Here is a 144,179-nt window from a genome sequence, read left to right as displayed (position 1 = left end):
CCACTGGAGTTATCCACCTCTGGTGGAGTTAATTTAACTCATGTGATCCTCTCTAGACACCGTTTCCTGTTACCTGCTTATCAGTGTATTTTTCAAAGGTACAAAAAGAACAGTGCAAAGGTATTATTGAAGGGACTTATGATGAATATGAGGTCGTGAGCAACCACTGTGTCCTGCTCCTGACCTTTCTGATAACACACCACTTCATAACTCAGAGATATTTATGACATCCCCATTACCTAAGCCCATTTTCCCACTTCTAATTTGCATAAATCAGAGTGACTGTTATGCCTCTGTCCTTCCACAGACATTATGACAGTACTTCTAAAATATGTTAAATAAGGTAACTAACGAATAACAAGCTCAGTTTTAACAAGTTCAGCTGCAAATCATTGTTGTATCTTTCCAGGTTCTTTCAGAAAACAGTTTGTCCTGCAACAGGCAAGCCAGGGAGCTTGTATTCCTGAAAGAACCTGGTTTTCTGTGAATATAAGAAGAAACAGAGAGATACTTTTTGGACTCCAAATACCCCAGCTCTGTTCTCAGCTCCTGCTGGCTTGGTAAGCCTGGGGAACCAGCTTCACCTCTCCATCCTTCAGCTTTCCACAGGAATCTGAGGTACTATTTCCCCTCCGTTTTCCTTCAGGACAGGATCCCTTCATTTTACCCACCAAGCCTGACAAAACCGAATTATTCTAGCTATTGATATCCCACACAAGCTTCATGTTTAAGCTACAGCAAGTGAAAGTGCCAATTTCAAAGGCAGCCTGGCTTCAAGCCAGCATTTCTCCTGTGGGGTGTGACACAGGGTAATTCAGGCTGGAGGGGAACCCAGGTGTTTCCAGTCTGTCCTGCAGGGTTCAGATCCTGAACAGAAGTGGGTGAGATGCTGCAGCACTGCCATGTGCTGGAAGAAAAAACTCATGGTCCTATAGCACAGGCAACAACTTTTAACAGAGATGGATGTTTTGGTCAACCCCAGCCTTGGCCCAACCCCTTTTGTGGCTCTGAAACAGACTTTGCATGTAGGTGCAGCTCTGGCTGAAAAGGCACGTTGCTCACAGGAAATGCTGCAAACTTCAGGCTGCTGACCTGAGGGGACTCAGAAAGTGGTCTGACACAGCTTTGGGTGGTTTTCACCATAGCTATTCGTTTGGAAATTTGTGCAACAACAGCAACACTGTGCTTCCGTTATAGGTTGTCTTCTGTCATTCTTATACCATAAAAATTTTGGCTCTACCATCTGACCTCACTTACCTTTCTCTGGCTGCTGTTTGAACCTTCACTGGTACACAATGGCTTGCCTAAGACAGCTTTTGTCCTACAGAGGCCCATTAAAGAGCTCATGCATTTTACTGGGTACTTATTATGTCATGATATATTCCTCATTATTGTAACCTGAAATTTCATTTCCATGTAAATGGCTTTCAGATCTGTCTTAGTGATGGAAAAGCCATAAACTTCTCTATGTTTCCATGCTGCCTTTAGGAAACACAAAGACCAAATCAGTCTGGCCTTTCATACTCAAGTGTGTCCTTCTGAGGCTTCAAATGGGTGCTGTGTGTTCTCAGACTTGGTCCCTGACCACTGCCTACATACACTGATGCCTCAAAAGCATCACTTGATGCCTGAGCAAAGATCATGCCTGCAGGGAGAAAGGTCATACTGAGCTGATTTTCAATTAGCTTTTTAATTAGGCAGACCATGAGAAAGATGAGGCTCTCTTTCAGATCACTGTGTTTTTTTTGACCAGGTCTGTTGGCAACTTCCATAAAATCAAGCCTTTGGATATGGTAAGGGCAAGACCCATGTGCAACACCAGCTCCATGTGAAATGAACTCTCTTCTTTCACCAGCATCTTTGCAGCATGGCTGCCAGAGAGCATTGGCACAAAAGATGGTTCAGCAAACACAGCAATTTTACTTACAATAGAGAATGCTAAAGGAAGAAAAATTAATTTCAAGGTTATGATGCTAATGTGCAAAACATTTTTAAGGGATAAACGTTGACTGTATTTGCTCTTTCATATCTGGGTGCAATTTACTTCTGTTATTAGTGGTCTAGGAAGTCACTCCTCCTGAGCCTTGACATCCATGTGTCTTAGCAACTGTGACTTGCTAGATTTGTGTTCTGTACATCAAAATCTCCCTTGGGACTCTAAGCCTCTGAATAAACTCTTATTTTTGACTCCTGAATTTTCTCCTCCTATTTATCTTATTTCCCCTTTTGGAATGGTTGCACTTGGGACATGCAAGTGAAAATCAGGCTTGTAACAAGCAGGTGTCATGCACTGAAGTTAGCAGTTTGGCAGGACTGAACAGTGAGGTTAGTCAAATAAATTAATTGCACAGAAGCAAAAGAATATCTAAAACAAAAAGCCCCCCCACAAACCCACATAGCCATTACATTCATGTCTCCAGTTTTGGAGACATTTATTCTTATTTCTTGCCTTTGCATTGTTATGGATAATTAATTGCATGCCTTGGTCAGATACGGTTGTGGAGAGAAAGAACTGAACTTTGCATGGCAACAAGAACAGGTTAAACACAGGATTCTGAACGGAATTGGAGACACATGACAAACTCTGGGACAGTGCCTCTTCCTACTAGGAAATTTAGGTCCAGCATGCAGTGTGATGTCTCTATTGGAAAAATATGTTTAGTCCTAACAAAAAACCATCAAAAAACAACCAACCAACCAAATCTGATTACCTGTTATTGAGGTCAGGTTTCCACTTACCTCTAAGGCCAGAACTGAAGTTCTGTGTCATTTACAGGATTTACATTAGAGAGAACTCGGTGCTAATGCTGGCCAATAGGACCAAGAAAGTTTGCAGTCATATAAAGAAAGGTTTTTTTCAAGCCTCTATGCTTCTGTTGAATTTATTATTTGTTGCTGCAAAGAAGGTTTTCCTTTATCAAACACATTAAGTGAGAATGGGAGAATCCTTCCCTTGTTCTTGTTTTGCTTGTTTTGATGTATACTTTAAGTCAGATCAGGAGTGTAAACAGCCCACATTGGTTCTAATGAAACCGTGTGCCTTTTATAATGAGACAGAAAAAAGTTTGATTTATTAATCAGGATAAGATCCTGACTGACTAAAATTAGCAATTCTGGTTTTAATCTACAGAGTAAAAACTGAAGCAATGTATTTTTATGAAGACAAGGATGATTCCATTATAAAACTAAGCAAGCAGGTCAGCAGCTTCACACTTGAGTGTGTGAAAGGTGTTTTAGGCCCAAGCAGGTTAGATTTTAGAGGATATTTCATTCCAATATTGTACCAAGACCAGTGATTTATTTCATCCAGGTCAGCAATCCTTGCTGCCTTTGCTTGAAGGGAAGGGATCACATGGAAGGCTGCTTTCTTGCAGGCAAACACTGCACAGATGGATTTTTAAAACGCTTCAGAGACTGATTCCTAAAACCTACATCCTTGCTTTCTCTGCAATCAAAGCTCATCACACACCTCTCAGCTGATATTCTATTTAAAATCCTAAAATTGCAAAGTCTTCATATGAATTTGTCTTGTTTTCCATTCTATTACTTTTTAGCAAATTGCCACACTTAAGTTGTTTTGACATGCTTTCAGGAGGGTCTGCATCAGCCACAAGGACAGGTTTATAACAAGTGTGATATTAATAAAAGGTCTAATATCTCTCTTCCTTTCAGGATCAGGAAAAATCATCAGCCCCTGAAAAGACCTGAACAGACCAGCTCATACATAGGTGTCTGTTTTACACTCAGAACAGTAGCTGAAAGAAGGAACACAGAGGGGGAACAAAAAGAAAGAAAAGAAACTAATAACATTGTCAAGAACTAGCATTAAGTTCATTGAGTGTGGCCAGAATTCATAACTTTTGTGCAGAATCCTTAAATACCAGCAGTGTCATGAACCTTCTACAGGAATTTTGCTACTATTTTTTCAGGCTAAGAAAAGTCAGCAATGTCACCTGCTATCATCCAGAGCTGTGATACATCCCAAGAACATCACTCCATATGGGTGATTTTGTCTTCCTCCACACCCTCACTTATAAAAAACCCCAAAGCCTTAATTTATTCGAAATTCTGAACTTTCCTCTTTATCATGCATGGTGTTGGGCAGAAGCTACTGCACACAGGTAAAACAAAGGGCTTAGCTTTACAGTGTCCCATCTCTCTGAGCTAAATTATTGCATTGCCATGATCTTCACAGGGCAAGGGAGGTACAGCACAGAAAGATGTACTTGCTTGTGGGACTCTAATGATGACCAGTTCAGGTTAAATCAAAAGCCAGAGAGTACAGTGCATTGCTAATTCTTTGACAGCATTTCCCAAGCTGCTTGCTAGCTCTGAACAACATACCTTCTGTGTCTGCCTAGGAGCAGAAGGAAAAGCCTTACGTATTTCTGTGCTAGAGGTAAGCAAGATTAGATCCAGGGGCTGTGTTTGTTTTCTAAAAGGTTATGCCCCTTCTTAGACTCAGCTTTCCCTGCAGAAGCAATGACGTTTACCTGTAACACAGACAGACCTCTACAGCTTAACTCAAGCCCCAGCTGTTTAAACAGCTTTATAGGAAAAAACCCCAAAACCTCAAACAAACAACTAAATATCCCCAAATTAATAACAACCACCACCACTACAACCAAAAAAAACCAAAAGAAGAACACCATCTAATCTATTTGGAAGCCTTTTTTGCAGCATTTGCTACAACTAGAGGTCAATTTAAAAATGAGCAGAAAGATCCAGAAAGGTAATGGGTCCCAAGGGCAGTGAATATGCGTGGCATATGTTAATCCTCTGACTTCCTTAAAGGCTAAAATCCACCAGGGAGCACAGATTCTACCCTTGGCTCTGCTGTGAGTTTGGGGTGAACAGTGAGCCTTGCTGTGGGCAGCAAGATGGGCAAGGAAACGAACCAGCAGCCCGACCTTCACCCTTGCAGCAGAACAGAAATGAGAAAGGTTGAGACTGCCCAAGACACTGGGATGAGAGCAGTTCCTGCTCCAAACAGCCTTGTTATGGCCAACAGGCCACAGTGGCCTCATGCAGGTATGTGCACAGACAGAGAAAAGCTTACTTGTATCTTCTGTTGGGAGTATATTGATTATGGTGGTTGGAGGCTTGCTAGAGGTTTTTTTTGTTTGGTTGGTTGGTTTCTTTTTTCTAATTCAAAATGTCTTCCATGTCTTCCATGATAAAGGTGGCTGTAAAAGCATGAATTTAATGAAAAGAAGACTATGGCAATTTAAACAAATCTCTTGCCAGGAACAGCAGCAAAATGCGGAGTGAGGATGCTAAATTTGAGTCCAGGAGGCCTTCAGTACAGAAGTTAATAGCTCATCAGTAAACCACTGTGGGCAGATCGTGAGTGGGGTTGCCTGTGCTGAGATTTGGTGCTGGAAGTTAAGAACAGTAGCTCTAAAATGGTTTCTTTTATCTGGGGAGAGCTGCTGTCAAGCTGTTTCTGACAAAAGCTATTTCTGTCAAAGCAGAGGCTACACAGTTACATATGCATCTGGACAAGATTTTACTACTATTTCTCTTTGATGAAGCTTTATTTCGTGTTTTCTATTTTTGGAACTGAAACATTTCCAATCTTCTTAGAAAGGAAATAAAAATTAATTGCACTTAAATTAGGGATTTAAATTTGAAAAAGCAAGGTGTAGTATCAAGAAGTCTCCAGTGAGGTCCCCCACCTTCTATTTTCCTGAGGCTCTCAGGACCCTGCCAGATAGATGTGTCATGAATATACAAAGTGGGTCTTATCCACTGTGTATAGAAAGTAATCCTGTGCTCAGCCAGCACAGCAAGCTGTGCTGCTCTGTCACTGTATTCATAGCATGAAAAGCAAGACACTGAATAAAGGTATCAGCTGTGCCACTAACACAGCATGGACCTCTCAGTATGTCACCTTTTCTATCTCTAGAACAGAAAAAAAAAAACCCCAAAAACAGACTACAAAACATGAATTTCAACCTGTTCATATTTCTGAAGCTTTTTTTTTCCCAGTTACCAGAAAAAGCCCTATCTGAGAACAAATTTTTCTTTCATTAGATGTGTCACTGGCAGCAAGAAGAGTTCTCCTGGGCACCAATTTTTCAGCAGCTTTTGTCCATCCAGGATAGATTGCAGCTACCCACCTGTCCCCTCCCTGCTTCCTGATGGAATGATGAGGCTGGCAGCCAGACTCCCACCACCAGCTCCTCTCTTGCCCCACTCTCATGCCCACCACTTGCCACCAACCCATTCTCAAGTGTCAGTGCAAGGATCTGCCTGTGGAAAGGATCCACTGCTGACACAGAACAGAAAACAGGGAACAGAGATCCCTGATTAAAAAAGAAATTAAGGCACAAGGGGAAAAGAATTTAATTCACCAACAGCTCATGTGACAAGGGCCTGCAGGACTAAAGAAAATCACTCCTGAATGCTGCTCTCTGCCTAGAGGCTACACAGGACCGTGGATTTCACCTAAAACATGGCATTTCCAGTCACAGTAGGGCAGGCTGAGAGGGCCATAAGATACAGCAAAATGTGCACAAAGCTCCTCACACATTCAGATTGTGCCAATTCCCTCACGTGTTTAACCTGAGACTGGGGTCAGCCTCTGCTGAGTCCTGCCTGCTTGGTGGGGCACAACTGCTTTGGGTGAAGCAAGCAAGGCAGGAAATGCAAGAGCTGCCACAGCAGCACAAACTGAAGTTCTGTGCAAAACATGACACAGGAATGGACTGCATTTCCTAATCACAGATCAGCGTTTCCTACCGTGTGTCCAAACACCTTTGGGCTGTCAGTCTGTGACAGCAGTAGCCTGCACTGTACTGGGCTGCATAAGCTGGAGGTTCCTCCAGAAAAAAGCACATCTGTCTCCCTGGTCCTGCTGCTGAGGTTTCCCTGCCTGCCTCCAAGTGGTTACACTGTATGTAATTCAGATTTTCTTCCCTGCTTTGTGCTGTGGATGATGTTTAAAAAGAGCAAGCCATCCTCTTCTTTTGTCAGCATGTAGCGTATTTCATCTCCCACTATCTCATAAAGTGACAGTTTGATTATAATGTAATTACTTTTTTTAGTGAACCTAGTGCATAATTTTATTTCCAGATGGGTTTATGCTCCTTATATTTAAGCTCATTATGAACAAGAAGGCTGCATAGGAAAAATACAAAGTAAGCTGCCTCTTTTCTTTAAAAGGTGAACATTTTGAAAGGCCTACATTGTGAGGGTAAAGATACCAATGTCACATGGCAGAAACTATTCATTTCAAACATGAGAGCACAAATGAGCTTGAGAGCCCTTTAAGGCATTTACATGGAAATTGAAAGAATAAATGTTTAATTTTCATTGCTTGGAATTTGGTAAAAGCTAATAGGCTGAATAGCTTCAATATCCAAAACTCAAGAGCAGGGATCAGCAAGTGGCTGCAGACAACCATGGCAGGGACAGTGCCAGTTTAGAAATTGGTGAAATGCAAGTCTTTTTTATACAGTCAATTCTCCCAGCCTCCTGTGGCTGGGCACTTGCCAAGGAGCTCGTTTGCAAGTCAAGTATTATTTGTTGATGCTAAGAAGCACAAGCTGATACATTTTGCCAAAACATGTGACAAGAAAATCCATGTAAATCAGTGGTGCTTTGCTGCAGGAACTGTGGTTCCACTCTGAAAACTGTCTTAGTAAAATGGCACCCTGGGGCTTCCTGTTTATTGCATCTCAGTGACATCCAAATCAAACATGATCAGCTCAGATGCATGTGATAATGATTTTTTTAACTGCTGCTTCTATGAAAACAGAAATAAAATTGTACAGTCAAGATATGCTTTCTGGCTTACATGTTGGCAGTTATATCCTACAACTGCTGTTTAGTCAATAATCCCATTTATGATCACAATGCAGTTTCTTTTCTATCATACTATTTGCAGTTTATAGGCAGTTACAGGGAAAAATACATCTAGAAGAGAAAGAGTAATGCCAGAGCAAACACATTTACTTATCCCAAAACTGAAATCAGATCCTCATGAGGACCCATTTCTTTAGCAATGCTTTTACATCTGCTCAAGCATTTGTTGATGACCTCTTCTGTCCCAACTAAAGGTGTAAGGCAGCTCACTTTGTTGATAACATATTTTCTTTTCCTGCGGTGGGAAATTATTTAAACAAGAACCAGTAGAATCAAACATTTTACAGTTTGGGTGTAAGACACAAGCAAGAGCTACCTTGAATATACCCACCTCTCACTGTCACTTGGCCACTTGTGACACTGCAGATGTGGCTGGATAATGGTGGCATTTGAAATCTGTGACTTGTTGGCACCACCAACCAGGCTGCACCCTGGGAACCAGGGACAGGCTGCTGAAAACTCCTGCATTTCACTCCCTGCAACACCTCAGGCCTCTTCCTCTTTGACCACAGGTTGCTTCAAATCATGTTTGCTGAAAAAGTACATTATTGCTTTAGAAATATATACATACATAGGTTGTTTTTCCAAGGGGTTCTGGTCTCATTTCCCCATAATTCCAAGTTTTAGGCTGCTGATAAGCCACCAAATCTGCTGTAACAAGAATATCATCTGCTTTTCATGCAGCATGTCTCCAGCAGTTCTCCTGGGACACTTTGAACTAGCGTGTAAGATTTTGATATTCCAGGCACGTACTCTACCTTATTCCATTGCCTCGCCACAGACCTCAGCACACCAACTTAATTGTTCATTTGTCTGGGCCTGTCAATTCCTCCATTTCTGCACTCCTGCTTTGGTATGAGCCTTCTGTCAGGTGGTGGGAAAACTCAGCGATTATTGCATAGCACAACATCATTTATTTAGTCTATCAAACAGGAACTATTGATTGAATGAGCTCGTTCACCAGCGAACCTGCAACATTATTTTAGCAAGGAATAGCTAAGCTCTACACAAGAACTGGACCCTAGGAATTTAGATAAAAGATTTGAAACACCATTGCTTTGCTGTTACCTTTTCAAGTGAAATAATTAGGACTATAATAACAAAATCTAGACATGTTGAAAAAACAAAAGGGGAAATCATGTGAGAGAAAAATGAGAGAGAAAACCATCTTATATTAAAGCCTAACAGTCCTTGAGGGTGTCATGAAAGCTTTTGAATAGATGAAGCATTTCTAGTAATTACAGTGAATTGAACAAATACTGTCAATTCAGGTTTGCCACAAAATATCTTTTTCTAAAGAAAGGACAACTGGATTTTTTATTTTTGAAACCAAGTAATTGTCTGGTTTAAAAGACTAGGATCTACATACCAGAAAAGCTTTTTTGTATGGTATTTTCAACTCTTAAGACATAAACCCAAATAAATAGTTTTGTTTTTTATACCCCACCCCTTAACAACCTATTCCCTTCCTCCTCAATCAACTCAGATGAGCAGTTTTTGTAGATGAGCCAAACATCATCAGAAAACCAGTATCATTATTGAAATTACCTTATTTAAAAGCAAAGCAACTGGAGGAGGTTAAAGTTCAAATACTCACCATGCTTGTGGACATTCAAATTTCATTTTAAGGTGCACAGGAAGACCTAGAACACTGCCTCTGCAGGGACATCCACACTCCACTTTTTTTTTTGTTTCTCTTTTGCCACATATTTTGGCAATTATTCGATGTTGAGGGATCAGAACTTCTCCTGTTCTCCTATGAGAGGTCACTGAAGAGCCCAGTGATATAAAGGCTGACAGGAAGCCTCCTGCCTTGTAGAATTCCCAAATCCACATTGTAGACTTCTCAAACACCAATGGCCGTAGAGTTCCCAAATCTACAAAACAAAGATTTTGCAGAGGAAAGCCATAGATGGGAATGGATAAGGCTGTGATAAAGTTGGGATCCTCCTCCTTATCCAACACCACAAAGCAGCTCTTGAATTCAACTTGTCTGACTTTTGAAATATGAGTCATAGCTGAAGTTGTCTTCTCATGTATTTAACTATTTCTTCCTTTGGGTTTGTTCCAGGAAAAAAACAAAACAAAACAAAACAAACAAAAAAAAAACAAACAAAAAACAAAACAAACAAAAAACCCACAAAAAAACAAACAAACAAAAAACCCACCTGAACTAAGAAATATAATTACTGGGGCAAAAAAACATTTGAAATCAGAACTTACAAAAATTTCTGTTTTGAAAGTGCAAAGGATGCATTTGAATTAAGGCCACAAGATCAGTCCTTCAGAAGATAATCCAAAGCACATTCAGCTTCTTCACATCAGTGTAATATGAGAAATTTACTCACAAGTGGCAAAGGAGTAGATAATTTTGCAGTTGTGTTTACTCCAAACACATGATTGGTCCAGAGGTCAAAGTCTTATAAAACTGAGAAGCCATCAAGATGGTGACAGTTTTACAAAACAAAATGCTGAAGTTTCTGTAAAAAAACAGCTCTGTCAAAGCAGAAAAAAAAAATCATGTCAAGAGTCTTATAACATGACTACATTAAGAAGAGTTTTTTATGCAATACATGGTATACAGCCCACTTAATTCGATTTAAGAAAATTTTAACCAGATTATACCTTGGCAAGTGACCTGTTAGGTCATTTTAAACTCGATTTTTATCTGTCCAAATAATGAACTCTAGAAGGTTAAGAAATTAGCGCTTCAGAATATGTTTTAGTGCAATCAAAGACTTCCTGAGAGGAGGCTCTTGTACTGAAATTGTCAAAATCCTGTCTGGATAATCACATAGACAAGAAAAAACCTAAGAATTGCTATCTATCTGCTAGTTTCCTCTGACAAGATAAAATAAAGCACAGACAAGGTGCTAAAAGAAATGCAGACAGTCATTGCCATTAATGAAAAAGCTTATCCCAAAATGGTTGAAGGAATGCTAGGAAAAAGTAAACTAATGATTTCCCCAACAAACATCTAAAAAGCAAAGAAAATAGAAATCTGTAAGATGTCATTTAAAATATGAGTAAATATCTTATTTTCCAGAAGCAATTATTGACTGTTCCTTCTTTTCAGTCATAAATGATTGATGTCTTTGGATATTATTCTTTTCTCTGTGTGTCAAAACCTTTACTTTGTGCTTTTGTTTTGATCTTTAGGGGAGATGTATGTGCAAATCCCAGCATTTCTGTTCCCTCTGGCTTGCACTTCCACACACAGAGAACAGAGGGGGAAAAGAGTTAAGAGCCAGCCTGACCCATCCATCTGCTGGGAGATCCATCATACATGTCAGATCTGACACACTCGTGTTTCAGGCATTCCTCTCAAACCACCAGCAGCTGAAACACCACCAGTTCTCCAGGTGCTCTGTTCCCAAGCTTCACCCTCTTTCCTCACCAAGAATCTTCCACCAAGAGGAGCCCACTTCCTTTTGCTCTGTCCATGAGGATGGGGAGGACTGAACACTTTCCCCACCACCACAGTCCTTTACTTCCCTACAGGCCACAGTGTCCCTGTTTTCAGTGATCTCTACTGAGCTGCTCACTTCTTCCAGCCCTTCCTGCTGCTGTCCCATCTCCCAGCTCCTCACAGACACAGGAGAAGCTGCCTTGGAGGGTGCTGCCCCTCCTCTGAGGTGCCATGCCCATATTTTGGGCAAAGCGCAGCTGCTGCAGCAGAAGCAGCAGTGCCTTGTTCCAGTGGGACACAGGGTGTGACCCCAGAGGACTCTGCTGCCACTACTGCAAAGTGCCATGGGTGAAGCCCCTCAGTGAAGGCTGATGGACACACAGCTGCCAAGGAACAGGGCTCCTCAGGCTCCTCAGAGAGCCACAGCCCAGCCACTTCCACTCAGAATTGCAGTCCAAGGGTCCTTACAAACATAAAGTATCACCTATGGACTGTTTGGCTTTTCTCAGCTTTTGAGAAATGCAAGCTACTCCAGAGCTGGTGTATGCCATAGAGGAAAAGCCTCTGGGAGCTCAGGGAGAAGGATGCCTATATTCCTGCAGAGACCCTCAATACCCCCAAACCCCTCAAAACCCCCAAAAGCACTAAAAAAGAAGAAATGAGGGGATAATCCTTCCATAGTATGGAAATCACTACAACCTGCATTTACTATGAACGCTGCTATCAGACTCCAATAGTGTTCTTTTGCTAGTGCCAACAGACAGCCTATGCATCATCTCTGGCCATCAGCCTCATTACTGTTTCTGGACAGTTTATTTTTCACTGCCTGATGCAGTCACATGTGACTTACTTACATCCTCTCTGTCATGAAGGGGTAACTTTGGTTATCTAGAAGAAGGGTAATTAAAAACAACATGAGGCCAGCCAGCCAGAGATAAGTGAATATTAAAGCATCTGGGCAGGCCAGGTGCTTGAAGATATCGCTGAAAAGATCTTCAGTGTAAAAAAAAAAACAAAAAAAAAAAAAAAGAAAAAAAGAAAAAAAGAAAAAAAAAAAACAAAAAACAAAAAAAAAAAAAAGACAACAAATTATCACCTTGACAGATTATTAAATGTTTAAAGCTTCTGGCAATAAGAGTTGCTAATAAAGAAGCAGTGTAAACGAGAAGACAGTGGCAGCAACAGTAATTATACAGCAGAATGATTAAAAAGCATACAACTATAATGACTTTAATCTAGTTTATGAGAGAAACTCAAAGATTCAGCATTCAAAAAAAATAATCAATTAGGGAGCGAGGGAGATGGAAAAAAATCTATTTAAACTGAATTCCTGCAATCAAGTGATAAATCAGTCATGAGTAATTGTAGGAATTACTGCAATTCACCATGTTTCAATAATGCTGGCTACTCCACCAGAGACTCAAGAACAACTGCTCAGTTTCTCAGCATCCAAGGGACTCCACAGAGCAATTTCTGAGAAATCATTGTGCTCAACAAGTTCTGCTGCTTATCTGGAACAATATCCAGCAGGACCAAAGTTAAGATCTTGGTTTGGAGAACTTTTCTTATTTTCACAGCAACAGAGTAATTTCAGTTCAGTGGCACGAAACAGGCAGGATCCCTGACTCTGAAGCACTCAGAGATTTGTTCCAGGCTCTCCCTGCCCTCAGCCACCCCACGTCCCTGCAGTGTCCCCTCGGTGACAGCTCCACGCCCTTGGAATTGCCCTGGTGTCCCGGGGTGACTTTGTGATGCTTGTGTCCCCAGTTCTCTGTTCTCTTTGTGCTGATAAGTTCTACACCTTCAGGACTGGTTCTGGGAGTGAAGGAGAGGGAAGAAGCAGCTCTCTGTTTGCAGGAATTGCCCTCACTGCTCCACGTCCTGCTCCTGGACTCTGTTGTCTATGGACAGACAGAGAGAGAGAGAAAACTCTCCTTGGCTTTGAGTCAGCTTTTAGCCAGCTGAGGCAGACAATTCCCTGGACCGTTTTCCCTTCTTTTTCTTGGAACTGTTCAAACCTGCTCTGGACTGAGAACCCAAAAAGCACTGGAAGCTCACAGCTGCAGCCCACGGGGGCCCAGGATGGCATTTTCCAGTGCTGAGGGACTGCTGAGAGACTGGGTGGGCTGAGCTACAGCCCGGGCAAGGACTGCCTCAGTTTTGCCATCTCACTTCAGAACGGCCAGAGGTTCTGTTGTTTGATACTGTTTATTGGTTTTGTACTTGTGGGCACTTTGCTTGGTAAATAAACAGGTTTTTTCCACTTTTCTCTAAGGAAATGTTTTCCCACACCAGTTAGGGGAAGGGCCACTTGAATTTGCGTTCTAGAGGGACCCCATTTGGAGATTTCCTCCCAAATTTGCCCTAAACCAGGACACCTAGGAAAGGAGTTCTGTTCACTGTACTCTCACTGGGACCAAGACCTTCTGGCAGGGAAGTGGCAGGAAAGAGAGACAGGGACTGGGGTGGGCAGCAGCCTGGACTTGTGTCATATTGAGTGTGCAAAGAAAAATCTTTGTATTGAAATGTTTCTATACCTGATTAAAGATCTGTATTATTCTGAAGGCAAAAATATGTTACTCTGTTCCCCCATGTAGCCCCTCACACTCATCCTAGTGAGATTATTTTGTATATTAAAAATCAGGGCCTTTATAAAGCTTCTGATTTTATTCCTGTAGCTCTTTCCCTCCCATTTGCAAAAAAAAAGTTTTGCAACGTAGAAAAGTTGACGCTATCAGATATCTGCTCTAGAAATATCAGAGAAAAAAATCCAACATCTCCCACCCCACAAATCAATAAAGACATCAATATGTCTGTATGGGAAAGATATTTACATGGGCTCTTTTTATCATAGCAGTGTTGGTCTGACATGCCTTGTTTGCTGTTCAAGGTGTGTGTGTGCCAGGATGAGATCCCTGCTCCACCACCTTGATGAAATAAATGCTTCTGGGAGCAGCAGGTGCAAAGACTAAGTAGGAAATATAAATAACAAGAACATGGACCAGATTACATGAAAAAGCAGTCTTTGGGTCGAGATAAAAAATTTAATTTCTCATTTGCTGCCTTCCTGTGTAATTCTTTTATTTGTATTTTAAATAAATGCGTTAAAAGAATTTTTAATATTACTACTGTGCACCTCAACTTTATGTAAAGCAAGCATTACACCATTAACTACCAAATATTTATAAATTCAAGTTCAGAAGAAGGGAGAGATAAACCAACTCACTAAGGGCTTAGCTGTGTCAAAGCGGCTCTGCTTCTCAGCATCTCCCAGGAAAAAATAAGCATTGATCATTATCACCATATCATCCCTCCTAGTTTGCTTAATGTTCAAATTTCAGAGTGGGATGCAATTAATTAATATGGGCTTACATGTGCTATGTTTTCAGACCTAGTATCTATTGACAGCCACTTGACATTAATTATTTGTGTTATTGACCTCTTTGCATCATAGAAAGCTCTCTGGAGAGGAGCTTGGGAACATGCCAGAGGTGGAGAGGCACAGTTGTGACAGCAGGCAGAGAAACGCTGCAGTTGCACTTCTGCAGACTGGGAATGCAGGTGTTGCAGCACTGAGCTCAGGGTGCTCGAGTTACTGCCGTTGTTTCCATCAGTGAAACTGGAAATACAAACTGGGAAAAAGGCAGCCTTGGCTGTGTTTGACCCCCATAGTGTGACTCTACCTGGCCTGGGGATGTGCCTGTGGCATGGAAGACAGTGAGATGCTTCCCTTGCCACCTGCACTTGAGAAAGCAGCCCAGCCCACCCCAGCTGGGAGCTCTTGGGCAGGTGAGCTCAGAGTTAGGCAAGGCCCTGAGGTTCCCAACAGAGATGTATAGGCACAAAATTAGCAAATAAATGAGTCAAGCAATGAGCAGAACGTTAAGCTTCAGAAACAGCACCAGAGATGAAGTTCTAACTGCAGGGACACAACAACAACACAGAAATCAGAAGAATCCAAGCACCAGGCCACAGGCAGAGCAGTGTGACCCCAGTGACAGGTATGAGGGCAGGTGTGGGGGACCCACACAGACCCACAGGGATTCCTGGACAGCAGCAGCCAGGAGGAGAGCAACACTGACATACCTTGGGGCAGTGTAAGGCCTGCAGCTGTGAGAGAGAGCATCAACCAAAAGCTCACAGGCTGGGAGGAAATTACCAGTGATTAATCTGCCTTAGGTCGACTGTCAGCCTGGTTACACAGCAAGTAATAGAGTGCTAAGGGACCTTGAGGGCAGGAATCAAATTGAAATAAACTAAGAAGGTACAAGAAATTTGTGAGTGTGGAGAGAACCATTGGAACGTGGTGGTCAAAGCCCAGTTAGGGTGAGCACTCACCCAGTGCTCACATGCTGTCAGGAGGCAGTGAGGAGAAGGGAGGCAGGATGCCCACAGCTTTTGCCCTTTGCCTTGTTCAGGCAACAGCCCAAAGACAAGACTCAAATAAGACAAAATGAAGAGTTTTCCACTCAGAAAAAAAAAGTTCTCACCTTAATAAGAGTTTCAGCGTTTCCCTCTTCCCGTGTGTTGTGTTTTTAGGAAGGTGCAAAGAGAGGAAATTTAAGACCAATACAGGATGCTGCTTCCCAGCCAACAACTCCTCCACAGAGGTCAGGAGCCAGCACTGCAGGTACCACTGCCAGGGGAAGTCACACCCATGCTTTTCATACTCATGGCCTCTTCTGTGAGCCTACAGAAAGAAATAAGAAGCAAAAGCAGCTCACAGAGCTGTTTAATGATGAAATACCTGACTAATGACCACCAGGACAGATTTAAAAGCTTTAAGCTTTAGCAGCTGTCCTTATCATTTATCAGTTACACCCCAAGAAACCCAGGAGCAGAGCCTTTGTTTCCTTCCCACCAGGTAAGTTTTGGTTTCTGTATCACAGTCATATCCCAGCACACACTCCCTGTCCTCTTCCTTTGCTTTCAGCAGGTGATGCAGCTCCCAGAGGTCTGCTGTTATCCTTCACACCCCAAACCCAGCCCCAAATGCTGCCTTTAAGATTGAAATGCACGTTTGTCTCTGGTGGCCTCTCTCTATTTCCCGGTGTGCTTCAATTGCCAGAGCAACCAGCTGGGCCAGTAAGTTAGAGAAAGACATTGTTCCCATAGTAACTCGTTTCCTCTACCCACTCATTGGATTAACACATTTCAGATCAAAGATAGACACGAAAATGTCTCAAATGATAGTCCAAGGCACTGCTTAAATATGAACAAACCCCACCTCACTATGTCACAAAGCACTCACTGCTTGATATCAGAGCATACATCTATAGCTGCTATGCTCATTGTGCTGTCCTACCTGAAAGTTATCAGAAGCATCTTGGATAGTTCCTTTTGTTTCTAGTGTGCAGACAATCACATGAGTACAGAAACAAACAGGTATTCCCCACTATCAGATCAGAGCTATAACCAAGAAAAGGAGTTCACTGTCTCTGTGCACTCAACATTCAGATAATGTTTGCAACTTTGCTGCAGAGGTCTGATTCACATTCCCAGTAGCAGCCAATCTCTTATGAGTTTCGCCTCCCCCCAATTCCATTTTGTTACATTTTTAGTACTACAGCATGACTTGACTCAATGGAAGTTCAAGCCCAAGGAACAGATTAATGTGCCAACACCATGTGTCTACACAATACAAAAAGCCTTTGGGCTGCTTCTGCTCCATCATCATACAGCAACTCTGCCATGCACCAGAAAGAACAAAAAAAAATCTTGATACTGCACAGACCTTTTGCCACTGAAGATTTCCAATAACATCTTCTGGTAAAATAAAAAGGACATGGAAGTAAGCAATGAGAAATCTGGAGCTTTAAATAGTGTTTATTTTTATTTCCTCCCCACGTGCAACTCTGCAGGTGGAATATGAGCAAGTTCTTTCGATTGCCATTCGTCTCTCCAAATGGATTTAATGTCTGGAGCTTCACCACATACACATGTAAATACATTAAATGTATTTATGTAAATTTACACAACAGCTTCGATGTGTAGCACTTGTGAAAACTGCAGTTGGAATTATGGGTCCTGAACATACTGTAATGCAAGCAGTAACCATGAGCTTGCTAAAACCCTGTCTTCACCCTTTGCCAAGAACCAGGTGCAGACCATTTACACCTAAAGACATAATTCAGAGACTGATTCACATTAGCATTTTCATGTCAATGTCCACTGTCCATTTGCGTCTGAAAAACAGGATTTTCCCAATGACAGCCTGCAATTTCAGCAGTCTGTTCAAATCACCAGGAATTGAACTTGGGCTTTTTTTTTTTTTTTTTTTTCTCCTCTACATCTCTCCTTGTCAGAAATCTCATTTGTCAGCTGTGCAGCCTTGGTGCACCAGCTCACCCCACCGACATCTCACCTACATTTTCCTCAGTATGACTCCTCACAAAAGTGCAATTTACAGGTGACAAAAAATAATTCTCATCTCAGAAAATTGTCCCATGGTTCTGGCAAAAATTCATACAAAAGGTGTGATGAATATTAAGAACTCAGATGAGCTGATGCTCTCCATCATTTCTGATGGCGAAGTCAGTGTTGTGGTTTGAAAGTAAACCTAGTGCGAGGCTCTAAGTCAGGAATACAATTTAATGAGAAGAAAAGGGAAATAAAATAAAATAAATGCAATAATACAAAATGACCACTGACAGAGTCAGAATACAACCTGAGCAGGGTGATGGAAGCAGTCCAGGTGAGGTGGTCTTCCTGAAGCAGTGATCTCGTAGAAAGGTTTGGTCCTCTGGGAATCCAGTGGGTGAGGGCTGCCTCCCAAATCCCAGTTTATATCCAGGTGGAATGCTTGGCTCTTCTCCTGGGGCGGAGCATCTCCCAATGGGATGGTGAGTCACACAGGGGGTCCTTGATGGCCCTGTAAAGAGAGAGAACCCCCGAGGGAGTTGTCTGTGAGTCCTGCACAAGGCATTGATGGGCCATGAACAGAGGGCACCCAGAGGGAGGGGGGTTTGGGAAGAGCCCTGCTCCAACAATTGGATTCATCAGTTCATGAAGATGGTGACAAATTCATCCAATACTACAGCCCAGGACAGTCAGGGCAGCCCTTTGCCTGGTGAGGTGGGGTAAAATGTTATGCATGTCCTGATTAAGGTCTCTCACATCAAATTCTGTAACACCCTCCCCTAACTGCTTCACAATATCGACTGATTTTAATTTTTTCTCCATTTTCTTCTGTCTCATTTGCTCTCTGACTGTGCTGCCCTTGTCTGCTTTACTTCTACCAAAGAAAGGTGTCACTGGATTCTTGGAAAATAAGTTCTGGGGCTGGATGGTGCATGACTGTGTCCCTGCTTTTGTACTGGGGACTCTCTGCTGCTTCCTGTCACCTCGGGAGACTGAAACTTGGTCCTAGTTTTCAAGTAAACTGCAGATGAAAGAGACTTTGCCTGCTTTGTTGTGCTGTAACCTTAGGCTAGAGCTTTCAAATATACGTGATTTTGGTCATTAAAAAACTGCAGCCTATTTCCTGTCATTTGTGTTCTCTACACTGCCTCATTAGAAACATGAGGGGCATAGAGACACTCCAGCATGATGGAAATGTCAGCCAGTACATTTCGAGTGTTAAAATGCACACAGTAAAATGGTAACTGAATGTAAAGAACAAACCATTTCCCTCTTAGCTTCTATTATTTTCTGCATTTAAAGTATAGTAGTCAGAAAAAAAATCACAGATTTTAAAATGGTGAAAGGAAGCTGAGTAGGAAAGCTGGCCACGAATTTCATAATTCCTGCTACTTAATAACTGTAGCTCACTGGATCTTCACAAGAAAATACATGTCAGCCGTGTCATTACCCAGGGAATAATCATTCTCTGACACTTATCTTCCTGCTTCTTTTCATTGGCAGAGGATAACTGGTTAAGCTGCCCTGTTTCTATTGAGAAAAGCTCTCCCAAGGCAGGCAGGCAGCTCCTGATCTGTGTGGCAGCACAGGGAGCAAAGGGACATTGCCTGTACTCAACTAAAAGCAGTTCCCTCAGGAAGCAAGCGCTGCTGCTCCCAGGGCACTGCAAAGGGGGGGTCATACCTTTGATCATCACATACCAAGGTAACATTGACTGGTTTTCCTCTCTGTCTCGTTAATATGTTGCTTTCCTCATTTAAAGCATCCAAAATCAAGAGAAGAAAGAGATCGGTTTTCCCCAGAAGTCGTGCATGAACTCTTACTCTTGCTTCTTTTTACAAAAGGAGATGGCCAGCAATTAGCAGGCAGGCAGTGCTTTGGGAATAAGTTTACCATTCTCTCTGTTTTAGTATTTCAGAGGCTTCCTCAGTTAAATTCCCACAAACAGCAGATGAATGTCCTTTCAAGTCTACCTCTGGACTAGATTTGGTGTCACTTGTGCCTGTGAATAAGTGGTGCTTTCTCCTTTACAGGTAGGAAGTCACCTACTACACAGATTTCAAGGTTAACAGAGCTCTTCAGGGACCCGGAGCCTTTATCACAGAAGGGTAAACTCTACTACACAGCATGTTACAGACTGAGAAGGAGGATAACCTTCCCTGATGTTTCTGAGGTGGTCATTTTTCAACCCTTACTCAAAATATTGGTGGGACTGGCTGGCACACCAACCCCAAAAGAGCTGCATTTTTCTCGCCACTCTTTATCATTGCAAATACAGAGAAAGCTCCATCTACCTTTTTTAAAATCTCTCTTGCTCCTTGCCAGCAGAGCACCTTTTTATCCTATGAGGCAAGTGATTTCACAGCTGGCAGACAGGAATGGCACTGCACTGAGCAAGCTTTGCTGCTTATCCATGATCTGTGCACATGCACGTGCAAAAACCCTACTTCAATGTCTTCACTTGTACCACTGATTGGCACTTACTACAGCTTTAATTCAAAGTACTCTCGGCCCCGACACGTGCTACTTATTTGTATTCTACGTTTAACTACACATAACTCTTAACCAGGATTTTCTTTTACCTTTTTTTTTTTTTTCCTAAGTAGACATTACCTGATGTGCTGCCAGCATTTAAGCATTTAAACGTTCCTCTGATGAAAATGTCATGCTGCGGTAGGTGATGTTCGCGTCCAGCCCCTGGGATCCATCCACAAGGCCAATCAATACACGGTGCAGAGCACAGATCACCAGAGGTGATACACCTCTGTGCACGCAGTTGCTCTCTCGCTGGCAGCATTCCAGCAGCCCTGCAGACGGCAGACACAGCCTAAGGGAGAGCAAAAGCAGTTTATTGGCGGCGATGTGCACTGTCACACACATTGCAGGCAGCTGCCCTAACACATCCTGACAAGGGAGCTCTGATAGGGCTCGACACCGACATGATATACAACTCTGCAGCTATACGGGTCCCAGGGGAGCGTGTGTGAGACCTTTTCCCTAGGAGAGAACGCGCTTCCCAGGTTAACACACCAGGAGTTAGTCAGCGCTGCTGGTCCCTCCGTAATATAAACAGCAACTTGCCTTCAAGAGGAAAGCACAAAGTGACCTTCACCGCCTGACAGTCAGCAGTCTCAAATCCAGCAACAAGCCCAACACAGTGCCTTACAAGGCTCAGAATGGTTTTCAAAGAGAGCTGGAACATAATAGCCGCCTCCCCGTCCGATATCTCAATTAAGCCTTCCCCTTTGACCGTGGTGTGTGCTCTAAACCTTCTGAGGCGATCGCTGCGGCCGCGCGGTGCCCGGGCTGCGGGAGCCCCACAGGGGCATGGGGCAGCACAGCAAACCCCCTGGCATGTGTGTGGGTGCCCGCTGCCCGGCGGAGTGCATTCCGGAGCCTGCCGAGGGCTCCGGAGCCAAAGGGCTCCCAAACCGCTCCCGCCGTGAGGAGCCCGCCGTGAGGAGCCCGCCGTGAGGGGCTCTCCGTGAGGAGCTCTCCGTGAAGAGCTCTCCGTGAGGGGCCCGCCGTGAGGAGCCCGCCGTGAGGAGCTCTCCGTGAGGAGCCCGCCGTGAGGAGCTCTCCGTGAGGGGCTCTCCGTGAGGGGCCCGCCGTGAGGAGCTCTCCGTGAGGAGCCCGCCGTGAGGAGCTCTCCGTGAGGGGCTCTCCGTGAGGGGCCCGCCGTGAGGAGCTCTCCGTGAGGAGCTCTCCGTGAGGGGCTCTCCGTGAGGAGCCTGCCGTGAGGAGCTCTCCGTGAGGGGCTCTCCGTGAGGAGCCTGCCGTGAGGAGCTCTCCGTGAGGGGCCCGCCGTGAGGAGGTCTCCGTGAGGGGCTCTCCGTGAGGAGCTCTCCGTGAGGAGCTCTCCGTGAGGGGCTCTCCGTGAGGGGCCCGCCGTGAGGAGCCCGCCGTGAGGAGCTCTCCGTGAGGGGCTCTCCGTGAGGAGGTCTCCGTGAGGGGCTCTCCGTGGGGCAGCGGCCGTGAGGAGCTCTCCGTGAGGAGCTCTCCGTGAGGGGCCCGCAGTGAGGAGCTCTCCCTGAGGAGGTCTCCGTGAGGAGCTCTCCGTGAGGAGCCCGCCCTGAGGAGCCCGCCCGTCGTAAGGGGCTCACCATGAGGTGCCCGCCGTGAGGAGCTCTCCGTGAGGAGCCCGCCGTGAGGAGCTCTCCGTATGGAGCTCTCCATGAGGGGCCCGCCGTGAGGAGTCCTCCGTGAGGAGCTCGCCGTGAGGAGCCCGCCCGTCGTAAGGGGCTCGCCGTGAGGGGCTCGCCGTGAGGAGCTCGCCGTGAGGAGCTGGCAGTGAGGAGCTCTCCGTGAGGAGCTCGCCGTGAGGGAGAGCGGCCGTGAGGAGCTCTCCGTGAGGAGCCCTCCATGAGGGGCCGGCCGTGAGGGGCTCTCCGTGAGGGGCCCGCCGTGAGGAGCGCTCCGTGAGGAGCCCGCCGTGAGGGGCCCGCCCTGAGGAGCCCGCCCTGAGGAGCCCGCCGTGAGGAGCTCGCCGTGAGGAGCTCGCCGTGAGGGGCCGGCCGTGAGGAGCTGGCAGTGAGGGGCCCGCCGTGAGGAGCTCTCCGTGAGGAGCCCTCCATGAGGGGCCGGCCGTGAGGAGCCCGCCGTGAGGGGCCCGCCGTGAGGGGCTCTCCGTGAGGAGCCCGCCGTGAGGAGCCGGCCCTCGGGCAGCGGCCGTGAGGAGCTCTCCGTGAGGAGCCCGCCCTGAGGAGCCCGCCCGTCGTAAGGGGCTCGCCGTGAGGAGCTCGTCGTGAGGGAGAGCGGTCGTGAGGAGCTCTCCGTGAGGAGCCCGCCGTGAGGGGCTCTCCGTGAGGGACCCGCCGTGAGGGGCTCTCCGTGAGGGACCCGCCCTGAGGAGCCCTCCATGAGAGGCCAGCCGTGAGGAGCTCTCCGTGAGGAGCCCGCCCTGAGGAGCCCGCCCGTCGTAAGGGGCTCGCCGTGAGGAGCTCGTCGTGAGGGAGAGCGGTCGTGAGGAGCTCTCCGTGAGGAGCCCGCCGTGAGGGGCTCTCCGTGAGGGACCCGCCCTGAGGAGCCCTCCATGAGAGGCCGGCCGTGAGGAGCTCTCCGTGAGGGGCCCGCCGTGAGGAGCCGGCCGTGAGGAGCTCTCCATGAGGGGCCCGCCCTGAGGAGCCCGCCCTGAGGAGCCCGCCCGTCGTAAGGGGCTCGCCGTGAGGGAGAGCGGTCGTGAGGAGCTCTCCGTGAGGAGCCCGCCGTGAGGGGCTCTCCGTGAGGGACCCGCCGTGAGGAGCTCGCCGTGAGGAGCTCGCCGTGAGGAGCTCTCCGTGAGAAGGTCTCCGTGAGGAGGTCTCCGTGAGGAGCCCGCCCTGAGGAGCCCGCCCTGGGACAGCGGCCGTGAGGAGCCCTCCATGAGGGGCCGGCCGTGAGGAGCCCGCCGTGAGGAGCTCTCCGTGAGGGGCTCGCCGTGAGGAGCCCGCCGTGAGGAGCTCTCCGTGAGGAGTCCTCCATGAGGGGCCGGCCGTGAGGAGCTCTCCGTGAGGGACCCGCAGTGAGGAGCTCTCCGTGAGGAGTCCTCCATGAGGGGCCGGCCGTGAGGAGCCCGCCGTGAGGAGCTGGCAGTGAGGAGCTCTCCGTGAGGAGCTCTCCGTGAGGAGTCCTCCATGAGAGGCCGGCCGTGAGGAGCTCTCCGTGAGGGGCTCGCCGTGAGGAGCCCGCCGTGAGGAGCTCTCCGTGAGGGGCTCGCCGTGAGGAGCCCGCCGTGAGGAGCTGGCAGTGAGGAGCTCTCCGTGAGGAGTCCTCCATGAGGGGCCGGCCGTGAGGGGCTCTCCGTGAGGGACCTGCCGTGAGGAGCCCACCCTCGGGCAGACCCAAAGGCGCTGTCCCGGCCCTCAGCCGATCAGAGGCCGCTGCTGGGAGCGGGTAAACGCCCGCTGGTACAACCTGCCAGCCTGCCAGCTGCTCTCCAGGCACCTCTGCCGAGGCGGGAAGCAATCCTGGAAGAAGAACCTCCCAGAGAACTGTCAGACAGTGATCCGCTTCTCTGAAACCACGAGGCTGTGCTTGAATTTTAGTTACCTGTTTACTACAAGCAGTTTGAGTGGGGCCGAACGATTTCAGGAGGATTCTGGTGGTTGCAGCACCCAAAGGTGTTCTGGACCCTGGTGTTACCTCGCTCCCCTTTTCTGACACCCAGCATTTCCTTTGGAACTGTTGCCTGTATCCTTATAAGCTGGTTGTCATCTTTATCTCCTGGCACTCATGATGTAAGAAAACATCAGTGTCGCAGGTTGAGACGCTCTTTCTCTGAACTGCCAACTGCTGACCCATCTCTGCTCCTCCACAAGTTTTTAGGATAAGACTGGGCTTCTCAGAATGACACAGATCAGCTTTATCAGCTGATATCAGCCTTCTCATGCAATGAAGATTTTTTTAAACCAGCAGTGCAGAATGCCCGACAGTGACATATATTGTAACATTGTAATGACTCTCTGAACTGCTCTTCCATCTTACAGAAGGTTTCTGAGCTGTCCAGTGACAAGTGTCACATTAGGAACCTTGGCCACTGTAGTGGACTGCAAATCTCAGTTGTGATCACATCTCTTCAGAGGAAAATCACAGCAGCCCTGCACTGTGACCCAGCTTCCTGCAGCGAAACGTGCTTCTCAAGCTCAGCCTGACAGCTGCTAACACACTCAGACACACCTGGCATTCCCTTCCACTTGGCACCATGAGGAGCCTGAAGTTTGGTAAGATTACAGGTGCTGCCAGCACGAGCCATCAGCTGGACAGCATTTTTATTACAATTTTCCCAACACACAACACCCTAGGAGAAGTCTCTAGCTTAGGTCTGCAGAAAAGTATTTCAGGCAAGCATCTCATTGGGGTTCAGTTTAGTTTGATTTTGGTATTTGGATGAATGGAGGGTAAGGGTATAGACAGGCACATGCAAAAAGAGCTTTTGGAAGCTGTCAGCTTCCCTTCACTATGATTCATGTGATCCTGAGACACAGGGTAAAATCTTATGCTGAAGAGTAATACAGCACACCAAGGTGTGCTGTACAAAGTCATCTATTTTTTGCTCTTCTGCTGCTTCTCAAGTGACAGTCATTTAATAAAGAAAATCTACAGGAGCTCTGTGAACAAGTACACTAAAGGTAAATTACATACATTTTTATTTCCAGTCTCATCACATCTATGCCTTTGCTCTTAAGACTTCTCATCACAATGGAACCTAACACATTCTGGTATGTTCTAATATGTTATCACTGTCTCCCTGGTAAATGAATCATGCATAGGAAGGCAGCTTTTTAGTCAAATTCTGTGCTCACAGTCATTCAGCTTCAGAAGAGGAAACTCCATTAACCAAAACACATCTCAAGGTAAGGATCAGGTTGAAGAAATATAAATTATTTTGATGATCACTTGGCTGGGTCTGAAGTACATTTTTAAGTAAAATGCAGAGTACCTCTCAATCTTCACAATCTTGTTTATCAATCACCAGAAAGAATAAATATTTGATCCAAAAAGCACTTGTTTGGCCTTAACCCTGTAGTTTGACATAATAAATCTTTTGTAATGCCTCCTGAGTAAACTACCCAGGATATCTGGGATATACACACACAGGAGCTCCCTGTAACCTTACTAAATGTCTTAAATCCTTATTTTTGATTGAGTACATCCAAATGACATTTTGCCTAGGTGAAAGAACAAATTTAATTTTGCTACTGAAGACTTACATCCTTACACTTTTGAAGTTCTCCACTATACTATGGGCCATACAGATAAACCATAGTGGAGAACCATAGTGGTGGTTTTGTGGTGTTTTGTTTTGTTGTTTTTCCCAGCAAAATGTGCAAATACAAACACCAAGCATGCCCTTGCCCTGTAACAAAAGACAAACAGGAATAAAAATCCTGTCTTTGCCCCTATGGAAGTGGAGGAGAGCTGCCTGTGTACCTACATGTCACACCTTACTCTTCCCCAGACCTTCTGGGTGGCCTGGCACATACACATTTCCCATTCAAGCTGACAAATCAGTGTAGGAGTGGATGTCCCTTACTAGAGAAGCAACTTCTCATCAGCTCACAGAGTCTCTGTTTCAGTGTGAAACAAAATCTCACAGCACTGCTGGGCTGACAAGCCCTGTGAGACCAAACTCCTGAAATAGCCTGAGGTACTGCCTGCAGCACAGGCTGGAACCTAATGCACAAAAAGCCCCACCCAAGCATGAACTGCCTGCTCAGGGCCACCACGCTGTGCTTGAGGAGCCCAGCTGCCACCTACCACTGCCTGAGCGGTGCTAAGCCTGGGCTTTTCCCTGTGCCTGGACTTGCCTTCTGCTATGGAACACAGGGGAAGCTGCCATCTCAGGCAGACACCAAAAGGTTACGGAGTTGTCATTGCTCCAAATCAACTCTTGCCCCATCTGCTTCCCTAGCATCTGTTCCCATAGCAGTTCCTGACTCCCCTCAGTGAAGGAAATAGAGCTGCTGCACACTCTTGGTATGGAAAGGATAGGAAAGGAGGAGGCAAAACTGGCCCTGGACCAAGCTTGTAAGTATTTTGCAGGCCCTGTTGACAAATCTGTTCTGCACAGGGCACAAATCACTGGCAGTGATGAAATTTTTACCTACCCCTGAGATCCCTGTGGAAGTGCCAAGCATGATTGTCACTTTTCTGGTTCCTGGGCAGGGGAGCAGAGAGAAGTGACTGCATTGGGAGAATAGTCATCCAAAGTCATTTGTGAATACGGTCGTATGTGGCTTCCTAAAGAGCTTGAGACGTTTTGATTAGGTCTAACATCCTCACACCTTAACAGATTCCATGAGTATATCACTAGGGAAAAAAGCAGAAATGTATGTGAACAATGATAAAGGGCAGGGTGGAAAATGTAGGAAGAAGCAACTAATTTATTTGGAATGGATATTAGGGTAATAGGGAATAATTGGAAATATAGAATTAGACAACTTGATTGCAGTCATGAGACAGATCATATCTTACAAAGGTGAACTTACAAATGCAGATCTGGATTAATAGTGCCAAGACTGCATGATGAAAATGAACAGAAAGGGCAAAACAAAACCAAGGCCCCACACTTCAGCTTTGCTCACCGGAGTAAATATAATGTCACCACTTGCTGTGGTGAGTGAGATCCTAGTGATACCTTTGTAAAGCCAGGGGATCAACTGGGATATTTGGAGCAGTAGGCAGTAACAGCAGCAGAGTTCAAACATCTGAATAAACCCTTCTTTCTTACAAGTCTGCTAAACATCTCTACCTGTACCTCCCCAAATTGTCATTAAATAATTTAGTCTTTCCCTTTCAATACTGAACCAGGAGTACAGGCACAGCATTTTAATTAGTGTCTCAATTACCATTTAAATGTTTGCCCATCAAGTTCAATAAAGATCAGCGGCTGAATTTTGAGACAAGTGGCTGTGTCATCAACGATCTCCCAAGTGGTGACTTATTTGAAGGTTAGAAATTCCTGCAGGTGGTTCTCAAAAAGCAGTAAATCAGTATAAATTCTTTGGCTGCCGACCCTGCCCCTGTAACAATTGATTTGACCTTAATGGACTAATATGTATTTCACACATCACAAGAACAGGCTGCAGTCACGAGCTTCAGAGAGGTCAGATCTCTAAAAATATGTTCTATCAAGAAATTGTACTGCAGAAAATTAGCAAGTGATTCACCAAAATAGCCACATCAGCTACTGAAATAACGATGTAGAAAGGTGTGCGGCTGCAACCAGCTGTGACTTCAAATAAGTGTTCTAGAGGCTAGAAATCTGCTTCTCAAAAGAAACAGTCTTAGATTTGGCTGGTCTCCTTGAGATCATCAGTCATCAGCCTATTTCATGAAATGTTTATTTCTAATCTCTGGAAGGGAAGGAAAACAGCAATGAATGGTCCCCAAACTCATCACACCCTTTTGAACAAAGGTGCATCATCTTTGCTCCTATCTCCAGGATGCCTACAGTGTCTCCTCCTTGCAGAAATGTCTGAGTTTTCCTTGAGCTTAGGAAGTTGTAGGGACTTTGGCGATGAGGAGAGCGGACCTCAGGTCTTGGGTGTCACAAGCAAGACACATAAGGGATTCTTCCCAGAAAGCAGGCACATCATTTGTAAATCAAGTTAGTACTGGAAGACCAATGCCAAGATATTCCCAGAGGTTGCCTGGGACTCAAAACCATAACTATCATCTGTTGTCTTCATCCTCCAACAAATTCCCCTATAACAGTGACAGTTCAATGAGCAAACTTAGTTAAACTTCCCAGAATAATTTTCAGTGTGGAGAGGGAAAGAGAACCATAACCTTCAGTCAGTCCCTAAGAGTGAGTTGCTGCAGGTCAGAGGGCCAACAAGGACAGGAAGCTGAGGAGACCAAGCACACCCAGCTGATCCCAGCACACACACACACAAAAGCTCGGGCAGGACACCTCTCACAGCCCTCCTGCTCTGGTGCAATCCCCAAGCAGACGTAAAGCAGGAGAACTTCATGTCTGAAGGGAAGGGATCCTCTGCCATGTGAAGCCACCCAAGCAGACAATCTTGATCAGTGTCTTGGTAACCTTGTATTTGATGTTTGCTACCCTGTCTCTTGCAAGTTATGTATTGCCTCAGATTTCAAATCATTGGCAAAACGGTAGAAACATCCAGCACTGCTAAAGTAGGAAAAAATCATCACTGTGAACTCATGAAGGACCTCCCATTGACAGGCTGAGGGATGCCAGTAAGCAAACCAGTTCTGAATTTAGCCATTTTTTGGTAACACCTTGTATGATCTAACTAGGGTATTTTTTGTTTTGGAGCTTTTACCCAAAGCCAAAAATTAGATGTCATATGACATTTATAGCCAAATGACATCAGTCTCAGAGAAATGCAAGGGAACTGTATCAAGTCAGTTTCTTTTGTTCATCAGATATGTAATCCCACAAAACAATGAAACTAATTTTACCAAGGCCATCAATGCATGATGCAGATTTACCATGATAATTTTAGTTCAAGATTTGTGGACAGAATTCTAAATTAACTATTTCATTAAACTGTTCAGCTGATGAACTAGCCAATCTACAGTTCCTATTCACTATTTTACATTTATATACTATCACAAGATTTACCTATTTTAGGCAGAGATTTGTTTAGCTGTCTGCAAGCAATTAAATTTATTGGAAGCTTCTGTCATAGTCTTTTTCCTCAGAATTTTGCCAATTACAAAAGAAGTTTAAGACAGCAATTAAAATCTAGAGTAACATGGCTAAGATTATACTTTGTGCTAACAACATTGAACTAAAACAGCTTGGCACCACCTGCAACAAGGATATGAAATCAGGCTACACAAATAGCTGATTTCTCAGATTGGTTGCTAACTTAACTTTTTTTTTTTTTTTCCCCTTAATTAGAAGAATTATACCTTTGTCTTAAAAAAAGTCCAATAAATTGGGAAGAGTAGGTGCTGAAACAAGGTGCCGTGTTTCCATGCTGATGGTTTTAACCCACACAATGCAGTTGAGATTCCAGAAGCATTAGTCACCAAAGACAGGACAGGGAAGAGGTTGCTGCCTGGGTGCCCTTTCTGCCCTCTGCAGTCAGGTTTCCAAGGACTCAGTGGTAACTCGGGAGGCCTTTTGCTGCATGCTGAGGACATGCATTGGGCTGTCCCCATCACAAGGGAACTGCACCTGCCAGTCAATCCTCACAGGTGTTCACAGCGCCCTGATCCATTGGCTCTGCCTCCTCCTTCCCCAAAGCTTTTGTTTTGTTACCCCAGTGCTTGGCTGCACTGTCTGCTGTGATTTCTAGGACATTCATTCAGAATAACCTCTGAACGAGGTGCTGGCCTGTGGCACATCTCCAGCTCAGACAATTAACAGCTGGCACAGGTGAATACAGGGGAGCAGAGGAAGCTCTCCCAAGGTGAAAAGTAGCAAATCAATGCTTTCAAGAGCTCCTCACAGACAAGTCTGTACTTTTTTTTTTTCTTTTCTTTTGGCATGTGTGTGTGTGTGCTTTTGTGGTTTTTTCGTTCAGTGATATGAGTTGTGAATCCACGAGTCAGTTCCCAAACACTCATGTCAGGGCTGTAATTGAATCACAGCGATTGTGAAATGCTCGGGCTCACTTTTCATGCAGCATTTTTCTTTCCTACTGTTGTTTCTACTGTTGCCTGAGCCCTGCAAGCCAGCCTTACAACAGGAACAATGCATCTTCCCAACCTCTGACTGCAGAGAAATAACTTTGCCTCCTCTCATCCCCATGCTTGGTGCTCATTGAAGATGTCCCATTTTTAGGCAGGGAGCAGTGCAGAGGTGATGGAAATGTACAGTGCTGTAGTGAGGAGGGAAGGGGAATAGGCAGGACAAGCTAACCCCAAATAGACAAATATCTGGGCATTGCAACCTCTAATGTCATCTTAGATGGCACTTGAAAATCAAATGACATAATCGTGGGAAGAAAACAGTGACACATTCTTTCCGTCTTCCCTGTGCTACTTTTTACTCCTCAGCTTACCCCTCAAAAATGCTCTTATTGGACAGAAATGCCTCAAAGAAACTTCCTGAAACCTAAATGCATCTGCACTCCGAGGCAGGGCACCAGTTTGGCTGCTGTGGCTTATGAAAAGGTCTCAGCATAGCGTCCTCTCACCACTGACATTTTGCCTCTGGGTAACTAAACCTGTTACCTCCTTGTAATAATGCAGGAGGTGGTATGCAAATTATCCAACACCTCTTTAGCAAGAGAACAGCCTTATCTGCTGCATTTGCCCTGAGGACAGGCAGCACAGTTCCAGTGCTAGCCAGAAGCAGGAATTTCCATCCCATCCTAAGGCATTTTTGCCATCACAGTTCAGGGTTCAGGCCTTAAACATCCTTTAAAGAAGGAAGATAAGAAGCAGTGCAGCATCCACACCTGCTATGCTGTGTAATGCAGCTGCTGGATAAATATGTGTGTTTGGGGATTGAACGCAGCACTGGGGAGATGGAGCTCCCATGGAACTCTTAACACAGGGAACTGGTGTTTTGGGATAACAGGTACTGAGATCCCAAAGGAAAAGGCAAAGTGCAGCCATACCAGCCCACCTGTTCATTTGGAACTGCTTTTTTCCAGAGCTGACTGCCATGAAAATCTCACGCTAAATCAGAAGGGAAATAACTAACTTGATTAGGCACTTACACATACTAAGGGTGAATACTGATCTCTGGCTTCATGCAGCCTCTCTGTACTGCTGAAATCTCTTTGGTCCTCTGTCTTTTATAGGTGAATGCTGTACTAATGAAAAGCTCTGCCACCAGCATTTTTTCCTTCAGCAGAGCTCAAAATATTTGATCAAAATAGCTTGGCTCCAGTATTCTTGTTTCAAGTGTAAGGAAACAGGCAGAAGGAAGGGATCACATCCTGATCTCTGCAGATCAGCAGCCAAGAGGGCTCTGGGTCACTCAGCTCTGCCCCAACACTACAGGGAGGCCAGCCCAGCCCTGCCTCAGCCCCTGGGCTGGAGGAACACCCTCTGTCCATCTGTCTCTCTGTCTGTCCTCAGGCCTCTGCTGGCCAGGGGCTGCCCCATGGGCTGCAGTGGAGTCCTGCCCAAGGCTCCCACCAACCTCACTCACCAGCAGCAGCCCACGGTTGAAAAAGCCAAATACCAATCCTCAGAAGCAATATCTTCTAAAGGGTAGAGAGAACAGATGTCCATGTGTTACAGTTCTAATATAAATATCAAGTCCATTGCTTCTGTTGCCTGGCATTCTGGTTGTGACTGCAGTTTCCCCACAAAGGGAGTGTAAAAGCAAAGCACAGATGGGGAAATATTAGTTAAACCATAAAAAATAAAAAACTTACTGCTTTTTCTTTTTTTTTCTGCAAAAGAAAACAGTATTTCTAGGAAATGCAAATGTAGTTCCAGTGTAGAATTTTTTTCAAATTCAAATGGAGTGGCAGATCAAATTTGTAATTAAGATTTTAAAGGATGCAAAGTCATGGCAGCAATCCTTATGGCTTCTGCAAGAGTAATTACCTTTTTTAAAAAATCAATATTTACCTTTACATTTATTAAATATGAGGTACATTCTACAATAAGGGTTAAAATCTTTTCCTGCTTTTCTAGAAATATTTATTACATTGCAGAATCACTCTTCCATTCCAAGTGATGCAAGCTGTTTTCCAAGAATGCCTAAGAGTAAAAATAGGATTTTACCTGGCTTTTTTTAAAAACTGATTTCCTTTGTAACCCCAGAGTAAGTTCCCCAAAATACACAGTCTTCAAGGTAATCTTCTGAAAATATACACAGTCACATCTAAAAGGTTCAAAGGCACACCCCACAGTGTTAGCATTAATAACAAAGATCTTCTCTAGCCTGGAGAAAAGAATTGGATGGTCATATGCAAAGATCAAATCATAGAAGGGACTGAGAGACAAATTAGTAAGGTCCTAGGCCGACTGGCAAAACACTTCATTTTTTTTTTTTTTCTGAGAGCAAACCAAAGGGATTTGTAACACTAATCCTTCCCTGGTTATTGTCTGGGGCAATAGGCTTTAAATTCATCAATGTGATGTTAAGTTTATGCATTAAGTCTTTGTGCCTATTCTGCTCAGGAGATGATTTACTACCATCGACTGTGTTAAAGGCTTTTCACATCACTCCTTAAAAACTTAGCTGGGGATAAAAACAGACCACAGAAAGCAAGAAGCAATTAGTCTTTTTCTGCTGAGTTGAGCTAGTTCTGGAACACTGGCTAACTTGTCATGTTTTCCTTTCACAAGAAATAAAGTAATAAAAAAAAAGAGAAGTGAAAGGAATCAATTTAAGGTGAAGATAGATCCTGCACACCAAGTTTATTTGACTGTTAAAGATCAGACAGTAGCAGAACATTTTGTATGCAGATTTGCTTCAAAAACTGCCCTCTATCTAAACATGTCCTTGATAACCTAGAGAAATCAACTGATAAGATTGACTGTCTCAGTGGGAAAAAATAATGAAAAGAAAACAAAATGTACCTCTTCTAATAATTAAATATCAAAGCCTACAAAGTCACACAAGGTGTCTCTTGTCATCTCACACAAGGTGTCAGATGTCTGGGAAAGAAAATTTTGGTCCTTTAAATCTTGCTTCTTTTTCTGAAAAATAATTGAATGGGTGTGATTTCAAAACATACATTAATGCTCTTACTGCAAATTTATTTCTACAAGTATGAATCAGCAGCAGAAAGGCAGCTCAAGAGATTTTAAGGGTAGGAGCTGAAGGCAATGACAGCCCAGCATGTACTTGTGAATGGGAGCAGTAAAAATCAAAGCCTTTGCCTTCTGCTTCATGGCTTGATTGACTTGGCAATTACACAGGCCATTGCTCTGATCTGCTACAAACTTTCTCTCACAGCATCAAGTCTCATTTTTTAAGGGCTTATGTTCCTGATCAGATTTCTTTTTCAATAAGTACCCCTTTTCATCAAGGAATTCTTGACATATAGTAGAGTGAGGTAGAAGCAACGAAGGAGAAATTATGTAGGAGCAAATTATAAGTGTCCAAGAACAAATTGGCGCATTTGTTCACGTGGAAGAAAATCATATTAAACACTTGCTGTATTCCAGAACATCACAGAAGGACACATTGCTGTGCTTTATCAAGGTATTGCATCCTTTTCAAAATCAAAGCCATTGACTTTCTGTTGTTCACAAACTCAACAGCCACACAAAGGCCACTGCTTTGGATTTAAAAGGCAGTGAATAATTTCAGTTTGCTCTATGCATAGTCTGGTCTTGCCATCTCTTGGATCACTATCCTTTCAAGCTACAACTTCTGAACAGGACTTGGAGGTCACACATTCAAATGACTATGCTGCAAGTGAAATACTATATACAAAGGCTTTAGCAGCCCAGGTTTCAAAAAGAGAGGAGTGTGGAAATAGATTTTTATTCCCCTTGTATCAGTAAGGAAAAAAAATTGATTCTGAGATTCTCCGGTAAGAATTTGCCATAGAAACACTCCAATATTCTGTGATTGTCTACAAAGGAGCACACATTTATTAATCAATCATACTCCTTCACAGACAAAATGAGTGCCAAAGGCTGACGTGCCTATCGACAAATGAAACAACAGCAGCCCCAGAAATAGATAACTTTTATCTTCCCTTGAGGTCTACGTTGAAGCAATTAGACACTAATGCTTTCTAATGGTACCCACAATCTATATGCTGCTCTTGCATGCTTTGACAGCTTGGGATTGGCAGAGTTGAATTTTTTTTCCTCATTGAGTGAATAAGGAAGGTTTTAACTTCTGTGAATGAGATGCATACTCTTGTTTTAAAGAATAGAATATAGAATAGGATTTAAATTCCTCTCTCAGACAAGAGAAAAATTAGACACTACACTTTCCAAATCTACCAAGAAGTGAGGAAAGATGCTTCACCTTTTTAATGGAGTGAAAGAAATTACTTTGAGCAGTTCTTTAGCTAGACCAGGGATCTCTGTGTCCTGATTAGCTGTTGGCCACGTCAGTCTGGACATGATTTCTGAGGCCAGAGCCAGTGTGTCCTGCTGCCAGGTGCTGCCAGATACAGGGTGACCCCTCTGGCCTCTGGTGGCCACAGCACTCACAGCACTGGTGAGGACAGGGCAGGGCTGAGCTACAAACAAGGCTTAGTTTCACAGAATCACAGAATGTGTAGGCTGAAAGAGACCTTCAAGATCATTGAGTCCAGCCCAGCCCTAACACCTCAACTAGATTATGGCATCGAGTGCCACATCCAATCTCTTTTTAAACACACCCAGGGATGGTGACCCCACCACCTCCCTGGGCAGGCTATTCCAGCATTTAATCACTCTTTCTGTGAAAACTTTCTAATATCCAACCTATATCTCCCTTGGCACAGCTTAAGTGTATCCTCTTGTTCTGTCAGTGCTGCCTGGAGAAAGAGACCAACCCCCAGCTGTCTACAGCCACCCTTTGGGAAGTTGTAGAGTGATCAGGTCACCTCTGAGTCTCCTTTTCTCCAGGCTGAACAGCCCCAGCTCCCTCAGCTGTTCCTCACAGGGTTTGTGCTCCAGCCTCGGTGTCTCCTCTGGATGTGCTAAAGCATCTCAACATCCTCCCTAAACTGAGATCCCAGAGCTGGACACAGCACTCGAGGTGTGGCCTGAGCAGTGCTGAGCCCAGGGGAAGGATGACCTCCCTGCTCCTGCTGGCCACACCATTCCTGACCCAGGCCAGGTGCCATTGGCCTTCTTGGCCACCTGGGCACACTGCTGCCTCATGTCCAGCCGGCTGCTGACCAGAACCCCCAGGCCCTTTTCCTCCTGGGCACTGCCCAGCCACACCGTCCCCAGCCTAGAGCACTGCAGGGGTTATTGTGGCCAAAGTGCAGGACTGGGCACTTGGACTGATTAAACTTCATCTTGTTAGACTCTGCCCATCCATCCAACCGTTCCAGATCTCTCTGCACAGCCATCCTACCTTCCAACACTTTGTTGGCTCAAAGGTTGTGACTGTCTTGAGAAGGCTGGAGACTGGCAGAGACACAGGGAGGAGCACAGAGCTCCCGAGAGCCCCAGTAAACCCTGGCCAACATTTCCAGTCTCTCTGGCTCAGGTGCCCTCACACCCAATTGTGCCCAGCCACGGCTGCAGCAGCACCTGTGGGGCACAGCAGCAGCAGCTTTTGCCACACACCAATCCCTGTACTTTTTTATCCATAACCATGTCCTGGAGTTGGCTTCTCAAAGTCACTGGTGTTTCAGGCAGCACCAGAGAAGAAGCAGAGGAAGAGCTAGCCTCAGAAAAAGAAAGAAGATGAGAAGATACGAGGCTGCTGTGGGACAACTGTTACCACTCAAAGTCTCACTGTCTTGTAAATCCTCTTGTTGGATGGCTTAGGGAAGGCCACCCATTCCATTCCACTGTGGGGTCATCACACCTTAGTGGAGATGACTTCTTCCAGCTGAGATGGGCAGCCTAGCCATGGCAGCACACTCTCTGCTCTGCTGTCACATGAGCCACCACTGACATCACTCTCAGCACATGGTTTGTTCTGCTTCCAAAATATTCCCAACTGCCTGTCATTTCACACTCTCCTGCCTTCATCTTCCTCATCCTCTCCATTATTTCTTTTGCATCTGACAGCTTGTCTTCTCCTTCTTGTACAAAGAAGTACAACCAAATTGCATAAGCTCGTTGCATAAATCCCAACTGCACACTCCCCAAGCAGCCTGTCATGATGCCTTGTTTCTGGCATGCTATTCCTCACCACCCCACATCCGCCCCCAACCCCTAATGTTCTCCAGCTTTCTAAGTCTTCAGGCAAGAGCTATCTTACTATCATTTTCTTCCCCTGGTGTAATGTCAAAGGCCAACTACCTTGCCAGATTATTAACGGCAATTATTGCAATTACTAATTCACAAGGAACTATTTTGCAACTAAATTAAATATCTAAAGTAAGGGCAAGTACATGTGATGAATACCCAAGAGCTGTCAAATCTCTGCAATTAGTATCCTGTTCAGAGCTACAGGAAAAGCCTCTGAAGCATCACTGAACTACAGATTTTAAATTTTTTTTACTATATTTCATTGTGTAATCACAGTGAGGATAAATCACAAAAAAATGACAAACTCCAAGGCTCCTAGGTGCATTCATTACACAAAATCTTAAACTTCAAAAAACTTACTGCATATCTACTGATCACATTAGAAAACAGTAGTAAATTTTCATTTCCCTTTTGGTCAATTTGTGTAAAAAAATTCAAAGCAATAAAACCAAACAACTCTGCTATTTCTTTTTTTCCATCTTTTGTTCCCTTCACCACGTTTAAAACAACAACAAAAAGGCTTTCAGCCAAGGCTTCAGTATCATGCCTGACCATGAGAGACAAACCTCTTTTATCAGCAATGTATTGACAAGTAGTATCATTCTATTTCCCCGGCTAAAATGGAGTGAAAGCAGTGTATTCTGATGAACTGAATACAGCCTCTAAACCAGGCTGGCAGCGGGATCAAAACAAGGAGTCAGGACTCTCCATCTTATGGCATTTGTTCAAACCCACTCTTTTTCTCTCCTGCACAGACGACTTTGTAAAAACCTGTCTCAGAGGTTGGTCTGTGCAGAAGAGGGAGCATGACAAGTGAACTGTGCAACAAGACAGCTCCACGGGCAGAGCCATTTGTGCCAAGCAGCCTCCACTGCCCCGTTTGACGGCTATGGCTGTGGAGCTGCACCAGATGGGATGGAAATTTCCCCCTGGGATCAGAGACATTTGTCAGGCACCCGTGCCAGTGCAGGGGAAGCTGTGCCAAGGGAAGGCACCACGGGCATTTGATTCTAGCTGCAGTGTTTGTTCTCCAGTGCAGGCTGCATTTCTTTACTCTCCTGTAAGGGCTGTTTCAGCATCACTCCAAGGGTTTGCAAATTAGGCAGATATTTCCTGTTAAGGGTTTTCACCCCCATCTCTCTCACTTGAATCTCAAGCACTGAAAGAGCATTTAAGCATAAGAGCTGTGAGCCCAGCTTTTAAGTGGGGATTCTTTTTAGCAATCATTCTACATGGAAGATGAAATCATATAATATTTGGTTAGTAGGGACCTATAAAGATCACCGAGTGCATTTGATATCTCCGTTTGGTGGATTCAAATCGAACAGTTGATGCATGCATTGGTATACAAAATGTTAAACATGTTATTAAAAAAACCTAAATGATTTTCAGCCTGCAGGGAACACCTCTGGCTAGGCAATGTTGGCTGGATTTGGGAAACCCACACCAGGAATAAATCAAACAAGTGTATTCAGTTAAAAGCAATCCTAAAGGCAAAGCTTTTATAATTAAGATACTATAAAAGAGTCCCAAATCCTTCAGAGATATCAGAAATGCTTAGAACTCCAGTGCTGATTGTCTGCAGTCAATTCTCAGTAGAGAATTTTCCTTTGGGCATTGTCTGCTCACAAAAGGAATATGCATTCCATCAGAGCTTTGTGCCATTTGCTGAGCTTTGACAGGCTGGAGAATGATGTCCCCCACAGAGTCAAACCATGTGTAAGAACAAAGCCCATATGGCTCTGTTGCATTGTTCTCCTTTCCCTCATCTCTCTCAACAGATAATTTCTGAGCACAAATTTGCAAAGACTTTTAAGCTATAACACATCCCTAACCAGAAAGAAACCCAGTAAAACTTGCCACCTCCAGCCTCACTTCAAGTTCCTCAAAGAGCATATTGATACCTGGACTCAAAGGACATCTTTCAGGTCAAAGCTTTTTAAGAAAAACTTGGCCTTCTGCAAAAATTACTGTGTTCCATCTCATGCTTTGCACCTGGTTATTATTCAAGCTGCAGCTGGTTAGCATGAGGACTTCCTACAGGCTTTTATGGCCTGCTAAAGCTCCAAGTATGCATTATGGCCTCACATTAGAGCTGCATAATACTATTAATAACAAAACGTGGAAGGGCAATTTACTGATGAATGACTGTAATTTAATACACACAACCCACTAACAATGTTTTAAGAGAAAAATACATTATATATAACAAAGAAATATCATATCATGCTTTAAGAAGGGGCTGAAGGCAGCAAGGCAGAGATAACAACACCCATTAATTATAGCTATTCCAGACAGTCTCTTTGCTGGCTTGTTTTTAACATTCACTAATGTAGACTCCACAGTCGTTCCACTGCATGGCACTTTCTCTGAGGCTTTGCTGTCTTTATCATCAGCAAGCTTCACCAAAGTCCATCCTGAGCCTCCTGTGCTGCAGATTATGCTGTCCATCAAGGAAAAAAAATTCCTATATATTGCGATATCTTTTTAAGCACTTGAAGGCTACTGTTGTGTGCCCTGTCAGTCTGTTCTTTGGGGTGTTTTTGAGTGCCCACATGTTTTCTAGACCTTCCCCTCTCAGTTCCCTCCCCAGGGCTCCCTCTGATTGATCCTTCTCTTCCTGAAAGTGTGATGTTCAAATCTGGATACAGCAACTTCGTTGCAGAGTAGGAGGAGAGATGATCTTCCAGCCAACATCTTTAGGGATAATACTTCTGGTTCCCCTACTGACTACTGAATCTTCTGCAGTTAGTGAAAGTGAAGGCACAACAGGTCTGCATAACCTGAAATCAGATCTTCCACTATAAATGAAATATAAAATCTCTTAGCCTTACACTTGAAAAGCACTTTGAATATTTTGGCAAGCTGATTCACTCATGCTATCTCTTTGTGTTGGAAAGAGAAGACTTCCAACAGTGAAGACTTCCCAAATGTTTTTCCCACGGGTTGCCATGCTATTGGAATGGAGTTCTGAGATGTATGTCTGATATGTACATCAGTAGTTCAGCAACTATTTTCAAAGGAAATCCTTGTCTTCGAGGGCATTTCTGATCGAGCATATCCCCAAAGATCTGCAAGGATCATGGCTATTGCTTATTTGGCATCTTTAGCTCAAAACATGAGGTGGGAAAGAGGAGCAGACACAGAGGTGCTCAGCTAAGTGGATTCTCTTACAACATAAGAGTATAAGTGGAGGCACAGGAACCGGACTGCAGATAAGCAAACTACCAGAAGAAATCAATCACAAAACATAGACACGGACCAAAACAGATCCCTCACGTGATCCAGCCCCTCAGCAAAGGACCAGGAGGTAAAAATGCGTCAGAGCTACTTCCATAAAGAACAATGAAAGCACTTAGCGCTTCTGTTTATCTATTCCCACCCACCCCTAGTTACAGTTTCCTCGGGTTTCTTGGAGAGCCTGCTGCTAGAATCAAACAGATGACATGGTTTCACCGTGATTACAGTGGCACAGTGTGCCAGTTCCCCTCTGTCCCCGCACTGACGTGCCCAGTAACTGTCAGCTCTGGGAATGTAGAGCCAAGGGTCATCCACAAAGTGGAACACACTTCATTTCATGGCTTTCAAAACATCATTAGGACATGATCACTCATCATTTCCAAATAAATCAATCATACCTGCAAGGCTGGAGACTTAATGCCATACTTCATGCTTAACCACCTCCCTCTAAAACAGACTCTCTCCAACAAACTGTCTGCAGGAGGGATATATGTGTGTCAGACCAGCTTCCAAGTAGTACCAAATTCATTAGTTCCTATTAAAGTTACTTTATCTTTTTGTAAGTGTTTCTCCATCATGTTAAACACCTTCCCTTTCCTGAAATTCATTAGAGACATCCCCATGGCCCAAAGCTCTAAGATATAACCCCCCAAATCATTATGAAAATATGTGTTGGCTTTTCACTTCAGAGTAGTGGCATGGTTTTTTGTTCCATGGTTTCTTATGCCTATTCCCATCATTCATCTCACCTGGGTACAGAAAAACCATTTAATGTCTACCCCACAAATTCTAACAAATCTGTGAATAATTCATGCAGTGGAGGAGACCAAATTACCACCCACTGCACCTGTGGATGCCGAGGGATTGACAACGATTTATAAACTCACTTTTCTCTTAAACTGTGTTCCTGTGGCACCAAACAGCACACTTGATCTGCAGTGCTTCAACCTGGGACAGCAAAACAGATGCATCACTGGAAGGCAAAAGTTCTTTTCTGGATTAAAGATAATTCATGAGGAGGAGACACTGTAGATCACCTCACCCCAGACTCTGAGGTCAACACCTCATTTCATAGGGGAAGAGCAGCATGCATTTATGCCACATCTTCAACCTGGGACTCCATCTCTGTATGAGGGGGAAAAACAGATAAAACCCACAACCCCTGTGTTGTGGAGCTCGGTATACAGCAAAAGGAAATCAATATTTTCCTTTTTTCGTTACTAGTCAGTGAAACAGATCTGTCTGACCCTCTTCCACACACACTGAACAAAGATTTTTGCTGTTCTGCTCAAAAAAGTACCTGCTTCTGCTGCTAGATCAGATCAATTCCCTTGTGCCTGCTTTGTAAGCAAAGAGGAAAATCTTTGATGATTCTAGGAGCCCTCCTGCTTCAAGAAAGAGCCTGAAGTGCTGACTCTCTACTTAGCAAGACTATCCTAGGAACATCCAGAGCTTCCTCTCCGTGCAAATGAAGCCAATCAACTGTGAGCTAAACTAAGAGCAGAAATTGGCATGAACTACTAAGCTATCTCAGCTGAACATTTTTTCCCATCATCATATCCCTGCTTTACCTAATGCAGGAAAATTCTTTCAGACAGCTGTGGGTTTTTTTTTTTTTTTTTTCCTTCTTTTATACATCACCAGGAACACCTCCTTCTGGGTTTCTCAGGAGATTGCTAAAATAACATAAGTAATACAGCAAAAGTATTCTATCATTAGTCATTGGGAAGAGGATCATTCTGGCTTTGTCTGCTCCTCTCTGTGATTTCTTTCACTGCCTCAGTACAGTCCTTTGTTCTCCGTGAACACACTCATCATTCTTCAGTCCTTGTAGTACCCATGTGACAAGATATTACACTCAAAGTGTTATTATGGGCAAAAGGGGAAACACCTCATTTGGGAAGCCAGGAATTCTATGTTAGACTAATTAAAATCTTAACAGCCTAACTAAAATACAATAAACTGTTATTACAGTGCAGTTGCAATGACACTAAACTTCGGAGTCCCAATTATCTGAACACAATGCACAGCTCAGTAGTGCAAAGATCTCCGTACAGGAGTGTTCTCTGATGTTCTCCTCCACCCCCTGGCTCTCAATGTGACATAAATCAGCCTCAAAGTCATAGGGAAGGACAGGGACGAGGGTTCAAACACTTTGTTAGCATTCCCAGCCCTTTGCTAGGAGGATGCTCATGATGGGGTTTCTTCCTCTCCTTTGCAAGAATTATGCCATCGATGGCTTCTTGCTTCTCCCTCCCATTTGAGTAACTTCATATGTTTTCTAGGACAGTTCTTAACTTAAATCTTTCTTCACTGATGTGCAACTTGCTATTATACCCAGATTTGCTATGAGTGAGAAACTCTCTCCAGAAATTGAACACCTCTTCCTTTTCTCTTTGTTACAACTAAAACTGGCTTTGTCAAGCTCTACAGTTTTTTAACTGAGCATGATTGGGTGTCAATCACCTTAGGGCTTCCAGTATCATCCTTTGTCCCCTCCACTGTCACTCCATGTCTCTACTCCTCTGCACCACATCCTCTGATTCTCTGGTGGCCTCTACTGTCATATCAAACCTACATTATCCCATGTTAATTTATGCCATGGTAATAAGTGTTAAATTCTAATAACTGCTTCTCGTAATTGCCTATACAAAATTAAGCAAATTCCACATGCTTATACAAAATTAAGCAGGAGCAAAACAAATTAGTTAATAGCTTCCTCATCATTAAAAATAATAAAGAAATGTTGCTGCTAAACAAAAAAGACTTAAAGATGTCTAAGACAAAATCAGGAAGAGCCTAGCAGGAATTAGCCCTGAGGCCTTACAAAGTAAGCAGGTTACAGGGCAATAACGACCATACCCCACTCATCCCAAAGCACCACGACTCAGGTTCAGTGTCCTGGAGCTTTGTGCACAGCTGCAGCTGCTGAAAGGTAAAGTGAACCTGCCTGTGCTGCCTCCAGTCCCATTCAACAAATCACAGCCCTTCACAGGCCAAGAAAATGCTTGGGAGGTAACTAAAACAGGACTTGGGAAGAGACACTGCCAATCCAGCCATGCAGATCCAGCTGTAAACTGACGCAAATGCATCAGTTCTTTAACTTGCAGCCTTTGCTCCAGACAGTCACTGGGTTTGCTTTGGCTTCTGTGAGTGCAGATCAGGCTGACAGGGCTGGAGATGACGACGTGAGCAGTGGAGAGGTGGATATCTTGCCTCTCCTCCACAGCAGGTGGACTACAAACAGGTCAGTCACACGTATTCTTCTGCCTGTGCACCTATTACACGTGTTAGCCAGCCACTTTGCTTTTTCTTTTCTGCTGGATACAAGATCTTTCATGTTTGTTGATGTATTTGTCATTTGTACTCATTGTCATGAGGTTTGATCCACATAAGTTGTCATCTGGTTGTGGCCTCGCTTTACACAAGTTTGCCACCAAATTTTCGTCAAAATTGCCATCAGTTCTGCTGGAATGTGAGAAATAAGGAAACAAACTGCAGCCTTAGGAGGGCACAAAACAAGCCCATGTCACTTGTCACACATCCCCTCAGTGTTCATCTTCAAGCAGGTTGGGAGGGGAAGCTGCTGGTCTGCTTTCCCCTCCTGAGTACCTGAGAAACATCTAAAGTCTGCAAACTACTTGCCAATTTTCTTCTCATTTGCCTACACTAGTTGCTTTCACAGAAACTAAATATAGTGGATCTTAATCTACAAGGCTGTGAAAAAGTCAGTCAAGCCCTGACAGTGTAAACCAAATGAAAGAGATTTTTTTTTTCAAGTATAATGTAGTTTAGAGAAGCAGATGTTACCACCTTCTGGCAAAGAAAAAAAAAGAGCCACATTTTCAGGCAAAAAAGCATCTTAATACGTATTAAGAGCCTGCACAGTGGAATACTTGTTGAAATCCAGAAAAGTCCAATTTGTGAAAGCCAGTAATTGCCTACAGCTCTCTTTTGAGATGTCGAAAAAAAGAAGAAAGCCGCTGAAGAACACATCCTTCTATGCTCAGCAGTGTCTGCAGTCCTACATCCTCATTATGCCAGGCACCACACAGAGAGCAGCTTGTGGAAGACTGAAGACTGTGAGGAGATCTTTTACTGTTACAGATATTCACACAACCAGAACGGTTGCTCTGCTTTGAGCTAAACCTATTCACCTTCATCCAATTTATACTTAAATAAAGCTGTCCTCATTCAAGCTTCCATGTCACACAGTCCAACTGTATTTTCATGGAATGTTGAGGTGGGAATGAGACTCTTGAGATGCTTTAGTTGAAGCCCTGTTCAGGCAGGGTCAGCTGGAGTGGGTGGCAGAGATCTGTGTCCAGTCTGGCTTTGAATATCTCCAATAACAGTGACTCCAAAACACCTCTGGACCACTCACACAGTAAAACAGTGGTTTCTGACAGAATTTTCTGTTTCATTTGTGCCAGTTCTTGTCCTGCCACTAAGTACTGTTGAGGATAGTCTGCCTCTGTCTTCTTTATTGCCTCTCAGATACTTATACACATCGATGAGATCTTCCCAAGCTTTCTCTTCTGGCTGATAAGTGAAAGCTCTTTCACAGCCTTGTCTCATGTGAAAAAAGCTCTGAGCCCTTAGTCACCTCTGTGGCCTTTATCTGAGCTCTCTCCAGTATGTCCCTGTCTTCCACTGGCCCAGCTCTGGACACCTCTGTCCAGATGCAGCTTTGCCAGGGCTGGGCAGAGGAGGAGCACCCTGTGTCACCTGGATTACCAGATCCTTGTCTGCAGAGCTGCCTTCCAGCACCACCTGTGATTTGAGCCCACAAACTCGTGTGTGTGCAGGAGACACCGTCCTCGTTCCTTACAGAGACCACCCACGTCCAGAAGATGTGCCAGTGTCACACTGGGATTCATTCATGGTCCTTGAGATATTTGGTACAATTTACCTGCCTCCAAAGAATGGCAAGGAGTGGTTGGAAATCTGTTCAACTCAAGTAAAACTGACTGATCCTTCCTTAAAACCCTGTTCTCATGGTGTTCTGTATAAAGTACCCTTTCCAGTGAGTCAGAGGACACCTGCCTGTCCACATGCCTGGTTTACACTCACTAATGTGAGTTCTTGATCCAGATGCTGAGAAAATACCTTGAAATTGCCAACAGCAATTGAAACCACCTACAGTCTCGGCCTGGGAACCCTCAAAGGGCTGCATTTAAGCAAGAAAACTTCCTTGTGGGTATGGCATTATGCCCACACTGTGTTTGTTTCCTGTACTGCAGACTCAGAAGCAGCACCAGGCCGAAAACATCCATTGCTGACAAAGGGCAAAAAAAGCAGAATTAGTCACATTTGGGCATCTGCTGCCATACATTCTTAAACCTTGAGAGCCTTTGAATACTTGCTGAGTTGTTCCTCCTTTCATTTTTATACAAGTCATATCTGATTCACAGAGGTGGCAGAGGAAAATAATGAGGGAAACACACATGTTGCAATACTAAAAAAGACATATTAGTGTAAACAGCCCAGCTGGAAAATGCAAACAACAGAAACATTATGAAACAGTTTGATCTTAAGTTTCCAGTTGAGCTATGTGAATCCTCCCACACACTCACCCTCCAGGACTGTTTGGAACTAATTTGCAATCCACCACATGCCATGAGGGCCTGAGTCCATGCTGCATGACCCATGTGCACAAAACTCAACAGCAATCCTTTTTTCCATTTTATCCAAGAGAAAAATCTCTGCTTTCTCTGCTTATTGATTGTGCTGAGCTGGAGACAAACAAGGTGGAACATTTTAGAGCAGCTTCCTGCTAATGAGCTAACATTTCCAAAGTGGGCTCAAGCAGATGCAGCTATAAAAGTGCTGTAATTCCAATTCATTTGCCTCTAGTAGAAATGAAGCAATGAATAAGACAGCTGCTTAAACGTGATCCAAGAAAGAAAATTATGATTAATGTCTGTCTTATTGCCTTAACATCTTCCTTTTTTCATTATACGAGACAACGTGTGTTCAACGTAGCATTCAAAGAAAATATTTCATTACTCATGTTTCTTCAATCTACAAAGCTAAATGTCATCTACATCAAACAAGTGTGTTCCTAACCTACTGAGCCATGTGGATATGCAGTGAGCATTTTCCCTCTCCCTTCAGTATAGCTCTAGTGTTGGAATGATCACACTTTCCACACCCAAGCCCTTCAAACCTTTTACTTCATATGACGTCCAAAGAAATTCCTGCATGACCTAAACTGAATTTGTCAAATTTGCCATCATTCCTCATCCCTCTCGATCAAACCAGTGGTTTGATCAACATGCCAGGAAACAGCTACAACAAACCATCGACCCACTTGGCACATAACCAGGGGGCTGAGTGAGGAAACCTCCCACTGCCTTAGTGCTGAGGGATGTGCTCCACTGCTGTTACAGTAACGTGTGGAATTTCTCAAGACGTCAGCCACGACCTATACAAGGCTTTTCAGGGAATTAGCTCTGCCCTTGAGGAGCAGCAGGCTCTGAGCACCAGCCAGCTCCTGGCACTCCATAACCAGAGCTCTGCAGGCACACGGCTCAGGCTCCCCTGCACCAGCCAGTGCACAGACACACTCTTTCTGGAGACAGGCTCACTTCAGCCTTCTCATTCACTCTGGGATCCCACCCAAATTCTTCAGCTGCTACAGCTGAGAGAAGAAAGGCACAGAAATGCCACTTTCAGCATTAGAAATAGAGGCTGGAATTCAGGCAACTCCCATTCCTTAAATGAAGCAGAGAGGGATGAATCCTTTCTTCTTAAAGAAGAAAGCTGCATCAAACACTTATTTTGGCTTATTTTCTTAAGGCAGAGAGGCTTCTCTGAGCTCTCTGAGACAAGCTGCACACACCCTGGGCCCCTGGTAGATAGTATGAGTTAAAACATGCTCACAGCAAAGCCTTTTCTGTAGCCACATATTCATTTCCCTTACACCCATATAAGCAAAAATGTGAGGCCACAGTCTGGAAACATTTTTACTTTCCAAGGCAGTTTCAGATATATACTCTAAAAGAGAACATTATGGTATTTTACCAACTGTTTTAATATTTTCTCTCCTGTACTGGCATCAAAGGCATCATTTGGATACACAGAAGCCCTTCATTTAAATTATCAATAGATAAAGCAAAGTGAACAGATGCAGCACTTTTCCATAAATAGATTCCCCTAATGTTTGGACAGGTTGGTAAACACTTGTTTTGTTAGAGGAAGCTGTGTGTTTCCACGTTCCAGCCTCCTACACCCACAAATACACCATTGGCACCAGTCAGAGTATTCCCAGGCTCTCCCTCTCCTCTATATTTAGCAGATGGACCAGTAGCTCACCTGCTTCTCTTCTTGTAACCAAGTTACATTTGTATTTTGTTTCTTCCAGGCTTTTTGCTTGAATTTTTGCAGCTGCCACTCCTTTATTCTCCTATCCCTAGAGGCTTTCAGGTGGTGTGTGACAGATCCACGCACAGACTCATCACCTCCCTGTGCCCCTGACTGAGACATCTGTATCCCTGGGCCACATCCTCTGCTCCTCTGGAGAGCTGCTGTCCACGAGCAGTCCCCCTTCTGAGCACCTAAACACAGCCAAAGCCAACGAGTCCTCCTGCAGCCTGCTCAGAGCTCTACTCCACATTTCATACTTGCTCTGAGGTTGAAAAGTCCCAGGAAGAGACCTTCAGTGTCCACTTCTACGAATGGGAAAAATGACACAGAAAAGGGAAAGGGGAATATGACAACAGATTTTGAGGAATCAAATCTGATCATCTGCAGCACAAATTAAACCTCATGTGCACCCTGGGACCACTGTTTGAATTAGAAGTTTCTGAGTTATTTGTCAGATCAATCCCTGTAAGAAACAACAGGTTTTTAGTGGCATTTTTGTATTGCAAACAATTTTTATTATATTCCCCCTCATACTCCAACAGCTGTGCTAGCAATGCCCTTGGTGATAGACTTCAGACTCTCCAGTTTGTTTGTATCTGCTATATTTAGGTTTGTTGTTCAAACCTCTTCATCTGAGTATTGGCATGACTCATCATCAATTGTTGGCAGCATATTATTATAACTAATCAGCATCTTACAATTAGAGACAATGGCTTCTGAACACAATTGTTGACTGGAATCCTTTTTGAGCCCGTCAGCAGTGGCCATTAGAGAAAAAGCTTTACCATTTCTAATTTTGTGTTATTGATCCAAAAATGCTAGAGATAAAACACTGCTGGAAAACTTCCTGCAGATTATGTCAATACACACTGAGTATGAATACAATAACTTTTAAGAAGCCAGACACAATGATTCATCCATTTTAACACATGCCTGGGCTTTGCAACTCCCTTTTATGATTTCCTTATCATTATTTACACCAACTGAAAAGCTTACCTTTCTCCCAAAATACTATTTTTAAATTTTACAGGAAAATCTATTCCAACCTGAGCCACAGTTTTCCAAGCAGTTTCTTGAAGTGTCCAGACCTAACAGACTTTGCAACCACACGGGCAACTAACTACATGTGTGAGTTCCAAGACTGGCATTTTGGGCAAGTTCCTCCATGCTGCAAGTTTCTCCTGATGCAGCTTCACGATGGAGATCAATCAGTCCCTGGATTCCATTCTGCACAGGTGGAAGCCGTGTGTCTGGGGAGAGACAGCTGCCTCCAGCTTTGGGCCTGCTCTGGAGCCAGGCTAGCCAGGAAACCCTGCCTTCTTTCAGGGACAGCACACTGCTTTTGGCTGCGAAGTGGCATCCGAGAGGCAATATTTCAGCCTCCAGTCCTGTTTACAGGCACGTTTCACCTATAATTTGGCAAGGTAGATCGTTATCTGGCACACCAAAAAGGTTGCTGACTCCAGGTAGAAGCTATTTTAAAATATGCCCAAATATTTTTTTCCTCATTTCCATTTCTACCAGGGAATAATTAAATTCAAAGAAAAATATATTGCCCTACGATCTTTCCAGAAAAATTCAGATGGGGATTACGCCAGCATTTTCACAAACAAATCTTTGTTTGCAAGCCCAGCATACCAGCAGTAGCTTCAGAGTGCCAGTGAAGTTTAATTGATGGCATCACCCTCCCCAGCAAGGCAGGAAACCTTCAAAAAACCCTGTGGAAATCCTGTGAATTCGAATTGTTCAACAGCTAATTTTCAACACCATTAGTTATTAATTATTTTAGCTCAGACTCATACAGAATTTGCTGTTTGCCAGCTCACATTAAGTTCATCTACAAGCATTCCTGGCACCCTGTGACACCACGGCAAGCCAGGGCTACCTGCACACTTGCCAACAGCATCTGCCTGCAGATCAGCCTCCCCAGGCCAGTGTCCTGAGCACACGAGTTTAAATGCTCCCACTCCTCACTCACGCTCAAATGACAGCACAAAACCAGTAAGAACACAGAGCCTGGTGCTTTTTCTTCCCCCCCAACCTCTTCAAACTATGTGATTTAAGCTCTGTTTTTACTCCAGTCGCTGGTGGTGGAACAAAACTCAGCAGGAGGGTGATGAAAAAAGGTGCAGATCAAACCTGGTCCTACCCTGCTGCACAACACAGGAGCACAGATTACGACACATTGCTCAGGACATCATCTTCCCAAGGGCCTCACATTCCAGCACCACTCCTGTGAGAGTCTGAACATCTTATTTGAGCCCCTGGACACATCTGTACACCATGGAAATTTGTCCCTCCTTCCCACGTGTTGAGTTGGGGAAAGGAAACAGAACGGACAAGTTTGATGTGCAGGGAAAATACATCCTGTTAGTCTGCACAAGGCAGATTCTAGAACACACACTTGGGCTGTTAGGATGGGGTTTAAAAGAGCTAATAAAAAACCACCCAGGATGACACTAAATGGATCTATTTCAAGTCCTAAAAAAGTGGAAAACTAGTAAGCAGGTTCAGACTTCAGTCCAAAAATTGTTGGAACAATCCCACAGTGACAGAACACTGGACAGCAGAATTCACAACAGCAGCATCAATTTTAGCCTGAAAGGCTTTTCTGTTACTCATTTACCAGAACTATCAGCCAGATCCCAAGTCATAATTTCAAGTGTGACATCGAATTGGGTTTTCACATGTTGGACTTTATCTTTCACAGATGCTTCTTCCTTGGCTTTTCCTTGCAGCCATCACAACCACATCATGAGGACAGTGAAACAGAGATTGATCAGTTCCTCAGCCTTTTGCAGGATCCAACACTTGTACAGTTGTTATTTCCATTCTGAGCCCAAACCCATCACTTCTCCACACTGTATTTTCCTCTTGCTTTTCTCCTGAGTGCTAAAGCAGATGGAAGGAAGGAAAACTTCCTCTTCCAAAACATCCTCTTTCCAAGGAAGGTTAAACTGGATGTGGGCAGCCTGAGCAGTTCCTCAGACTGAACAGTTTCCTTGATGCATACATGATAGCACAGGATTTCAAATGAGCAACTAAGTGCTGGAAGTGAATAAATAATTCAGTAGGAGAGATGGCAAGTGTGCCATTCACTAAGATTAATTTTCTTATGAAAGAAAAAGTTTTCACAGGAGAAAACGTCTTGGAGGACAGCTTTTCTACCAAGCAGTGATTTGTGCAAGGATTGCATTGGTTGACTTGAATTTTAGAGCTGCTGACAAAAGTGGCTCTTTAATGTGTCTGGCTGCATGTTCACATTTCTAAAATGCTGCACTGCTGCCATCAGCACCACTCAGGGGGTTCATCATTTCTTGTACAACATGAGCCACCTCCCAGGCTGCCTTGAGCTCAGAGATCCTTCTGAAAAGTGTAAGGAGAGACAATAGCTGTGACAGATTCAAGCCCAGACAAATCAATTTAGGAGATTTGTTTCCTCGGTAAGAAAGGAGATCTTAAATCAAACTTTTACAGGGAGCAACCTGATGTTCAAACCTAACATCTGTGCATCAGAGAACATCACCTCAGGATGCTACTGGCCTCTGAAGAACTTTTCTGTAATTTCCAGCGAGCTTTAATATTTTCATGGGGAATAAACCTCAGCCACTGACCCATGCTGAACTCTTCTGCTACTGACCCCTGTGACAAAAGGCAACAGAACATCTCACAGTGTTCAGAACTGCACACAGAAAATTAATTTCTCTTCCCATTTCCACCTGTCTGTGCATTGTGCAGCTTCTTCTGACTGCACTTGATACAAGGCACTGCACATCCTGGCCAGATTCTCACCTTGGGAACAGCAGCATGAACCCGAATTTTGTATTAATGGAGTTGGTTTACTTTGAGAAGCAGCTCCACTTTTAGCCCTCTAAAGAACTACCAAAGTATGGAGTATTTTAAATTTCTAGCAGAGATAGATCAAGTCCTGAAACTTTCCATAGATTAATGTGCTCAAGATCCTCCTCTATCTCTTTCTTTCTGTAATTACTGGTCACCCTGGAAGAGCAAGTAAATCCAATCAGGTTAATAACTTGTGATTTGTGTCTGGTCTTTATCAAGAAGCAGCAATAGAGTCTCTGGATTTACACTACTGAAATGATTTTACTCACAATATCTTTTCAGTTTTAGGTGAATTAAGGTGTTAAATTTTAGTGCTTAGAGCTTTCAGCCTGAACAAGCCTAATCCATCCAAACAGGAGGCTACTGCCAAAGGGGTGGGCTGGCCACCCAAACGTGCCTCTTGCTGCCCAAATATTTGCACTGTGTTCCCATGGACTGGATTGAAGAGTCAGGTGGCTGCAGTGCAGACCTTTGATCCAGCCAGGAAAATAACACCTCCCTAAACTACCCATGATGTGATTGGAGTGAGCTCAGCTGTCGGTTTCCTGACAAGATGAATGTTGGATTTGATGCCCAGTGCAAGGAAGCAGCTGGGAGACTGGAACAGCCTCTTTCAAAAATCAGTCCCCACACAGCTGAATTTAAACTACTGTTCTGTGTTGTGGAGAGGCAGTGGGAGGGAGCAGGTGAACCAGGAGGGTGGACAAATCTTGGTGAGCTGCTTATTACAGGGAGAGATGAAACTGGTAAAAACATGTCTCAGAGGTGAAGGTGCAGCAAGGCAAGTAAACTGAGCAACCAGAAGGCACCATGAGCAAAGTTGGTTTTGCTCAGCAACGTTTACTCCACAGTTCCTTTGGCCAAAGCAATTGAAATGGAATAAAAACACTGGAGAATACACCTACATCTTGAGTATTACCATGGAGTAGACCACAATTGCTCTTCATGTGGCAGAAATTCTAAATCAGAAGCAACTCCAGCACTACTTTTAAAATGAAAAAATAGCAACTTCTGTATCACACAGTCAAGTGAAATGGGGTATTTTCTCATAAACATGCAGAATTTTGAAACAGGACAGATATTCTACTAGGTGAACATCAAAAATGAGAAGCCAACACTTGATCACTGAGACAAACACCCCAGTGCTTCAGATTCATACTCCACCTAAGTACCTTTATCTTCTCCACTGAAAAAGCTTTTTTTGCTTTTCATGAAAAGGGCTGAGGAGAGGTCGATTATAACTGAATTAAAGATGATACTTGACAATGAAAATTATGTCAAGAACCAAAAGAAATCACCTGTTAACAGGGAAAAGAAACCCCACTACATCTGTACCTTAACATCTTAATGACTTCACCTGTTCTCTAAAGAATTTCTTTCTGCTAATACAATGGACTCCAGGACTCTTCAGCTTTTCTTGCCTGCTCATATGAATGTACTCCGTGCAGAGAACAGCCTTTGGAAAACATGCACGATGGAAGGCCAGATCTAAACCTTCTGGAGAACTTCCAGTTCCCCAGGAAGATTTTTATGACCCTGCTATCTGCTTCAACTCCTTTGAGGCATGGTGTGACACAGGACAGGAGAGGGTGGGTCTTCAGGAGCTCACTCTGGTCTGCAGCAAGGCAGTGATGAACTCGTTTTAGCCTCTGCAACTCCGTGTGATGCAGAGCCCTCAGTCTTATCAGGCAGGACGACTGCAGCGACTGTTCCCTGCCTTTGTAACTGCTTTATCATGTGGCACTGTATGACTTTTGCATTCAGCCTTTCTATCGCTGTTCTCTGTAAGGAGCTCACCGAGGGCATCTAATTCCCAGCTTTGAATCCAACAGCGCTGTTCTGGCAGCACAAAGCCTGTGTTAGCCTCTAGGTAAGTGCTTTCCAACATGACCTTGGTTGGAACTCCTATTTATTTATTTCCCAGTCAATAGAAACACTCTATCCTACCAATTCAGTTTAGTACAGGTGCAGCTTTAGCTTCCTCATTCCTCTAATCTATGCATATCCATTTCTATGCTAATTTGACTTTTCACTGTTCCTTAACCACAAGCAGCAGACTCTCATAAATTTCTTGTTCTCTTATTTACTCGTCTGCATTCACATGTCGTCTTGTGACCAGAATACTCTCAAAGGGTTTCAGTGACTACTAGTTTTTCCATTCATTTACCAGCACTACCCTTCTCAGAGTTATTCCAGGAAGGGATGCATTAATGTATGAGCTCATTGCTACAGAGGCTAAGGAAGAGGAATCCTGTGCAAATGCACTTCCATTCAGCCCTACTGCAATAACTGGGCAAAATGAGCAGACAGGAGAAAGGCATCGACTGTTCTTTTTCTTTAATGTAAAAACATTTTTATAGAAGTAAGATGATCTCCAAGTAGGGGGGTCTGCTGCAAATGCCTGCTCTCAGCCTTTCTTCACTACAATGGACTAGTTTTGTCTCAAACCCTGGTATGAGAGTTGGTCCTGAGAAAGCACCATTTACCTCACCAGCTCAAACCACTGGTTAATCCAGCCCAGGAACTTCACTGCAACAACAGCCTGTTCCTCCTGCTGCAGACACAGGCACAACAGAACAGGTTTGCCACCTGATGTCAGCCCCTCCTCGTGGTGACATTCCCTCCCGGGCTCGCAGTGTCCACACAGCAGCCCTGCCCTCCCTGCTGAAGGCACACTTCCAAAATCCACAGCCTGATCCAGGCACAGAGGTGTTAGTCAGGGGGACACCCTCCTCCTTGCATTCCAAGGTCACCCTTCTCCACGTGCCTTTAGCCAATGTTCAAACCAGCTCCCCTCCCTGCCCAGCCAGGCAGCCCCTAATTGCAAAGGGGGGCAGGAAACGCAGCCAAGCCCCGGCATTAGTGCTCTGCCACCAGAGAACTGGGACAGGCCAGCACTGTCTGCAATGGTACACGCAGCTGGAGCTCAGACAGACCTCCTTAGGCACTGCCAAATCCACCTCGAGAGCTGAAAGTGAAGAGCAAACACCAAAGCAGCTGCAGAAATGCATCTTCAGACACTGGGCAACTTCTCAATTTCCCAGCATTTTAAAGAGCCTTACAAGCACCCTACTCAGCATGCCATGGCACTGGGAAGGATTTCTTGTGGACCTTTTGATTAGCTGAAAGTTTATTATTCAGTAAAAGGTACAGATGTTGGTTTTCCAGAGTCTGCCACTGTAATTACAGACAGACATTGTTTACAGAGGTGCAGGAGGAGACATGCAAGGGATATAACAAGACCAGGACAAACACAACATGTGCCACTTTAGGTTTATATCCAGAAAGGACTCATCCCTGCATTCTTCTGAAAAAGCCTCAGCCTTCGCTTCAGAGACATTTCTGAACATTGGGTAAAGGAATGCTCCTGCCCTTTTCTGCAGTGGCTGAGGAGCTGCCTGTTCTGAGCTGCAGAGCACACTGAAAGGGCATCCCAACTCCCACCTGACACACCAGCCCACTGCTGCTGGTGGCATCTTTCATTTTCCTCTTCCCTCAGCCATTGAAGAGGCAGATTCCCTCCCGTGCTTAACCTGCTTCCCTTAACAACTAAAAATTCCTTTTTAAATTGCAAACTTGCTATTTTACCCCTTGCACCAGTTGTTTGACATTCTTAGTGTGCCCTTGATATGAGACTGAACAACGTCTTCATGCTAGCAAGATTTAAAATAACACTTCCATTTAAACTTGTTACATTCTGCTCCTCAATAATGCTCTTCAGCAGAGACAAGGCTAAGGACTTTCCTAGACGAAATCAAAATGGCTAAGCAAGAAAAAAAGAGAAAGAGAACAGTTATGTAGAAATCTCACAACAATCAGAAAGTTCCTCGCATCAGAGTATCATGTTTTAACCAGTAATAAAATGTCAATGATAGGAAAAATTATGTGTCTTCAGTTTGTTGAAGACACACAATCTGTTATCCAAATGTGCATAAAAGAACCTTTTCTTCATTTTCCTATTCCCACATCTGTAGAAATGAAGGCATAAATCAGATGTATCTATTCACTCATAACTAGCTGAGCATCCACATTCTTGGTTACACATCCATCAGTGCCTGAATTTTCATATCATAGTTGATTAGCCAGCACCACATTATGTTGAAGGAAATACTGCTCCACTGAAAATGGCTATTGGAATTTAATGGTAACTGTTTTATATCCCAGGAGGATTATCACTATTGCAGTCAGATTTCTGCAATTAATTAGTTCATTGTCTGCCCTTGCTGATGAGGAGGCGCTTCTCCATGGCAACATCGATTTGTGAAGTTTAGTTTCAGAAAGAGAAGAAACCCACAAACCCTGGGATTTCAGCTACACTAGCAGCGAGGGCACTCAGGCTGCAAATCCTGTGAGACAGGAGCTGCTTATCCCACTTGTGCTGTGGTTCAGTGCCTGGCAGCCTGAGCACTGCCCAGTGCCTCTGCTAGGGGCCTGCAGCTCATTAGTGCTCACTCATTATTCCAGACATGTGAGAAAGCCGGCCAGCAGGAAGGGAAACAACATACTGGGCTCCGTCCTCATCTCAGCAGCTGAACTCATCTAAACCGTTTATTTCTTGCTTCTTTAGAGGACTTGTTTTAAAACATTCCCACTGTTTGGCTTGACCACACCCTTACATCTAATACTTTGCAGTAATGATAAGAAACAGCGCCAAGGCTTTAGAATGCTTTCTGTGTTGGAAGATCCTAAGACAGTCTGCACATTTGGTGAAACACACTTATGACATCTAATAACTTTTTCCAGCACTTAAATCCTCTGAGTTGCAGAACAATAGAGGCTTAACAGACATCAAAGCTGCCACAAAGCATTAAACTCACACAGCAAAATCAGACAAAATTACCATGACTTTACCTGGGTTGGAAGGGTTATTGATGTTGAAAAAGTCAAAAGTGGCAAATACTTCCTCATTACTTCAGTAAATTGGAGTCCTACTGCTATTTTGTAAGAAGACACAAAACCTCAGGAGAATTAATAAGTAATGTAAGAATATGTACTATGAAGTCAAAAAAGCCAATCCCAAATTTTCATTTTCCATACAACGCCATTGTATGTGGTTGCTGAACTTCAGGACTCATAATGGCTGCTCTATTCTAGTCTGGCTCTGAACATCCCCTAATGAAGATTTTCTGTTTGGAAAAATTAACTGGAGCAGAGACAAAAGCTTTGCTTTCTGCCCATCAAGTAGCTTAATGAGGGCGATTAAATTCTCTTGCCTGTATAGCCAACACCCCATTGTTTGTACAAAATAACAGATCCCCACCAGAAGAGACTTTCCCATTTCAAGAGTGCTCCTTGTGGCTTGTCTCCTGCCCCTGCCAGGGGGAGCCACAGGAGCCTCAGGGCTCCTGGAAGCACTGGCTAACTCCTGGATCTTCACTGGATGTACTTCTACTGGGAAAAATTTACACACCCTGTCCACTGTTAGCAGCAGCCCTTCTGAGTTAAACAACACAGTTTCAGACCTTGCTGCATGCTCCTGAAATAGAGCCTCCTCCAAAGACACCACTGCTGGTAGAACCAGCAGCTTCCCATCCCCACTGCTTGTTAACAGAGCATCTGTGTAGAACTGTGGTCTGCTCCAAAGACAGAAACATGCAGGCTCTAAAAGCAGCACAAAGCTCTGAGTGAGCCCGCGGCAGCAGGTGCCTTGCAGGCCACAGAAGAATGTTGGGCAAACAGGCAGCTCCAGTTCCAGCCGTGCCTGACTTCAAGTGCCTTAGTGAGCCAGCAGATCACCGGGCAGCGACAGCAGCAGGGCCCAGAGAGCTCACAGCACTAATTGGTAGGATTTCAAGTGCACTGCAGCTCTGCTCTGCAGGACTTCCTGGCCACTCTGATGGAATTAATTTCATCCTAATGCCTCATTGTTCATATTATGTATCCTCCTCCTCGAATATAGTATTTCAAATAATTAAAGCCAGGTTAATTACTCTCTCAGCCACTGGGAACACTTACAATGCCACCACATGTGGCAAAGGAACCCCATGCAGCTAAAGAACCTCATACTGTTTTCTGTGTGTCTGGACAGGGGAAAGTATCCCTCACCCTCTTCTGCATTTTAATAAATAATACTAACTAAGGCATGGATGCTAGGTGTGAGATTGGATGGGGTACCTGGCATGAGATTAAAAAACCAAAGTTACAAGTGCTCACAACAAATGAGGCCAGCCAAAGGCTCAGGAGCTCTCTGTCTTTTAGGGGGTTACATGCAATAATCTGGCATTGCCAACAGAGAGATGAATTTCCTTCACCCCAGCCCCATGAAGGGCAAGGGAGAAATACAGCTGCTGCCTACAGAGGCCATAACAGCAGGAAGCAAGGATTCAAACTGCAGACAATTCACTGTAAGAGCAAATAGCGTGGATTTACCAAATACACCCGTAAGCTGGAAATCAGGATGTCCCAGCCAGCAGAGCCATCACATTTCAAACAGCCTTCCACAAAACAACAGCTTTACACATGAAGCAGTGCCAGGCAGTGAGAGTGAATATATGAGTGACTGGAAGTGACAGTAGGGAAGCTTACTTTCACAGCCTGAGATATCCTTCTAGTCTTAGTTTTAAGTTCTTAACTACTCCATATGTCCCACCAGATTTACTGGGACATTTTTCACATACTCACCTCCCCCAGACACCAATGCCTCGGAGCTCCAGCATTTAACAACAGGGAAGCAGTTCACTCTCTGGGCTTTTGATCTACCCATCATCTAAACCAGAGAGATGAAAGCATTTCTGCTCTCTGGGAAGCACAGCTACTACTTACTTAGGATTTCTACAGATAAAATATCTGCAACCACACAAAAAATTTCAAAGTCACAGTAAGCACTTGTAAGGGTAGAGAGGTGCATAGTGCAACATCTGTTACACCCAAAGCAACAAGTAGCCTGTGTTCTCTCGGGTAATTCAGCAGCCGCGCTTTCATTTGCTGCTGTCAGTTCAGACAGCGTTTGTTCTCAGGTTCATAAATGTTACCTAAGTGAGTTTCCAACAGAAGGCTGCTTGGATGTTTAACTAGCAATCTAAAACTAATCCTTGTCCCTCCTTCCCTGTTCATCACATCATTCAGAAGCTTGTTTGCACTGTCACTTTCAGGCAGCCTTGGTAAAGTCTGGGAACAGGCGTCTTCCACCGCTAGCATTACAATTGGGGTGAACACGTCTCCTTAGGCTGAGGCACTCACCCAAAGGAGCAAACTGCACCATCGACTCCTTCCTTGCTGGACAAAACTCACGTTTTCTTAAATTGCAGAATGGATTAACAGCTAAGAAAAGAATAAAAAGCACAGTTTAAAATTCTACACTATTGTAGCAGACCATTCCTCCCCAGCTCCATCATGCTGATTTCAGGGGTTGTTTCCTGGGACTTGGGGTGTGTATATACCATATAGACACCATATTTACCATATTGCTTTTTTATTGTTGTTGTTGTTTTTTTTTTTTTTAACTAGACTTTGCACACACAAAGAGATGCATCAGTCCTTCTTCTGAGAACTAGTGAGCCATGCCCTTTTACACTTGTAACCCTTGGACTTCCTTCTCCATAAACCCTGAACCTGGGTGTTGCAGTGACTCTGAGAGCAGAACCCAACGGTGACTTAACGTAAACCAGATTATATCCAAGTTCTGCTAATAGGGAAGGATACATACAGAGAGCAGAATGCACTGGATCAGGAGCTTTGCCTTTCAGCTACCTCCACCTTCCAGATCTGAGCACAGCAATCAGGAAGATTCAGGGATAGAACTGTGAAAGAAGATTTTACTGTACAAGGAGTTTAATAGGCCTGCAAATTAGAGACAGCTTCCTGAACACTGGGAAAAGTTGGCTAAAATGTCTGAGTTATAAATTAATTACCCAAGATGTGTGAGAAAGGTAAAAGACCAGTTACACTCTTCAATGCATGTATTTACTAGAAGCTATCCCTATTATGAAGACACCTGTTGCAATAAGCCAAGCTATGTGATCACTTGCTAAAGTGATTCTGTCCTTACCACAGAACTATGAAAAAATAGAGGCAGAAAATGACATCATTGCTCCTTTGTCTATCTACAAAGAATGATTTTTTTTTTTATTATTTTGAAATCAGTATTTTTATTGCATTGAAATACAGTTTTCAGAGCAGGCCTCTGGAGATACTTAAGTAATATTAAAGACAGCATAAGATACCAAGGTTGTAGTGCAGCTACCCCAGCCACAACTGCTGGGCTGCTGATAACCTTTGATTCACTGCCATGGCAGCAAAGAGTGAACCATACCCCTGCAGTGTGACAAACCACAAACCCACGGTGTGACCAAACACACACAGAAAACTTTTCCTTTATAAGAGAGTCAGCACTTCTATCAATGCTGAACTTCAGTGACCACTTCCCATCAAAGCTGTTATGCACAGCACACATGTATCAAAGCAGGCAGGATTCAGTTCCTCAGTTACAGAAGCTCAGGTTTATCCATAGAACAAAAAAAAAGCAAGAACTGGGGAAGCTCAAGGCAAGTGTTGGCCCTGCAGGAAAACATGTGGGTGCACTGCTGAAGCCCACCTTGCAGCAGTGTGCCCTGGTCAGCAGGGAAAAGGGAACAGCCAATCCCACTCTTTGTTTGTGAAGCCCCTTGTGGAGCACTGTCTATCTCAGCCCTTCCAACACCAGACAGAAATTGGCAAGTCTCTTTTCGTGACTATGAGTGACAAAAACCCCCAGACTTCCAACATGAAGCAAGCATACAGTTGAAGCTAAAGTAGGACAATTTTTTTTCAGAAAACCTTCTCCTCATTTGTAAATTCACACCATCAGTTCAGTCTTGGAGGCTATTCTGGCACCATGTATGATTCTATCTAGGAAAAGCAGCCCACCGGTTTCTCCTGTGTTGGCTGAGATTATATTTTAAGCAACTCCTTAAGCACTCAGGGCATCTTCAGTCATTTGGAACTGCCACCAGCTGCAAAAGCAGTAGTGCCTTAATTGCACTCACACCCCATATGGTTTGGCTTCGAAGGCACAGGAGCAGGCTGCCAGGGCTGCCAGCTCATCCTGGTGCTCAGCAGCGACTCGGGCTGCACAGGGCACAGTCAGCGGGGCTCCAAGTGGTGACACACGAACTGAAATCACCTGCCAAGCCCTCAGCCTCGGACACAGCCCCTGGGCTGTCCCACAGCCTCTCTACCTGTGACAGAGCACAGCACACCGAGGAGCACGGCTCTGGGCACACAGCCCCCTGCAGGACCATTTGCCGTGCCTGAAGGAGTCTCATCCTGATGGAAAAGGTTTTTCTTTCCTCACTTCACTCTTGAAGTGGCATTATCAAGAAATATGCAATTAAAGGGAGATCTATTCTCTGGCTGGACTGTAGCTTTCATTTACCAGAAAAACCCCCATGAATTTTACCAGAAAATTTCAGAAAAAATCTCCTTAATTATTAGGAAATATTGTAGTGGAATAATTTTCTGAGATGCAGTTATTAAGGGCTAAGACATGAATGAAGGAGGATGCTGATGAAGAATGCAAACCTCATACAGCACAGAAATAAACTTAAAAGTTACTTGTGTTGCAGGACATTTTTTCCCTGGTAATCTAATATGCAGAATTTGCAGAGGACTATAAAATGCAATTTGATTTCACTTCACAATAAAACCATGCATTTTCAGATTTCACAAAGGCTGAACACAACTGTAGGTTCTCTTGAAAAATGTCAATATCAGCTCAAATTAGAATTTCATCTATGTTTTTTCCAAGATTTGCAATTTGGGAAATGAAGAAGTGTTTCAGTTTTGTCTAAGCAGCTTCACTGTACATACAGTGCTCTCTCAAATAGGAAAAAGCAGCAAAACACTCTGTTTCAAAAGAGAAAATTCACTTGAAGGAGCACATCAGCATTGCATCATGAGGGTCACATAATTTTCTATTCCCCTCTATCTTCCAGCTGACTGCACAAATGTTAAGCTGCACAATAATTACTGCAGGCAATCACAGACCTAATGAGGGCAGCAGCACTGACCACCTACATGGCAGCAACCAGCAGCTTCCTTTGGTAACTGACTGCACAGGCCTGAGGGAGAGCACAATCATTCTGTCCTGACATTCATTGTTTTAATTGAGATAGATAAAACCTATTATAGGCAGTCCCGTGTGTTTACCGAACGTGTTTTGTGAACAAGAAGCATTTCAATAACAGCAGAGCAATTCATAGAGAAGAATACCTTTGATATTTTTTATCTAAACAAAAGACTTCAGTTTGGGCACCTGCCCAAGTCAGGGGAGATCCAAACACCAGGAAAAGCAGCTCACCTGTATTAATGCACCAACAGCTCAGAGTTAAAGACATTTTACCCTTAAGCTGAATTCCATCTTTATCCCTTCACTAGCTGGCTGCAAATGGTGACTTCCTGGAATTTCAGCTTTAGGAAGAGCTGGCCTTGCCAGCCTGAGTCTGTATAAATATCCAAAATGCTTCAGTCTTCTGCATTTACAAAACCAGCGTGTGCTTATCCTGGTATTAGAGCCAAACATGGAAAAAAACCAAACCAAAACAAAAAAACCCAAACAGAGACACAACATTATTCTTTTACTTTATTTATAGGAACATTCAGTTTTGAAGACAGTTATTTGACAGTTTTCAAAGTATTCAAGAAAAATTATATTGAAGAGAGCCTGATTATATTTTAATTATTTCCTGTTGCTAATCAGGGGGAGATAGAAGCTCTTAATACAAGGGAAGCTATCTTGAGATAGGGTGAGTGCTCTCCAGATGCACAGTAGCCCTCAACAATCCCTATTCCCTTCATCCTTGTTTGTTCAGTGCTCCAGTAAACAAGTGGGACTTCAGTGGCAGCCCTTAAAATGGTCTTTGGCACTTGGGTGGTAGCATATACAGCATCCAGTTTGGTAATTTTTATTTTTATGTGCGTTTTCTTTTCCCCCCTTTTCAGATTCCTCTTCAAAAATGTCAGGTAAGTCCAAATTAACTGTAATTCAAAACAAATACAGGAAATACAGAACATAAAAAGACTTCATATTCCAAGTCACAAAGGGAAGGGGACAGGTTAATCAAGAGCCCCAAATGGAGGGGTCTCGTTTAGAACTTGTTGGTTATGTCAGTCAAGCATGGGCAACAATGACCTTGTATTTCAAAATTAAATTCCCATCTCCAAGTAAACAAAGCAATGCTCAGTTAAATGCAGAGCAGCAGCAAGCCTTTCTCTGTAAGAGGAACTAGTAAACAGGCTTCAGAAGAGATATGGCAGATTTCCTGGAGAATTCCAAAATTCCAGTTATAAAATCCAGCAAACACTTGCTGTTGGAGTGTGCTATTACTGATACAATGAAGAAATGCCAAGATGGAGTTTGGGACAGGGAACAGACGGTTTCCTGAACTGCATCAATCAACATGCATCTCATCATATACATATTGTGTGTAGGAAGCTTACAATCATTTTCTTCTGCTTATTTCCCTTATTCTTAAAAAAGAAGAAAAGAAAAAAGAAAAGAAAAGAAAAGAAAAGAAAAGAAAAGAAAAGAAAAGAAAAGAAAAGAAAAGAAAAGAAAGAAAGAAAAGAAAAGAAAAGAAAAGAAAAGAAAAGAAAAGAAAAGAAAAGAAAAGAAAAACTGTGTGACATCAATGAAATGTTTTTATTTGTATAAGATGCAACTTGTCCAGTTAGGGGAGGTAGGGGAAGTTCAATGTAATGTAATTTTAAAAAGTTTCCTCCCATTTTTTTGCAAGCTTTGGCATATAATGGTAAGTGTCCAGCCTGTCTGACTTCTGTCCAAACTATCAGTGAGCTCTCATATAAACTGCTTAAGCACAGCCCTTAATGTGCTCATTTCAGATTGAACTTTACTTGCATATCACCTCAGTGGGTTTTTCCCCCCTCTTTACTGAACTCTACTCAGGAACTAGAAGACACGAATTGTACCAAATTAAGATGCCATCTGCCCATGAACATTATGCTGTGAGCTGTGATCAAACACTACCAGCAGAAAAAAAAGCACTAGCCCCTCTGTGACTCTATGGGATTCTCTAAGGAAGCTCTTCCTTTTAATGCATGTCAGGAGTGTTTCTGACAGTACTTGTCAAATGGTGCTGGAAAAGTTCCAAAGCAGCTCCAAACATTGCAGGGCATCCTTCAGCCTGCTGCTATAGAATCGTACTGTGGTCTGCTGTACTTTTTCTAAGTCATCATCTCAGAAGCTCACCAGCATCAGCTCCTTTAACTCTAGAACATTAGGAATTTAAAAAAAATCCCTGAAATATTGCTGGAAGTGTCAGCAGAGGGGATGAGAAAGGGGAGGCAGAAAGCATTCCAGAGTTAAATCCAGCTGCTGATGTCAAGAGCAGCTGAATTGCAGTAGAAGCCCTTCCGCCGAGGTTCCCAGGCAGCCTCACACACAGACAGTGCGAGGGGAAGAGAAAATGCAGGGATCACGTGCATCTGCAGCTTTGTCTTGACACAAAAGGCCGACGGCTTTTCCAGGCAAAGGCTTGCGAAGGCCTCAATCGTCATCTGCATTCCAGAACCCTTGCAAGAGCAAGACTCATCTGAAAGCTGAAGCTTCCATGACAAGAGAAGTCAATGCCACCACTTGCTGTGGCTATTCAGTTGTAGCTGAAGTTGTTTTCTACTTTCAGCTGACATTTTGTGTTCTGGGCTGTTTGGCAGCAGTTTATTCCACTCTGCCTCCCTGAGCATTCTTTAAAAGAATGTATTTTCTTCAGTAAAAAGGGTAAGTTATTTCTCAATACAGTAACTCAAACTACTTACTGTATAATCAATGCTTTTAGATACAAGTATCCACTGGGCATTTTATTTCACACAGATACCCGTGGGGTCAATTACACGTGCTGCACAAATCACGCACTTGAGTGTGATCAGTGACACTAAAAAGTCAATTATCTTGGGCTTTCCGGATGACTATTTGGATGGCCTAGGGCACAGCTACGCGGCTAATTAATCTGTATACAGATCCTCTGATAAGCAGATGGTGAAACTTGGATGTGATTTCATAGTAACACATTTGAAAGTGACAATTCTAAATCTCTCACTTTGTCTCTGAACTGCCTTTGGGATAACCTACTATAACCTGCAACCATCAGCTAACTAGCATCAGCATCCAAATTAATCAGATTCTTCCTGCTTTTGGACACATCCAAAACTGAGGGGCTTTCCAGACAGTGGTTACCTTTGGTTCATTTAAAATTGTTTCAGAAAACAGAGTCACTGCTTTGACAGAGAATAATATTTTTCTGTTTGTTTGCCGATTCCTAGCCTTACTATTTGCATTATTATTCTATATTATGCTGCTTTATTATTGTCAGCTGTCCTGTCTCAAGGAGGCAATAGGCAAATAATCTAAATGACACCTTCCTGTATAAGCAGGAATTGCTTCCTCCAAGCTCCATTCCGTGTTTGTCTTTTTTCTTGCTCACTCTGCATCGTGTATTGTCTGAAATGTGATTCAACTATCTGCAATGTCACACCATCTTCATTTGTCCTGCTACAATGAGAATAACTGATGTTAACAGGTTTCCCATTTTCCACTTTGAAAATTTCTTGGAGACACACCACGTCCTTCAAGCTGCTACAGGACATGAAAGAGGAGAAAAAGAATTCAGTAACACTGAATCTCAACCATTTCCATATAGAAAATATAGAAAATTAACTAACACTGTCCAAGAAGCCAGAGCAGAAAGGTAAAAGACAATATGGAACAAAACAGAACCTAATCTCCATCTTACAACTGCATCAGGTATTTTCTTGTTAATAAATCCCTAACTAGGGGCATTAGTGAGAAAGAATTTAGCCAAGAGTATAATAAGAATGGAAGACCTAGGGAAGAGACTGCTACCTCTCCTAGCTGGAGAAAAGAGAAGTATGAGATGACTGAACAAAGAAAAACCCTAAGGACATAGAAGAAGTGAAGGTGTAGGGAAGGGACAGGAGATAACCACCTGCCAAATTAACAGAAACAAGCGGGCGTTTTTAAGATGCCTGACAACTTTTCAGTGTGAAATTCTCAATGGAACTGAATGAAACACACTGTGAAAGAACAGAGGAAAGAAGGAGAACTTGCAAACTCTGGTTTATAAAGTCAGAGGACACCAGGGGCTTTGCTGGCTAAGTAACAATCCCACAGTGATGGACTCTGGAAAATTGTTTCTGTTGACACAAACCTTGTTAACAGCCACACCAATTCTAGAGAATTAGAGACCACTCAATTTTGTTGTATGCAGTAGATCATCTGTGCCACATGAGTTAAGGTGTGAAGCCCACCCAGGAAGAATCAGGGTAGGGGGAAGTGTAAGGCAGATGGCTTGACTTCTTAGTTAAAGCTGGTGGGACTTTTAAGGACTAGTCTTTTAGTAGCCAGTTTTAAAACTTCTTGAAGAGCCAACACAAAAAAATTTATTTCCTGTAAATCTCTGTTAGATACTAAGTCTAATTTAACCCATTACATTTCAGATTGGAATTTAATAGATCTGTGGCTAACTCAGTCAAATTGAAATGATGTTTTGATATATTTAGCACACTCCATGCATTCTGTGTGTAGCCCTGCAGAAAAATGCATACATAGAGTAGCTTCAGGTCTGTGGCATTAAAAAGTTACTGCAATAAATTTTAATCACCAATATAACAACATAGAACAAGAACTTGCATCCCTCAGGGGACAAAAGAGCAGTAACATTGCCAGAAAAAAGACAAAGTTAACAACTCAGAAGGTGAAGAGTTTCCCTTCACTCTTCATGAATTATCACACATTTTTATTGTGCTTTCCTGGAGCTCAATGCACAGCACCTTAGATAATTTGTGACTGAACAGTGGGAATCCTTTTAAAATACCTTATTAAATGTTTCCTTACTTTTAGTAATACAATTTCTTAGTTTTGACTTGTGTTGTATCCACAACCATTCTGGACATACTCCAAACATTAAATATTATAAATTCTATAATTAGACTACCTTGTAGAATTTAGAGATGCTTGGGGAGAGGACAATTACATTTACCAGTGCTGGAGATGTGAAATAGTGATCTTTCCCCGCCTCCTTCACCAGTGATTCTGGTGTTCAGTTCACCTCTTTGCTGGATATTCACACAGTATTACATGCCTTCTATTATGTAAGACAAAAGTTAAAAGGATTTCAGCATTCACTATATCCCAAAGTGTTAGGAAAAAAAAGAGCTCTGCATATACAAACCACAGAAGAAACACACCACCAAAAAAGTGGAAGCATTTTACCAGATTTTGCATTTTAAACCATCTTATATCTAAACAACAGAAGAAAATGCTATATTTTGAATATTTTTATTCCAATCAAATTACAAATACAAGGATTTGAAAATGTACAAAAATAAAAAAGAACATTTCCTACATTTGAAAAGAGCAGATCAAACTTACTTCTCTATGTACAATCCGTTCGGTGAGAAAGCTCAATCAGCAGACATTTCTTCTGTTCTCCTCTGAGCATTCCATGCCAAATCCCCTCCCCCAGATTCAGCCACACTTCGAAATAAAAGCAACAATTCAAAAACCTAATACACTAAATGTCCCTGAACAGATTACAAAGAAACCATTTCTCACAGGTAAGGAACCTGAAGGTGACAATGTATTTCCCTAATGACTTTAGGGCAAACTACATCCTGATGATCTCTGAGTTTGCAAATCAAGTGTTCTCTAGTTTGTTGATATGTAACTTGGACACCACAGTCGGACTAATTTTTTATTTTTAAGCTATTTTGACATATTAAAAAACCAATTATAGCTTTGTTGATACATTCTTCCCTCCCGCAAAGTTTTTACTCTTCAAAAAAAAAAAGAAGACAGTATCTGCAAACAATTATAAAAAGCAGTAGAAATCCAAAATTATTGGTTTTTGCAGAAGGGATTGAAATGATCACCTGCTCAATACCACATTGTACTAATGAATGCAGAGGAAGCACTGCCACAGTGAGAGTTTTGAACCATTCTATAATGTCTGTTCACATATTTTTGGTATCGAGTTTTGCTCAGTAATATCGATCAAAATACCTTAAGCAGTTATAGTCCATCCCAATGTTCTGTCATTCATTTGGCCAAGACACTGTTTCCTTTCCATGTTCCAACAGCTGATGCTGTTTGGAGCTGCAGGAATGTGAGGAGAGGTGAGGCATGACACAACCATTCTTTACATTTTGTCCTTCACCTCATCTGACCAAAACCCATCATTCTGGAATTATGTGCATGCATACTTAGAGCATACTCAAGACTGTTAAGTTTCTCTAGCAAATTTTAGACACAACCCATTTTACTACTTCTTAAAATATTTTAAGAGTGTCCTATGAGCTCATTTCAGTACTAACATATATATTTTTTTACTTGCTAACATAGGTATCTTTTACTTGCTACAGATTTACTTTTTAATTCACAGGAAAACTTCTATTTCTAGGAAGATCCTGAGCACGCTTTTTAAGCATTACCACAGACACACAAAGATTCATGTGGGATAGATACTGTTAGCACTGATAACAATCAGGACATTCTCCAGTTACTTCACACTACTGGTTAAGATTAAAGGACAGTGCTGACAAGCATTTGAAGTTGACTGAATCTTTTCTTTTTTTGCTAAGAAATAAGAATATGTCACAGGAAGTTTTGTTGCAAACTGTGAAAAAACCAAGGAGTGTATTTATTACCAAGGAAAACAAACTGCAGCATCTAAAACAGGAATTAGAAATAGAAATACTTGGGAAAACAGCTAAATAGCAATTGAAGGGGAAGATGTAGCTTCACAAAAGACACTTACAGACAACTGTCTGCCTAACCATCTACCTCCTTCATCTAAGTTTCATGTAGACCTAACTGCAAAACCAAACCCAGCAGCAGGCAAAATCAAGAGACAATAAAAGGCTTTTGATGTAAGGCAATTGCTTCACGTTGAACAAGGTGGGCAAGATAAACAGTGCAGTTTATGGACCAGTCAGTCAGTATGTGAGAGGTAGTCTCGTTGTTCCTTTGACTGAGAGAGGTAGAACCGGTTGAGGAATAAACAGCTAAGGCCAGCCAAAATCATATCCCAACTTTTCTAAGACTGGAAAAAATTGTCTCAGCCTGAGACTGAGCCACAACGTCACAAGGGATTCAGTTGTCTGGCTCATATTTATTCACTTTTACATGGGTAAGGTTATTGTAAAATATCCAGAGAGAATGTTCCCAGAGATAGCCAGTGAAAAAGCTTAGCTACATTTTGGCATGTGTCAACTAATTAATACAGGTTATATATCTTATGACTGTGAAGGTTAATAAAGCTAAGTGGCTCTCCTCATTTGGCAGATTGATATCACTACAAAAACACAGACATACCAAAGACTAGAGGCAAGTCTCAAATTCCATATGGTTTACCTATATAAAATTATCCATACCATTTCTTCAGACATGAAAAAAACCCAATTATTTTAGAGATGAAAGCCAACAAGACATGAGTGTCAGAGAGTCAGTAATACAACCAGCAATAAAATCCTTGTTAAGGGCATTTGGGCACAGAATCATACATAATGCTCCCTTGGATTGATGTAGACTCTTCCAGGTCCTGAGTTTGGTGGGTATCTGTCGCTCCAATTTTTGTAGTAAGTGTGCTGATAAACAGGATACACGGGCTGAAGACCCTCTTGTTCCTGTGGCTCTTCAGCCTCACAAGAAAGTTGCCTTCCATTCACAGCTTTCTAAACACACACAAGAGGAAATAAGTTTCATGGTTCTGCACAGAACCTGCATTGGTAAAGCTTTAAGCAAAGTCAAAGACACATACACAGGATCTCCAAGACAATCAGATGAATGAGGAAACAGGAATTGAAAAATTCCACTAACAGACAGAGTTAATCTCAAATGTTTGTTTCAAATGAAGCTGGACTCTAAAGCTCAATAAATGTATAGAGCAAATCACCAACTACGAAAATGTCTGTCAACACTCCTCTGCTTTATGCTGCTCACCAAGAAATGAAAGTTGGAGTGTTTAAGTATGTAAATTAGTCACCACACTACTACAGGAGATTACAATGGTACTGCCACTTTTCACTTAACCCACAGAATCCAACAGTTATTGCCCAGGATGGACAAATGCTTTTTTGTGTGTGAAAACCAACATTACGATTTTACTTTATGGAATAAGATGAAATCAAAGCTTCACTCAGGAATTCAAGCCATCTTATTATTTACCATGTGCTGCAAGTTTCCAGCATCTCTCTCTCTGTACTGGCTCTGCAAAGCAAAATTTTCTTTCTGAAAGAAGAAAAGTTACAGGGGAAACAAGTCAAGATTCAACACTGCAGAACACACCAATCATCCCAAATGACACTCTGCCTTAGGAAGTGTCTTAACTGATTATGTTAACTGATATCACTGTCCATCCTACATTAGAAGTAGTGGCAGGCCCATGGCTCCCACTGGATGGGAATGGGGAAATATTAGAAATAACTCCAATGATTCCAAGGACTGCTGGAATTAGCGCACCCTCTCACACTCCTTTTTAAAATATTATGCAATAGAAAAACTCCTCTTTAAGCCACTGGAATTCTTCCATTGCTCAACAACTTCTTGTTTGGCCTCACAAAGCTGCATTGCCAAGCAGAGATTCCTCTGTCCCCAAGGACAGAACCTTCAGGCTGCTCCCCACTCTCACATTACATGTCACAGATAGTTCTGAGTAAGAGAAGAGTATTTCTATGGCAACGATTATGAAAAGAACACCTGGACAAAAGCAACAGTGCTGCTGACAAGGTTTGACAAAGATTAATCTACAGTCTTCATAGTAAATAAAGCTATAATGTAATTTTTTTCCACAGTATTCCCATGTTTTGGACTTTTGTCTCACTCTTTAGGGCCATGAGTGAACCAGTTTTTCTCAGTTCTGAAGTGGTTCACACGAATACATGAATTTGTATCTGCAAATACCAGTACAGAGACATTATGAGCACTCAGTTACATAGTATTTGTACTTACTGGTAGCTCATCATTAACACTAGCACATAAATTATGGCATATATTTAAACAAACAGAAAGTTTCCAAGTCTCAGGAAGTATCCAGTATTATCACAGGTCCAGAACATTTCCCTTCATTTTAATACCATCGCCTGCTAACTCAGGTATAAAATTAGTTAAATACTGGCTGTTGGGATACAAAGAGGAGAATTTCAGTATTGTAAGTTGAATCTTGAATACTTTACAAGATCAAAAAAAGCTACTGTCCACGATTTGGACAATAACAGTACAGATGATTGAAAAACTTCCACATTATTTATAACAACTCACCAGAATCAGCCTAAATTGAATAAACACACTTTCAATTCTAAGTTATTGTGAGTGTGCAGAAGACACCATTTAAATTCACTCCTCTTTACTTTGCACATTTGTGCAGCCTGTCATTTCTACTTACTGAAATGACCATCTGTGGTGGTTGACAAAGCTGTAACATTTCCCCTACAGCTGTTTTCAGCGACTCCAGAAGTCTACATCACATCTGAACTACGCAGTGAGAGCCTCAGCTGGCACCTCACTGCAGACAGGTAAGGCAGCGATTGGGACATCAGGTGATGCAGTGGTGGATACGGACGGTTAGTCACACAGGACAGTGACTGTTTTAACCCTGGCAGGCTGCTCACTTGTTTCTTTTGCCCCTTTACAGCCATCCAAGGGTTGGCTCCTTACCCAAAACAACACAACCAGCCCCTTCTCGGCTAAAGCGGTATTCTGACATTTATTGCTGTGGGATAAAAGGAAGCTCTGGCCTCGAGCACAGCAGAGTGCACACTGATCAGAGGCAGTACCAGCTGGAGGACAGCCTCCAGCTCCAGTCTCTTCAGTTCTGCACCTCCACAGAGAGAAAAACACAGGTACACTGAAGTTATGCTAACACACATGTCCTAAATAAAGACTAGTTAACACCTAACCTGAAGAGGAAGCTTTCTCCTCCCAAAACAACTTAAAACTCTGTTTATCCAACTCGAGGAAAACAAATATTCAATTCAGTCTCTTTATGGTTTTTTCTCTATTTACAAAATTCAGCTTCATAAAACATACAATTAAACATTCCAAGACTACAGACAGTTTCAGTCTGAGTTCTTTAGTACCCATTACCAGAAGCCACAATAAGCACAATCTAGGAAAAATTCAAAGACAGCAAGGTTCTGAAGAGGAAAGCAATAAGGTACAGATTCTCTTATGTCCACTTCCTTTATAAGCTGCTCTGTAAGGGACAAATAATTGCATTTCCTAGTGTTGTTATTTTGCCATCTAGCAGCACCACAGATGCATAAATACCACAATTGACCATATATTTTGATTCTATAAGAAAGTGAATATTTTTCAAATACTTTAAGCAGGAATATTAGCAGAAGAATGATTCATCAAAAATCGCAATTGTTGAGTACTGTAGTAACAGAAGTAGCTATGATGCCCATCATGAGCACAGAAAAGATTCTTTTGTGTCAGTTTTGGTGCTATACTACCTTTAAGGTAAAAAATTGAAAATCTATTATTTTTAATTTAATATTATTATTTAATCTATTATTATATCATTATGCCAACAAAATGTTTTCTACCTTCACAATGATATAATCACCAAGCTGCTCCTAAAGGCAGCAGTGGATCTCAGTTTCCTTCCTCACTCAGCACCAATGTACACAAGTATTACCCACTGTAACCTTTACAGCTTAAGGAAAGCTTTTATCAGCAGCTGGCATTTGGTGAGCCTTAGTAACCATTCATCACAAAGAAAATCTACAAGAATATTTTCAACATTATTAAAAACTCCATCAAAATCCTTCTTAAAGGTAGGTGAAGATTTTTTTCCCCGTCTATGAGAAAGGACTTTTATAGGTCCTTAAAGCGGCAAAGATACACCACAGTACTGGAAAAATCAAATTTCTTATAAACAAATGACTGTTTTAATTAAGTCAGTTGGAATCACATTATTTACAGTATGTACTGAGGATGGAGAAAAATTTTATTAAAAACAATTACAGTCTAATTCTTCAATTGTTTGTCACAAAATTGGTATGGATCTTTTGCTGCTGGTAAATGTGAGAAGTAAAGATAAAATTAGAAGTTACATAATTGCAAGTATTTAAAAGTGATTTAGTGATCTTCAATGAGAATCAAACTCATACTTTGGTAAATTAGCCATGTCCAAATTCCAATCTATGCCCAGCCCTCAAATGTTAAGAGCTCAAATGAATGGCAGATGTTACCAGCAAGGGAGCTGAAGGTAAGGTCACTTTTTAAGTTTTCCAAGCACATTTTTTCCCCCTTATTAAGGCTGCTTTATAAAGCTGTGTATATTCTCTCACCACAGAATTTCAACTATAGTCAACTATAGTCTTTTCTAATTGAAAAGCAATCGTGTCTGTCAGAGGCTGTTGGAAATACAAGATGATCTGTCTACCAGTCTCCTGACCTCCAAGGATGACTGTACCATTACAGATAGGAGACTGGGATATCACACATGTAGGGAAACAGCTTGGTTGTGAAACCACTGAAAGACTCCACGTATTACTAGGACAGCAAAATCAGACCAAATTAACATAATAAAGCAAAGGTAACACTTTCTTTAAGTCAATTTAAGCTGCACATAAACACTTACTCACCTGAAGCATAGCTTCTTTCTGTGGGACTGTCAATGTCCTCTCCTCGAAGGAGGCTGGTTTGTGAGTGGGTGGAAGATCAATCCTGTAGCAAAGAGGGAATGAAACATGACACATCACGTTTGTGAGGTCCCGTTGAGGGGTCAGATATTAACTGTCACGTCACCCAGCACTCAGGGACAAACCTCTCTGTATCTCAACAGCTTGAACAACATTTTTAATGACAGCCCTTCCTGAAAAAGCCTTTGAGAAAGCCTTACTAGCAATTCTTACATGCAAGACTTGTTCTATTTTAACTTTCTCAGTGAAAGCAAAAGGTTATAAATGAACTTACACGTGTAAGATTCATATAAACATGCTTCAGACACAGAATTTGAGAGAAACAAACAAGAAACAGCATTTCTAACCACATTAGAAGTTGCTCAAAAGAAGACTTTTGATCATCTTGCTATCTCAATGCAAATGAGGAAACTTATTTTATGCTAAAGGCTCTAAGTTATTTTACTCTAGTTCTCATTAACTATACAAACAGACATGAGTAACATTCCCCATTCAGTTCACATGTAAACTGTATATGGGATGTAAGACATTGCATATGGAATGTAAAAAGAGTCGTATTTACAAATATTCTAAGCCCTTGTCACTTTTTAATGCATGCTCCAAACAGGATCTAGACATCATCCACTTTAACTGACAACATATTTTCAGATATTTCTGTTTCCTTCTTTTTTGTTTGATCACGTTGAATAAAGTAAACTGCATGTCTGTGCCAAAGATTTGAAGAAACAACCAACATTCCAGAAAGCCCAAGTCAGTAATTTCTAAGCCTGTATCTGTGGGAGCTTGCTTAATTTTATACAAACATTTCAGGATTAATTTTAGGGGGGCTTCACATCTGCAAAGCGTGGCCAATTTACTTAAGAGTTCGACCTGCAATTACAACAAACCAGAGTCACTGGCATCAGTCAAGAGGGAACTCTTTGCCCTCCAGTTAAAGCCATGAGTAGCTTTCTTTCAAAAAACCGCAAACTTCTCAAGAGATAAAGCATTATAATATGTCTGAAGTAATTTTTACCTTCCTCTTTTTTTTTTTTTCAGAAATGCAAGTGTGATTTCACATTTGTCTACTCTGAAAATAGAGCCCTGAAATTACAAAAGCTGAATAGCTGCTCAATTAAGTCAGACACTTAAATTCCTGTATAGAACAAATGCTTTTGGCATATCGCTTTCAACTGAATAAAAACCAAAGTCGAACACATACTCACACTTTGTCAAGATAGGCTGGCCTTTTCTTCCTCGGGGTCAGCAGCACTGTCACAAAGATGGTAATGATAAAAAGAGCAAGGACTGCTCCAATCACAGCCCCTGCTACAGCAACAGAGGATGTCTGCTTAAAGGGCACATCTGCAATGTGATAGCACAGATTACAACTGGAGGAAGTTCAGGCTTTCAATACTCAGATAAGTGACTGCAGTGCTGTTCTGAGAAATGCTTCTGCCTTCCACTGCCAAACAAAAAGCCTTGTCCTGCACTGCTGCTTTTGCAGCATTGCCTCAACTTACCCACCTCAAAAACTGGGGGATCAAGAGTTCCTGAAATCAAAACCTGATTTGAGAAACTTCAGGGACTACTTTCAGTAAGTACTAGCAGCCTGCTTTCACTCTCAACTTCAAGGTAAGATGGCATTACAAAACATATGGTTTGCACTTACAGGAGCTAACAAGGTGTTAATTCAAAAACCTGGGCAAGTATGGTTTATTGAATCTTTCTTTAAAGACACTTCAGTCCACAGAAAGCAAAAAAGAAAAACTTAAAAGCAGGGTATAAACCCCCACAGACTACTAGGAGCAATGAAGGCATGAAAAAATGCTAAATACTTGGCTTACACTTACCAAACCAAGCCCTAAGAGCACCTATCATCTTTACAACTTCACACTTCAAGCCACAAGAAAGTAATTTTCATAAATAAAATTTAATAAGGGGAGAAAAAAAACCCTGTATTTTTTTCCTTTCAAAGCATTTTTCCTTTGACCTTAGCATTGTCAAATCCAATGCTGAACAACTCTCACACTGAATTAACACACTTTTCAGTCTTTTAAGGCCTATCACTGTGCTTGGATATCAGTTTTTAAGTCTCAAAACTGAGAAAGCTGCTAAAGTACTCTAAATCATCAATGCTTCAAAGTTTCACCAGCCTCATCAAAAAGTTTCACAATTGGAATAATTCATGTCGGCTGCAGTAAACACTTAACTATAAAATTTAGGCAGCATACATTAAATAATGCTCTGATTTGCATTGATTACTGAATCAAAAAATTTAACAGCCCAGAAATTGGAAATTAGCACAGTTGTACACTGATAATGTATTTCTAAACCAGTCTACTTCAGCTATCATCCAAATGCAACACAGCCAGTCTCTGTTTAACCTCTTAGCAAAGGAAATCTTGAGGGCCACTTGAGCTGTGTGTTCTGTTCACAGATATTAACCCTGAAACTAGGAAATGATTTGTCAATTCCTCCTATTTCTAACGTTGTTCAGCCTGTATACTGGAAAGCTGAGCAAAATCCCACAATTAAAAAAAAACTCAAAATACAACACTTGACCTGTGCTGTAATAAATCAATTCCTGTCCCCTCACTGCTTACCAAAGATCTGACATGAATATTCCCCTGGGATTGCAGTCACAAAGTATCTTAAAGTAAGTTGAAAAAACTGAAATAAGCTTTTTTTTTTGGTGATTGTCTTAATGTTAAGAACTAAAGTCCTCGAGTAACAACTTGCAGAAGTAACTTTGCCCCTCAAGCTGAATGCAACATACCACCTTTGGTTTACAAAACAGCTTTCCTGGTACAAGCTCCATGTGTGCAGCAGATACAATAAACTACCCTGGCTTTGGCTGGGATAGAATCATTTTCTTTCCAGGAGTTGGCACAGTGGTTTGGATTCAGCATGAGAATAACACTGATACCCACCCACGTTTTGGTTTTTGCTGAGAGTGTTAATCCTAAGTCAAGGACACTTATTCTGTGTGTGTGTCTCACACTGTGCCAGTGGAAAAAGGCACAAAAGAAAACTGGGAGGGAACAGAGTTGGGACAAGTGCCCTGAACTGGCCCAAGGGGTATTCCACCCCACAGAACACCACACCAAGGATAAACTGAAGGTACCCAGAGGGAAATATTGTGCATCAGTGGCTTGTTTTCCCCTCCTTTCAGTATCCATTACTATTATTGTTATTGTATTTTAATTTGTTTTCTTAGGTTATGGAGCTGTTCCTCTCTTGACCTACAAGTGTTAGTTTGCTTCTCCTCCCCATTCCACCATGGTGGGAGGGAAGGAGGCAGTTGTGTGGTGCTTAGCTGCAAGATGGGCTTCAACTGTGACACAAGCATAATTCATAACTTTTCCTGAAGAATGGGCACATGAGTCAGTGGAGGGGTCACCTAACCACAGCATTGTAACTGGCTGCAGTTCAGTTTACACTGGGTGCCCTCTTCTTTAAGTGAGAAAGTCTCACCTAACTAATACACATTCTTAGGCCCAGAATTCTTGAAGGTGCTTTGGTCTTGTGATTACATCAGAAGAGTTTCTCGACTGTTTCATCCTAACTTCATGGTGCCTTTTCTAGTAAATTATGCCATAATGTTTAAACATCATGAAGTACTATGGGTTTAATCAAAGTCCACCCATTGAGTCTCATTTTGGGTGAGATGACAATAAACACAGCACAGTGACACACAGGAATTCAAGTGCAATTACCACAGGGCACAATTAAAAATCTTTTTAATTGCTTTGGCAACACATCAGTCTAACCAGCAGAATGATGGTAAGCCCAGAGCACCAGGCCAAGCTGAACAAGCCAGAGAGCACCGAAGATGTCTGGTGGCACCGACAGAGGATTTCAACCACTGCATGGCCAGAAACAGGTGGGAATTCATTAACTCCAAATGATATGGTTAAAGCAAACAAAGACAACAGAAGGAAAAAAGACAACTGTTTTAAGTATGCAATTCCTAGTCAGTTTATCAGCTTGAAATGAAATGTTTTGGACAGCAACCACCTCCATTTATCATTCTCTTAGTCTTCTTAAGAGAGTTCCTGAACACTTTTTTTATAAGCTTACATCTCCAAGGGGAAACACTAAACAGCTCGCCTCAAGCAGCTTAAACACTTTGGTTCATTCTGTCCAGCCTCTGGGTTTATGGTGCTTTTCCATCTCCAACGTTTAAGAACATACCTGTGAAACATTTTTGAACACTCCCTATGTTCCAGAAGGTAAGAAAAAGTTTATTCACACAACAGCCATTTGTACGTACAATCAAATCTTTTTACAGTAGACATAATGTACAAAACATTGCAACGCGCGAAAGCCCTACCCCTATCAGAACTTCAACTCCAGAACATTTCAACTTCTCAACTCAGAGCAATTAAATATAGATATATCTTAAAAATCAAAGCAAAAAATCCACAGAGACAAAAGCAAGATATCCCATGTGGAAAACTGGTTTATGGTTGTTTATTTCCAAGTAACACCATCTTTTAAAGATGATATATCAAGTTTTTATTTGAAGAGAGGTATAATCTCTTTATTCCAGAGATAATTTGGATCAGAACCCTCTGCTAGAAATTTCACTCCTTTCCTTGTGTTTGCACTCAAGCTACAGATAACCATAAGATCACTTGCTATTGGTTTTGAGACTTTGGTCAATCATGTATCAGTACTCCATTAATCCAAAACCCAAACTTAAGTTGTTTAGGGATGCTTTTCCATTTGAATTTCAAATAAAGCCGTTGTCTTAATCTTTTTTAAAGACATGCAGTCATATGCAATCACAGTGTATTGTCTACAATGCTCAATACAACTATTTCTGTGAAGCTCTAAATGCTGTAAGCTACCAAACATCATGAGGACAGAAAAGAACTTCCAGCATCAATGCTCATGAAGCTGCTGGAATTATGCAGCCTATTTCACCTCAGCAGTAGCAGAGACTTTTCCCTTTCCAGGTTTCAAATACGAATAGCCTTATCAGCTGCAATTTCTTCAAGCTAAACATTTAAAAATGGCACTTCAAAAGATTTACTCTTCTGCTTATGAATTTATGGTTTTTCTGCAATTCATCTAAAGTTACTTTGTTCCTCCTCACATAAAGAGCAGATTTAATTTGGTGAATCTGCTCAAGACAAAGCAGAATTATGTCCCATGTCAGACAAGATTTCCTACATACAATGGATATGATGTCATTTTAGAGAACACGTCATGTCAGTTTGGATTATCTGCAGGGAAAACAAATCCACTGCGGTACAGAGACTGCACAAATCACCTCAATTCCTCTTCCATAACTCGTTAGTTGCACCATTGAAGAGCACGTTTTCAATACCTGAAGCAGCAGTGCAAGTGTCCACCTCCTACTAATAATCTGAAACTCTGGTTCCCCTCTTCAAAGCAGGCATTGTAACTTAGTTGGAAGCAGCGTAAAACCGCTGTTTTCACCTCTGCTCATAGAAACTCTAATGCTTTTTGGCACCTGGGAAAATAAGCACATTCACATCAGCCTCCAGCTTCGGAACCTAGATGGGTGTTTTCTCCTTAGTTGTGTCCAATTAACCAGCTTTTAAATTCAGTGGTGAGATTCCCTCAAAGCCTCCAGAACAGGTCTCAAAAATTGCACCCTGTGTACCTGCAAAGAGCATCTTGGATGCATTAATGAGTTTTGACATCCTGCCAATTACAGGCCTAACAAAACACCTTACTGTAGGTATATATACAGACGCTAGAATAAGCTTTAGAAATCAATGACTATAAAAAAATAACTTTTCATCTTCTTCAAATACAAGCCTCTGACATGTTTACAATTACTCCTCAAAATGTTGTTCATAAGTTAGTTTCAGTGCAATGACTTAACTTCTAAGTATATAGTTATAAGAAGGCTCATTAAAATGCTAAGAGGTATTCGTTCTTATGCAGAAAAAACCCTAGAAAATAAAGCTTTAATTCTGCTGTAACTCATTTGAATTGGTAAGGTATTTGCTATGTAGAAGCATTAAGTTCACCATGGATGGTGCCTAGATTGGAGTAATTCAAAGCCCCCAAAGACTATACTCAATCATTGCCTTGGGTAAACTTATTTTTAAATCAGAGAGCCAAAACAGACACTTTTTCTTCTTAAACAATATCGAATGGCAATTTCAATTTAGCCTTTTCTTTTTTTTTTAAACTCTGACATAGACCAATATAAGCACTCTGTGTTAAAACTCAAATCTTCAACAGTAGTACAGCATTGGGAAAAAAAAAGCAGCTCAAATACATTTTCCCCAGATTCAGTATTTCCATTGTGTCAAGTCACAATATAAAAACTTTCAAAAAAAAAAAGTTTCAAAAAGTTTATTCCTCCTCTTGTGTCAGTATAAACAATCTGAAAGTGACCAGCCAATGAAGCGAACTGAAGGTACAGGTTTAGTTTTCAGTGGGTACTACACATACCACTCCCTCCGCGATATTACCGCACCATCTAAGTGAGAAACAAAGTCATCATCCTCATAAAATTCATCATGCATAAACCCCATTCCAAATGTTCCACCTTCATGGTAATCCATTGGTCTTTCATAACGGTCCTGGTACCTGGCAGTATTGTCTACATTGTTCAACTCAGGCTTGCCAGAGTCTTCTAAATAATCTTTAGATATTAAGTTCATTGGGTGCTTTGTTTCTTTTTTTATACTGCCAGGGTAAGAACTCATGTCATCTGACTGAAGAACATCTATTTGGGACTCTTTCTGCATATCTGATGGTGGGATGTAGCTCTTAGCAAAGTAGTCACCACGGAAGGTCTTTCTTCTCTTATAGACGACAACTCCAACCAGAGCACCAAGGAGTAACAGTAAGAGAATCCCACCCACCACACAGCCCACAACGATGCCCCAAGTGTCGTCCTGCTTTGTTGGCAAGGTTGATGTTGGGAAATTTATTATTTTGGGTTCTGTTGCTAAACCTGTGGTGCCATCGGTCGAAGGATGCCAGGGAACCGTGGGCAGTCGGGTGGTAGTAGTAGGAGGATCTAATGGAAAGAGCAAAGAAGTAGACAAGACACAGAAAAGGCACAGAATGTCAATGCGAGCTAAATCAGTTAGGATTTATAAGAAAGCAAAGTTGATGGGTATGTTCTACAAGAATAGTTTTTCATTCTCAAGTTCATGGCACTATAAAAATCGTAAATTACTCGAGCTTTGAACCAGCTTCCTTACACATGGCTTTGAGTTAAGCTGCAGGAGAAAGTGTGGGAAGCAAACAAAATAAAAATTACCTTCAGGTAGAGAATTTGCCCTCCTCAAAGTAAGGAGACGGAGTTTTTCCACTCAGATAGACAAATTATTTATCATTATTTACCTCCTGTTTACCTGTTCATCATTATTTATCTCCTCCAAGGAGGAAAACACCAAGCAGTCCTCTAACTTTTCATCCAGCCATAGGGAATTCTGGATCAAATTAATTGATTAGGCCACAGAGTCAATTATTCCACATTAAATTCCCCCTTCAGAAATAATTCAGGGCACTGAATAGAAGAATGAAAAACTATGAGTTGTGTGCTCAGTCACATGAACTACTGATTTTTAAGCTATTCTCTCCAAAAACATTTGTTTCATTAATAAAACTTACTCAGCCTCACCTTGGGATTAGTGAAAGAAGCATAGTTAAAAATGGCATGTATTAATCTCAAAGTAACATTTATGTTGAGTGAGGAGCCTTCAGGTTTAAAAATAACAAAAAAAAAATGAAACATTTGAACCAAAAACTGTTTCTATGCACTCTTACTACGAGCCATTTGATCCTTCACGCACAGAAATGTCCATGTTCATTCCTCAGTGTACAATACAAAGTGATTTCAGGTCAGGTTCTGAGTGAAAACAAGACACTGCAGACACCAGCTGCTCCAGCAAACGGCTTTTCCCTCGCTCTTTAGGTCTGCTGGAGAAGTGTGTCTGTCCTGCAGACAGGCTCCGAGGGATGGGCTGATGACACACAGCACACCAGCCAGTCACCGTATTTTACACAGCTCCACTTCTCACTTCTATGCCACGCTGGAAAGAAACTCCTTTCTGCCTTGCCCAACGCAAGCGAATGATTTTAAAGTCAAAAAAGCACTTTAAACATGTTCTTACAGCTTGAACCTTTCAGAGAGAATATTACACGGACAGCCAGTGGCTGATTGTACCATGTTATTTGGTTATTTAGTTAAATGCCCACAAGCAAGAGCCATGAAAGCAGTGCTACCACCACATCAGAGGCCCCCTAAATTCACCACCACAAAGAGCAAACCAGAGAGAACCAGAGCTCTGTCAAGCTTTGACAAATCACAAATAAATAGCCATAAATATGATTTTTGATCTCACTGCTCAGAGACAGACACACAATTTTCTCATACTGGACAGAACTCTCACATTTGTCATTATTACTACACACCTTGCTGCTAAATGCAGCATTTTAAGCATGACACAAGTAAAGCCTTACACAGATTTTTTGAAGGGCGTGAATATATTCTTTAACTATGTAAAAAGTGATGGTTTGTTAGGGAACTATACATAAATGGAATTAACTTGACAGAAAAAAGGAAACTGAACAAGAAAGATGCACTACTAAAATGAATAAGAGGAATTCAGATTATGATTTTAGTAAAAACTGATTTAAAGTGGGTTTGATAACTCAACAAAGAAGTGGAGATTAAAGAATCCAAGTTTATCAGGGTTCTGTGTCCCACACAACCCTAGGTCATGAGGTTCAAATCCCTGTTCCTTGGAAAGCTACTTGCTTTAGACAAATGATTTGCAACTTAAAACTGAATTTCAAACAGTACCAGCAAAATCCTTCCAGACTATATAAACTTGTTTGGCTTTAATTAACTGCCTTTGTAATTTTTTTGCCTCTGATACTGAGGTCTTAAGTTCTGTCCCTGCACCATTGCATATGTGAAATAAGCACAGTGGCAATTACAATTTTTTTAATATATCAGAAATTCCATGTTTTACAAAAAGTTTTTCCTTCAAAACTTCCCATTCATCCACCAGTTGGCATATTGGACTGCATTACCAACAAGCCCTAATTAACATATTAACTAACTGCAAACACAGGAACAATTCAGCATTTTTATATGTATTCCTGCAATACATAGCCATGAGACCTCTAATGTCTATTTTGATACCTTTTATTGTTGAAGAATGACAAAATTAAAAAGGTTGCTTCTTGTTGATAAGGCAAATTACAACTAAGAATATGTGAGCTCACTTCTGATGTCACCCACTGCTTTCGAAATGAGAAACTTTGTTTTTTACTTCCTGTACCAAGCAAGTTTCCCAAACAGAGAACAACATGAAGATGAGGAATGGCAAAGTTTTATGTCTACCTCATTACATTTTGCTTGCAAATAACATCTCAAATGCTATCTACAAATCAAGAACATGCCACTCTGATGTGTGGCTAGAAAAAACAATATTATTGAATTTCAGCAAGCTCTTTAACTAGAATATTTCAGATAATCACTGATACATTTTTGAGTTCTTAATGCTTTCCACAAAGCATTGAGAGCATCATGTAAATTTTGTTTCATATGGCACTTTACTCAAAGGCAACAATTTCCTGCTGCTGACTCCCTTGAACATTTTACTTCAGAGCCAATGTTGAACAGCTCTTGTCCCTTTCACTGATGTTGGCCTCTGTTGTTGCACAAAGCACAACATTAAAATAACCATGTGGGAGCTGAAAGTGGCAGAAATTCTGAAAACTACTTGGTTTAGTTTAAATGCATCATGATCTCAGTTTTTGTCTCTTACTATGTTCTAGTACATGTTCTACATGTACTCTGTAATAATGAAAAGGACAAGTGAAGAACCCCACAAAATTTCTTCTACTTTTACACAGCCACCACCTCCATTAAAGTGAGAGACATGACTGAAGAAAGCAGACCCCAGTTTTCTGGTATGAACACAGCAAGTCCAGTGGCTCCTGCCATACACAGAGAAGGCAAGTTTCCCTAGTTGCTTTCAAAGCCTTTGACACAGTCTTCTGGCAATAAAGGCAAGACTTGCTCTTGACTTCAAATGAAGCTCTTAATAATTTGATACCACCTCAAATTAAAGGACCATGGTCCCTGTGCACTGATCAGTTTTCACACTTTAACTCATTTTCCAGATGTTTCCCATCAAAGTCAGTACTAACTTTCAACAGTGTCAGCTTGATAGTTTTATTTTTCCCTTAAATGACTATCCTTAATATAATTTTCTCAGCTCTTACAATACCCACAACTTATCCTGAGCAGGGGAGTTTCTACCTTTAAGTTTAGCACAGGTATCCAACGAACATGACCCGTTTTGCATCCCAAACACTACACTTACTTCCCTGCTTCCTCCATCCTCCTGCAGTAACACATCCTTCAAATGTCTGGGACTCACCTCTGCTTCTGGGGCCAGTTCAAGGCCAGCAATAAGCCAAGTGTCAGAGAGATGAAAGTGGAGAGAGATGGATGAATCATTGCTAAAAACCAGTCTTAGCTTTATGTCCTGTCTAGGTATTATCAGCTTATCATTGTCAAAAAAAAAAATCAACTAGAGAACACAATGTTCTTAAGTCATAAACTGTTTTAGATTTAGCCCACTATGAAGTATTAGAGAGGTAAAGTGACCAGCTCTGCAACAGGTAAGATAATTTAATTGTCTCTTTAAAATTGGCTCTTTCTTTCAACTGCTGAAAAGCTCATGTGGCAACTCCTTCAGGACAGCAGGGAGAGTCAGCTTTCCATGGAAGACTCTGAATGTCAGAGTAAATGATTTGGAAATTTGCCATTCTTTCTTTCTCTGACCATTGCCACTCTAATGTCAAGCAATAGGTGAGGAACTGCATAAGCCTCTCCACAGTGTCTTGCCTACAAAGGTTCCACACTGCAGCTCAACATTACCCTCGGATTATTTTCAGTGTTTGTTCCCCCACCTCTGTTTTGGCAGCATAATACTAAGATGGTACCAACAATTTCTCTCATCAATCATCCACTTTCAAAGGTCAGTGTGCTTTTGTGGTTTCTAGTTGGGAATTCATGCACCAAATAAAAGATCTTTGGGGTTTTTTTGGGACGCAAGAGAAACTTATTATTAACATAACCTCCAGCATGGAAGAATATTCATGAAGACAACTGAAAATCCAAAGCCTGCTAGACCAGGGAGCAGAAGGCCTTTGCTAAAGAGCAGTTAGTCAACATCCCCTCCAGTATGTAATTTGGAAAATAAAAGAGTGCCTGCATTCACAAGGCGCTTTCAGAATAGAGGTTTATATACGAAGCAGCAAAACCTAAACCCAGCAATCAGCCCCTGCTGTGTTAATCCTCACAATGTCCACTCTGCAGGAAGGTGACCTTGTGCTTACAAAACCCTTCCTAGGACTGCTGCCCAGCCAGGGCTGCCTTCACTTTTAACAAAAGTCATCTTTTCCAAAGGCTGTTCCTACCTCAACGCAAGTCTCCCAGGTCACCTCTCCCTTGCAAGGGGAAAAAGGAAAGCCTCAGTAAACAGCACGAAGGTGAAGGAACACAGAGCCAAGAAAACCAAGTTCAATTCCTTGGGTAAGAAAACTGAGTAATTCACTATTGTACGAGGAAGTCCTTTATACCAAGCTGACAGCTTGTTCTGGAAAACCATTATTCAGGGCTTGAACTCCAGGAGGAGCATGACTTGCTTTTACTGGACAGCTCTGGAAAAAGATTAACTCTGCATCACCTAGTCAATAAAAATAACAGAGATAGCTGTGTCTTTAGAATAAAACAGAACAAAAAATAATAAGAATAAAAAGAAGTACAGGGCTTCAAACACCATTTGAGTATTTTCCTATTCCTATAAAGTTGTAGAATCTGAAACTGAAAGCTGAATTTACTATTTAGCTCCTGTCAACTACTCCTCTTCCATTTCTGTATTCTGCTTCAAGAATATTAACCCAGTTTAGGAGCACTTATTAAAAATATAGTTTTGACTTTTAAGAAATGAGTATCAGGACCAAAAGAAATTTTTTGCTCAGCTTACATTCCAAACCTTCAGCACATTTCAACTTAATAGGTTTTTTTTCCCTAGCAGTTAAAAACCTTAACAACTACGAGCACGGTGACTGTTCAGAAACATTAACTTCATAAATCCTTTTTGACAGCTTCATAATTAAAATATGAAAGATGGTGTGATCATACAGTTTTGTCCATTAACTTCCAAGTTCCACTTCACATTTTATGCCAAGTTTTATACAGTGGCTAAGAGTAAAGACAGACAAATAGGCTAATTGATTATTTCAGCTTATTGCTCTACAGTACATCACTACTATATTTACCATTAATAGATACCTGGTGAGTTGTGTCAGACATTAAAGGTGTTAAGTGGATTGATATTAGTCACTTGCCCATCCTGCATCATTTAAGGGCATTTCAGTTATTTAAGAAGAACTTTTCAGAGTGATTGGTTCTTTAAGAGTTACAATAAAATGTGCTTAGTATTTGTTTCTGAAAACAATACAGGTGTTAGACCAATAATTGCCTCACCTCTCCCAGTTTTATAAAGTCTCCTATATACAAAAAATAAAAAAAAAATTAAAAAAAGCAGCAGACATGGAAACAGTGCTCCTCAGTGCACAGCAGAGGCCAGCTGCTGCAGCTTCACTACTCTGCACTGAGCTGGTTGGAACTCTAACATCAGGTTAGAACTCAAACCATCTCCAGTGCCCAAGGAGCCTGTACACCCCCCTGCTTCACAGAAACTTCATTCATTTGGGGAAATGTTACCTATGATTTCCTGCTTGGCCTGGTTTAGTCTCTTAGCTGCAAACATAACTTGAATGCCAGCCTTTAATTTTCATGCATGACAGCCTTGGTCAAAAGAGTGAGGTCTATTTACAGCACATGATACTCACAGAACTGGCAGCTTTAATAGTGGACTTGAAAAAACTCCCCACTCCTTAGACTTGGAATAGGGCTGAGAACAGAGCTATAAACTGCATTGTGATTTTTTGAGCAAGTGAATTTCAAAGTAATGTTCTAGTCGTACATTTCTCCCTATTTAATGATAATATTCCAATTTTTTGAATTGGTACTTCTGACAATAGTTTTTGTAATTGTTTTTGTAATTGTTTTGAGACTGCTATGCAGCCCAGAAGTCTTCTCCACAGAAGCAGCATTAGAACCAAAACATCTAAAAGTAACTCTCACAGAAATAAATTTCATAACAGTTGGTAGCACTTGAAATATTTTAAATTATATAAAATTCTAGCTATTAAGTTGTTTACAAGCGATTCAACTGTCTCAAACTGTTTATAAGTTTCCAGTTAACTAGCTCATTGACTAGACAGTTAATTAGAACTTACCAGCTTTCCACAGTGGCCTAGGGTGAAGTTGTATCACTAACTGCAACATTATCATTTATTATCAAGATGCAGACAACTGTCAAAAGTGAATTCTGACTGATGTGGTTTCAAATATCTTGTACTTAAAGCTTTAGTCATAAATCCTCATTTTAACTCTGAAGTGTTCATATGGGGTTTACCAAGGAAGTCATCTATGTTTGTATCCATCATCCCTGTATCCTCTAACAGACACTTACTTCCTTAATGAAATAACTAATGTCAAGAACTTATTGAAAAGTAGCAATACAACAGAATGAAGTTTTGATTTTCATGTCTGTTATCTTCCTAAAAAACCCCTGTAACAGTAGAGTTTATTGATCCAGCTAGAGACTCAGCTGATTTACTGAATCCCTTATGGGAATCTCAGCAGCTTTTCCACACATGTACAGGAGTATTCACACTTACTGTAAGTCATGCTGCTCTTTCACAAAAAAGTACCATGGTAAAGCATTAATTACACTGTGTTAATGAGACAAGGAGGTGTGTTCCAACAGCAGTAATGTTACACAGACACCAATTTCCATTATGGTACTAAGTAGATCAGCAAGAGTCCTGCACGAGGTCTTTAATTTGATGATTACTGGGTATCTGCACCCTGGGAAAATGAAACAAGTAACTGCTGTAAACCACACACTTAGAACATGACCCTAACATCCTTCAAACAGAGCATCTTGAGCTTTTCTGTATGTAGTTGTTCCCCTTCCACCAACATCTGTTTTCTCAGCTTGTTACAGACAAGGGAGTTTATTGCAGTCAATGTCTTGTCAAACACAGGTTAACAGTGCAAAAAAACATTGCTTTAACTACCAAGAGAAAATAATCATCCCAGAAGTACCTTAACTATTTCCACTCTATGTTGCTATTCAAGAATCATTTAATCCCAAATTGTGCTGTAGCTATTAAATTCCCATTTTCCACAGCTTTTCACAGAAAAAGCATACGTATTTCATATATTTCATCCAGCAGCTAGCTCTTCAGTTTGCTAATTCAATCACTGACAAAGAAAGAGTTCCAAGTTACCATACTGTCTTAATTAAGAAGTAAGACTTACCTAAAATGTAGATGGTCTTCTGATCACTTCTCTGACCAAGGGCATTAGTCACCTTACAGACGTAAGTCCCAGTGTAGTTGTAGGTCAGAGGGCTGCTGAACTGCAGAGTATTGTTAACAGCCAGCAGTCCTTCAGGCCACTGTCCATCCAACCTAAGGGAACAGGTAGAGCTCAAATGGATACATTTACAACCAGTTCAAACAGAAGGAGTTTAAAATAACATTGCCAATAATCTATAGAATGGATTTTTCACTGTGCTCTGACACCTGCAGTGGGCTTTTCTTTGACATTCTCAGAAGGTTGATTTAGTATTTAATTTCTGGGCCAAAGCCTATAAATGTCAGATCTGCTGGAACTAGCAAGCATCTCAAAAGAACCTGGAGGGACAAGAGAACCCAAACTCTGAAAACCAGCCATCTAACTAAGAAGCACTCCTGCTGTCAGGATGGTCTGCATCCAGTGCATATTTCTCTTCATACATGCTTCATTTAGAGGACATTTTGACTAGAACTTCTGAGCAAGACTTCAGGCAGCTTCTCCTCTCCTGAGCTGCCTTTTCTCATCTCCCATCAGTTTTCTGTCCAAATTACAGCACTGAAATGGAATGTGGTATTTGGTGATACTCTTGGGTAAACAACAGGTTAAAAAATGTTTTTTGTCAACTGGCTTTTCTAAGTCTATCATTTCCCTGTACAATTCTGCCTGAGATTGCAGTAACAACTGTGCAAACACAAGAGAGAAAGGGAAAAGGGCAAATGCCCTGGAACTATTCTAACAGAGCTCCCAACTGCCCATTAAATACCTGTGCCACTTCAGCCATTGAAACCCATTTGGATTTCTCTAAGTACCTATTAACAGCTGAGCAGGCCTAAATCAATATTCAAACTAGTCAGTATCTTGAAAGCATTGAGCAAGCATCATTTTATAAGTAGTACTGAACAAACAGGCACCCATCACTTTAAAACCCAAAGGAAAAGAAACACTTCACAGTTAGCACTAAATGCAATCTTTAAAGAATGTGGTTCAAGACAACATTCCTACTCCATTGCTGTGATTATTGCTGAGAATTGCTTCAGCCACGTGAAGGCATCAGGCATATACTTCATAATTCACAGTACCAGAAGAATTCACTTCAAGAAACATTATAAAACAGTTAATTGGTTTGAAAGCTCAATTCTAATAAAACTCTCGTACAGGCAACATTTAAAAACATTAACCCTGAAAATATCACTACCCCAGTAAACAGAAGGTCACCCTGGAATCCAAGGGATACAGCTGGTTGGTGAGGCAGTTGTACAACCTCCTGTAGTCTGACAGCAGTCAAACAGCACACAGTTCAACACAGGAGTTCTCATTTCTCCAAGCTCAAGCTACCCTTCTTCAGAGATTCCCCTCCCCTACACAAAGTCCCTCTTTCTCCAGCACTACAGCTTTCTGCATGGGTTGTGCTGTTGTCAGGAAGGCACACCAGGTTTACCCCAGAAAATTTAGATTTCCTGTAAACGTTTGTTCCATTTTAAGTTTAGGAAATCTAACAGTGATCTCTGAAGCTTGGATGACTTTAAATGTATTTAAATAGGCTTATTTCTTCTAGAATTGTGAACAGTGGTAGTATTTATCAGTTCTTACATGTGTTTCAAATTCAAATGAGAGAACTGAGAACCCAGTGCATCTGAAGAAGCAAATGGCACTGCTGTTAGGGTTTTTTTTTTAAATAGGAATTTTTATGTGCTGTAATTTCTCACCACAGTGATTTTGAGCTAAGCCTGGGATGGCAATAGCAGGCCAAAGATTCATGAAATGTGGATGCTATGTAAGCTTTTAAATTTTTTCATTAGAAGCACATACAAATAACAGTTGGATCCTTACTAGATTTATTAGTCTTTGCAGCATTTATTGGTACGTGCTGCAACAGACAGAGCTTAGTCCACCTTGAGTCACTAAAGAGACTTTACCCTCAGAGTAAAGACAAACTGTTTAGGCACATAAATTTACAAGATACCCACCCATCTGTATTCATACAAACACACATCCTGTATCCTCCTTGTAAAAAACGGGATAAAACCATGATGACCAATGCAAGTCATCTACTCCTTGTTTTCAAAACATGCATTTACCATAAGCAAAGGGATTATACCACTTGAATCATGTGGCAAGTCCCTTCTCATCAGTATTTACCTGGTCCACATGAATTCCATAGGCAATGGATTTGCATCAGCATTACATTTGAGCTGAACGTTTCCTCTTCCAATGAACCAGTTTCCATCATAGCCAGTTACTGAAACTTCTGGGGCATCTGACAAAAAGAGATTTCATCCATGAACAATCACAATTTTTTACATTAAAACCAAATTTGAAGATCAATAGAACAGAAGGGTACTTTTTAATTTTTTTAGGGGAAGGTGTGCTTTAGTTGTTTGTTCCTTTTTTGTTTTTAATTTAAAGACCACCTCCAAAATATAGAGAGACCATGATACAGTTCCAAGCTACAACATTAACACACAGCAGTGAAAAATTGTTTTAATTGGTGCAACTTTGCCAGTGTGTTTTCAGCAACCACACAGCACCTTGAGGAAGTGAGAGGATTTCAGGAAAAAAGACTCAGTTTCATGTTTTTGGGAAGTGAGGGATGCTAACTTAGAACTACTTCTCACTAAAAAGATACAGCAAAGGATCAGAAACAACCTTGGGAGTAACCAGGTAATCAGGAAATCACCAAAATGTTCACATATGCCAGTTGTAAAGATTAAATTATCCATTGGCATCAAATGTAGAATTATGTTACAGCTCTAAAAAGCCAGGAGGTGATTTTAGAGGCTCTAGAAAAAGATTCAAAAGGCAAGGAACAGACAAACCACTGTGATTTGGGATCAGCTCTGGAACTGAGATGGAGCAGCAGTTGCAAAAGTGTCAGGGAAGACTGAAGAGCACACACTGCTTCTCACCTGCTGCTGTGTAACTCACTATACAACTTGGTTAGAAACTCTGAAACATGCATTAAAACTAATCTCAGATGAAAATATTAAGAGACCAGCTTGCATCCTCACTTCATTTTCAATAGGAAACAATTCTTTTGTTCACTGTTTGAGACAATACAAATCCTCTTTAGTTTTATTTCTGTATCAATGGCCCTCCAGTCTAGAACTTCATTTCAAGATCAATAAAATAAAGCAGTGCTAATCTCTATTTTATGCCAAAATAAGTGATTCCTTACCAAACAGAATAAAACCAAGCCAAAATCAAAGTCAAATTAAACAGCCAAGTCTACTTTTTCCAGCCACTGCATTTGTTCCACTTTAACTGACAGACTTCTGTGACTTAGGAACTTTAAAGTAGCACAGAGCCAAGACAGGACACCAAAGGAACAACATGAAAAGAGTTGGTTTTGTTCCTATATGCACTGCTCAACAAAAAGGGACCACATTCCTAAAGCCTATATGTCTTAGCTAGTTTTAACTAAGCAACAGTGTAAGCCATCACGCTTTGTATTCGTGTCCTTTAAAGCCAGACATTTTTTAAAGAAGCCTGGTACAGGTTTGAATTGTGTGAGCAATCTGAGGCTGAATAACAAATGCCAGGCATGTATGTATTATGTTCTTGATTCTTTATGCTAGTTAGAGTAGATAGAGCTTGGTGAATGATCTGAAAATCACTTAGTGACCACCACAAGACAAATTTTCAACTCAGCATATCAAACATGAATCTCCATCAGCATTCTTTTCTAACACAGCTGAAACTGTAAGACACCATAACCAGCTTATGGATCCACTTTCATATTTACCCACGACTCAATAGCCAAACCTGTAGAAATGTAACAGTATTCCAGCTTCATGACTTTATTTTCAATGCAGAGACCCTTGGCTTTTACTCCTGCCTGGCCTCTTACCACAGCTTTTCTGCAGAGTTTCCATTTCCTCTATGTTCCCGAAGCAGGAAGTGCTCATCTCGTCCCTGTGGGAGGTTCACAGTGCTCGGGGGAGGCTGCAGGATCCCTCCCAGAGTACTTACACTGAATGTCCAGCACGGAGGGGTACCGGAGCTCCTTGTCAAAGGCGGGGTGCCTCACAACACACGTTACGTGTCTTCCTCTTGCAAACCGTGTGGGGACAATCACATAGTGGCTCACAACTGTCACCGTTTCGTTTGGGAACAGGGTAGAGGTGGACTCCATCTCCCCAAGGCCGCCTTCCCAGTCAATCTGTGCAGCAGGTTTGCCAGTGGCTGCTGTACAAGTGGCTGCTACTGTCCTATTTGCACCGTCTATGAGAGCGTTTGGTCCTTTTGTTAAGCTCACAACAGGTTCAACTAAGGAGGGGAAAAAAAAAAAAAGGAGATTTAAACACAAACTCCACATCTCTGACAGTGTCACTTGTTAAAAGTTAGACAAGACCTGACCCATCTGCAAATGCTCATGTTAATCAGACCCCTAGATATAAGACAACACACATCTCAAGAGATGATGGCTCCACAAGGCCTTGGCCTGCTGACACTATCCTCTGTCCACTCATTCAAGTCCAGTGTTTGTTCACTACATTTAGTGCACTGACAGGAGTTCCAGAATGGTTAGGTCCAAAAGGCCAACTGCAGCTCCAGCTGCAGCGTCTGACAGAGAGCTTAAGGTTGAAACTACACTGCATTTTTTTTTTTCTAAAAGCTTAGATTCCACTGCATTTTCAAGCATTCAAGAATTAATCTATACTGTCAGTTTGTGTCACTTGAAAGTGACTTCAGTGTTCCAACACCCAACATTAAGAGCTTAAGATTTTCTTGAGCACTATGATACAAATGACTTCCATGCTGCATCTTTATTATATATACATACCACACCTTAAATAAAGGATCTAATAGGAATCTGTAATTGTATATAAAATTTATCTACTTTTTTGATATAAAAAGTAATGTATATATAGAAATAAAATTTCAATAACAATAAAAATAAAATTCACTGTTTTATACATAAATAAAATTTTGCCCATATATATACATTCTTGTGTATGAAACCCTATAAAAGTTAAAAAATGCAACTCAATACTAGGTGTAAAGAAATCTGCACAGGGAAGGATGTGACCTCTTTGTAAAGCCACTTCTCACCCCAAAACTTCAAAACCTTGGGGAAACACAAGTGTGGCTTTGTCCTGCCCCAGTTCTGTAAGGGCCAGGCCTGCAGTGCTCCCAGCCCATTCCACAGTCCTGCTCTTGGCTCCAATCTGGCTGCTGCAGGCCCCTGAAGGAAGGTCACTGCTGCTCACCACAACGCCTCAGTCCCCCTCAGTGGATCAGCCCTCACTAACCACAAGGTGTGTAACTCCTGGCCCTTGCAGTATCAGAAGGAGAAAAGTCAGTTCAAGGAGTTTCTTCCCAATAAATTGAAGCTGACCCACAGACACATGTCACACCAGAACAGAGCAAAGCCACTGTACCTGGCAAGTTCTCCAGCTATCTCCACCTCCCAAAGATCACTGGGTAACAAATATTTTCAGCTTCAGTGCCAGGATCAGCTTCTGACTGTTTTCTGCTCAGTCTAACTGTTCAACTAAACAAGTGGTTTATTATTTGCTCCATTACACTAAAGGAAAAGGCAAGTATTACACAGATAACCTTATAAAAATGTGTGTTTTCTGTTCTATACTTAGAAATGCTGGAGGAATATAAATTGTTATGAAACTGAAGATTGTTTGGGAAGATACTGAGAGCAAATTATTTTCTACTTTGTTTCTCTGAAGGCCTACTCTTTCAGGTTTGTAACCTACCAAGAAAATAAGCCAACAGAGTTTTTTTCTGCCAAGATGCACACTCACTCTTCTAGATCTGAAGCATTTCTAATACAGCTTCTTTCAGAATCTGCTTCCCTCTCTCCAACACGAGGAGCAGCTAGAGCTGCCTGCAGTAAGCCTGGATATCTGAACTGGTGGACACATGAAGCATTGTCTCTTCTGCAAAAAAAAGCCTTTAAAACCCAGTATGGAGGACTTGACATCACACAGCTTTGTTATTTGATAATTTGGTTTCCCTGATTTAACATGAACATTACTGCCTTGTCCTAGGTGAATCACTGGTACAGACTACTTCAGTAGCTTCTCCAGGATTACAATAATGCAAAAGTAAACCCCTAAATTGATATTTAGAATTTTACATGCATGAAAATTCAAACTTTTGCTGTATTCCTCCCTCCCCAAGATCTCCATAACAGTAGAATCAATTCAATTAGCGGCTATCATTACCATTTCATGCCAAAACTGTAGACTTCAATAGTTTCAGCTGGAAAGAAAAGCTTGATACATTCCATTCCTTTGATTTATCTTAAAAAAAAAGTTTCCAACTGTGTAATTTTTCCTCCAGCTCTTTATGAAGGGATACATAAGGCAGACAGGAACTCTTAATTAAGTTGAAGAGAAGTCCAGAGCCAAAGCAGACTACTCAGTACTGTACTTTTAGAAAAAGAAGTTTTCAAGTAGCCAGAAAGCACAATAGACTAATTTAAGAAACTACTTTCTCAAGTGATTCCAGAGATTTGTTAGTTTGAGCTCATTGTGCAGTACTTGGTTTTACACTTGTCAACTAGACACGAAGGTGAACTCATTCAAAACTACTCAGTGTCATAAAATACACTTATTCCCAGTCCTATCTGTTCCCAAGCTTGGGTTTTTTTAATACATCACAAATGCTTAGGCTTCTGTTGTCACATCTTGCCATAAACTGTGATTCCTGTCCTACACTCCAACTGCAAGGAAACTGAATAGCCACAGACTGAAAAATGGAAAGCAACTGCTGTTAGGATACTTATTTCTATAGTTTGTCACTCTGGACTGCTTTGTCTCAGCAGCTGAAACAAAACCAGCAGAAGCCCAGCCACTTATTCTACGGCCTTTCTCGATGTTTCACTCACAGATTAAGAAGCATCTGGTGAATTAATCCATAATTACAAAGGGCCATTGGCATCTCATCTCTCACCGTGCAAAACAGTTTTATTACCCTTGTCAGTTTGGAAAAGAGATCACCCAACATACATGCTTTGGAATTGTTTTCCCTGTGGTAAATTTTTGTTTTTTCAGAGTGTAATTTCTGTATGCAGTCCTCTTATGCCAGGACCATTCAGCACACCACATGAAAGTGATTTTCACTGACTTCCTCGGCTCACAGTGCTGGTGAAGGACACCAGAGGCAGCTGGGAGAGCATCAGAGAAGCTGCTACACCCACTCTAGAAACATTTTGCTCTATTTAGGCTAAATGAAATAGGTGGTGAGGACAATGCTTTGTGTGGAAATCACCAATCCCTTAAGACTCAAAAGCAGGACCCACTTCCATAGTGCAAGAGTTCCATCATCTCCAACATGATGGCATGAATTACACTGGAATATTAAGACAGGAAGGCTGAAGAAGGGAAGCTGATGTGCAGTTGTTCAAAGGTCTCAACTCATTTGCACCATCTCTGCTTGCCCTTTCACTGCCTCGTGACCACCACTCACTGAACCCAGTTTGTCCCACCATCACCTTACATTCAGCATGGACACAGCAGAAATCTCTCACTGCTCAAGCCCTTATACCTCTTTACTGAAAGAGAACATAACACAGCATCCAGACACGAGCCTTAAATCTCACTGCATTAAAGTTCAAGGCCAAAAAGCCGCTTCATGGTTTTCATGTATTTCATAAGCTTTTCTTCAATTGCTTCTGTTAGTTTTAAAACCATTTTTCTGCACACACTGGGCACAGGAGGTCTGGACGAAGTTGGCATGATTACAACACAAACAGGATTATTTCTTCCTGACATTAAATTCACTAATTCCTTGGCAATGTTATGACACTGGGAATTGTCATCCCCTTCATCACAACTGACATGTACTTGATTAATGTTTTTCCAAAACACTATTTCAAGTTTTAATTTTCTCTCACCTCAAAACCAGAAGCTTTTTCTTTCTGTATACTTTACCCTGTTTGGTAATTAATACCTAATAATTAACTTTGTAAGGTTTTCTTGTTTTAGCAGTTGTGGGGGGTGGGTTGCTTGTTTAAGGCCAGTCAGTTCACTAATTTGCCATCTACTTGACACTTTTTCTTGGCTCAGAGTATTTTGCAGTACTTAAGAAGAACATGTACAGCTCATCAACCAACATTTCTCAACTACCATTATTTCATCAGAATTGTCAGAGGATCCAGTGTCTATAGTGCCCGACATACATAATTTAATTGCTAATTGGAAGACTTTGTGCATTAGCATGTCTGGGATCTAATCCATTCACAGACCCACACCTTTGACACTCGTCTGTAGAGCTCACCCCTCGTTTGTAGCATTGGTAAGAGCCAGAGGAACAAGACCTACTTTATCACTACCCATGATGAGAAATCCAGCTTTGAAAGACAGCAAGTATTTAAAATAGTCATGGGCAGCACTCAAATTAGCAACATAAAAATTCTGTCAGCTCTGCAAGCTACCCTGTGGCAAGCCTTTTCTCCTGCCCTGAGACACCAGTTTGCCTCATTTGGTCAGCAGCTTGGGGAAACCAGCAGCTTGACACAAAAATTTGCCATTTTTTGTGCAAATTTAACAAGGTAAGTTTGACAAACCAAAGTTTTAGGAAAGTTCAATTTACCTGTTTGATCCTAAAAGCATTTTCCTATTTCCACTGTCTTAACCTCTTTTTTTCCAGTACATTTCCTGAAGATAACATGAAGCACTGAAGAAAAACTGGGAGTGGGCAAAGTCATCAAACACAGCTAGTCTGTTAAACTTGGGGTGCACAGGAGGTTTTAAATCTCCTCTGAAGTGACCAGTGCACTGTGGCCAAACACAGGGCATTTTATCTTGTAGTTATTTTTTTTTCCATTTGTCTTCAGTGTCTCCACTTTAGAGTGTACAAGCATCTAGGACATGACTAAGTGTGTCCACTACACACGAGGAGAAAACTAAAAAAACTTCTTTGCTAAAGAAGAGCAGACTAGGAAAAAAGGCAATCCTGCTTCAACTGGAAACAGGCCTACCCTTAGGACAGGAACTTTTTTCATTACCCAAGGGAGAGTGGTTTAGACCAGTGGGAAAATTCAGTCTATGCATCACTGAAGATAACTTTAAATTACATCAAGATTTAAATTTAAATTACAGCTATTGCATGCCTTCAGATTCTGTTGAGCTTGGGATTGCTGAGTTCAGGCCAGCAGAGTTCACAAGTTATTAATTCACAAACACATCCTGAAAATCATTACTCCCCAGTATTTTGAGTGTTTAAGCCTACATGTCAGTGCAGCAAAAGGTTTCTAGGACAGAAAATACACTGCTAAGGCCAAAGAACTCAGGATTGGCCACCGAGTGGAACATGTGAGTGAAGCTGCTGGTAACCAGGATGGAAAAGCATCTTTGCAAATCACAGCTTGGCTTTGCCATGGGGAGGTTACCAAGTCCTGAGAGACCCACAACAACTGGCAACCACCTCCATCAATGAGGAAAAAAGCTATGATCAGAACCACTGTATGCCTGGCAATACTTCTTTGACTATTTCAAGGGCGATTTTTCATATTGTCATATGTATATCTAATGAAACAAGTTGTGCTCCTTCCACTCTTTCAAACGTAGACTAATAAGCACAGGGGACATCCATGTGTTTTCCAAGCTGCTCCAAAAACCTGACACTAAGTGCAGAATAGACACAATTACTAATGTTCCCTGAAAAAAACCCAAATCTTAGAAATGGATTAGAAAAGGTGAGGAGAGGTAATAAAATTCCCACTGTTTATTGGTAAAGCACAACAGCTGAAGCCTGAAGTCAAGACTGCTACAATAACCACAGACAAAACCACTGGCAGTACAGGTGGAAGTCAGGTGAAGAAGAGACCCATAAGACCACAATGCTTTGTGCATCACACAGAATTTTGGCCAAACTGGATGAAGCCAGTTGCTTTGATGCATTTATTTTGCACCCCCTTGTGGTGAAAACCAGTTGACATACGGTGCTAGAGCCATCTGATTTATCTCTGAGTATGCTACTACTATGAAAAGCTGGTATCAAAGACCAAGAGATGATCCCTAAAAGCACAGGTGCTTACAGAAATAGTCACTGACAGCCACCTCAGCTACAGAAACTGTCATTTGGCTCCTGGCAGGGGATACAGAAGTACCTCACACCACCACTATTGTAAGGAGAGGGCAAGTTAATTCCAGGCTTCCAAGTTCCAGGATAATCATTTCACCTTCCCCTGCAGTAACACCTCAGTTACTTCCACTTCAGCACTAATTCCTTATGGCAGCAACACTCAGCCCTCAACGAGAGGGACAAAATTAGTATCAACAACTCCAAGCCTATAAAAGCTTCACATGGTGACCAGCCACAAACAGTCAAGGGCTTAAATTGACTCTTCCTTCCCACAACTATCAACAGCCATCTAGATAGTTTTGCTCTACATTGACACTGTGCAAAGAACAGTTTGCATCACCAGACCCAAGCAGTTATATATTAAATTATCATGTTAGCAGCACATTTATAAAACCATAGGATTGTGTTTGAAGGGACTTTTTAAAAGGTGCTCCAGTCCAATCCCCTTGCAATAAGCAGGGACATCTTCAACTAGAGCAGGCTGCTCAGAGTCCATCTGAATGTCTGAATGGTGTGGGGCACTGACCCTCACTGGGAATTCTCTGACCTCACTACAGGTGATGGACTATTTCACTGAGACAACCAGTTTCCAGCAGGGCTTAGGAACACCTGCTTTTTCTGAAGAGCAGGGACTGCTCACTGCTGACTGAGGGAATTTCACCAAGGCACCAGCTAAAGCACACACAGGTCCTGGGATCAGCATTGTCTGGCAAAGCTCTAAAACGCTGTGCTAATACAAACTGAATGTTTATTTTAGCATAATGCCTACATGGGAACTGTGACAGTCAAATAAGTTCTAAAGAAGCAAGAACCCAAAAGAAGTCTCCTCTATGACATTAGTAAAAATAACACATCTGTAACAAAAGACCAGCAAACATACATTTTGCATTTTCTTTAGGTTAAATGGTAAAATATAACTCATTAGTAAATCTCCAGGATTTTCCTTTCAAAAAGCAGCTGACTTACCTAATACTGTTACACTTGTTGATGACTGTGTATTTCCAAGTGGGAATGTCACTGCCTTGCAAACATATTCTCCTGCATCAGAAAAGCTCACGTTTTTTAAGATGATTGTTGCATCAGTGAGGGAGTAGTTTTTAAAAGCCACTCTTCCTTGGTATTCTTCTTGAACAGATATTCCATATTCGGGGTGATGAACAGCTATAGTCTTTGCACTTTTACCATCTATCTTCTCCCAAGAAACTTGTGTTATTGTTTCATTTACATCAATGATGCATTTCAGGGCAACCTTCTTCCCCCAAATTGCTGTCACATGTGGATCAACAACTGGTCCAGCTAAGGCACCTGAAAACAAAGCAATTGTTAGTTGCTACACAAGAAAGTTACATTGCTTGGTTTTCGCAGTAAAAGCTATTCTTCCACAATTAGCTTACTTTTTTAGAAAAGAATTCCTTTTTTCTGAGTAACTGATTCACAACAGTGTGGAAATACTACAGAAACATACTTCAAGCAAAAAACAAAGCTGGCACAGATCAGTAATTTTTCAGACAATATTACCACTGACACACAACTTCATATAAAAATGACCTGACAATTGTGTAACCAGTGTAATAGTCTTTTGGGAATTTAACTGGATATGAACATTTGGTAAATTCAGATTTATAAAAAAACCCACAAGACACGGTACTTTTTAGCAGTCTGATTACTGATATAAAACACCAAGCCAAAACTTAAGTTAAATTACTGCACTTCTGTGTTTCTCCTAAAACAATCTTTTATTAAAAGATAAGTTGTATCTTTTCTGTGTAGAAGTAAGTGAAACTACTAGCATTTACCATACCACTAAATACCAAAAAAAAAGGCAAAGCAAAAATTAAAAATTAAAAAAAAAAACAAAAAAAACAAATAAAGCCCCTATCAAAATCCCACAAACCACTCCACGTTGACAGTGACAGTCACTCTAAGACCTCACCTTTAACTTTCCTACCCTAGTTCCTAATGAAGGCAATTACCATCATACACATGTGATTTTTCTGCTTCAGTGCAGTGGGGTGTCCTCACACAAGACTTTCTCTCACACAGTAAATATGTGAGAGTGGGCACAGTGCTTGTTTAGGATTCACTGCATTTCTGTGTAATACCAAAAATGCCTTCCACGGTACCAACCACACTCTGAGCTCAGCATTTTACACCACCCTCCTTCCAAAAAAGGCAATCCCCTAGGATAAAGCACTTTGATATCCAGGTTCACAATCTCTTTGGCCAAACAGATGCTCCAGCAACTTCACTCATTAGTTCTCTCTGAGCAAATTAACCTGATGAAAAAGAGCCAAAGTCCACAATGTATTTCTTTTTCCTGTGCTCAGATTTTACCAGAGCTATTTCAAATGCTCTGAATCTCTCTTCAGACACCACACCAGTACTCAAGCTGCTACTGAGGAAGTTCAGAAGTCAAATATAAATTTTATTAGCCCCATTCTCACAAGCATGAAGAGGGCATTCAGCCTGAGACATGAGCTGCTTTTTCACTGCCCAAGTTCACACAAAAGGCAAGGCATGTGTTCAGGGAAGAAGTCTTTATACACCCTTATCTACAAGTCCATTGTTAAAAGCTTTCCACTTCCCATCAATTGATTTTTCATTGTTCAAACCATTTCTGAATCAATGAAGCCACCCAAAAAAGTGATTTGGTTATATACTGCTTCAGTATAAAACCACTGACTAACACCAATAGCACAAACACCTGCAGTTACACATAAAAGTCAAACTACACCAGAAATTTAGACCAATATTGTCAATACATCATCCGCTAAGTGGGGCTGGTGAGGGGACAAAAAATAGCCAAAAAAGTAAAAAACAAAACCCATAAACCCATATAGGGAACACCTGCCAAGACAAGTAGTGCAAGAACTTTCTATTCTCCTCGTGCCTCTTATCTAACACAGTATTGTGACAGACACTGGAAAGGACAACTATTTGCAAACCAGCATGCAGAGTTCTGCCCAAACTTCATCTCCACTTGCCACTGCTACACTTAAATACAAGGTGGAACGTTCCTGAAAAAGTATTGGACTATTGCTTTCTACCTTGTAAGGCTCCCAAGTTACATTTGCGAAACATATTTCAGAGTGTACAGGATACACATTCTGCCATGTAATTTAAGCAAAGAAAAACAGTTTCATTCTGGAATCAGCTTTTTGCAACAGTTAAATCTACTCAATCTTAACCTATATCAAGCTTTAACAAAGTGATTCGCTGGATATAACCCCAAACAACTTAGAACAGAAAAGCCCCACAAGTGAACATACAAAACCTGCTCAGACTTCTGGGGAAGGTAACAAACTGAACCGAAAAAACATCCCAGTTAACTGAATGACACATGAGTTCTTTTGCTTTCTTTTACTTTTTCTTTCTTTTTCCTTTTTTTTCTGGGTATATGTGGCCCTAGCACACACGAGTGGCAGGGAACTCAAATGAGGTCCAATAAGAATGGAGCCAAACAACAAGAACATCCCGTTTCTCTGACAGCCAGTTGTGATGCCAGCAGAACTTCCCATGGAACACTCCTAAGGTCAGGCTGAGCATCACGGTTTAGTCAGCTCCATTTCAGCTGCCATCACAAAGCTTATTCTTATCCCCCTGCATCAGGACTCATCCCTAAAAGAGCCCTACCTACAAAAACTCCCTTGTTCTCTTCCTGATTTAACTTCTGAATTAGCTCAGTCAAGCACAAGTGGCAATGAGCACAGCTCCACAAATGTAGTGGCATTTTCAGATTTGCTTAGCTGGAAAAGCAAATGACTTTCAGACACTGCAGAAAACAGGCTGAAACCTCAACTTGAGGCTTTATAAAAATACATGCTCAAATGACTGGGAAGAAGTCAGTGTGTCTTCTGTGCAGCAGGGCACGATCAAATTACTGTGTCAAAAAAAGATCAGAACCAAGGAATGGAAGAGATTCAAGATTAAGCAGTACAAACTGCCTCAACACTAGCTTCCAATTAGAAGTGCTAAGCAAGAAGTGCTCAGGAAAAAACTGCACTTACATCAAAGAGAGAGTATTGTAACCCAGTGTTACTCTCACCTAAGGATCTGCTCTGTCAATCCTTGCTTGAAGTGGAGTCTCAATCAGGTTTTTGGGGGCAAGCGAGCTGGGATCAGGAACAGCACGAGACTAGCCCCAAAAGCATTGCATTGACAGGACTCAGCTCAAGCTCCTTTTTTTTCTTTTTTTTTTTGTACAGTACTTTTTTTCTTACAGAAGAAAACCAGGAATGTATTACTTCCATCTCAGAGAGCAAAATTTAAAGCCTTGTTCAGTGTTTAGCACACAATATAATAGGCATACAAAAGCCTCCCAGAATGTGAAAGGTTTTTGTGAAATGAGGTACAGCAATTCCACAGTCTGAAGCCAAGACTACTGAAATTCTCAGGGGCTCTCAGGTTGCTTTTCCATTTTACTGAAGTTCAGTGGATTGTACCTTTTAAATCAGAGGTCAACTTCACCTAATACCAAGGAAACTAAAAGCATTATGATGTAAATGCAAATCCATCACTTGGAAATGGTTCTATTAACTTCTGAGCATTAACTTTCTACACCTGCAAATGGCCCAAACCAAGGTTTCAGTCCTGACTCGTTTCATCGGTGACTACAGCCTGACTTCTTACAAAAACCATAAAAAGGGGAGCATCATTTCCAGTTGAAATTATAAAATAAAGTTGCACAAAGTTGTATGTTTTCCAAGCAACTTAAAAATCAAAGAGACTGGCAACAAGAACTGCACGAAGAGGTCAGACTCAATCTCAGTGCTGCCTCAGAAGTTAGCTGTGGAAGGATTTCACTAACATCAAGCTGCAGACAGATGGATTCCCGGTGAAGTGCTATCACAGGATGTTCTGCAGAACTCTGAAGCACTCTGAACCTCCATCTGGCTGCTCCTAAGTGTACAGCTGCCGAGATGTCACAGCATGCAGCCGGGAGTGTGACTCTGTGTGATTCTGCTCCCTCCCTACCCCCAGCTGATGGGACAGACTGTCAGTTACCTCCCTGCAGTTGCTGAATCAACACCCCTATCTACACAGAGTGCAGGAAAAAGAAATTATTGCTGGGATAAGGCTAGAGCTACCATTCATAGGATGGCATCCAGAGCCAGAGAGAGGACCCACAGTGCCTGTTAAAAGGCCAGGTAATGCAACACTGCACAAAGAACTGCCATCCTAGCACAAAGGAGTCAAAGATGACAAAGTCTGCAAACCTCTTTGGCTCCACAACAAATGACTGTGTACAACAAATGACATTTGCAACATAGAAAGCAAAGAAGCAGATTTCAAAGAGACACTTTACTCCAAGGCAACACAAAAACAAAGAAAAAGTAGTTACAGCTCAGAGTTTAACATCGGCGTGAGCCCAGCTCAGAGTCAGGAGCTGGAGCTTAGAGAAGCTGTGCCCTTGGAGTGAGGCACGGCTGTCACCCAGCACTCCTGTTCCAGAACACCACTTTCTCATGTGCACTGGTGCTCCTCCTCTAGTTTAACTCCCCGTAAGGCAGTGCCTGTGCCCCTCCACACACAGACCCTCAGTACCAAGCAGCAGGACAATCTGAGACACTACACGTTAAATCAAGTTTGAATCATGACTCAAATATATTGAATTTGCCTTAGAAAGCCAATTTTATGAGGTTGAAGCTTTAAATTAAACTACTGGCTAAGAACATTAACAAAGTCGCATGAACTTTAAAACTTCATGTGGAATTCTGACTTAGACCATGTTAACATCAACGTCCATTTCGCGTGTTCCTACATTATAACCTTTTATACATATTAACACATAGCAAATTAAGACACCCATGTTTATCCTGACACTAAACTTTGAGATGTTTATATAAAAAGTAAAGCATGCTATAAGGCAGCTGGAAGTTCTACTGTAATGAGTATTTCCAACTCTGTTCCACCACACCTTCCAATCCCACCTCCTTTAAAAGGAAATAAGCAGGACAATGAGGTATTCTTTTTCCAATAAATGGGCCAGGATCAAAAGCAGGACTGGAAGAGAACATCTCATCCCAAGTCCCACTGCCTCAAAAAACTAGCAGTAAGAGTAAACCAGTAGTTCAGAAGTTATCCATGTGCACAGCACTACTGCCTCACAGTCCCACTTAAATCAATTCAAATCCCTAAGTACCAGAGCAATAGGCATACACATGCAGAAGAGATTGAAACAGGCAGTCCCTAATGTAACTCACACCTCTGACTGGAAAGTTTGTTAGGGAGTTCCAGATACTCTCAGAAATCTTTTGAAACAAAAAAGATGAGCCAACAGTCCTGACAAAGTGATCAGGAAAGGCTCGAGTGCTCCTGTGTGGTGTGGCATCCACTTTACACACACAACCAGAGAACTGGAGGCCAAAAGGTGAATTGTACATCAGTCTTGGTGGGGCTGATGACTACTGCATTATACACTGAGAAACAAGTGAAGTTACACTTAACAAACCTTTCCCACTCAGACAGGAAAACACCTTCAAGCTGCAGTGGGCCCAAATTAGACCAGCAGCCAGCAGGAACAGGTCTAAGTAACACACGGAGGATGTTAAATAACTGGTTAGAGAGCAAAGCGTGCTCTGAAAGCTACAGCAAGTGTCTGGTAATTACATTTCAGGAATTGAAAATGACACTATAGAATATGCTAATATAAAAGTGTGTGCTCCAGCCAACACCAGCGAGGCTCCATCTGGAGTTGTTCAGCTTGAACAGCACACATCTTACAGCAGCCATCCAGAGAGCCTGAAAGCAAAGCCTGCTCAGAGGCCTGGAGAGCATGACCTACAAGAAAGGACTGGGAGAACTCATTATCATTCTCATAAAAGGTAACCCAATAAACCTCTGAAAGTACTTACACTGCAAAAAGAGAATGCCCGAGAAGATTAGGAAGGAGATAAACCAGTAAAGCAGCAAAAAAAAAACCCCAACAAAAACAGAAGCACAAAAAGCATGCAACCAAACCCACTGAAATAAAGAAAATCCTCGCAGCTAGAGAACATGAATTCCTCATATGAACACCTTAGCCAAAGCAACAAACCTCCGCACCCTTTAAGAAAGGTTTGATATATAGTCACTAAAGAGAACAAACTCCCAAACTAACCTAAGCTGATTCTGCAAAGGATCAAGGGTTTTAGTGGCTTCATTATTGTAAGATCAACAGGCATTTTCAGTAAAGCAATACCCAGTCTTCCTTAAAATCCCTGTTAGGCAATGACACACACGCTGAAGGAATGTGTGCCATATTCCATCCCACACACTTACACCACTTGCTCTCACCCAGACCAGAGAAGACTTCAGAACACACTGCTTTCACAAGCCTCATTCCAAGTCCTCTTCGTAGAAACCTACTGTTTCTTCAACTGTGTTTAAGACTACCCTCCACTTGCTTTGCAAACGAAGAAACCAACCCAGTTGTACATGAAGGAAATAAGGAAAACACAAAATAGAAATTGACTCTGATGGTATCTAGAATGGCAAATCCATTCCAGTTTTAATGTTCAGCAGGTTGAAATACATTATAAAACAGCAGCAAGGCTTTCAGGTAACACATAGTTACTTAGAGCACTTTCAGATACTTTTTTCACCCTCAGGCCAGCTTGCATTTGGTTTAACTCGAATATTGCAACTTGTTAAAATAAATAGCTACTTTCTTATTGAATGTACTTCTCATTTCCTTCTATTTGTATCCTTTAGTTCCTTCTTTCAGTAAAGGCTCTCTTCACCCAGGGGACAGCCAGACCACAGCAGGTAACCAGTCTCCTCTAGGACTTACTTCTTTTTGTTCTGATCCACAAGCAAATATTCATCTTTTGTCACATGTTTTGCAAAAAGCTTTTAACTCTTGGAAGCTGTATATGTAACTCCCCATGAAATCTCCAGTAGCCTCAGTTTGTCCTCAGCTGAGTCACTGTGGCATCCCCAAATCACTCATTACAAACAAGTCCTATTCCCAGAAACAAGTAAGATTTGGGAGAAACAACAGCCTTCAGCTTGGAGAAAACGAACTCACTCTGAGCATGTTCAGTAATGAGTTATAACCTTATGCTTAGACAGAACTCTCGTGTTGCTTGCTTAAAAATGATTTTAAAAGCTCAATCTCTTCATTCATTTGCAGGGCTGTGAGTTCAAGGTGATGAAAGAAATCCCATTCAGGAGATATACAGGAACACCTAATGACATAGCTTTAGTCAGCTAGGGCTTCAGCTTTTCTGACTTCTATACATAAACTGCCTCTCATGATACAGACGTCACTCATGACACAAAAATTGACATTTCCTGGACTTCAGTTTATTCTTAAAAGGTTTCAATTCTAATATTGAATTCAGAGGTAGGAAATCTCAAAGCTGGCTCTACTACACTTCAAGTTCAAAGAGGATGCCAATGCAGCACTGTGCCAGGGGACAAGCTTCCAACAGTGCTCTGCCTAGTTCAGACCTGGGACAGGCAGCTCCTTCAGACCAGACCTCTGGCAAGCTCACACAACTGCCCATCACATACTCATGGCCCTCTTGGCAGCTACACAAATATATACTATTTATAATGATTCCTACACAAAGTTTAATCCTCTCCTCCACAAAGGATGTGTCAAGGGCATCACTGAACAGCCATGGACACCTCAGCTTGCTGAACTGTTCAATCCCTTAAGGTACTTCAAAACTCTGTAACTCATCTTTATCCCAATTTGATACCAGTAAGTAGCAGTTATATATAACACAACACATCGTGCTCCAGGAAATGCAATAGACCAGATCCCACTGTCCTCCAGCACCACCTACAACTCCAGCTTCCACCACATGGATTCCTCTAGAAAAACTTCCGAGACCATGCTGACTGCTAAACGGTCTGGTCAGAAAAACACCCTGCCACTTCCTCCCAGACCTCTCCACTCCTTATTCAGAAAAACAACTCAATGCTATTACAATATCCACCCCTCTTTTTTTTTTTCCTTTTTTTTTTTTTTGTAGGGGGAGAAGAAATTGAGGGTGAGAGACTGAGAATTAAATATCACAACAGTCTGAGGAGCTACTGCCCATCACTTCTGCCTCATTTCAAAACGTGCGAGTTACCAGTGACACAGCAGCATATTCTGTTCCACCTAGCCACAAACTTGCAAAAGTGTGGGCTAGTGCTCCCAGTGCCAACCCAGCCCAAAACCCAACTTTCCTTCCAAGTTAAATGGCTGTTGCTTCAATGCTACCATATAATAAACTTGCCACTCCACAGAGTAACAAAAAAAACCACCTCAAAATGAGGCAATTCTATAGAACCCAAAAATAAAATACAAAGTGTTCAGTATGGGATTCCTGTCACTGCTGTTTACTCTTTTTCATTATAAAGTAGCAAGTCACTTTTCTGCTACACAGCAGTATTTTCATAAGCTGCCACCCTAACCATGAAGATAACTAATGTGCATCTCGCTACATTACCCAAAAAACTCACGTCTATCCCAGAGTCTAAATTATGAGCATTATTAAGATATTCTTGACTTAATCACTCTGACTCCCTTTGTCAGACTGAAGCCATAGGAATGACCATCCATCAGTACCACCCTGTGGAGGGGGGGAAAACCCAACCAGCCAAACTTCCACAAAAATCCTGTGATCTCTCCAAAGTTTTCAACAGGTCATGTCACACACAGAGGTAAGCCACAGTGGTCATCTCCAACCAGGTCACCCAGCAGTTACCACAAACACAAGGGAACTCCTCGGCACGGGTTTCTTCACAATGCATTTCTCACTGGCAGAGTCAGACAAGCTCTAATACTGATGTACAGAATAATGGCTTGGTGCAGGTAAAGAGGCAAGGGACCTCAAGAGGCCACTCAGTCCTGCCCAAAGTAGGTCCAGTTATATCAGACCACTTGAAGATTCATCCAGTCAAGTTTGGAACATCACCACGGGACATTGATTGCTCAAATACTCTGGGCACTGCCTCCCACACAGAGGAGTTTTACTTCCTCACATTAGCTCAGGCTTTCCCACACTCCAGCTTGTTCCTACTCCCCTTCAGTGTGGGGCATCTCTGACAAAGGCATGGATCTACATTCCCCATAGTTCTCATCAGGCAGCAAACAAGAGCTCCTTTCCTGCAGCTTTCCCTTCTCCAGGCTGATCAGGGCCAGCTTCTGCAGCCTCTGCTCTCACACCCTGTGCTCCAGCCGACACAGTGACCAGCTCTGGCCTTGCTCTGGTGGGTACTGGGAGCACAAACTGGACACAGGGCTCCAGTGACAGGTAAAGGATTCCTTTCCTCAGTGTGCTCAGCAGAGCCCAGGATGAGGTCTCCTTTCCTTGCTGTGAGGACAAACTGCTGACACTGCTCCACTTGGTGCTCCCCAGGGCTATGTACCTGTGCCTGCCAGCCCCTGAACAACGGCCTGTGCTGTCAAATGGACTTATCTCAGCCCAGATGTCAGACTTACAAATCACAGAAGTGTTTGGGCTGGAAAAGACCTTTAAGAGCACCAAGCCGACCTGTGGGCCTGAGAGATTTTTAGGCTTTTCCCAGGGAAAAGTTTCTCGAGAAAGCTTTTTCTCAAAACAATCCTGGTAAACAACTATGCTTTCTCAAAATAATCTCTGTCCAGCTGGTGTTTTCTGTTTCTCTGGTTTAACTAATGGCATTAGAGAGGTGTCATTCCTATTCACCAATCACGTTAAGTCTGTATTGGAACACCTCATAAAAGGTAGCAAGGATTTAGAAAATAAAGCCTTGTTTTTCTATACTCTTCACCTTCTGAATTATTTGGATCTTTCATGTCCTACAGCAGCATCTACCCATCAAGCTAAGACTGCCAAGCTGAGCACTGAACTAAGTGCTACATCCAAGTGCTGTGACCTGCTCCACAACCCTCCCTGGCCCTGAGGTCAGACTGACAGGCTTGTAGCCCCCCGATCCTCCTTCCAGCCTTCTTGGAGCTGGACATCACATTTCCTACCTCCCAGTAAACAGAGCTACAGCTGCTGCTAAATCATTCAAAGTGGGGAGCACTTCTGACAGCTTTGTCAGTAGTGCTGGGAGGATGCCATCCAGCCCCATAGCTCTGTGTGTGCCCAAGTGGCACAGCAGGTCACTGACCATTTATCCTTGGATTATGGGGGCTTCAGCCTGCTCCCCACCCCTGTCTGCCAAGATCAGAGGCCTGGGTACCTGCAGAACAACTAGCCTTAACATTAAACACTGAGGTACAAAAATCATCATGTACATCACCCTTTGTCACTGTCTCACCCCACATTCAATAAAGGATGGGGATTTTCCTTAGCCCGACTTTCGTTGCTCATGTATTCGTAAAAATATTTTTTTCCTTTCTTTTACAGCAGTAGCCAGATGAAGTTCCAGTTGGACTTTGGCTCTTCTAATTTTCCCCCTGCAAACATCACACCCTTGGAGTCCTCCTGAGTTGCCTGTCCCTTCTCCCAAAGCTCAGTCTGCAACTGTGCTCATTTGTGCTGCCTTCAATATGGAAGGGTTAAAAACAACTTCCATCATATCCTCCTTGGACACTTGCTGATTGCTGCTTGCATCTTTTCTTCTCTTCAGACAAGAGGAAAATCAGAGGCCATCTCAACATGCATTGTTTAAAACCCTCCTCACAAACCAGCAAGGCTTTTGGAAAAGAGCCCTCCACCTTACTTCATCAGACAGAGCCTGCCTCTGGTTTATCCCTGCTCCTCAGGGAAAATTCAGCGACTAGAGGAGTCAAATAATGAATATAACCTGCTCTTCCATGCCTTTCACAGGATTTACACCAGGCAGCACAGGAAAGCTGCAACAGCCAGCCAGAATCTACATATTAATTACAAGACTGCACAGCACCCATGCTGAAATGACAGCCAACCCAGCTGGCCAGGGGAAGCAGTGGAGATATAAATGAAGAATTAGCATATTTCTGTGCCTGTATTTACAGACTTGTGCAGTGCTGTATCAGTACTTCATTGCTTTGCTGTGCAGTAACTTCATTTTCCATAGGAATATATATTTTCTGCTGTATCTCCCAATACGACACTGCACTTCTCAGACTCCACCTCTCCATTCATTATCCAGGCAAACTTGACTCAGAGAGCCAATTAACTGCCAACTTCTGCATTCCACAATTACCATTCAACTTGATGTTCAGACATATTAATATTAACATATTTGGTTAACCAAAACATGATCACATTCAAGCCACACATCCAAGAACTACACCGTATTTTACCTACTCAAAGCCAGGAGTGGGAAGGAAGATTTCTGAACTGCTCAGTTCAGATGAATGAAGCCACTGAAGCCAAGAGGACACAGGTTGCTTACCTTTATCTTACTTCATCCAGTATAAACACAGTGCAGTTTAAAAAATCAACAAAACACCCCCAATTAACTCTGACAGATACCACCAGAAATGCTGACTGGTTTTGACGAGCCAAAGCTATCGACATTAAAGGTGTGCCACACTGAGAAGCAAGGTCTGTGAAACTCCTAACCTAACCAAGGAGTTTTAAGCACAAACCTCCTGACTTGGAATAACCTAAAACAAACAAAACCACCACCACAAAACCAACTATCTAGGGAGCTTCAGTCATTTTGGGGAGGACAAGGCAAATGAAAAAATAGTGTTCTATTACCATCTTTGTCTTTGGTAGAACATTACTTTTACTTAGGAAGAATAAAACAAAAGTTCAAGTCACAGAGAACTGAGCATCACTTCCACTTTAATGGAGAAAGGGACACAGCAGAATCAGAGAGACTGCCCACTGTATTTGGTGCTATGAGTGTACATGGTCCACATCTACCAAAAACTTCTGTACAAGCAGAGTTTCTGAACTGCTTTCAATAAACACTCTTTTGGGTTCTGGGGAGTTTCTCTTTCAGCTTTTCTGTGAGATTAGTAAGTAGTTCCTGAGATTCTAAGCCTTCAGTAACAGTCACAAACATGCAGCCTTCCCTGTCCCCCATGCTGTACTGCCTACACTGGAACCAGCAGCCACTACAAACTGGCCAGGGACACTGAGCCGTGTGTGACGTCCTTCTAGAGCAAGGAACAAGCCCTTCAATCCCCAGGAAAGCCACTTCTGCCTTAGGCAGACCACTCCTTCACTTGCTGTATGCTGTCTTTTCACACACCACCTGCTCCGGGGAGAACGGAGGTCTGCAGGAAGAGAAGGGAGGCTGTACTTTGCACTGTGTAAAAAGGGAGGCTGTACTTTGCACTACATAGTGCTGTAAATCTCAAACAACTTCAGAAGGACAGCTAAATATTAACTTCACATTTCCAATTACCTGGAAAGTTTTAGTGTTATCTGCCAATATTGAACAACTGCGGTCATACAATGAAATATCAAACAAACTCATTTTGGCAGGAGCAGCAAATCTCAGCTGTCCATAAAAGAAATCTGATGAGGCACCAGTTACATTACAAAGTTACGGGATGCCTGCTGCCCCCTGCATTGCTGACACTGCTGGAGTTTTTTAGCTCTTAAGGGCAGCTCGCTGCAGGTCATTCCACAAAGTTAACCCTTTTTGTCCAGGAACTGCATCACAACAGGAAGCCTAGGGAACGCTGTTTAACAGCTGCTCAGTTTACTCAGTGTTACATTTTCAGTGTGTCTCACACTGCCACCCAGCTCTGTGCTGTATGGGATTGGGTTTACTGCCTACTGATTGAAATAACTGAAAAGAGGCAGCCAGGTCTTTATTTAACACAGTCTCTAACAGATCTAACTTACATTAGGAAGTAACAATGCGATCCGATTCTGAAGTAAGGTTTTAGCAGTCAAATTGATTTACAGGAAAACTTGGTTCAGACTTTACTTGGACATTTTAATCTAAATAGAAGACTTCCAACTACTTCTACTTTTCTTCAGGGCTAGCAGCTATAGTATACTAGCTGCTGCCTGCCCATGCACACTGTGAAGCTCATTTAGACTGAAAGGGACTTCTGGAGGTGATCCAATCCCATCCCCAGCTGAAAGCAGGGCTTTGAAGGCAGATCAAATTGCACAGGGGTCATACCATAGTCAGGTTCTGAATATTTTCAGGGACAGAGATTCCACAACCTGTTTCAGAGCTTCATTCTCTGTGTGGGAAAATGCTATCCCACTGTAGCGATTTCCCTTGTTGCAGCTTGTGTCTGCTGCCTCTTATCCTTCCCCTGTGCACAGCTGAGGAGGGTCTGTCTGCGTTTGCCCTCTCACTGCCCATTAAACACTGTCAGCAGAAATTCGGATGCCCCACTTCAGACCCTGCTCAAAGCTGAACAGACTCACTTCTCAGCCCTCTCCATGCATCACGTGGTGACTCCCCACCTCAGTGGCCTTCCACAGCCCCCTCAGCACCAGCCTCATGTTTGGGAGCACAAAACCCTGCACGGTGCTCTTGATGCAATATCACAAGCCCCAAACAGCAGAGGTCCAAATGGCTTTTTTCAGCTGGCTGACCGTGCCCAGTCTTCCCCTCCAGCACCACTAAGGCACACACTGTCCCACAAGGACCCCCACGTTCTTGCCTGTAAAGCTGTCACCAGTCTGCACCACATCTCTGCTGCTGCCTGGCCTCATCCCCTGCCCAGAGAGACTTGGCTGGGTGCCTGCTTTGGAATTTCACAAGGGTTCTGACCTGTGGCCAGTCTCCAGCAGATGAATTGACCCTCAGAGTCACCCACAGTAGCCACAAACTTGCTTTAAGTGCCTTACAACCTGGAAGAGAGGTCAGGATGCAGACAAACTGCCCCTGCACTGGTGCCACCAGTGACAAGCCTCCAGCGGACTCCACACAGCTGATCAGGACCTTCTGAGTTCAGCAGGACATGTAAATCTTCACTGACCTAATAATCTACCTCCTAAAATATATGTCACCAATTTGGTTACAAGGAAATACCAGGAAACCCTTGTAAAAGCCCCTTAAGGTTAATAACACTCCTGTTCTTCCTCTGTCCAGTATCTGGTCTCAGGTACTCAGAGCAATCAGTTCAGGACCTCTTCTCACAGCAGTCCCAGGTTGTGGAGACACCCCCATAAGTGCTCTTCCTCACCTCAGATTTCACCTAACTGAAGCCACATCAATTTATTATACCTAAGACATGTCCCTCGAGACTCAGAACACACAGCTGTAAATTCATCACAAAAAGGACTTTCACTAACAGTTCCATAGAGTCACATAGTCCTCACCACTTTCTGTAGGTAGAACACTGCAGAATCACCTAAAGATTTTCCATGAAGCTTATACAAATCTGTTTCTCCACAGAAGATTACACTCTGATTTATCAGGAGGTAGTGCAAGTTATTAAAGTTTCAGGTGGCAACACTGGTACATCGATTGTGATGATCTGGTTATAGTAAAAAACATTACTGTTTTAGAGCTGTTGAATTTAACAGTGTGTTATACATATAAAATCATAGAATAGTTTGGGTTGGAAGGGACCATAAAGACAGGAACTAGACCATATAAGCTACATGCAGAAGCCTGAGCTAACTCTGATACCTCAAATAGAACTCAGTATTCTTCTCCCCATACACTCTACCCTGGATAAATGGCTACATTACACCTGCAGTTACCAGAGGTAGATTATTTCACACTACCTCAGCTACCACTAACACATTGAAACATCCAACAGGATGCTTTAAATTTCCCAGAAAGGGATTAATAGTACAGGCACAACCATTAATTTCTCATAGTTGATTACTTTAGAACTGTAGTGTCTTTTTAAATGAGACAGGGCCTTAATGAAGTCATAATAAGATGACTTCTGTTTCAAGGAAGTTTCTCTGCTGAAATGGACAGTGCATTGAAGTGTTCAAAACAAAGGAACAGCAGCACCGGTGAAGGGCTGAGAAGTGGGTCTTCAGAATGCAATTATCGACCTTTAAAAATATAGCCAAAAATTATATTAAGCTTAACATCTCTTGACTTCTCTTCTCCAACCATTAGCAACCAACCTTAGAAGAGTGGCTATTCATTTGGCAAGGGCCAACAGATGATGTGGAGAAATTAAAGGAATTTGGGAAAAGAAACTACTCCCAAGTTATATCCTCAGAAGTCTTGCTCCCTAAGTTAATCTGCTGCTATGAAGAATTTCTTGGTATTTGATGTGATTTAACTTACACTTGACTCAAGTTACTATTTTTCTACCAAATTATATACACTGAAAAGAAATTACACTACCCATCTTGAGCATGATGTCAACTTGTAGATATTCTTTCTCCAGCATCCCTTCATCCAACAGACTAGTTTTGGTTATGCTTGTTCCAGCAGTAACTAGTTTTCAGCTTACACCCCATGCAGCATGGGTGGGATTTCAAGTTAAAAAAGCAACAGAAGTGGGCAAAGAATGCCTACACAACACAGGAGTGAGAAAAAGTTAAACCCAACACTAATCTTGATCTTCTGACTCAGGGGCTAATAAAAATAACCAATCCAAAAGCAACAAATTCATCAAGCTAGCTCAAAACTCGTTGGTTTTTTCCACTCAAATGTACACTATCAGCTGTGGAGACCTGCTTGAGTAGTGTTCATTCACCTTTAGCAGGAGATGGCCATTGAATGACTCCAAATGTGCACATGCCACTGCATTACACTGACAGCACCAGCACCTGCCTCGTGTTCAAAACAACAGCCACTCCTGGAAAACATTCTGCTCTGTACAAACTAATCCCAGGACTGGCTTAACAGCTACAATGGAATCCAAACCCTGACTGATGGAAAAGGAGAAAACAATGAATCCCTGCAGGCATCTAATATTATCTTAAATGCCAGATAATGAAAATCTGATGTGGGAAGGGGTCAGGGAAGTGCAATGGGCAAGAGCTGCCTACTGCTGCAGATAATCTCAGCACCCTGCCAACTCAAGAGTTACACACAAACTAAGATGGATGCTATTTTACACTATTCAAAAATTAAAATTGCTTTTACGCCTGTACACTACTTGAAAAACAACTGAAAAGACACAAAAATACTGAACCAAAGAATGCAGCTATGATAAAAGAGAAGCTTGTTACTGCTTTTCATTACCAGGAATAAAGAATACTAATGACTCCTTTAGTAAGAAATTTTGATCAACTTATTTCATGCCTAATCAAAAACTCATCATCTCCATCCTCTCAAAAATACATAACTGCATTTCCTATGAACTCTGAGGCACTGAATACAACTGCCCTTCAGATAAATACTGCTCAAGAATCACGTTTTAGACAGGGTAACCCTACCAAAAATAAACCATGGAAGAGTTTTGGTTCAAGATAACTTTATAAAGACCACACATACCTCCACCTCTGACAACCACAAAGCCGAGAACACATGGCATAACAAAGTAACAATAATTAATTGCAATTATGCCTATTTTTCACTTAACAAATCTGCCCACTGACTTCCAACCATCAGTTGCCTTAGCAAATTCCTGCCAGAAACTTCTGCATAACAATGCACACACCAATCAAAACAGAAGTCATCAGGGTGAAAAACCCAACCAAGCAGGGAAGTTCCAATAGCCCTCACTCAACACAACACATTCGTTCAAAGCTGGAAACAAGAAGCACAAACCCAAGCAGTGCTTGAGCAAAGTCATCTGTCCTCCCAGAGCCAGTGAGAGGTCGGGTTTGGGGCCTCCAGAGCAGGCAGACAGCACACACAGTCTCAGCACTCTCACTTCTGGGCACACACATCCAAGCAGCCTGCAGCTGTGCCTTCTGACAAAGAGCTGTTTGCACAAAGCTGAATCCAGCCCAGAGCAGCAGGGCAGGCCACAGCAACAGGCAGTGCAACACCAGAGGCAAGGATCACTGCTCTGCCACAGAGAACCGAACCAGCACTAGCAAAGGACAACATTTACCAGCAGCACTGCAGGGAGCTGGCACTCAGCCAGCTTATCTTCTGTGGACCAGTTATATTTTTATCTTACCTTAATTTCATTCACTCTAGATTTGGTCTCTACCAATTAAAACTCAAACTTTTGATTTCAGAGTTTCCAACTCATTTTTCCTTTGAGCCCACAAATGCTCCCCTCAGTAGCCCCACACACTCCCAACTCCTTTTCCTTTCTCACATCAGATGCAGTTTACATCACACTGTGCCCACCCTAAAAGCTCTGCTACCAGCACCTGCAGGGTAATCAACTGGTGCTCTGTAAAGGTTGCATATTTTTGCTTCTCCTGCTACAGAACAGTCTTTTGTTTCTCAGTATCACCCTGTCAGCAATACCACATAAAAGGGATCGGGAAGAAACAACCTCGATTTGACCATGCTTGGAAACAGGACACTTGACTCTCCAATCTCACAAAAAGTAATCCTGCTAGAGCTACCTTTTGTTCACTATCGAACAGTATTCATATTCCAGGACATAAAATTAAGTTGTTTGAGAAGGCAAGAGAGAAACACTGTTTAAACCAAGTAACTGCTCAACTTTGATGCAGCACCAGTGGCTAAACAACCATCACAATTCTTTCAGGATACTCCAAGTGTTCAGAACCTAACTCAAATAACCTTGTACCTCATTTCCATATATATGGGAGTTTTGCACACCAAAGGCATCCCAGGGTAACAGTAACATTGAAAATGACAGACTTACCACAAGGAAACAGCTAAGAAAGCTTTCAGAAGATCACACCTCGTATTCCAAGGACTTATCCTCAAGTCCAGGCTGGACAAACTTCAGGCAACTTTTCAATAATCTGTTGTTAATTATCAAACAATGCAGATTTAAACTCTCCTATCTGTCCTTACCAGTGCAGCTGCTGTGTTTCTTCACACAGCAGTTTCATCCACTGCCCAGCCATGGTTACACCACTATTCCATTCCAACTTTTCCAACACCTTCTGTAACATTCCTATTGCCTCTTTCACTGCTATCATATTGCCTCACCAAACACCTGTTCAAATGAGCTTTCCATGCCATTGTCAAAAAATGAATGCATATTTAGACACAGATTTCTAAACTTTTAACGTAACATTGAACATACAATGAGGAAAAACCATTCTGTTGCCTTTCTGATCACTCTACTACACCTTCTCATTTTCAAGTTAGTAATCTGCTCTGCCTGACATTCTAATTCCCCATGACATAACCTGAAAAATTAGTAAAAACATTTCTAGTGGGATTGTCCTTGCCAGTAAGCACTTGGGAATTTTCTTTTTTTATTACTTTTGTATATGGTACACGGCACACTTACATTATCTACACCTTTGTAACCCAATCCTTCCAGCTCTACTACTAGGAGTTCTGTTCCAGACTCCTTTAAGAAAAAAGAAATCCCATTTGGATCTTAGAAGATATATGTGTACTTCTTTGTCTGGCCTTACTGGGAAGCTTAACTTAACCTGCAACTTAAATTGAAAACCAAAAATATTTCTTCAACAAAATACCTGAAAAATGCATCTTGTACATCTTCCCTTTCCATTCACCTCACTTTACTGTTCTGCTTATTTTTAGTTCATGCTCACAGTCCAAAAAAAAAAATCTTGCAAAAACCTTTTCACTGTGTGCAAACCAACAAGGTACTGGAATGATGAGGAATTCATTCTTTAGTAGCACACAGGTCCTCACTTACAGCACAGCTGAAAAACATCTGCTGCAATGGAAAATAAGTTAGTCTATGGATTAAAGGTTATGAGGATGCTTCTTATGGATGCCATACGTGTCCCCTAGTTGAAGGTTACACCCATGTGAGTTTAGTACAGCTGCACCAGGCACTGCCTCACTGGGAACTGGGAGAAACAGTACAGAATAAATGTATTCTTGTGCATATAACCTGACACCAGGAGTCTTGCATTTGTAAAAGAAGCTGCATTCACTAAAGCAGGTCTATTTTTACTCAAAAATGGATAAGTTGCTGTTATTTCAGATGCCTGATCTATTTTCTCTGTCCCCCTTCAGTTTTCTAGTGCGAGCGTTGAGAGGTTTTTGGCAATATTTCTCTGAGGAATTACAGCTCAAATAAATCATTGTTTCTAACTGCCAATCAAAACGACTGGATAAAAACTGATTTGGTTTTGTAGTGACTTTATTCCATTAGGGTTGGCGTTTTCTTGCAGTACCAGTTTCAAATCTTCCTTTTGCGAGCATTATCAGGACTGGCTGAGCAGAAGGACAAAAGGCAACCAAAAGTGATAAGTGGGTTTGGGCTCCATCAACGTGTAAATATGCTCAAAATCTATTTAAGAGCCCTCTTGAGAGCCACAGTAAAAACATTTTTCCTTCCGAGTCATATGTTACAGAAACAATGAAAACAACCGTGGGAAACTTCAAGGTGAAAAGAAAACAAAACCTTCAGATATCGACCAGAAAACTCTTCCCCTGCTGATTACTCCAAGTCCAAAAGTCCACAGCAGTTCAGTTTTCCCTTTTATCCAGAGATGACCCTCCAAAACTTGCTGCTTGAAGAACAAAATTACTTGAACACAACATTGCCGCTTCTGGCGGATGCTCTCAAGTGTTATCACTCATGTTCACTTATGCAAAAAAAAAAAGAAAAAATAAAATCTGGGAAGACTGACATCCGAATTACACTCCTCAGGACTAAAATGGTTGAGTCTCTGTAGGACACCAGGCACAGATGCTCTTAGCTTCATTGCTACTATTAACTTCACATTTGGATGTAAAAATAGCTCGTCAAGATGATGTCAAGTCTGCAACTTCACTTTTTTAATTGCAAAAGAGCAGAAATAACCTTGAACGAAGAAGGGAGAAAAGCGCTAGCGCAAAAAGTTTGCCAACCACACGAAAGCTGACTTTTCCAGCCTTAAAGTCCGAAACGTGACGCCTTCTCAATATTTACAAACTTGGTAACAATCATCTTTTTTGAGAGCTACATCATTGCCAGAGGGGGGAGACTATTCCATGCACGAGCACTATCCTAGAGCGCCTCGAATCCCTCCCTAAGAACGCCTTTCTCAGGCACTACACAAGTGTTTTACGGCGGCGTGCCTTGCTCCTTCCTGGGTATTTTTATCGCACGAACCTCCAGAGACCATCTCCTCTAACTTGTTCCTCCTTCATTAAAGAGGGAAGGGACACAGCGTCTCCGAGAATAAAACATCCTCGCCAACTATTCATTGCTGCATTGGGAATACAACGGCAGGACGAAGGTGTTCGATTCGCTCTTGTCCGAGCCTACTTTTATCTCCCCTCATCTTTCACCGCCGTAAAAAGAAATGAACTACGCACGCTACACCGCCTGCATTACAACACAGACAGATAAATAAACACATCGCTGCTGGGTTTGTTCCGCACAGGAAGGTGACGGGGCCGGGGAGGGCATTTTCCTGCGGGCCCACACCGCAGTGGCCCCGCTCGGGGCGATCCGCGGCCCCCTCAGCAGCCGGCACAAAAGCGGCACGGCTTTCCCCCGGCTGAGGGGAGCAAGGAGCCGAGCCCACACGGCCGCGGCAAGGCGCGGGCTGCCCCTGCCCTCAGGCGCAGCCGGGTGACACCGAGACCCCTGTGCCCTTCCTGCAGGATGGGGAAGGAGAACGGGGCAGCGCCCGCGAATTCCCGCACACAGGCGGAACGCCCCGGACGGGAGTGCCAGCGGATCACCGGGGAAGCCACGGAGAACAAAGTCCCCCCGCCAGCCCGGCCGGGCAGCCCCAGCCCCACGGCCGGGGAAACTCGGCCTCCCGGGACGGTCTGCCCGCGGGAAGGGCTCCGCAGGGCTCCTCGGTGAGGGCTCCGGTTGGGAGCCCGCCTCACACCCCCGTCCCCGGCCCGCCCCGCCGGCTGCCCCGCTCCCCACGGCCGGGCCCCGCCGCCCCTCCCGGCGCCACGCAAAGTTTCCCTCAACTCGGCCGCGTCCCCCGGCGCTGCCGGGGCTCGGCTTTCTCCCCTCCTCTTCCTCCACCCGCCCCCTCGCCCGTCCGCCAAGGAGAAAAGTTCCACTTACCGCAGCAGAAACGAGAGAAAACCAGCCCCAGCAGCCCCAGCCCCGGCCCGGGAGGCACGGCCGAACGCAGTAGCCGCCGCCGCCGCTGCCACCACCGGGGGGAGGCACCGCCGCCAGCCGTTAGGAAAAGTTCCCGGCGGGCGGGAGGAGGCGGCGAACGAGGGAAAACAGCAGCAGCAGCAGCAGCCTCCGCAGCGGCCCCAGCCCCTGCCATGCTCCGGGCTCGGCTCGCCGCCGCTACACCGCCCGGTCAGTCCCGCTGGCCGCGCCGCCGGCGCCTCCCCACACGGAGCCTGTGTCACTGAGCGGGGCGGGGCGCGCCGCTCCCGCCCTCTCCGAGCGGCCCGCACCACCCGCCGCACGGAGGGGGGACCGCGGCAAGGCGGCACGCGTGTGCCGGGCGCCTCCACCGCGACCCCCAGCAGCACCCCCCCGCCTCGGGGAGAGTCGCCTCGGCCCGGCCTTTCCCGTCCCGCTCCGTGGAACTCGCAGACGCGCCTCAGGCATCGGGGGGTTCCCGCTGGTATGAAGGGCGCCGCCGGGGGCTGGTGGGAGGGGGCGTCACGACGTTCTCCCCCGGAGGGCTGTTGGTACGTTCCGGCCCGCCCCTCGCGGCCCCGCCCGAGCGCGGTCCGGGGCTGCCCGGCCGGAGCGGGCACTCGCCGTGTGCTCCCGCCGCCGCCCCTCAGGGTCTGCTGCCGCCCCTCAGGGTCTGCTGCCGCCCCTCAGGGTCTGCTGGTGCTCCTCAGGGTCTGCTGCCGCCCCTCAGGATCCTACCGCCCCTCAGGGTCTGCTGCCGCCCCTCAGGGTCTGCTGCTGCCCCTCGGGGTCTCGCCGCCGCCCCTCAGGGTCTGCTGCCGCCCCTCAGGATCTGCCGCCCCTCAGGGTCTGCTGCCGCCCCTCAGGATCTGCCGCCCCTCAGGGTCTGCTGCCGCCCCTCAGGGTCTGCTGCTTCCCCTCAGGGTCTGCTGCCGGCCCTCAGGGTCTGCTGCTTCCCCTCAGGGTCTGCTGCCGGCCCTCAGGGTCTGCTGCTTCCCCTCAGGGTCTGCTGCTGCCCCTCAGGGTCTGCTGCTGCCCCTCAGGGTCTGCTGCCGCCCCTCAGGGTCTGCTGCTGCCCCTCAGGATCTGCTGCTGCCCCTCAGGGTCCCGCCGCCCTCAGGGTCTGCTGCTGCCCCTCAGGGTCTGCTGCCGCCCCTCAGGGTCTGCTGCCGCCCCTCAGGGTCCCGCCGCCCCTCAGGATCTGTCACCCCTCAGGGTCCCGCCGCCCCTCAGGGTCTGCTGCTTCCCCTCAGGGTCTGCTGCCGCCCCTCGGGGTCTGTCACCCCTCAGGGTCTGCTGCTGCCCCTCAGGGTCTGCTGCCTCCCCTCAGGGTCTGCTGCTGCCCCTCAGGGTCTGCTGCCGCCCCTCAGGGTCTGCTGCCGCCCCTCAGGGTCTGCTGGTGCTCCTCAGGGTCTGCTGGTGCTCCTCAGGGTCTGCTGCTGCCCCTCAGGGTCTGCTGCCGCCCCTCAGGGTCTGCTGCCGCCCCTCGGGGTCTGCTGCCGCCCGTCAGGGTCTGCTACTGCCCCTCAGGGTCTGCTACTGCCCCTCAGGATCTGCCGCCCCTCAGGATCTGCTGCTGCCCCTCAGAATCTGCCGCCCCTCAGGGTCTGTCACCCCTCAGGATCTGCTGCTGCCCCTCAGAATCTGCCGCCCCTCAGGATCTGCTGCTGCCCCTCAGGGTCCCGCCGCCCTCAGGGTCTGCTGCTGCCCCTCAGGATCTGCTGCCGCCCCTCAGGGTCCCGCCGCCCCTCAGAGTCCCGCCGCCCCTCAGGGTCCCGCCGCCCCTCAGGGTCCCGCCGGGCCGGGCCCGCCGGGGAAGCCACTGCCCCCGGGCTGGGCACCAGGCAGCAGCGCTCACCCCGGGCGGGGAGCGGCGGGGAAGCGGCCTCAGCCCGCTCTGCCGGGCACCGGGCACCGGGCACGGGCATTCCCGGCACCGGGAGCTCCGGCCGGGGCCGCTCCCGTACGGCCGCTGGGCTGGGACCCCGCTGGGCTGGGGCCGCGGGCGTGCGGCCCGTGCCTCGCGGCTTTTCCAACAATAAACTTTACCCACGCTGTCGCGGCGTCGCTGCCGCGGCCCGCGGTGTGTGCCGGCGTGAGGGGCCGCAGCGCATCCCCGCGGGCCTTGTGCCGCCGTGTGGGCAGCGCCCGGGAGCGCGGAGCGCCGCTCCCAGCCCGGGGTGCGAGGGTCTGACACCGTGTGGAGCGGAGCTACCGAGGAGCACCGAACAGGGCCCGGGGCCGCAGGCAGCGGGTCTGTCACGATGATGCCTGCGGGGACTGTGGGCTGGGGCACGGCACAGAGCTCTGCTCTGCCCCGCAGGGAGCGGTGCTGCCCCGGGGAGAACACCCCGGCTGTTGGCAGGGCACTGACCGCCCCGGGTGCACAGGGAATCTGTCCCTCTGCCCCTGGTCCCGGGAGTCCGGCTAAGGGCTGGAACTGGAGCAGGCTGTAACCAGGTCACGAAACTAAAGGTGACTTTTCTAATAAATCCAGTTTCCCTGCTGCGTCTCGGCGCTGATCGTCAGTTTTGTGGGAATAGTGTCGATGTAACCCCCAGATGAGGTTTTTTCAACAGCAAAATACAGAAACTTAAAAGAAGTGGCTTGAGAGCCTTGCCTCTTTACAGCCAAGGCGTGCTTTTTGACTTCAGATGCAGTATCCTTGCAAAACCTCGAGGAAAATCCTGAATAGCTGTAAATACCATACTTTGTGCTGAGACATCTGTGGCGAGCGGGTCTCACAGAAGCACCACATATTCCCCAAAACAGTGTAATATTTGCTGGTTTCTTTAGACAGTGCACCTGAAGAGTAGTTTCTCTCACAGATATGTCTGCCTAAGTTTATCAAATGCTCACAATAGTTGGTTCAGTGTTCAGGCACAGTTTGCCAATCAACTGGCCTCATTAATTGGTAACTGAGAAACAAAACAGAATTCAGGCGAAGAGTTTACTACAGGCAAATTGCTGGCTATGATGGGTGTTGGACATTGCTCAACGTTTTGCTGTGAAAACCAGCAGAACTGAAGGGACTCAAAGTTTCATGAGACACATGTAATTTTGCCAGTCTAATCCTCAGCTAGTGCAGAACTGTTCTCATTCCAATCAGCAGCAGGGATGTGCACAGGATCCTGTCCAAAGGCTCCTACACACGTTCATATGCAAACCTTTTTGTTTAAAAGAGAGTTTCTCCCTCTGCTGATACTTTTGATGCCTAGTGCTTTACTCTGCTGTTAGACTCTGCCTTTTGATTCCATGGTAACCAAAGTATTCCCCTATGCCAATAAACCTGGATAAATATAATACTGAATTAATCATTAGAGACCCATTTTTATTTATGATAAAATAATATCCCTTTTTACCCGGGAAAACTAATGAGCATAATTGTAGCAGAATAATTTATGCTGCTATGGCTTTGCTGATGTAACATCCCAGGTAGATGTTTTAATTGGGTGCAATTATTCCATTTCCCTGTATGGACGAGTCCTATATAGATAAATCCCGTTTTATAGTTAGCAGTCGAAACAAATTACATTTTGTAATTACATTTACACTGAGTTTAAGGCATTCTTAGGATGGGTAGGAAATCTAATGGGGCCATAGTGTAACTGAGAGTGCAACCTTAAAATCCTGTTTGTGACAAGTATATTCAAATTGCCATCTGCTATATTTTTATTCCTTCTCATTCCAAAACAACAAAAAGCATTAAGGCTGTTTGAAATAAAATCTTGTGAGGGTCTAGCACCAAATTATGTACATCGATTCATGCACTCTGAGGAAGCAAATGCAATTTGTCATATTTAAGCAGAACCGTGCCCAGTCTGTAGGTAACATCTTCCAGTGCCAGATTCAGCACTGTTGTAATCAGGCATCCTGGGGACTTCGTGGTGCAAAAGGAAATTTGACTTCATGATATCAAGTCTAAATTTGGCTCCCTGATGCTTAGAACGCTCCTGAAGGCATCATGCTTCAAACAATTAATCTTGCATAATATGGAATAAATGTGTGTAGGACACATTGGCTCAGTTCTCCTAAATCCGTTGTCACTGGCATATTTTTTCCATAAAAAGATGGTTTCCCACAGTTGGCAGCAATCCTATTCAAAAGCATCTTTGAGCTGTAGGAATACAAAAGACTGTACTTTATTTCCAATCCCTATTTCCCTCTCTTTCTGGCCATTGTCCACCCAGCTGCCCTTCCCCCCCGTGCAAAAAAACCTAAAAATCCCTTACCCTTAGTTCAGACCGAGGAGTTTGGCAAGTGTTTCCTTCTCAGTTCTTAACCCTTTTGGTAGTTTGAAAACCAAATCCTGACGCGGTGTGAAATTAACTTATATGCATAACATTTGAAGTGACGGCACAAATTCCCGCTGGAATGAAGGGCTATTCACTTCAGTGGGAATGGGCAGACAGATCTGCGGCAGAACAATGTGCTTTTCTCTTTTCTCAACACCCTCACCTCCATCCCAAGGGATGGGACAGGGCCTCCCTGGCAGGGCTGGCACACCATCACCCCTCATGACCCTTTAAATAAAACCACCCCAAACCAACCCCAAACAAAATCTGCCTCCCTGGCAGGGCTGGCACACCATCACCCCTCATGGCCCTTTAAAATAAAACCACCCCAAACCAACCCCAAACAAAATCTGCCTCCCTGGCAGGGCTGGCACACCATCACCCCTCATGGCCCTTTAAAATAAAACCACCCCAAACCAACCCCAAACAAAATCTGCCTCCCTGGCAGGGCTGGCACACCATCACCCCTCATGGCCCTTAAAAATAAAACCACCCCAAACCAACCCCAAACAAAATCTGCCTCCCTGGCAGGGCTGGCACACCATCACCCCTCATGACCCTTTAAATCAAGCCACCCCAAACCAACCCCAAACAAAATCTGCCTCCCTGGCAGGGCTGGCACACCATCACCCCTCATGACCCTTTAAATCAAGCCACCCCAAACCAACCCCAAACAAAATCTGCCTCCCTGGCAGGGCTGGCACACCATCACCCCTCATGACCCTTTAAATCAAGCCACCCCAAACCAACCCCAAACAAAATCTGCCTCCCTGGCAGGGCTGGCACACCATCACCCCTCATGACCCTTTAAATCAAGCCACCCCAAACCAACCCCAAACAAAATCTGCCTCCCTGGCAGGGCTTGCACACCATCACCCCTCATGACCCTTTAAAATAAAACCACCCCAAACCAACCCCAAACAAAATCTGCCTCCCTGGCAGGGCTGGCACACCATCACCCCTCATGACCCTTTAAATCAAGCCACCCCAAACCAACCCCAAACAAAATCTGCCTCCCTGGCAGGGCTTGCACACCATCACCCCTCGTGACCCTTTAAATCAAGCCACCCCAAACCAACCCCAAACAAAATCTGCCTCTTTTCTTGGTGTGCACCCAGCTGGGTGAGATACTCAGCCTGTTATCCCGTGGAGTTTCTGCGATTTGCTAACAGGTGGTTGTGTTTCTGCCCCATCCCTCCAGCTGAGGTCAGAGGGATTGTGTCTGGGTGTCCCTCAGCAATTCTGCTGCCCGGGGGCTGTGCTCTGTGCTCTGTGGACAAAGGTGCTGGTCCAAGTCTGGAACACACATTTCCTGGCCCAGCGGCGGGCTCCTTGCTCTGATCCCCCGTGGGATGAGGAAGGGCTCAGACAACACCCCGCAGCACACAGTTTCCATTACCACTGCTACAGTGTGGGTTTAATCCTGCTGGATGCACTGAGGAATTTTTTTTTGGGGAAGGATGCTCTATAACCGTGACTGTTACGCAGAAAGGATTAAAATTTGGAATATATTATAAAGCTGGATTATTCTCATGTTTCCCACTCTTTGCATACAGTATAATGAAAAACAATCTGTGTTGTCACCTCATAAAATATCCATCATAATATTTTGATTTAAATCATAAACAAGCTTGGCCAAGAATAACGTACATACAGTTGCATGGTATATGATATTTTTAAAATCTATTTGCCAATCCTATTAAAGATGACATACTTAAATCTTGTTTCAATCAAAGACTATCCCTTTGAGGAGAAACACAAGTTTCTGACTCCTCCTGCCTTGCAGAGCACAACTAGAAAATTGGTTCTCCTGCTCACAGAGTGGTCAAGCTCTCGATGTGTCTCAGGAAGGTTCCAGACCCCTGGCTTTTTGACACAACAGAGTAATGCAGTGAGTGACAAGAATCGCTCTCCAGCACCGTGTTTCATACCCATGATCAGCAGTACATGTCATCCAACCTGCACTGCAACTGTGCTTCCTGTGGTCTCAGCCGAGAGGTTTAAAACTCACAGCCAGCTCAGTAAATTCCTCGTACATTTCTGGCAGACAGAAAAAAAACCAGGTGAGGAAATGGTAGACTCCAGTTAGATCTGTCTCCACTTAGCTCATTGACAAAGAGAACAGAAACCTTCAGGATTCCTCTCAGAAGTACATTTGCAAGACAATGCTTCCCTGTTTTTCTTTCTGCTCTGCTTCCCTTGATTGTCCGTCTCTTGCTCTCCTTCTGTAGGCTTGTTCTCTTCCCTTTCTCTCTTCTTTTTTAAGTATTCATTCGTATTTTTATTGAAGCGTCATATTTTATACTGATAAATGCAAAACATCCTTGATTCATACACGTCTGTTTGGACAGATGCACAACTTGCATATTTTTTTGTCTGGCACTGGTCTCTCCAGTGCCAAACACTCCCCAGGCACACCTGCACAGCCTGCCCTGTGCCACGGAGAGATGGTGACCTGCTTCATCCACACCCTGGGGCACAGAGCTGGAGGAGAGTCCTGCTCCAGCCCTGCGGGATCACTGCTGTTCTCACAGAGGTTTATCTCACAACCAGACATAACCAAAATCAGGCTTCTTTTCTACAGCGTCAAAAGGAGGAAAGACGGCATCCATAAAAGAAACACGGATCTCAATGAGGTCAGAATTTTATAGTGCATACCTACACTTTGCAATGATATTTTCATTATGCCAATTCACTGACATGATCCCAGCCCCAGCAGGAGGTTAGTTCCTGATTCAAGGGAAAGGAAGAGAGTTTTAACATTCATTTTAATGCGAACATTTATTCATTTTTAGTATCTGTACTGTTACACTAGCTTCAGTTAATTATGGGAGTAGAAGCAGGTTTAGAATTCCCTGGAGGAGCTTGCTCTTTTCTTTTTCGACTAACTCTCTTCATCTTCACAACTGCTCCTCCCTTAGTCTTTTCATTTTCCTTGAGAGTACTTATTCTCACCCTTAGAGAATGAGCACATCTTGGCAAGGATTTAACTACTAAAAACGATGTAAACTTTGTTTTTCCTTCTTTCCCCTCATCTTTTCCTCTGTGGACTGACAGTGAAATGCAGCAGGTTTTGCACAGTGTGACGAGTGGAGTGCAGGACCCCAAAGGTTATTCCTGCCTGTGCCTCAGGGATACAGCTTGGAGATGGAGTGTCTGAAAGATGCACCAAGGTAAAGTCACAAGGTAACTGCAGCAACGTGCTCTATTCCTGCTGCTGGCATCCACGTTTGACGCTTGAAACCATCTGAACTTTGGTGAATTCAAAAAGCAGCATTAGATTGAGCCGTGGCTCAATGGTTCTGTAATAAAAGGTCACGTTGTTAGACCTGTAGGTTTCTGCTGTGTGAAGCCTGAACGTTGCATTTTCTGTTCTGCCTCTTTTCAGTATCTACAAAAATTGATATTAGCCTGAAACGAAGTGAAGGTTTCAGTCCCTGAATGATTTTTGAGCACATTTATCTCGCAGATCAAGTATTTTAAAACTCTGAGTGGCAAAGAGCAGTGCATGCTAATTTTAGGCAGCTTTTGCACTTTACTTTTACACTTTTACATATGTAATTGAATACTCTATTTTCTCTTCTACTTTCAGCCTGAAAAGGCTAGCCCAGAATGCACCTACACACTTTATGATCCTTTGAGGGGGGGAAAAAACCCCCAAAACCTGAAGGAACCATATTAAATCTTAAAATCAAGTCTCTGTGCACAAAGAGTGCTTCATTTCTACACATCTTTTTTAACAGACACTGTTACAGGCGGCCCAAAATCCTCAAAAACCTCTGCTTTGAGCTGAGATCTGTCCCAAGGTGTGTTTTTACACCAAGGGAAGCAGCACTGAGGCTGGAGTCTTCATCTGTGTGAATATCTTGCACCTCTTTAATTATTCCCATATAGAAGAGAAAGCTGCTTTGATGAAGAAGCAAAAAGCCTCATACCTGTAAGGGGAAATAAAGTGCCTTTATTGATAATAACTACACCTAAATTGCAATTATGTAACTGTTTTATGTAGAAATCACCTCCTGATCAAAATCATTATGTAACAAGCACAAAATCTGAGTAGATTAAGAGCACATCATAGTGGAATTTTTTTTTTATTTGGTCATCCAGGAAAAAAATGTGATTTGGATTGTGCCCCAAAAAAAAATTGCTCAATTTTTTTGGCTTTTATACGCGTTTCTGACCCCTTCAAATTATGTCCCTTTTGAAACAAAAGCATAATTTAAATGTGAAGTATCAGTGCTTCATTTCAGAAATATTTACTGTTTCCTTGTTGCAGTCCTCCAGAATGAGACATGCTGCAAGTTTCTGGAAGCTGTCCCAAATTCACAAATGTTTTCAGACTCTGCAGAGATGAGGTTTGGATTTGTAATATTTTAGCTGCTGGGGGTGGAGGGTGGGCTAAGGGTGCACCTACACCTGATTTTAGTGTTCCCAAGGCTGGAGGGTTTTCTCCCTTAATTTACAGCAATCCACTCAGAAAGGATTAAATGATCCAAATCCATCCCGTAACCGAAATACAAAAGCCCTCTTTTCAACTTATCAGTTTAAAGGGATATTCTGCATGAGGTGTGCAGTAACTGAAGCACCTGACATCCCTCTGAGGCCATCCTTTATCAGAGCTGATCCAGGAGGAACGGAGGCTTCACTGGGAGAACAAACTCCTCTGGAACATGAGGAATGATGAGAGGAGCCCACTTAAAAGAGGACTGACTCCAAGTGACACGTAGATGTAAACACCTTGAGAAACAGGCTGTAAAACATATTTCTCCTGCCCACCAACTCACACCTGCTAATGCCTCATAAAATTAGTGGCATCCTCAATATTACCCTTCAACAGCAAGTTTTAAGGCCCATTTAAATATTTAATTCTTTGTGTTCTGTCAGTTCCTTTACCTCCAAGCACATTCAGCAGCATGTCATATGGGATCAATTCCTCAACAGTGATTTTATTATAGTTTCTATCTAATGTCACTTTGGTATATCCACCCCGTTCCCACCCCTGAGCATATGGTGTCTCTTTTTTTAATACATCTGAATTAGAGAAGAGTATCAACATGAAATATGAATCTCTTGGCTTTTGATGCTTGCCAGTCATAGAGTTGTTTGCAAATGTTTTTAATATCAATTTCACTTCTGCATCACGAGCGTTTTGTTAACATCTGTCCCGCGGCAGATGATCGGTTTTATTTAGTGATTTATTGATGTATCTGTGTTTTGGTGTGAGAACACAGGAGTCACTGTTGGGCTTTAATCTGCAGGAGGGATGGAGCAGGACGAAATGCAGTCAGTCACGCCTCGCTCTTGAAAGGACCAACGCCAGGATTTCTTTGTTTTCTGCTCTAATCCTGGCTATAATGGGCCAAATTACAAAACCAAATTGAGCTCTTTGTTGCAATTCTCCCTCTCTCAGGCAGAGCAATGCTTTCTCTCCCACATGTCTATGTCATCTAGCAAGTGTTGAAGGACCTTTTTGCACCAGCTGCTATGCTGTTTCTCTTCTTGCTTCAGCTGAGCTCTCTGAGCAGTTTGATGAGCTGAAAGATGATACCAGCCCAAATCCTGTCCTTCAGATTTTCCTCTGGAAGGTACTCCATCATGGGACACCACAGTGGTGGCCATATTCACTTTTGGGGCAGTGGGAGCTGTCAGCCCTCTTATCATGGAATCATGGAATCACAGAATCATGGAATCACAGAAAGGTTTGGGTTGTAGAAAATTCCAGTCCCTCTGCCATGGGCAGTGATACCTAGAACCACAAATCTGAGAAAAGCCATTACCTCATGGCTTTGCAGGGCATGGAATTCTTGGGGGTTTTTTCCTCATAGTTTCCTTATTTCTTGTCTGTTTATGATAGTATGGTCACAAAAAATTGTTAATATTTGCAGTTCTGTTGTGTAAATGATTTCATGTGGTTCAGGAAGGGCAGCACCCAGTTCATGAACTGCATTTCCCTGGAAGATGACATGTTCCACTCCAGACTACTGCCACTAGCCTTGATTTAACTTACCCAGTTCAAACTGCAATTATTATTTTATGTTATATTTGCGGTGATTCTTTATTTTTTAATCAGTTATATTCTTCTCTGCTGGCAATCAATGGAATGAGACTCACACTGGGTAAAAAGGGAAACACAGAGGAGCAGCAGCTAGTCCTGGCCACTCTGAACCCCTGACACCCCAAATCTGATTCTTTTAAACATCTCAGCCAGGGATGGTTGCCATGAGCTGTACAATGGTGCAGTGCTTTTATTAGCATGGGGTTTAAATAACCTGCATAAACAGTTGTGGTTGTAGCAGTAACAGAGGGATTCTAGCAGATCTGGTTGGGGAGAGGTGCTGTTCAAGCATAAATGCCAACAGCCCCCAGAAACATGCAGATATTCAATGAAAAACCAAGCACAGTTTTTGTCAGGACAGAAAAGTTTCGTATTTTGATAGCACAAAATATAGAGCCAAATTGTCATCAAATTTCCAAGATTCTTGGCTGACTCTGATCTAAAACACTCAATCTGAAGCCTGACAGTAATTTTTAGCTGCATTGTTTGTTGGTTGTATCACTTCAGTTTCCCATGAGGCACCTCCATCAAGGTCATAAGTCCTCAGAAAGGCAAATGAATAAAAAAAGCTTCTCCAAAGTCAGACTGACTTGTATTATGATTGATAATATTTTTATTAACAATCTCAGAATCACAGAATTCTGGCTTGGAAGGGACATCAAGGATCATATGGTCCAACCTCTTCTGGCAAAAGCATAATGTGGACAAGATGGCCCAGCTGAATCTTCAAAGCTGATTATTCTCTTTGTGAGAAATTTTTGTCTTCTATCTGATCAGAATGTCCCCAGGAGCACCTTATACCCATAAGGAACCCGTGAGGGAAGAAAAGAACTCAGGTGAGGCACTGATAAATAACTTCACTTGTGAGCCTGCATGAGAACTGGGCTGCTAGAACTCTGCCAAAAAGGTGATTCTGGTGCTCTCTTCAGTCCATAAACAGAAAACATTTTACCCTCCACTCTATGTGTGGAAAATAGGGTAAATGATGTGCTGCACAGCTCCTTTGCAGGAGGAAAAAATGCTATAGTCCTTAATTTTGGTGTATTATGAGCTCTATGCCATTAAATATTTATGTGTCCCTGACCAGAAATACATAAGTGTGTCTTTTAGAAGTTAAGGTCACAGAGGTAGAAGACAGGCAGTAATTGATGGTTTTCTAGTTATATGTCACCAGAGGAACATTTCTTGTGTTCATTGCAAAATAGAATTGTAGTTGTACCCAGTCATCATTTTCATAGGTGTCATTTTTCTACCTGTGTATGAATGTATTTATCTGAATAGGTGTGTTAGATACAACTTTTCTTAGGAGTAACCTGATCCTGCAAAGACTTAGGCATATGCTTTATCTTATCTGCCTGCTGTGATCACAACAATGTCTCTGGCACATGTAGAATTCAGCCTGTGTGTTAATTTTACAGCACAGAAGCACTGATCTAAATTGATTACATCTCATTATAATCAGAAAATGCAGGTGAATTCAAACCGTATTTTCCCACAAGGGAGGATACACCCCATTTCCAAAAAGGCTGGAATTCCTGGTGAGGGTCTCCAAGACTAAACGTCATCTGAAATATGTAAACCTCCATTTAGCAAATCGTGTTTGCTACAATAAACCTCTTCAGCAGACAGAGATGAGAGCAGGGGCCCTGAGGAAGGAAGAAGTCACTAAAGTCCTGATGCAGGGGTGTGTATTTGAGACTCTAACTCAGGAGGAACCTCAGCCTGGGAGTTGAAAAAACGTTTTCTGTGAGGTGCTAGAGAGCTTTTAAATATAGCTGTGGGCCACTCACAACTGTTAAATGCAGACAGGTTGGAAAATGCCTACTGGATTACTCTTATGAAACAGAAATGTTGTTTCTTATTCAGCTCTTTGTGACTGTGTCTATTGTTCCTGCTCCATTTTGCAGAGAATATTTTTTGCATCCTTTATTGTTATAACAGCAGGGAGAGGAATTTTTCATTTCAATTACTGTGAAAGTCACTGAAAGTACAGTTTTATAGTGACCAAAATTGTTCACACCAATGAATGTAATTTGGCAAATAATTACAGCTGAAAAAATACGGGAGTAGTGTAAAAAGATATGAAATGTTTCATTTTAAAATCACCAACTGCTTATTTTGACATATTTTAATGAATCATTTTGAGTTTCTTCTCTCAAACAACATTTTTTATTGGCAAGTGGCCTACATTTTTTAAAGACAAAATAATTAGAGAGAACAAAATGCAGCATTACAATGAAAAACACCCAGAATAAGTCCATTTCTATTTCAACGCAGAAGATTGTTTCCGTATTTTTATTTCAATTATTGAACTAAATCGAATCATACTTTGCCCTGCTGTATTAGCAATAATTGTAGGTGTCAATAACCCAGTGTATGGATATCAATTTAGACCCAATTACCTTTTGGAAGAAAAAAAAAGCCCCTCATAAATGCGTGACAGTGCAATTAAGCTGTTATTTCAATGCTCACAGCTAACACAATCCACTGACGGTGCCCAGACCATGTGTGAGTGCAGGACCAGCCTGACTGGGGCTTCAAAACTGCAGTGTGGAAAAACCTGCCACGGTGAGAAGCTCCTCCAGAGCCCCCAGAGTTCCTGGGAAAACTGGCTGAGGTTTGAGTGTAGTGAAGACACAGAGAAGGGGAGGCAAGAGCCTGCCTTATTCCCTCACTTTGTGGAGATCTGCTGAAGGGGACAGCTCCAGGAGCACAGAGCTCGTGGCACTGAGAAGTGAACACCCAGAGGATGTGTGTGGAGCACAGCAGAGCCCAGCTTCAGAGCTCTGGCGTGGGAGTGAACACGCAGGGCTCATCAAACAGGCAGGGAAGGGTTAGGATACATGGCACAATTCCAGGGTGTGCAAGTGGGAACTATTAAAAAAGCTGTGCTGATGCAAAAGACAAAAAGGGTTTGGACCATGTTCTTTCACTTTTTTTTTTTATTATTTTTTTTTTTCTGAGCTGACGGAAAAGCTGATCCAGTAAAACCCCACCAAGCATCTGTCAGCTCCCTGCTTCAGCACAGAAATCCTCCTCAGTACAAAATCCTCCTGGTGAAATGATGGGGTTCAGGCCTTTGTACAGGAGACCCCTGATCAGTTCAGAGCCTCCACACTGGAAACTTCAAACCTTTTCTCCTACATCACAGCAACTCTGCAGTGATTTTGTAGCTGCTTGTGCAAGCACCTCTGTAAGTTAAAATTCTATTTTAACTATTTCCCCTTAGCTCACCACTAGTGAAGTCAAGTTTGTGCCAACTTTTTCACATCTGTGTGAAAGAACAACGGAGGGGAAAGCTGAAGAGATTAGCCTTAATACCTTAGGGCTAAATAAATATTTACTGAGTTTGGTTCTGCCATAGTTTCATGGCTAATGTTAAGCACAAGGTGACTGCAGGACTGCAGAAAATGTACAAACAACATTAATCTGCTGCTTTTCCCCTCCTTTGGAAATGTGTCATAGAATCCAATTTCATGGCACTTTTTGATTTTATATGTATCCCTTCCCAGGTCAAATAGCCGTGTTTTGTCACCTGTGACACTTGAATTTCTCATGCATGTTTCTAAAATGCCAGGCACTGTTTCTCTGTTTCGATATGCCTTTATGCTGAACTGTGGCAGAGAATTTCTGCTGCAGCAGCTGCTTTTTGACTCTATCTACAAAATCCTCCCTGATACAGGGTTGCAGACTCCCCATAGATCACTCCAAACAGCAATGTGAACCAACTCTCCTGCTAACAAAAACAACTTTGTTGTTTTCTATGTAAAATCCAGCTGAAATTCAGAGTAGACAACTAATGATATTAAAATACACATGTAGGTTCAACCGTGTAACTTTCTGATATTTTATATGAGTAAAAAAAATCATGTGGCTAATTAAAAAAAATTAGAACAATGTTTCCTACATTGTTTCCCTCCGCGCAGAATACCTACAATTCACAGAATTTGCAGGTGTGGGTGAAGATGACAAATTCATGTGTTGTAAAGTGTAGCTTCAGACATTTGCAAGAGAGAGCTTCATGCCACTCTCCTTCTTTTGGCTCCAGACCATTTCCAAAGGCAGCTAAAGGCCTTCACCTTAATCCTCAGGCTAATTAATGGCTGGAGCCCCAGCAACAAACAGATCCAGTTTCAGCCTCTGAAGGGCTGAGACAGATTCTCCTTCCTGGGCAGAAGCACAGCTCAGAGTTAGGGAAAAATCCCTTGCCCAGCCCTGGATTGCATCCCTACAGCACCCCTGGGAGACCTGCTCAAGGTGCCACCTCCCCTGAGGGTGTACTCCCTGCCTTTGTGGAATCTGTGTGGCAGCTGAGAGCTTCTTAAAAAGTTTAGTCATTTAACCAGGAGTGCCTCCCTTCTCCCGTCATAACCCTCCAGAAGAAAAATTTCACAGCAGGGTAAGAAAATCTCAGCTGAGGTCATTAAACTGCCACACGGGTTGTACGTGAGGACTGAGGCTCAGGAGGAACCCATGGACACCTAGAGGAAGGCTCTTTTACAAGGTCTTCTTTGACTTGAAAAACACACAGGGATTAATCTGACTAAAATAATATATATTTATTATTTCCATTCTGGATTTTCTCCAGGACTTTGGAAAAGATGCAGCACACCTCACCCTAAGTGGACAATCGAAATAAAGTTAAGCATACCTTTGAAAGTGCCTCCTTCTAAATCTGAACAATTAGAAAAGCTGAACTAATTAGTTCAGGTGCAGGCATTGGCATTATAGACACGTAAAATATGGAAAGGCAAGTCCTTAAATATATTTTGGGGAGAGATTCATCACAATTTTTTGCATGAAGTTTGCACCTGAGCAGACTTGATGCGACTGGCCACAGTCTCAGTGCTCTCTGCACAGACGTGGAGAGGAAACTGAGGGAAGGGGCAGCATTTCTCTGCAGCTGTGTCCAGTGCTGAGCCTTTGGGCAGCTCAGAGGGGAGCAGAACCCCACTGACTGTCAGAAGCAGCTCCTCTTCTCTCTCACACACGGGCAATACAGTATCTCTGCCCTCTGGAAGTTCTGAATTCCCCTATTTATTCCTGCTTATCTGAAGTTAGATTCCTGTGTTCCTGTCAGCGCGTGGGGGTTTGTTTCTTGGTGGGGTTTGTTGTTATTGTTGGTTTTTGCTTTTGTTCTTGTCTTGTTTTGTTTTGGGGCTTTTTGTTTTGGCTTTTTGTTTGGTTTTGGTTTTGGTTTGGTTTGTTTTTGCTGTCCCATAAGAACATAAACACTGTTAGCACATAGAGGAGCTATTAAGAGAAACAATTCCATGGAATACAGAAGAAGTAAGGAACAGTCCCTTGAAACCTTGGAGGCTCTAATCCCATCAGTGTTTTCTCCAGGCTGGGATTCTGTCTGACAGGAATCTCAAGCATAACTGTGCATGTGCAGCTCTTGAATATGCACCTTTTAATGAGACACAGGAACAGGGGCTCAGGCTCTAAAGGACACAGAGGCTCATTTGAGTGTTGGTTCGATGTTGTGTGTGTTACTCTTCTCTCAGTGTGTATGAGGACACAAGAGTAAGTACATGTGTGTGAGCTGATGTCTAAAAGCACTCTGTTCTGAGATTTCCCTGTGACTAGTTATAAAAAATGGTGCTGCAAACCCATTTTCCACTCCGAGACTTCTCCCTTCGGAGGTGTCCTTCTCCAATGTGAAATCTGCCTGGTGTTCTCTCTGTTTTCTGGCACCCCACAGGGGAGGTAATTTGCAGAACATACCCTTACATTTTTAATCCACATGACAAAGCCTTTAGTTCCACTGAAGGATATAGTACAGGAGAGTTTAACATTTTGGAGGCCTGTGCACACTGACACACAATCAAAGCAATTTTTTCTGACCTCCTACTGATTTATTTTCCAGCCATACACTAAAACTTCAGTCGAGACACTGAGTTTTAGCCTCTGAACCTGAGCTGTGTAACACTTGTCAGGTTATTATGACAATTTCTTACCCAAATCAAACAATAGATTCAGTATCAACTGATTCCTCTGGCTGTTGTAGCATCTTTCTATACTTTCCACATAGAACATTCTCATCATTTTACCACAAATGAGATTAATATTGAGACAGACAGTGATATCTCTTGATATTTGGATAGAGTGCAGACACTTTCTGTTGAAGAAGAAAAAAAAACCTGCCTTCCAAAAACACTAACAGGAAGCAAAATAATAATGAAGAAATCTTTACCAAGCTACAATCAAACGTGGTGATGTTCCACAGGTGCCCACAAGATTTCTTCAAAGTTATGACTTCAACTTAACCAAGTGAAGGCAAGGCTGTGGGAAGGGGTACCATGGCTGAGATCTTTTATAGGAGTGAAAATTAAAATCCCAATGGAAAAATTTGAGTGGATTTAATGGAAACATATATTCCTAAAGTATGGTTTGACCAGAATATTGAAATTTATGAGTGTAACTAGTTCATTAGGCACTTTTATGATCATTCACAAGCAGAAGCTGGAGTCCTTTGGATAAGCTTGTCTGGAAATCACAGTAAGTTAAGCAGAGATTATCTCCTGGTGCCATGATAGAATTAACTAAACACTGTCTCAGAATGGTGTCTTGATTGAACATCTTATCATTCCTTAAATATGCTCTAACATATTTTATCCTGTTACTATTTATGTCACTGCTCATTCAGAAACCCAGAAGATAGGCCAAAAAAAAAACCAGATAGACAATCCTGATATGTAAAAAGATGCCACAGTCACTCCAGAATTCAAGCTAAATCAGTGTCTTGACAAGGTGCATTAAAATGTTGTGTTCATCACTCCAGATGCTTATTTTAATTGTTTCTATTTGGGTATATCACTTCTCATGTGTAACAGGTAAAAATCTTTATTGTCTAAGTGATATTCACTTTAAATAAAAACATTCTTTAAAATGTTTCTTACTGTTCAGGGTAATGATGGTACAGAACTGTAATCTTCCACACAGGGATGCTAAGTGAAAATACAGAAGTGCTGTAGTCATAAATATTGTGCTGAATGCCTCTATAAAAACTATGAGTCCAATTTGTGTTTCTCATGATGAAGAAATGTGTGGCAAAACTACAAAAATGACTGGTTTGAAAAATGAAATTCAGTGTCTAGTCCTGCTCAATGCTTACATGTATTAGAGAAAGAAGTGTACTTCAAGAAAACAATTTATGTTCCTTTTTGCAATTCTTGTGCAAAAAATCCACTGCAGTCATTAGACTTCCAGTGTTGGAGTTCCTCCTGATATTTATCAGACCTCTGAAGGCAAATTGACATAACTCTGAAGATACCTGAGTACTAAACATGGTCTGTACCTTGGATCTATGAAATTCTATGCAGAGTGTAATTTCCATTGCCATCACTCTCAGTCACACCACCGGTGTGTCCAGGACTTCAGGATGATGGAGGCAGCACAAGAGCACCCTCAAGCACTCTATAAAAACATTCCATTGTCCTGCCATTCCCTGAGACCCAGGAGATGCACAATGCAGCTTTATACAGTGTGCAGCAGTGAGAATATTGGCAATATTTCCTGCAGCATGGCAGCATGGGCCAGCCTTGGAAATTCTCCTAGGTGACAGAAATTTGCTAGCCACTCAAAGCATCACAATCTAGGATGTGAGCCCTGCAACAGACCGTGTGTTTGAGGCAGCCCTTCAGTTTTATACAGCCACAGAAGTGACAGTGCCCCTCACCCTTTCTGATTACCACTGGAATGGTTTTTGTGGCAGAACTGGTACCTAAAGAAAGCAAACCTCTCAGGTAAATGATCTGTTAGATGACAGTCACTTATGTTCACCATTCAGCGTGTTGTGGCTGGATTTTCTTGGTGGAACCTCCTTTACCACCTTTCTGTGGGGGTGAAGGGAATAAAAGTGGCTCAACATAAGAACAAGTAAAAGAGCACAAGAAAAAAATTCTCTGTAAGTTTTTCTGTACCAGACATCAGGGGGAGTGAGTCTGTGTATAGTGTACATACATTTCTTTATGCAAATAATGATGTAAGTTGAGATTTCCCCATCACCCAGAAATATTGTGTGTAATTCTCCCACTTTCAGTAGCCAGGCTGTTGCAATGGTGATTTGTGTCAGTCTCTGAGACACTTCCTTACATCTTTCTGACAAACACGAGTGACCCGTGTTTGCATTCCCGTGCTGAAATGGCCGTGGGATTTGCATGCAGGCTTCTCATTGTCTTTGCCTGCTTTTGTCTCCTCAGGACTCTAAGCAAAGGAGACTTTTGTGAACTCCTGGCTTCTCCTGGGCCTGCTCAGCACTGTGCCAGTGCCACTCGAAAATTACAGACAACTCCAGACTGCCAGGAATTTATGATCTTTGTCTTCTGCTGCAACGTGAGCCTCTACCAGTTTGGCTGACATGTGAACTGTGCAAAAGCTTTCTGAGCTTTTTTTAAGCTCTGGTTTTATCCACGGGAATGCACGGCATTTGATTGCCTCAAATCTGAAGCTCTTTGTTGTAATGAGGACAGAAAAGCAGAAACCAAAAGCTTAATGAAAGAATTTTAGTAAAAACAACTAGCTAGCTAGGGCTCTGATCACCTTGACTCATAGCAATTGTGAATATGAAACATAGAACAAGAAAATACTTCTGTTTATAGGATGCAAACAATAAAGCAATAAAATCATGTTTTCAGAGACACATTAAAGTTGTGTGTGTTTTTCTGATATCATATTTGTTAATTCCAGCAAACTAATCTGGTCATTTGAGATTATTTCAAAAAATGATGAATATAATTTCTGGACATGTAGAAAGCAAAATACTGACAATTCAAGTGACTCCTTTTGTGATTGTTGTTGATAGGCTGAGATAAGGATCACTTCCAGGAGGTTTGTATTTGAGGTGATGCATCCCATCATGTGGCAATCAGTAGAAACAAGATGGCAGTGTCAGGCCCTGTGAATTCACATCCCACTGCACACAGAATAATGGACACAGGAGGTGACTGCTGCAGGAGGGAGCAATGGAGTTATTCCCCCTGAACTGTATCAGGAATAGTTTTATCCAATTCCCAGGAAAATTAGTCTTGCTTTTATGTATTTTTCTTGGGTAACCCCAGGGTGAAATATCACTAACCTTCCAGGGAGGCTGTAGGACATTCTAAAGTATGTAAAGTTATTCTAAAATAACCATTTACATAGGTGTATAAAGACACAGCTGTCTGAATACCTGTGCTCAAGACTGGGTTGTTTTGATCCAAATCAACCACACAATTTCGAATGGGGAGTGTTTGGCTACGTGTGATTTATGTGAGCTGCTTTAACATTAAAATAAGATATCTGATTCTGTGAGCTGCAGATTGCTTCCACAGAGGAGCTGACTATTGTACATTCATGTGTCCATCAGTTATTATGGAGAATGTTCAAGGATTTGCAGAATGTGGATCTAAGGAGAGAGGTTAGTATTATTTTCCCTTTCACTACATCTTTCCTCTCACGTTAGAAGATGACTGTCCCAAAGAACATTTACTGGAATATCCACTGATGAATTATATCATTGCTGATAGCTTTCAGTGAACATTGCTGCTGTAAGTAAAAATCCTGTAAAGCAAAGGATAAAAGCTTTGAAGATAAGAAAGATTACCATGGGAATGTCATTATTTGGAGAGAAAGAAGTAAATGTACTCCCATAAAACCCTTTAATGATTGTTTTACATAAATGCATATCAAAAGGCAAAGTGCCAGGATCAGTAGGTGCTTTTTTTGGTTGGTGGTTTGGGTTTTTTTTTTTAGTCACTTCAATTTAGATTCTCATTTTGTATAAAGCACGGCAGTTTTGCTAGAATAAATGATCCTACATTGAAATATATAGAAAATGTCTTCTCCCCTTTCTCTTATCTGCAATCCCTTCTCCCTCCATCCCCAGTTCCTCTTCCCTTCCTTAGCCTTCTATTCCTTTTCCCTTCCTTTCCTTGCCCTCCCTTTTCCTCTCCCTCTCATCTCCTCAGACAATTTTCTGGATGACTTTTTAGAAACGCATTCATTATGAAATATGAGTATCAAGAGTAATAGATTTTATAGGACATTGTAATTCTCAAATATGAAGAAGCTAACTTCACACTAATAAATTATATCTCTGGTAAAAGAATGAATCTGAGTTTTCTTTCAGCGGCTTAGAGTTGGAAAACTCAGTATATTTTAATTAAAACAGCCTAATGAAAGTCCAGATCATACTCTCAATCCTTTCTTTTCTCAGAGCAGAGGTAATAACAAGTGTGGTAGGACTGCTGTCCTCCCTTCAGACTGCAGAAATCAGACACTCCATTACAGCTCCAAGTTCCCACATCTCCCCTGAAGGAGGCCAAAATCTGTGTGATCATCCTCCGCTTTGGCTGATAAAATCCTTTACAGGTGAGACATTCTAACACAAGCAGTTCTTTACCATCAAGAGCAGGAAAACTCTTCACATTTTTCCCCTCTCATCCAGGACGAGGAGGTGTGACAAGAGCTATGGGAGTCAATTTGTGAATTATAAATTGGACAGCAAGTTTGTTGTTATAACTGTGGCTCAGGTAACACCTGCAGGTGACCCTTGGTGACAGGGTGCTGATGTGCCCCTGTGAATGCAGATCAGGAGTTTCTTGAGGGGCTCAGGGGTATTCCAGCTGTCTCCTCATGGATGAGATAAGGGACAAGCCTGGACAATGGTCCAAACTGAAACTAGGTGATGAACTGGACCTTCATACTGCAGTAGCTGACTGATGGTTACCAGAGCTCACCCAGTGGGGACTGTGGGCTGAAACTGTGAATTAATTCCCTGATGGAACTAATTTCTATGCCTAAACGTGTCCATTGCCATCCTGGAGTGTCCCAACAGTGCTGCTGAAGTGTCCCAGCTGGGCCAGCCCTGGCACCGCGGTGACACTGGGGGCTCTGGGCTCACCAAGGGCAGGGACACGGCCAGGGCAGGAGAGAAAAGGTGGGGCTCTTCAGAGACAGGCTACAGAGTTATTGGATCAGGGGGTCCTCACCCAGGGCTCTGGGTCAGGAGAGACCCCCAGGATGTGAGGGGAGCAACTGAGGGGTCTCAGGGATGGGAACAGTGATAAATCAGTAACAGAAAAGTAAAGAGTGATTCTTAACATGACATTACAGGTGCAACATCAAATCATAACCAACTGGGAGGGGACCCCCTTGACTCTGCCCCATCACTCAACGCCTCTCTTGGAATTTTCTGGGCACAGGGAGAGGCCCCAGAGTGACTGACAGGAGCAGAGGGTTCTGGAACTAATGATTGACACTGAAAGACTGTCTGACAAACTTGGGGATGAACAAAGGGAAAGGAACAGGAGAGGGGCACAAAGAACAAACCATTTTACATTAAACTTTCTGGAAATAACTCACAGAACAGAACAAGCAAAGTAAAATCCAAAGCATGCACCACCACACTGAAGGGATCAGATTGTAGATAGATAAAACAGACCATAGAAACCATCCCTGCAGAAATGACCACTGTGGGACATCTCGTGTCTGTAGCTATGAGATTTCAGGAATGTTTTCTGTGTAGGATGCCAGAGTAGCAGTGACTTATGCACTTGCTGTGCTGGTCATGTAGGAGCCTGGCCTCAGGACTGTAAGAACTGAGAAAAACTGTGGGTTTGGGGTCTGTCCTGGGCCAGGGGAAGGTGACACTGCAAGGACCTTTGCAGCAGGGCCCTTTGCTGCTGCCCAGTCCCTGATGGTTCTGCCTGGTGGATTTGATTGCCCATGCAAACCCAACCTTGTGCCAAAACGCCAGGAAATTATTTTTCTTTTTAGCAAGCACAGCTCTGCTTGTGCATCAGCCAGGAACTGACTAAAGAAGAAAAAAAAGCTGATTTCCTCAAGTTCCTCTGGCTGGTGAAGAATAATGAACCTGAAATAAGAGTGGCTTCCAGCCACATGGAACAGAGTGAGCAATCCTTGGTCAGAGTTGCTCTGCTGCTCCCTGCTGACTCAGCTGCTCCCTCCTCCCTCCCCTCCCACTGCTGCTTCTGTTTTCAGAGGCTTCTGGGGTTCGACAAACCCCAGGTTTTGAACTGCAGGTTCTCCAATTGCCCACTGGGGTGGCTTTGGAACCATCTGTAAGACACCTGCCTTCATTATTCAGGATGCTCTGGCTTGCATGTCTTAAACTTTGACCACTGAACAACTTCCCCACCTTCATAATTTCATAGCCACTTTCATCTCCATAGCCTTGGGGAGCCTTTACTTGACAAGATAGTTTCTCCAAAAATGTATTTCTCTTTGTAATTTGATCCGGTTTCAGTCCTCAAACTGAAAACAAAAACATAGTTTGTAATGCAGCACAGGGAAGAGTTTAGTTTTTTGTAATTTAAATTTAAAAAAAGGAAAAGTGAGCGAAGCTGAGGTGGTGAATGCAGAAGTGGCCAGAGGGCATAGGTCCTGTTAAACAACTTTCACCTTTCAGCAGTCAGCACACACAAGCTGAAGGTCCAGAGGCTCTCCCAGGAACTTTGCTGCTGCCAGGTTTTCCTGAGGGAGCAGTGTGGGGTTTTTACAGCTGAGGGCAGAGCAGACCCTGCAGATGAGGATTCCAGGTTGTGTATAACTGCGTTTGTCGAGTTCTTGAGGCTGTGGTGAACAGAAGTTTATAACAGAAGTTATAAACTTCTGCTTTTTTCAGGTTTGTGTATTCTTTTCAGAGCAATCTCTAAAATCACAAAAATACCAAATAGTTAAAATCAGTAACAGGAATTGCTCTTTCCAGAAACTACTGCTTCACAGAAAATGTCTGTTTGCTGTCTCTTTTTCTATCTGTTGTTTAGATCCCAAAACTGTGGCACACTACAGTGCTGCAAAGACAATTGAAATTGAGAAGATGAATATGCTGAGCAAGCTGAATCCTGAGAAATTCCAATTACGTAATATCTCTCAATATATCTCAATATATCTCAAAAATACCTCAATGACTACAATTACAGCAAATATCTGTAAGCTGTGAGTGTCCCAGGCTTCAGCACACTGGGTCACTGCTGAGGAGATGAGCAGAGGGGAGTGAGGAGGTTTTCTGCTCTGCTGGAAATGATGGGCATGCTGATGCTGGAAGGCTGGGGACTTTTGGCACCTCTTTTAGGAAGAAGCAGAGCAGCCATGGAGAACCCTGTACATAAGTCACAGGAGGGGTTCAAAGGGGAACAAAAAAAGATGTGAAGTCAAAGCAGCAGTGTTTCCTCTGCGCCAGCTTTAGACACTGATGCCCTCTGTACTGGGGGCATCACAAAGCACTTTCCATCATCTTCCAGAAATTACTTAAATGAAAAAAAAAATAAAAAATCTATGAATAAAATAGAAACAGAGTTTAAAAAAAAAAAAAAATCTGGAGGAAAATTGCCAGAGGGCCTGATTTCCACTTGTGCATCTTCCATGTGTTTGCAGCGTGGAAGGGCTCAGTGTGCACTGGTTTGTGTGCCCTGGATTGGTGTGCACTGGTTTGTGTGCACTGGTTTGGTGTGCAGACATCGTGGGCCATGTGTGCTGTTTGAGAGCTGACCTTACAGTTTTCTCTGGCCACTTTAATAAAGACTGAAGTGCAGAATGCTTGGCAGAAAAAGCAGCACCATCTGTTCCCAAAGCATGGATCCTGTCCCGGGGAAGGAGCTGCTGCTGTTTCCATCAGAGGGTGGGTAGTTGCCTCGCTGGAGGTGAGGCTGACCTGGAGTTGTAAGACTGTGATTTACAGGAACAATTTTATCATTCTGCACACTGTAACTTTTCTGATAAGGAGTTATTTGCAGTTCAAAATTTGCAGTTGGTCAGAAGCTGAGTTCAGTGGTGGTGTAAATAAAGTAGTTGACATTTTTGGTGGGCATTTGCTCTTGTTTCACCTGGAAAAGAAAAATCCTTTCCTGCCACAAGAACTAGGCAGGCCAATTCCAAGAATCTTGACTAGAGATACAGGCTTAAAAGGGAGTTCAATTCCCAAAAAACGTAATGAAAATAAGGGGTCACAGGGTTAACAAGACTCTTAGTGCACCTTTTTATGGCAAATGCTACCATTTAAGATCCAATCTTAATACAGACATGAAAATGCACACGTAAATGGTGTAATAAATGTCCACGGCAGAAATTTCACTTTGGTCTCAGAAAGAAAAAGCCAAAGACAGTCCACCATGAGACAACACTTCACAGAAAATGAAGCCTCAGCAGTCCAGCTCGTGAAACCTCCTGTGCAATGGACTTTTCACTGGGGACCTTTTTTTTACTGCCGTGAATTTCATCTGATTTACAAATCCTGTGGGGAAATAACCATGAATAAACAGAAAGATTGTAAGACAGCCAAGTGTTATAACAACAGAATAATAACTAATGCTGGAATTTATGAGTTCTCAAGTGTTGTTGTTTTAAAAACTAGTAGCCAAGTTAACAAGCAGTCGGTATTTACACAGCATAAGTGAGTGGGACTTGTTTTGCCACCTATGGCACAGAGGGGCTGCACATACTATTTTTTAAAGTGTTCATAAATGTAGGAATAGCTGTGGTATCAATTGCACTAGAAGATTGCCAAGAGCCTTCCATCCTGAAGTGTTTAGCAACTTCATTAAAAGATCTGCATCCTCATGAGCCCAAAAATTCTTTATTGTTTAAAACCATAATCTTCTTGTTGTAAATAAGGGCTCCAGTCACACAAAATAATCCAAAGCCTTTTGCAATGCATAATCCAGTGAAAAGACTGGTTTTGTAGCAGGTAGGGACAATAGCAGGATTTGAAAGTGGTCAGCTGTTTGCAAGGTCTCTGACAGAAATCAGTGAGGGAGAGCAGCAGCTCAGTGTCTAGGGAGGACTTTGTGAAAAGAAAGTTATTCACCTTTGTGCCTTTAAAAAGAAGCATCTCTGGAATGAGGCTGTTACAGGCCTTGTGTCAGAAACTGCGACTCCAATTGGCACCTCTATTTACATGCATTTAAATACAAATAAAATTGCAAATCAATTTAGCAACAGCTGAGGATGAGGCACAGATGAGCCAAGGAAAGGTGGACAACTGTCATTAATATTCATTTATCTATCTTGTCAAGCCACCACTTTTAAAATAAGGGTGGGAAGTCAAACAGAGACGTTTAATTGAGTAAATAACTTCTAACTGCTTCCTGATGCTGCTGAAATGAAATTCAAAGGATTTCCAGACATTAATCTTTTTCATTAATCCAAAGGAAATCCTTGGATGAGGAGAAACAGTTACAAAGTGGGCCTCAGGGACTGCTTTATGTAAACTGTGGGACTAATCCAGGGATTCAGATGTGGGGATCATGACCTGTCTGTTCAACTGCTGCTTGAATTCCTCTTGCAGCTAGTTACACCAGGATATCCAGTGTGGCTTTTGATGCGCTTGTGTGGAGGGTGTCCCGATCAAAAAGCCCCATCAGCTATTTACAGAGCAGTTTTATCTGCGCTCCAGACTGCCTCCTTCTCTTCCAGTGCCCTGCATTTCCTCCAGCCCGTTTCACAAAGAGCTGCCCAAATGC

General features: G+C 42.9%; 1 protein-coding gene across 2 annotated transcripts; it reads right to left on the bottom strand.

The window, feature by feature from the left end:
• Positions 1-65,611: 65,611 nt before the first annotated feature.
• Positions 65,612-118,558, bottom strand: NECTIN3 (nectin cell adhesion molecule 3). 2 transcript variants are annotated; one of them, XM_066340576.1, is made up of 10 exons: positions 118,327-118,558; positions 97,452-97,790; positions 90,408-90,704; positions 88,578-88,695; positions 86,400-86,551; positions 78,852-78,989; positions 73,201-73,339; positions 71,939-72,020; positions 68,514-68,576; positions 65,612-68,020 (listed from the first exon to the last, which is right to left on the bottom strand). In XM_066340576.1, exons 1-10 carry the CDS (start codon positions 118,538-118,540, stop codon positions 67,844-67,846), a joined length of 1,719 nt encoding a protein of 572 aa, XP_066196673.1. In that variant the 5' UTR covers positions 118,541-118,558; the 3' UTR covers positions 65,612-67,843. The 2 variants fall into 2 exon arrangements, with proteins under 2 accessions (XP_066196673.1, XP_066196672.1); XM_066340575.1 differs by lacking the exon at positions 78,852-78,989.
• Positions 118,559-144,179: the final 25,621 nt, after the last annotated feature.

This window comes from Sylvia atricapilla, chromosome 2, assembly GCF_009819655.1.
Source record: "Sylvia atricapilla isolate bSylAtr1 chromosome 2, bSylAtr1.pri, whole genome shotgun sequence".
NCBI classification, from domain to species: domain Eukaryota; kingdom Metazoa; phylum Chordata; class Aves; order Passeriformes; family Sylviidae; genus Sylvia; species Sylvia atricapilla.
Note: the sequence above shows the minus strand (reverse complement) of the source record. Positions and strands in the feature narration are given on the sequence as shown.

What these genes read in the sequence shown, in the direction of transcription:
- NECTIN3 (XM_066340576.1), bottom strand. Translation starts at nt 118,540, where the DNA reads ATGGCAGGGGCTGGGGCCGCTGCGGAGGCTGCTGCTGCTGCTGCTGTT. An exon ending in AGAAAGAAGCTATGCTTCAG is followed by an intron (nt 68,577 to 71,938) that starts GTGAGTAAGTGT and finishes TTCTTCTTTCAG; the next exon opens with AAAGAAAATTTTGCTTTGCA. An exon ending in CTGGAAACTTGCAGCACATG is followed by an intron (nt 68,021 to 68,513) that starts GTAAATAATAAG and finishes GTGTGTGTTTAG; the next exon opens with AAAGCTGTGAATGGAAGGCA.